General features: G+C 30.8%; 6 protein-coding genes across 10 annotated transcripts; 1 reads left to right on the top strand and 5 right to left on the bottom strand.

Moving 5' to 3' along the window:
• Positions 1-6,472: 6,472 nt before the first annotated feature.
• On the bottom strand, positions 6,473-9,252 carry LOC134714002 (helix-loop-helix protein 13-like). Its single transcript, XM_063575258.1, has 2 exons — positions 8,583-9,252; positions 6,473-6,584 (listed from the first exon to the last, which is right to left on the bottom strand). Exons 1-2 carry the CDS (start codon positions 9,106-9,108, stop codon positions 6,505-6,507), a joined length of 606 nt encoding a protein of 201 aa, XP_063431328.1. The 5' UTR covers positions 9,109-9,252; the 3' UTR covers positions 6,473-6,504.
• Positions 9,253-11,601: 2,349 nt separating this feature from the next.
• LOC134714001 (uncharacterized) lies at positions 11,602-15,477 on the bottom strand. Its single transcript, XM_063575257.1, has 4 exons — positions 15,408-15,477; positions 13,607-13,806; positions 13,010-13,114; positions 11,602-12,018 (listed from the first exon to the last, which is right to left on the bottom strand). Exons 1-4 carry the CDS (start codon positions 15,418-15,420, stop codon positions 11,668-11,670), a joined length of 669 nt encoding a protein of 222 aa, XP_063431327.1. The 5' UTR covers positions 15,421-15,477; the 3' UTR covers positions 11,602-11,667.
• Positions 15,478-23,182: 7,705 nt separating this feature from the next.
• LOC134714000 (uncharacterized) lies at positions 23,183-28,080 on the bottom strand. Its single transcript, XM_063575255.1, has 3 exons — positions 28,062-28,080; positions 26,206-26,313; positions 23,183-23,613 (listed from the first exon to the last, which is right to left on the bottom strand). The coding sequence occupies exons 2-3, from the start codon at positions 26,293-26,295 to the stop codon at positions 23,284-23,286; spliced, it is 420 nt and encodes a 139-aa protein (XP_063431325.1). The 5' UTR covers positions 26,296-26,313; positions 28,062-28,080; the 3' UTR covers positions 23,183-23,283.
• Positions 28,081-51,991: 23,911 nt separating this feature from the next.
• LOC134713999 (uncharacterized) lies at positions 51,992-59,877 on the bottom strand. Its single transcript, XM_063575254.1, has 4 exons — positions 59,770-59,877; positions 55,717-55,907; positions 53,560-53,664; positions 51,992-52,708 (listed from the first exon to the last, which is right to left on the bottom strand). Exons 2-4 carry the CDS (start codon positions 55,771-55,773, stop codon positions 52,379-52,381), a joined length of 492 nt encoding a protein of 163 aa, XP_063431324.1. The 5' UTR covers positions 55,774-55,907; positions 59,770-59,877; the 3' UTR covers positions 51,992-52,378.
• Positions 59,878-81,759: 21,882 nt separating this feature from the next.
• LOC134715529 (cytosolic purine 5'-nucleotidase-like) lies at positions 81,760-119,642 on the bottom strand. 5 transcript variants are annotated; one of them, XM_063577761.1, is made up of 19 exons: positions 119,566-119,642; positions 111,334-111,453; positions 108,647-108,720; positions 107,132-107,249; positions 106,385-106,480; positions 105,858-105,946; positions 103,144-103,201; positions 98,324-98,417; positions 97,066-97,145; positions 96,226-96,286; positions 95,411-95,443; positions 93,912-93,932; positions 91,972-92,073; positions 91,153-91,219; positions 90,379-90,601; positions 89,707-89,767; positions 88,913-88,970; positions 87,565-87,683; positions 81,760-86,484 (listed from the first exon to the last, which is right to left on the bottom strand). In XM_063577761.1, the coding sequence occupies exons 2-19, from the start codon at positions 111,444-111,446 to the stop codon at positions 86,245-86,247; spliced, it is 1,707 nt and encodes a 568-aa protein (XP_063433831.1). In that variant the 5' UTR covers positions 111,447-111,453; positions 119,566-119,642; the 3' UTR covers positions 81,760-86,244. The 5 variants fall into 5 exon arrangements, with proteins under 5 accessions (XP_063433831.1, XP_063433833.1, XP_063433832.1 ...); XM_063577763.1 differs by lacking the exon at positions 119,566-119,642 and adding an exon at positions 114,246-114,267; XM_063577762.1 differs by lacking the exon at positions 119,566-119,642 and adding an exon at positions 113,842-113,971.
• Positions 119,643-119,842: 200 nt separating this feature from the next.
• On the top strand, positions 119,843-135,776 carry LOC134715528 (putative methyltransferase C9orf114 homolog). The gene is made up of 11 exons (XM_063577759.1): positions 119,843-119,971; positions 121,292-121,322; positions 123,183-123,302; positions 123,886-123,971; positions 124,688-124,758; positions 125,540-125,679; positions 126,093-126,223; positions 128,069-128,141; positions 129,006-129,210; positions 130,107-130,254; positions 135,685-135,776. The coding sequence occupies exons 1-11, from the start codon at positions 119,915-119,917 to the stop codon at positions 135,751-135,753; spliced, it is 1,131 nt and encodes a 376-aa protein (XP_063433829.1). The 5' UTR covers positions 119,843-119,914; the 3' UTR covers positions 135,754-135,776.
• The last annotated feature ends 5,040 nt before the right edge of the window (positions 135,777-140,816 follow it).

Genomic DNA, 140,816 nt, shown 5'->3' with positions numbered 1-140,816 from the left:
TGTCACAGTGAGTCAGGGGAGGCAATCCTTCCTCAATTGATTATAATAAAAACTTCATAGTTAGAAAAATATACACATTTTGTGCTTTTTATCAATTAAACATTATCATGTTTGCAAAGTTGTACAGCTTACTATTCTTGATGCAATATAACAGTATGACTGAATCAGTATTAGACTGTGTGGGTATTCTTCGTGTACCAGATTGATACTAGACAGCAAATTGAATAGGTCATTAGACTTTTTGTATACCTCTATGGCATTGAAAAAGGTTAATCTGGCAAAATAGTTCCATGAACATCTCAAAGGAAAGGAGGTCATTTTTTTTTATAGAGTTCCTTGTGAAACGGTTAGTCACACCTGTCCTTACTGCTGTCACTGTTAAAGTGTTTATATTGACTATTCAATCATCAATCCAATATAGACAATGATAGGAATATTAAAAAAGAAATTCAAATTATGCAGATGAGGCAAAATTTGGTAACATTCAATAAAGGTTTAACAAAGATTAATATGACATCTGAACAATTTAACCCTTGACTATATATATATGTATGTTAACTGCCTAACAACTAAGAACAACTATCAGTAGCAAACTAAACATGAAAAAGAAATTATTTACAAAGTTGTTCTTCAGATGTTATAAATGTATCTCTTAATCATAATATGGTCCAAATACCATGAATGGTCTGAAACAAAGCCATTTTTATCATCCAGAAAGCAGCTTAAGCTCAAAAAATTTTGCAGATTGGCTAGCTATTTTTTTTTATCCCCATCTGCTACATGTACTTGTAAGTGATAAATTTGTCCTGGTAAAATAAGTCTTGGCGGACAATATGACTAGTATAAAAAGTCCATGGCTACAGAATTTACTAGTATATATTTAGTCCGATGTAAGTAATATATATGTCCCTGGACTAATTTTCCTAGGTTATCATGTCCTACACAATTCTATAATAAATTCAATTACATTTAATCCATGGCTATTTAAAAGTTATGTTTTGGTAATGTATAAGAGTTGCATAGTTATATTTTTAATAAAATTTATGTCCCCCAACTAATTTTCCTAGGTTATCATGTCCTATAATAAATTCAATTACATTTAAACCATACTCAGCATTGTCACACAAAAAGTTATTTTCACTTCAAATGTACATGTAGTAAACTGCATATTCAGATGTTAGTTACCTACATGTATCAACAGACCATGGTTTTTTTTCAGTTTTTTTTTTAATTTTGTGACCTGACTTACTATTCATTATTGGTCAAAGCATGCTTAAGGTAGTGCTACTATCCTATTCTTTTCTTTTGGAATTTTGAGTCCAAATTAATGTTGTGATTTTGACGCCTCAGGAATTTTAAGATTCAGAACAGCTAAAATGTCATCAATTGCTCAAATCCATTCTTACAAATGTACCAGCTCCAGGTGTAAAGAAAAGTGATGAAGGTCTATAATGTGCTGGTTTGAGATAAGGCAGTTGGTAAAATTTACCCAAATAAACTTAAATAGGGATGATAAGGGACTATGAGGCTCCCAAATCAGAAAATAACTCTGAACTCACTATCCTACTGCTTGAATCCAGGTCCGTCCGCCCTAATTCTGGTTCGCCCAAGTTTCTGTTCGCTCTAATACCTGTTCGCCCCGAGTCCGTTCACCCTGATTTTATTTTTTAGTATAGTAGTGCGTTGTGTGTATATAATTGAATGTGTTGAAGTCAGTCTACAATTTGGCCGAATATTTACGATGTATCATGTTGTTTACAGCTAGCTGCCACTAGGACTAGGTTATAAGTTTCTGTACATTCACTAAATTGAATTACTATTAGTAAAACAAATACCAAAAACACAGTCACATTGCTGTACCTTGATCACATGTTATCAGTGTTTTTGCCCATCCAAGCTGACTATTTTATTTGAGAAAAATGTTATTTTCATTATTTATCCATCAAAGACAATTCAATTCCTGTCCCAAGTCAGGAGCCTCTGGCCTTTGTTAGTCTTGTATTATTTAAATTTTAGTTTCTTGTGTACAATTTGGAAATTAGTATGGCGTTCATTATCACTGAACTAGTATATATTTGTTTAGGGGCCAGCTGAAGGACGCCTCCGGGTTCGGGAATTTCTCGCTACATTGAAGACCTGTTGGTGACCTTCTGCTGTTGTTTTTTTTTTTTTTTTTATTTTGGTCGGGTTGTTGTCTCTTTGACACATTCCCCATTTCCATTCTCAATTTTATGTATATAACATCAGTATTATCAAAGATTTCAAATGATACATGTACCTTATCAGCAATCAAAATTCAATCAACAGTAATTAAAAGTAATTATAAAATAAAGTGTAACAATGCAGCCAAGAATTTTATTTGATTAATATAAATTCGGCAAATATTCTGTATTTAACTTTTAAATTATATACATAAATTTCAATATATATATATTTCGTTCATTATTGTAACATATACATATCATAAATGAATATAGGGCGAACGAACCCAGGGCGAACAATCTCAGTGCGAACGAACCTAGGGCGACCATGTAATCAGGGTGAACGATCCCGATACCCTACATTTGTACTGCTCCTGCAATTTTGAGGCCACCATAATTTCTGATCATTTGGAATTGCCACTTGAATTACTACTGTTGCATAGTATAAAAAATGTTCAGTCACACAACTAGGACATATTGTTTTCAATTTGTTAGCATGTCACAATCATAGGACACTATGATTTTACAAGGATTTGTATAGCATGTTCAAAATGTACAATGCATAGTGAGACTTAGTCCGAGATAACTCTCACGTCCGACAGCTGTTTTGTCAGACAAGCTGGGCCGTGCTGTCAGAGTAATCTCGGACTAAGTGAGACTTTACAATTTCAATTCTTCAATTCAATTTTTTCAATTCAAAGTTTTATTGCCATATAAACTTTACAGTTTGTGACATAATCCTTGGATTTTATAAGTTGATAATTATTAGATTGGCATCATTTTTGGCAATGTTTATCAACAAAAAAAAACGTAAATCTCTTAGGTGAAATATACAAAATAAGAAATACCAGATATTGAAAATATTAGCTGAATATTACTGCAATGTTGTGTAGTGTGTAGATTAATCTTCTGCAAAAACATCGGTGTCCTTCTGAGTAGGGAAGGTAAACGAACGTTTGTTATTTGTTATTAAATGTAACTTCCTCCGGTAAACAGAGCACCAGCATGGGGTCTCACTAATTAGCGACAACAAGCGTCAAAAAGCGACAACCAGCGTCAACAAGCGACAAGAAGCGACAACAAGAACTGTTATTCATTATATACTATAGTTAAGATTTTGATAAAGTTTCAATTAATTATAACGAAGGATAGAGGAGTAATGATACAAAATATAGGCCTATGTATTTTACTAGAGACATAGACAAATCATCGCCCGAAAACTTACTATTAAAATCACAGCTGGATCACATGCTTGTCCTGTTCATGAGACATTGCATACCCCTTTTTAATCTGTTTTTTCTTCATTTGTTATTAGTTCCTTGTTGTTCTTTTGTGTCCTACTATTATTTATTGTCACGGTTTTTATCTGTCAAAACGTTTTTTGGTGTGTATTTTTTTATAGCTGTATTTGTTTCCTGCATAAAACTCACTCACGGTTTCGTTTTTTTTTTTAGATTTGGTTATGTAAGTTTTGACTATTCATTTTTCGACAATGAAAAAAAAGAACTTGGCAAAAGTATACTTACATATGGGACTCAGTTACATTTCTGACAGGGGACTGACAGAGAAAAGGTTTTGTATTAAATCAAAATCCTTGCTAAGTGATGTCATTGTGCATGTTCCAGTAGACTGTAAACATCTATTGTTCTTAGTACTGAATATAACGGAATTAAAATGTGTAAATCCAGGTTTGTTGGGTTAAAATCAACAATAGATATGTCATCCATCTGATGAGTTGAGCCTTTTTAAACTGATTTGTTAAGTTCATTCTTATGTTCTACTATTAAACCACTGTCACGGGATAGGGGAGGGTTGGGATCCCGCTAACATATTTAAACCAGCCTCATTATGTATGTATGTACCTTTCCCAAGTCAGGAGCCTGTAATTCAGTGGTTGTCGTTTATTTATGTGTTGCATATTTGTTTTTGTTCATTTTTTTAATAGAAATAAGGCCGTCAGTTTTTTCGTTTGAACTTGTTTTACATTGTCATTTCGGGGACATTTACAGCTGACTATGCGGTATGGCCTTTGCTCATCGTTGACGGCCGTACGGTTACCTATAATTGTTGTTTTTTTTGTGTCAATTTTGATTTCTTGTGGAGAGTTGGTGGATAGTTGTCTCATTGGCGATTATACCACATCTTCTTTCTGTACAGTTATATGATATTTGAATAGTGTGTTTTTTTTTTTTTATTATTAATAGAACAAAAGAAAAGAAAAAAAAAACTATAAAGGAATGCCCGGTTAAAACGGAGTTTCTAATTTCTTTTGATTAAAAGGTATATATTTCATCTCATGTTACACGTACAAAATGTATTTTTAATTTTCACAAACCAAACGACAAAGGAAGATGATACCCTTCGAGAATTTCTGTTTAAAAAAAAACAAACACACAAAGAGACAGACAAGGATACAATCTTAAATAAAAGACACTTAAGAATCCTTACCATATATCAAGCTCTTTATCTACCCGAGTCTATAGAAAGCTACATACGTCCGTAACATGATGAATGAAAATTAAACAACTGAGGGGCTTTCACAAACGCCAAATTGCTTTGAAGGATAAAAATTAACAATAAGATATGCGTTAGGACAACCCCCGCTGACTTGCTGATACATGTGACGGTAACTTTGGACAGACACGGAATTTCATGATAAACAATCTATCTATTTATCTAAACAGGGACGTATATAATAAGTTCTTGATCTAAGTTATTCAATTCCGTGCAGTAGTGGAAATCATATGATTTGTATATTGTTATAAGACAAAAGTCGAATGCGTAGCTTTTAATAAAACTTTTTAAAAATCTAGTTTCTGTTATCTCCCGTTGACGCATAATCTTTAATATTTTCCCAATCATTTTAAAGTTTCTTTTATGTGCTCAGAACTATCAATGACATTTGAATAACCAAACAGTTTAAAAATGAGAACTTTTTCTAAAAGATCCAATCACAGATTCCACATGAATGTAAACTTGCATTATATATTGAAACTGGCTTGTAATAGTCTAAGAGCTTTTTGGTAAATTTAACAGGCGCTACGGCGATGCCGCAGAGTTTAGATATTATTTTGTCCCTTGTTTAGACTGACTGAATGTTCCATTTTCAATCCACAAACTGAGCTCTTACTTATTTTACTATGAATATATTCGCTCTGAAAAGAACTTGCTAAATCAGTGCTTGTGCAAAGTCAGACATATAAATTATTAAGACACACATACGTATGGTTTTTTTACCATCTGTAACACCAATGAAAGGATATTTGCGCTACAAATATTATGGACATTTACGCATTAAACTTTGGTGAATATTTCACAACGTTGTTGGTTGGTTTTTTTTAGGAAAGGGGGGGTGGAGGGGGGGGTCATTGCAGAACACAGTTTGTTAATTTATTGAAAATTCGTTATATTGTTGAACATGAACCTCGGTACTGAATGGAGAAGAAGAAAGGCTAGAATATTCATTTGATATGTGGGCGAAATACCAGACAGGACAGATTAGGGGTCATCCATAATTGTCAACCATGATTTTCCAAAGTGTACAAAACTAACACTTGGGATAGGGGAAAACATATCAACATTTATACTGTACGCTTTTTTTCATCAAATAAAACAATCAAATATATTTCAGTTTATTTTCAATAGTTTCTATATTAAACTAAACTATAATAGACAGGATCTTCTTTTTGTTAAGAATGATAGATTCTTGTCTTGAAATTTGAAAATGTTTGATGTACGATTTTTGAGGGAGGGTGATGAGTCTAAAAAAGTGTATGTTTTGTACACTTTGGAAATCGATTGATAATTATGGATGACCCCTTACAACAGCTAAATTTGTTCATTCTCTGAGCTTCAGATATGAATCTAAAAATGATCAGTGATGCCTATAAGACTACACGTGGTGACCTTTTTAAACTCTGCAAGGTCCAAAGCTCGGATAAAATAGTAGGGTAGTCATGAGAAGTACATATTGTAAAAGCGCAAATGTCCTATATAAAAAGCGCAAATGTTCTTTTACCGCATAGTCAGCTATAAAAGGCCCCGATATGACAATTTAAAATAATTCAAACGAGAAAACAAACGGCTGTTTGTTGACCTAATGTTTGTTGTGTTGTTTTAAGCCGTATCGTTTTATTGACTACCTACCATGATCTACCATACACATTTACGTTCTTGGTTGTAATTGAGAATGGGAAAGATAAGAATGCAACTGCATAAAAACAAATCTATATTTATGACAAAACAAAAACGAAAAAATAAATATATAAATAGCAACACAGTACAAAATGGTATAGTCGATTCATCAGGAAAGGTCCTCTAGCTTTGGTCTACGATGAACTCCAAGATTATCCCATCTAATCCAAGACAAACGGGCTCTAAGATCTGAAATGAAAGTAGAAATATGTATTTAACTTGTTCAAATTGGTTTCCTTTGTGAAGTTGTTTTTTCTTTTTTTTTTTTTTTTGTTTCAGCATCTTTGCCGTCATATAACGGTCAACCAATGGGTGATTCAGATATATATACAATCTGATAAAAATCAGCTCATTATTCTGAATTTATTTCACAGAAGAAACATTTTCAAAATCTCTGTAAATCTTAATTTTGATCTATTGTATATAACAACTCGATGTGTGTGCTTTGAAATGCTTACAATATTAAGGATTATTTCGAACAGGATTTTAAATGCACGAGGAAGGCCCGCACGATGGTGACGATTGAATTTTCCAAATTTTCCCGGAAAATGAATATAGACATTCTCAAATTAAACCAGTAATAGCTAACAAAACATAATTTTACAAATATATGTCTATTGTACAAAAATATGTAAAATTTGCAGTGAAAAATAACTTATAGCTTTGAAATATTTGAGAAAAAAACCCAACAAACGTGGTAACATGCAGAATTTTTGATAAAAGTTTAAATCATATGGTGTAAACTTTTTAATATTCTAAATTTTCAACAGATTTAGATATTTTGTATACAAAAAAACCCAATTATATGCACACTAAAAATTATCTCTTTAACACTTGAAAAAAATTGCCATACAGAGCAGAGTGAAAGGTCTGTTTTCATTCGGATAAAGATCTGAACATGTCTTAAGACTTTCCCAGTGTTTCATCTCTATTATTATTTTATGTCAATAACCGTTAAAACGGACATTTGAGCAAAGATTTCACCTTTTTACAGGGTCTACTTTATAATTATTAAGGATGTCATCACTCGTTAGTTAGGAAAATAAGATTCGGTTCGAAATATATAAAACTTATTGTAAAATTCCAAGTACTATGTACGAAAAGAAAACAAATATTTCTATTTAAAAATACTTATTTTATATTAATGTGAATGTCCTGCTACTAAAATACAGTTTCTTGCATTGAATGATATCGAAAAAGTCAAACGAGAAATAAATATAAATAAAAATTGTGAAAGCGACTTGCAAACTTTTTTCAGTTTTCATTTGGATTGAATAAAACTGCTCTATAAATTAATGACAATGTATTTAATTAAAAAAACAGCTTTCTTTACTTATATCAATTTCGTAGCAAAAAGAAGAAATGAGACGATGCTTTTCAGTCATATTTTTTAATAAAAAGTGCATACATGGTTTTTTGACTGCACCGGAATTTTGTTCAAATAAATGCAAAAACAAGAATTAATCCCAAATCACGACAGTTTAAAACATGAAAAGTGCTTGTGAATACGAAAAGATAAATAAATGACAGTGGTTTTATGCTACAAACTTTAAATAATGAAGGAATACATTCCTTGTGCAGGAGACAAAACGACACAACACAAAAAAGGAAGTTATTTTGATAAGTCATTTAAACGATTAAGCATATCTCAAATACATCTATAATAACGTTTGATACATTTTATCAAAGACAGAAAGGTAAAGGTAATGTTTTAAAACAATTTCTGATAAAATATTATAATAAAGTTAAAATCTTTGTATTAGTATCATTACTGATACTTCCCTGCTTTAAAACATTTAAAATGACACACTCTCAACAATATATCTGTCAATAATGCTTTTAGTATATTATATTTGTTAGAGATGATATCTTTAAAATAAAATGCAAAACCAAAAAAAGAGAAGTATATTTTTTTAGTAGATATGCCAATACACATAACTAAAAGCGCCTAATGCTGTTTCATAGCCTGACCAGTTTCGATCCAAAACGGACCTTCACCAGATTCAGAATAGTGGATTAATGTTTACACCCTATTGATATAGATAGGATAAAGAAACGAAGTATTCTAGAAGCATACTATTTTACAACATAAAAACTAACTTAAAAAAGATAGTTCTAACTAAATACAATTATATATGGCAATGCGTCATGTTTCTGTCTAATAAGAGTTGATTAATGAGTTCTTACCACTAGTGTTCCAAATAGCTCTTCTTCTTCCACCAACACCAGATTTTAGAGATTGTTCAAGAAATAGAAGTGGATCTGTTTCCTTTGATTTCAACATGTCTCTAAGTAAAGCAATATAAGAAATGGCTAAACGCAATGTGTCTATTTTAGAGAGTCGTTTTTCATACGGAAATGTTGGCACAAACGAACGGAGTTCTTCAAAAGCAGAGTTGATACTCATCATTCGCTTTCGTTCTCTAACATTTGCCGCTTGTCTTTGTGGCTTCATACCGAATCTATAGTCAAAATAATCTCTACGGGCGTCGAAACTGTCAACAAAGACATCGTCTTCACCAATACACATTGATTGGTGGGGTCCAACATGACCTTGCATTTGTCCGTCGTCGATTTGGTGTTTGTACATTCCTGAGTCTGCAGACGTGTCGACAAGCAAAGGGCCGGAATCACAGCAATCGTTGACCACATCTTCTTCAAACGCACGGCAATAGTTGTAAAATTGTAAAGGAATGTCTCTTTGCACATCCATTTCTGCTTTTTAATTGAATTTCTTAATAATAATGTTATTCCAATTTTTCTATATATCATATATTAAAGTCGTTTGAACTTGGTGACAATTTTCGTCAAGCAACTTTGTAGAACTGTTTAGTGATGACATTGGTGACACTTTATATAAGACTGGGATGAACAATTATTAATTCTAAGATTTAAGATTTCATATTTATATACTATTTTAATTACATGCCAATCGAGATGTCATTTTCAAATGTTGGAACTAATTAAATAGTTGATGACAGTCATTTTGTTCACGTCCGATGTCGCGCTCCGAGAGTCCGGGATCCACATTGACTATAAGCATAACAATATTGTCATATCGAAACTTCTACAAAACAATTATAGACAAGAGACACTTCAACAACGGTGTCCAGCAGCGAGCTGCAGCGCGAACCATTTACCGTTATTCTGCCGCAGGCATCAACGAGGATATACCAATCAATACTCGCCCCTGAAGACACAAACACGATAATTGTTGCGTAAATAAGAGAAAATATTTGTATTAAAAGAACTTTTTATTTATTTGAACAAGCAATTAGTCAAAAAAGTCATTATCTTTAGTACTTTGTTCAAGTACGCTAACCAACGTTCTATTTTCTTTGGACTTTTAATGGAAAGCAAAATGATGGTTGAAAATCTGCTGTCAAGTGCAAAATGTCAATTGTAAATCAATCATATATTTGGCATTCTTAACTTTTCTTCTTTCGTTTCACTTTCGATATTTTAATGCATTAAAGTTGTTTGTTATTCGTATTTTTTTTTCAATTATAAACCATTTATATTGCGGTTAAATCGTTCGAAAAATATTTGTTTTTAAATAAAAAAACATTCAGTGCACAAAATAAAGACTTAGTGTAATTTTTTTCAACCATTTTTTTCAGTTTACTTGGAAAATTCAAAACATTTTAAAATATATAACTTGACTTAAAAACAATTATTTCATTCAACTATCTAAAAATTATCTAGACTCAAATATTGATCGAAATAGTTATCATATCAAATAGTATATAGGAAAAAGAAAACTTATCCTTTTTTTAATAAAAAAAAGGAGATAATGAGTGTTCCTTCTGCACAACAGGGTGATATTTTGTATATGATTCACAACTAACTAAAAAGTTTATATTTGAAATAATTATATTTGCATCAAGGTATAGAATTCAGCGCAATTTTTAACATGATTATTTTAGTCGACAGTTCGATATTGCCCTCGCTGTTCCGAATAACGGTCCGCCGTATCTCGGTCTGTAGGTAGTTTGTGAGTTGATGAATACTCTTATACGAGTTATATATATATATCCATAATCTTGCATAGATAACATTTAAACTTCATGCAGTACTTCATATATATAAACTGTCTTTTTGCTTTTTAAGTAGCGGATTCAGGAGAGGGGTCGTATAGAGGGCGGGGCCTTCTTTGATTTTAATATATATAGTTTTCTACATAAAATTGTAAAAAATTGTTTCGCCTCGCAGTGCTCAGTGGTATATATGTACCTTTTCTACAACCCCGTATTCCCCCCGTTGGATGTATATAGACTCACTGAAACAGTTGTTTTCTTGTGTTTATTCCTAAAACCATCGATCATTTATAATATTGATACAAACAAAACATATTTTGATTTTCCCACATTTCCTTAATTTACGTTAAGCACCTCGATCATTAAATTTGACTTACTCTAAATGTAATAAAAATTCAACAAAATTTAGCGAATTGTATAATAAAAAATAAATAACTTTTTTTGTATGTTAGAGCCTTATTGACACTCAGAAACACGTTTTAAGCCTGTGGGACATGGTAAACTAGGTTAAGTAGAGTGAAAAAATAGTGTCACTTCGACTTTCAACAACACAATCTTCTTGACGGACTGAAGATTATTTTTGTATATGCCAGTGAATGTACCCCAGTGTCATTTAGAAAAAGAATATCTAACACGGACAATTATTCTGACAAGATATGAGAATGGGAATACAGAGAATGTTGCTGATGTTAAGACATTTCCCCCTGATAAATCGCGCTCCCATATTGGCGGAAAACTTGTAAATATTGATCAATTCATGATAAACGATTCGTTTTTGTCTCACATCCGATATCAAGATAGACATTAATATAATGCGAATTTCGTATATTTCGCGATACCTATACTATCCAATAGTAAGTGCATACGTTTTTTAATGCATGTAGACGTTTCACGTGTAGTCAAGACCCTAAGGTTCAAATAAGCTGTAGTAAAACCTCAAGTAAAACCGTCTAAAGACGATCAAAACTGCAGCAATGCCCAAATTCTAGATACTTGTAAATAAAAAGGTGGCGACAACCGCAAATGAATGTTGCTTACATATTCATCTTTTTTTTTTTAATCATTTAGTTTAAAAGATACTGAAATATCAAACGATTTAATAAATACATTCAATAAATAAAAGTAAACAACATGTAACAGGTTAAATACAATAGAAACTCAGTCGCCATATTAGATATATCTTTACCAAAGAACGTTGTAATGTCATAAAATCTTAATGTCTGAAGATTTATATGTTATTCAATCTGTTCGTGTTGAAGCAGACGTTCATACTCATCTTGTAAAAAAGCAGACACAATTCTCATACGATCAAGTAAAATATAATCACGAAGGTGTCTTGATATTCTAGAGTTCACAGAACAAAGAATTGCAGGACTTGGCATCGTTCTGTTAGGAACGTCCCTTCCGGTTAAGCCAATGGCGGTATAGACTTCACAAATTAATACACCGAAGGGTTTAAACATTTCTTCAATCTTTCCTGCAATGGCTGATGTACTACGATGTATTTTTTCATCTAACTCAATCCGTTGGAGTACGGAGATCATTTCAGTCATTATGTGGAAGTGGTTATTTAATTTGTCGTGTATCTGAAATAAGTTCGTATATGAATTAAAATTATAAGATTATTTTTTAACCGACAATATTTAATGTTCATACTAATTTCCTTTATGTTAATTGAATTCTTCTACTAAATGGCATTTTTTTTTCTTACCTAGCTCCTAAGATTATTTTATAAACTATTTAACCACCGTTTATATACATAAGACAATTATTTGATGACATAATCCTACTGGTGAATTGGTTCATAATTAAATTCATTCAAAGAGTATTCAATGACGACCATATCCCCTCATTGTCAATATTGAACTATATATGTACCCATGCATATCTCAGTCGAAAAAAAAAATTCTGCACTGAAACAGTTTCCCCTTAGGATATGCAATTCTTAAATTTATACGCTTTTTTTTTGTTGACATGATAGTCGTAACACAAGACAATAACAAGAGCGTTTTCAGTAGTTTTTGCCTGTTGAAGGACAGAGACTAACCAAAGTCCGTTGATATATTTTTATTCTCCCCTTCCAACCCCGTTCAAAAACATCGTCAGCTGCTGCTGATGGTTAAAGTAGAACTAACCCCAGGTTAAATATTAGTTTAAATCATGAGAATTATTCAAACGGAGTATCATTGAATAGCTTTGATAAAAATTATGCCTATATGTTTGAGTTCAATATATGATATTCTTGGAAATTTATTTGAATCTTCTCTTTCGAAGCCAGAACTCAGCGTTATTTTTAATTGTTTCTTTCAACACAAGAAGAGTTGTTCCTGTAAGCAATATACTATGGTCGTTTTTCCATTTTCACAACATATTGATCTTTCACGTTGGTTTTTTTCTCTTTTTTTCACGCATTTTCAAGAGTTGAAGGAATATTCAAAAATAGAAGACGACTAATTCAAATTATCTTTTTATTTTTTTGAATCCAAAATGTTAAAGGATTTTTCAAGCCCATGCATAAAGCATCGTTATAATTAAACTTATATACTAGTATACGCAATAACAAACGTCTATACTTACGGTTAATGAGTTTCTATAATCTAGACTGTCGACTTGAATAAAATTCATGCAACGAGGATAATTTCTTAAATGCTGTAGACCATACAATACATGAATTCTTCTTTCCTAGGATGAAAGTTACAAGTACAATTGAGAAGCCATTGAAGAAAAAAATGAACATACATATACATTTGGTAGATGACCCATATGAAAACATAAAATAAGCATAGAAAATAGGTACCAGTCAAACAAAATTCGTAAAGTTGCTGACAGCAAGCCCAAAGTACTAAACCTAGTGCTATAAGAAACTTGGATTATTAAACTTTAATATAATAAGCCACTGTACTTCCATGTAGATTATAAACAGCAGTGTAATAATACAAAATCTTGTGTAATGTTTTTTTCAAAACACACAAAGATCTTGCCATCATGAATTCGATCTCTTTGTTTTGCTTTCGGATTGAAATAAAAAAAAAAGGGATTTATTAATCAAAGCATATGGTGAATTATGGTCTTGTTAGATTAGAAGATGGTGTGGTATCCCTCCAATATACATTCAGTTTAAGAAACAGGATTAGAACTAATTAAATGGCATACTATTAGATATACTTAAATTACCATAAACATTTCAAGGAGGTCAGTAGTAAGTGAAATAATAGTCGCAGCTTTCTTTTTACAGTTTGTTATCACAACACGTAGGCGATCATCGTCATCTATCGGCTGGAATAGTTCCGATGGCATTGATACCTGCAAATGACTGTTGCCGCCACAAACATGTCGGTTCGCAGTGGCGATTACCATCTGAAAAAGTACTATATCTACAAAATAGAGAAGTATAATGACGTATTTTATTTTGACCCTCAAAGAAGAGACATCGATTGTTAAAATGCGTATCTGATACAGGAGAGTTAGCACCGTTAATGTTATCACTTTACCACCGCGTCGATGACGAAGTCTGTACCGGTTATCTATTACTAGTTGTTTGGAATAACCACTATATGCCTTTTAGAATATGCACAAGACGTTAGAACTTTAATAACACTTTGTAAAAATATATCATTTATAATTAAGAAATTTTGAACGTTTATTTGTTCATAACACAGTCGCGACTGGATCTATTTGATGAAACATGCCATATGCCAAAAACAATTTCCCATTGTTTAAGAATCCTTTACTGAAATGTAGCTGCATTTGCAAATGAAATCAGCTAACTAGATAAAAACCACACGGGAAGATATGTGAAGATATGTTTGAAAGCTAACCTCAAATTCAAATTCAACTATTTTGAAAATATTAATCATTATAGGTGACTTACATATGGACAGTAAGTATCCTCTCCTTTTTAAAGTCATGTTTAGAACGTTGTTCGTCATATATTGTAAAACAAATTATGCAATATACATATAGTTATTATAGCTATATCGCATTAAGATGGAAAAATCCCCAAATGTTTTGCGTTACAATTCAATTGATTGCTACATTTATTTTACTGCGATAAAAATTACTAAGGGAGTTTAGCAGATGTAAAGATAAATCAGAAACCTAAGGGTGTATTTTGATGCACTTTTTTATGAGTGGTTAATTCAAAAGGAAGAAAAAATTGCCATATCGTAAAAATGAACCAATAAAAGTTTAGCCTCAATGAACAGTGTCATTTTTCTACATTTATTAGCTACATTTATCGATCAATAAGTTGCGGCAGCTAGGTAATTGCGACCCGTTTCGTAATTAATTAAAAAATACAAGGATATGATTAACTACGATATTTGGTAAACATCGCAAGAACCACCACTGAAACATTTATGGGGGTGTTAAAAGTACAAGCATTACAAATAAAACAAATAATTGTTATTGAGTCAGTGCTAAAAATAACGGCAATAAAACACATGGTTAAAGTTTTTTTGGGGTTCGGTTTTTGTTATTGCTTTAAGCGGCTGTGCAATACGTTTATATTAATTCATTTCATTGTCAAAGCAAACAAACAAAAAAACTTTAAAATCCAATTTTGCAGGTCTTTTATACGATTAGTAAAATTAGTGTTTATCTGATCTGCTCATGTGTCACATCCTTTATTAACATTTGTAAATAAGTTTGTTAAATTTATTTCTAACAACTGAAATATAACAAGATTGAAGCAAGAGCGTTCAATAAGAATTAACGCAGCGATCTGCTATAGAGCCACGATGATCTCTATACAAATGAGAATTTATTCAGTAACTGTACTTAATGCAGGAAAATCTATTGTGATTTATGTTTCGATGCTTTTTAAACTAGTTCTGTTTCCTTCCTCTCTTTCTAGTCTTTATTTTCGTGTCCACCCTTTATGGACATCTTTGACAAAGAGCCGTTAAAGTCCAGAACATTTTCTTTCTATTCTACCTGCAACATTTTTGTCATAAAATAAGATTAATTCACCTACCTACAAAAACCATATGCAATGATGATAATTATAATACTTTTGTTATACATTTTCATAACATAATCATATTCACACTTTTCAGTGATGGTATAAACTGATTAACCCGCACAATGACGTATTGTAATTATACTTTTGATGTTAAGTGTCCTTGATAGAACAAGATATCTTCTTTCTGGACTATTCGTGTGTTACCTGAGTGTTGACATTATTTTGATAGATACATTAATATCTCTTTGATATAAAAATTACATAACGATTTTTTACATCCTTCTTTAATTTTTCCAAACAATTGTTTCTCCTTAACGTGTGATACTTAGGGGACTTCCTATATAAATTTATAAAATGATGGTATGATTGTCAACTACTTGTAGCCAAATTTTATCAGAATCTCAATGTCAACTGCAGGTTGCCGTGCGGCCTTCAGCGGGGATAAAACACATAGCATTTAGTTAAAAAAAATCATCATAGATACCAGGATTTAAATTTTGTATTTGTACCAAACGCTCGTTTAGTCTACACAAGAATCATTAGTGATGCTCGGATAAAAGAAAGTTAAAATGCCAAATAAGTACGAATTTGAAGGGCAAAGAGCATAGGACCAAAAATAAAGCTACAAAAAGTCTCAACATGATAAAATGTGAAGTATAAACCCAACAACCTGATTTATGAAAACATAAATAAAACAAAAACAACCATTGCTAACACTGAAATATAGACTTATAACTTGAACAAAAAATTTAGATGGGACCATAATGTTAGACATATGTATGAGCGCTCAACATTCCCTAACATACCGTGTGAACTCTATGAAATCTTCTATGAATTTGAAATTATATTTGTGAATTCAAACCGTTTTATTGCAATTGTGTCCGGTTTACATCCACAGAATAAATACAAAATGGAAACCGATGTATGTCTCTAACATAAACGAAGTTGAAAAAACTGTCAAAATAAGAGCAACTTGTTACCCACACGTAAGTTGAATTAATTTCACTACCATGCATAAATAAATCGTATTAGACATGTTAATAGGTAAAAAAAATCAAAAAAGGTTCAAATTTATGGGTATTATCTGGATGAATAAAGTTCCTGCTGTATCTTACTTTCAATTCCAATATATATATATATATATATAAATAATCTTTATTGCAAAAAACATGAAACCCTGACGGGTTAAAATGCAAACATAGTACATTGTATACACAAGTGACAAGAAACATAACTATACATGATAAATGTTTTTAAAAAGTGAAGTTGATATTAATAACATATATCTATATATGGATGTTTATAATAATTGACCAATGTGGACCTTATTTTCGCAATTCCATAGATTGCTTTATATAGTCTACAACACTAGACAAAATATCTTTATTGGGATCTAGAATAGTTTTAAGTTTAGAGTTTGAGTCAAGCTGGTTGAAATTAGGATGATGGGTTTTAATTGCATTTATAAGGGAATGTCTTCCATTACTGTTAATTTGGCAATGAAGGAAAAAGTGTTCCTCATCATCTAAAATTTTACAAACTTTGCACAGTCTGTGTTCTCTTTGATTTTTTTTATAACGTCCTAATTCAATTTCCAAATTATGATCACTTACACGTAATTTTGTTAAAAGCTGACGACTATTAAAATTGTTTAGATTGTGCAGGTAGTCCTCAAATTTAATTTCATTTTTAAGTTTACTATAAAGATAAAGTTTTTAACTGTTATCAATATTTGAAAGTTTTTGAAGAGTGATGTTATTATACTTTTCCTTCACTATACATTTAAAAGTTTTTTTGAGTGATTTTTTTATAAGTTTAAAAGGTTTATCAAAATCAACATATTGTTCTTCATCAATATTAAATTCTTTAAAAATATGCTTGGCAAAAGTGTACCAATTATATATTCCATCTTCAGACATAGACTTATCTAAAAAAAAAATAAATTCTTGTATATATATATAGCATGAACTAAATTCTCCTGTTCTCTGTGTTCTCTTTAAACCACAAATGTTCGTTCTCCGGTTTACCTTGGGTTACAGCGTTCACACTGTCTAAATGTTACCCGGATTTTAAAGGCATAGTGTGAACGAGGTATAATAGATAAACATTTCTCTCAAACAACTTAAAAATCAATCCAATATATAATTTTAAAGGAACAACGTGAGATTGTAAAAGTTTTTTTTTTAAATTCTGTATTGCTGCTTTATATGTAAATGCTACATAACAGAAAGTTCTTCGGGGGAATCGTAATCTTGGTAAAGCAGGGTGCTATATTCGGTGCATACACGGTGTTAAATTTCTCCTACGGTCAGTTTACATTCGAATGTCGGCAACTTGTTATGCAATTTTCCAAAAGTTAGTTATAAAACAAACACGTATGATCCAGGAATCGAGCACCTGATGACAGGGGGCACATATTCGACGTAATCTAGGACTTCATTAATCCTGTTAATATTCACGTTGGTATATGAAAAGCAATTATCAAACAAAAGAAATCGAAGGCTTGCGTTTGAAATATAGAAAAAAAACCTATATTTTGGTTGAAAATATAAATGATGGAATAGCTCAAATGTGATCTCATCATTGTGTTATTCATGCTCGGTATACATAGTTGTTGGAGCTACAACATTATCTTTGATGATTTTAAATCTTTCTCACAGCAATTTCCATGAATTAAAAAACAAAAGACAAACTGAAATTGACTAAAACGCAACTATATTGGATGCATATTATGGCCTTTTTGATGGTGATATGTAATTATATCCTGCAATTAGGCAACTATTGTACAAAAACATGAACACACATGAATGTTTGCTCTTCTGTTACCTCTTTTTTGTTTTTGTGTTCTTTCACACATTTTCACGTTATATTTGGCTGACATATTCATATGTTGTCTTTCCTTGATCTATGTAAAGATTTTTTCTTAAAGTGTGTTCAGCAGGTTTTAAAAAAAGCATCGTGTTTTTTATTTATCATTATAATATATTAAAAAATGATAAACATATATATAATGATCTTATTCAAGTGTAATCATTCCAAATAAACTCATCATAGATACCAGGACTAAATTTAATATATACGCTAGACGCGCGTTTCGTCTACAAAAGACTCATTAGTGACGCTGGAATCCAAAAAGGTTAAAAAAAAAAAAAAGCCAAATAAAAGATCCAAAATTCCTAAAAGTGTAGCCAAAATACAGCTAAGGTAATCTATGCCTGAGGTAGAAAAGCCTTAGCTTTCGCTCAGGGTAAAATATTTGTCATAAAGGGCCAACCCGTGGTAAAATCACGATATATTCAAGCCCCCATGAATTATTTCTTAAATATAAATCACAAATAAATGTTTATGATATAAAGGAAACGAAATGATATTGTTGTTATTAAAGGGGTGAAATAATTTTCCTTGTTTAATTTAAAAGGAAACAACTAATATATTAGAATATGTATTTAAAGTGTATTCGGGTGTTTATAGGTCTTGGTACCATTTATGCTTTGATAGCCAATATTCCTTTGAGGATAACAACATGATCTGTACCATGTCTTGTTTTTATGTATACGGCTTGTATTATAAGGAATTGGATGTATGTATTTGTCTTAGTTTCTTTGACCTTTCTAAATGTATTATTGATGAATGACTATTTTATAAATTTCTCATCAGTATTTCTCATATTTCTGCATTTCATTACAATTTTTTTTCATTTTTTTTTATATTTTCGAATGTCCTATATCTGTTTTAAATCTCAATAGTTGACTGAGAATATATCATTTTTTTTTACATTGACTTGCATTCTCAAGCATAATAAGCCACATGCAAAGGAGGAGCTTTTAAAATCCGTATGAATATGCAACAACGTACAGTCAGAATAAGGATACTGTATTCCAACTCAGTAAGGAGAGTTCCAAACTATCTACACGTAAAGATACCTTGCAACAACGTCTATGTTATGCCTAATGTGAGGCCAAAAAATCAGTCTATACATAAAGGCAACAGTAGTATACTAATGTTCAAAATTCATAAATTGATTGAGAGAAAACCCAAATCCGGGTTACAAACTAAAACTGATGGAAAAACATAAAATATAAGAGGATAACTACAACACAACAGAAACACACCATTAAAATGTTACACACACAGAAACGAATTATAATATGACAATGGCCAATTTCCTGACTTGGTACAGGACATTTTAATAAAAATGGTGGGTTGAACCTGGTTTTGTGGCATGCCAAACCTCCCGCTTTTCTTGCAATGTTAATTATAACATTAAAATGACAACATTACATAATAGCACTATAACATAAATAAATGGGAGATTATATAGAACAGAGAAGCACACGAATATTAGCTAACAAAAGGTGTCAGGTTTGAAATTTAATACGCCTTACGCTCCACGTCCACGCAAGACTAAACAGTGACGCTCTTATGAAAAAAAATCGAAAGCCAAAAAAAGTGCAAAGTTGAAGAGCATTGAGGACCAAAAGTTCCAAAAAGTTGTGCCCAATACGGTTAGGTTATACAAACTCAAATAGAAACTTACAAGGATACTACGTATATTATTTGGAACGCCAGGCATGAGTTTCGTTCTTCTTTTGGACTTCGTATTTAAGATTTTTTACATTGCATTTAAATTTGATTACCATACTATAAAACCAGGTTCAATTCGCCATTTTCTACATGTGAAAATGCTTGTACCAAGTCAGGAAAATTACAGTTATTTCCAATTCGTTTGCTGTGTTTTATCCTTTGATTTTGCCATTTGGGACTTTCCGTTTTGAATTTTCATTGCAGTTCAGTATTTTTTTTTTGCTTTTTTGCTTTTTACATTAAAAAAATCGTACAAGCATCATTGATTTCTGCACTAGTTTGTAAAAGTCTTGGGTACTTGAACTTTTTACAATAATATATAAAGGCAACAGTAGTACACCGCTGTTCAAGTTGTTTAGAAAGTCATGCTAAATATGCTTATACTCTTTGTGAAATTGTAGCTTGATTAGAAATAATAGCTCCAACAACTAGTGTCAATATAAAAAAAAAAAAAAAAGAAAAAAAAAAACCCTATTATTCAATCAACTTGAAGAGAAAACATTTAAAGGATAAAAATATGTAAACGGCAAAATGGCTTTTTTCGGTAACATTACCTTTGATCCAAAAGATTAAATCTTAGTTAATTGAGATTTATTTGCGATTGAATGATAGCAATACAAATATTAAGATTTAAATGCTGCTTATTGATAAATCAGATTCTTCTTTTAACTAGGAACACGTTTTTTTTAAATGTAAATGAAATGCTTCATGCGTTTTATGGTATTTTTTTGTAGTATTTAATAACATAAATTAACAACCTTATTTTTTTATCCTTAGGCTGTAAATTTCATTGGAAAGATCTTAGAAAAACCCCATAAAACCACCCTTTCTTTATGAAATCAGGTAGATAAAAACACCAATAAAAAGACAGAAGTGTCGATAGGTAAATGTCATTAGATGCCCTTATACATTGTAAATGATTAAACTTTTGTTCCTCATTTAAGAATTTAACGCTTCTTTTTGTAAATGTATTGAAGTGTAAAAGCGTTGACCGATGTACTTTTTGTTTGAAGCTCAAATCTATAAATCTGCGCACGGTCAAAACTTTTAAAAACCCTATAAATAACCAGAAAAAGAATTAAAAACTTATAATTACATTTTTTACTAGGATGGTGAAACCACGGTTTCCATCAAGTTTTTCTTTTAGTTAGCTGTGCACTTTATTGTGTCATCATGGAATTTACATTTCATTGTGCAATGAATGTTTATTTGAGAATGACGCGAGGTTGATGTTAGCCATACACAATAGCGTACTATAATGTAACATACATTTGATGTAATTATTTCTCAGACAAGCCTTTTAGTTTTCTATGATTCTACATTGTTTTCTTAACACATTTTTTTTCTATAGAGATAGCGGATATTTAAGGAGCCAACGGATCTTAAAAAAATATCAATGAAAAAATCTGGCAGCTGACTAAAGTGTCTTTGTCAAAGATCTAGATATACGTATAATGTATTTTGATGTAAAGGAAAATATAAAATTTATTTGTATGAGCTATATAAATAGACAAACTTGTTTTTTATTGTGTGTGAACCCTTTTTTTTAGAAGTCCCGACAATTGATTTTTCAAATCGACATGGCTGTTACCAAGTATAAAGAGGTTTTCTTATTAGTACCAAAGTAATTGAGATCTGCACTACATCTTTAGACGGATACAAAACAGTTATATGTATACTTTAAAAAAAAATCATATTTTCACTATTGATATTTCGAATTCCCAAATAAGATTCTTTTTTATTTGACAGTGTAGATAATTATACTGAAATGAAGACTATAGAATATTCATAAAAAGTTTAATATATAAATATATAACGTATAAAGACTAGGAAAGATGATTACGTTGCAAATATTCTAAAATATAAATAAGAAAAAATGTGCATTGTTAGAAATGTCAAGACTAGAATTTGGAATATGAAACATAATGAATACACATCATACAATGAAACATAATGCATACCCATCATACAGTGAAACAATGAATACACATCATACAATGAAACATAATGCATACCCATCATACAGTGAAACAATGAATACACATCATACAATGAAACATAATGAATACACATCATACAATGAAACATAATGCATACCCATCATACAGTGAAACAATGAATACACATCATACAATAAAACATAATGAATACACATCATACAATGAAACATAATGAATACACATCATACAATGAAACATAATGAATACACATCATACAATGAAACATAATGAATACACATCATACAATGAAACATAATGAATATATCATACAATGAAACATAATGAATACACATCAGACAGTAAAACATAATGAATACACATCATACAGTGAAACATAACGAATACACATCATACAATGAAACATAATGACTACACATTATACAATGAATAAAATGTTAGCATTCATATAATTTGTTTTTACCACAAATTTGTTTACTCAAATATAGAACTACACTGTATTAATACATGATTTAATATAAATAATTGCAACTTAGTTGCTACAAGGGTCGTATTCTCTTAACCAGAGAAGTTTTTCACACAAAAAAATCAAACATGTGTTTTACATAATGTACATAAAACATACATCGGCAATAAATATATATAAAGTAAAATTAAAAATAAACTTATAGATAAACAGACAAAATAGCAACATGGCAGTGCTGAGTACATTATTTGAAGACTTATTGAGATCAAACGGAGTATTACATCTTTTAAATTAAAAAAACAATGTTTCGTGAAGCTTTTAAAACGTCGTGACACTTTTTGAAATGAAAATGAGATTTGCATGAATAGATTGAAATATTTTTATTTTATCCCCACTCTTTCTCTCTTAAACCAACTTCTTTAATAAAACTTCTAAATTTCCAAATTTCTCTTGTAAAACCATTATATAAACGCAAGAGTGGCAGACAAAAATGGCGACATTGCAACTTTTTGAATCAATGGGTTAAACAATAGTTTAATTTGTTGGTTCTATAAAAACTTATTTTGATATACGTTTAGTTGTATTGATTAGGAAATAGTTCCTTTTTTGTATCCACCTAAACGTAAACTTTTGAAATCAAATTTGCATGTAGGTATATTATTATATACATATATATAATATATTTATAATAATATACCTACATGCAAATTTGATTTCAAAAGTTTATTATATATTATATTATGATTTTTTTTTTCACATTATATTAGATCCCAAAAAAACCCCACTCCTTTGATAAATCCTTTAAAAAATCGAAATTTCCCCCATTACTTTTTTTAAAGGTAAGAATGCAGACATTGATACTTTGAAGCAATTTGATAAATTATAGTTCAATATATTGGTTCTGCAACAACTTTGATATACTCTTAATTCTATTGATAAGGAAATAGTCCCTTTCGTATCTATCTAAACGTCCTGTAGCAATACACAGGGGTATAGAAGCAGAAAGTTCACGATCAGGAACTGGACTTCCTGATAGGTCAATTGCTATGTAAATTTCGCATAATAATTGCTGTGAATCGGATCGCAATGTTCTTAAATCATGATATAACTCATGTGTGTTCTCATTACTGTATTCTTCATCCTCCATTGTTGTTAGAACTGCAATAATCTCTTTAAAAATAATAAACTGCTCACGCAACAACGCTCCAGTCTAAAAATTAAGAAAATAGATTTAAAGGCAAATATGCTAGATGTACATAAAGAACCTTAGAATATAAAGTCTTGATGATTTTTGAATTATTTTTTCATTGCTTTTATATTTATATCTGATTGATCGATTCACATTTTCTTCTTTTGTGAGTAAGGTCAATAGTATTTTCGAAAACGGGTTGTACTTTTCTTTCGAATTTGGTGTTCTAGTATGTAGTAATTAAAAAAAAAAAGATGTAATCAAAGATACTAGGCTTATTACTTAATACGCCAGACGCACGTTTAGCCTACATAAGACTCATTACAGACACTCAGATCAAAATAGTTACAAAAAATGGAAATATTAAATAGTTATATGTAACCATCCGGGAAAAAACCTTTTTTGTTATTATTTATGTATAATATTTTGTGGTTTAGCATGAATAGAGTATAATATAAATAATGTTTTAGATACGTCACTATTTGTGACGCTTGGTCTTTCAAAAATAACTATGACATTCTATTTCATTAAGATTTACAGGAAAAGACGATGGGTAACCAGGTTTTTAATGAGTAATGGATAGAAAGACAATATTCTATGATGAATACAAATGGAAAGACAAGTTTTAGAAAAAATTATAGAGAAGGAACAACTTAATCTATTGAAAAGAATGCTATTTTGCATGATGTCCTAAGTATTTCCTTTCATGATTTTAAATATCAGAATTGACATGCGTTTTCTTGTATTTACTAACAATTCCTTTAGAAAAGTAATTAAGGACCTGAAATGCGTAATCATTTTCAAAATAATAAGTATTTCAAAATCTATTAAAGACCAAAGGACATTGGTATTAACAACTACATTACCGTACATTATTTAACAAGGAATAAATCTCAGACCAGTTCGTAGGCTAAACAAAGTCATGGGATAACAAAACTTGTAAGAATTTCAAAGCGAAACTTTAAAAAGGTTGGGCAATAATTCGTCATGTTTTTATGAATATTTAAAACCCGAGTATAAGAACGGATAAGTATGTTCTAACGTCTAGATAGATTAAAGCCTATAAAACCACATCGAATAAGACCTAAATTTTTAAATCCATGTTGTTGTGATAATGTTCTGATCATTATATCTTGAATAGGACTGGTATTTTATCGTAAAAAAAATTATTAAAAAAATCATTGAAATTACTGTTCTGCATTTTCATATAGGACGCTTTATTACATTTGCATATATGACTCTTTAGTACATTTTCATTTAGGACGCTTTAGTACATTTTCATAAAGGACGTACTCCAAATGAAATTAAAAGTTAAGGCCTTCCTTTGAAAGTCGGACGTAGAGAAAATACACCACAAACCTTTGATGTTTACTTTTGGTTTTTAGGCTGTAATAAAAATATTGTTACTTCTATTTAAGAGATTGTGGGATTTTTATCTTGAAAAGAAAAATGATTTTTGAAAAAAGATACCAACCTTATTTGAAAAAAAACCAAGAATTTTCTATGTAATATTCTGTAACAAACGATTTGAATACTCAATAAACTGTTGGTGAAAAAAAAAAACCAATATCATTTAAAATTACCTTTATATTGAAAGGAGTAGAAATTATTTTATGAAAAAGACTGAAAAATAGAAAAAAAATATTCATGGTTATCTGTGAAGAAGCAATTTTTGGGTACTGAACTTTACTAGTTGGTTCTCGCTCAATGGATTTGTTTTACCAGTGAGTTTTTGCTGGGGATATTAATTGATGACTTATATACATTCAAAATAAACCTGTACCCACATAACAAATGGATGTAAATACTGTATCTCCTTTTCAGTTAGTGTAGGAGACACAGTAATTATATATTTTTATATTAAAGACACCAAAGAGCAAATTACAAGTATATAACTTTAATATTTTTTAATTTTAAGGAAAACGTCCGCCTTTATTTGATGTATCCATTGGACCTTACTAACATACATCATTCATGGTTAAATATCATACTGAGATATTTATTAATTTTTGTTAATGGTATAGTTATTGTGTGTCTTTAGTTTAACACTGAAGTACAACAACAAAAAACTGCCAATCAAACATACATAGAAACGAACTACTTGATAACAACTACCATATTTCTGACATGGTACAAGACATTGTAAGAAAAAAACTGGCAAAGCTGAAAATACCGCTAAAATTACAACATTACATGACAGGAATACAATACATTACAAGTAAATCCAAAAACACTCAGGAAGGAGAAATTCATAGCTGAATTATATAAAAGTACATTTCGGAATGTTTACCACAGAATAACAACTTACATATAAAATTAATTCACGAGTTCACAGAAACAGTATACTGTGGATTCATTAATATTCGTTAGATACTAATTTTCGTGGATTTCGTGGGTACAGGAAAACCACGAATTCAAATGTTCAACGAAAAACAAATTTTTTAAAGGAATGAGTGTAGACTTTGCCAAAACCACGAAATCAAATATCCACAAATATGTCAATTTTCCTCAAACCACGAAAATTGGTACCCACGATAATAAATGAATCCACAGTAAAAGATTTACGAACTGTGCGTCACATGAATAAAAAAATGTTATTGCTTAGCTCCATACCTCTGTCCATAAAGCATTCTCTAGTTGTTCTGTGCTTATATAATTCATGCAGTCAGGAGCAACGGCTGATAAAATACGTTGACTATTCATTATTATTCTTGACTGTCTCTAAAATGCATTAATACAATATCAGTAAAAATTGTAAAAGTTCAATATGTAGGACAGGAGGATTATACAAAGAGGAAAATGAGTAGACTAAAAAGATGGTGGTTGTGGTTGTGGTTAATTTCGGAAAGATAGTTTTTTGCATTATTGTCTAGAAGTTAGTCAATCGCAGCTGTCAGTTTGAAACATATTTTTGTTTTAGAAAAAAAGGGTATTTGACAAAAAAAAAATTGAGCCGAACTTTTGAACATGGTTGACGTAATAGCTCCACAATCGAAATCGGCTCATGCGCACCTGATTACACATCTTTATTTATGAAGACAAAGATCCTCGCATAGCATACACTTAGAATACATACATACAATTTATTGCACATCAAAAGATGGCCATACACAGTACAAAATAAGCCTTATAGTAAACTAGAAAAATATATATTTCAATAGAACTTCATTGCAACAGTTCTTATGATTGTTCTATGAAGGACAAAACAGGTCTAATTATTGGTAAGATGCAGATGAATTCAGTGTCTTTATTAATATGTTTTTGTCATTGTCAAGTTTTTCAGTAGACTTCAGATAGATGTTATGAATGTTTTTATTTAACATTTAATTGATACAACAACGTTAACATAATTTTCAGGATTGGGTATGTTGAAATAACTAATCGGTTCTTTCGAATAGCATGATCAAATAAAAAAATACTTCAGCCTTTTTATTTTATTTTTGTTTTATAAATAATATATACCACGCTTTCACGCTTTATAGTAGTCAGTTTTTTAGATAATAACTACTATAATTTTTATAATACTTTTCAGTTATTTCTAAGTTGTATCAGATCCTTATAATTTTTTACAGTTTCAGGCAATGCAGTATCTCCTTCTTAAGCACCTGTTTTATTTTTAGCGTATGTATACCAGGAAGCTTCTCCGTCATCTTTTAAACGTTTAGTCATTTTTAAAGCCTCTTTAATAATTGTGCTTTCATGATTGAGAGAGAACGATGTTGATTGACATTATTCAGATAAGGAATGTCAGTGTAGAGAATCACATAGTCAGATTCACAGATTGTTTCTATAATCATAATACATCGTAATCATAATAACAATAATTAGAGGACTAAAATAAGATCAAGTCCAGATTGTTTAGTTTCTACAGTTAGTATTAAGTTAAGTTTTAATTCATTGCACTTGAGTTTTATTTATATTGATATACTGTTAAGAGGTATATATCAAACTCAATATTTGATTGTTAGATATACTAGTTTTCAGTATTTATCATAGCAAACGAGATTAAAATCAAGAATTAGTATTTTAGAGTCTGATTTAAAGACCCCTTCTTCCGTTCAGACAAGATATTAGATTGGTTATAAATATTGTTAATCAAAGACATACACCACAGATTGAAAAAGATTAAGAAACAGTCCAATCAAAATAGGTTAGGACTTCAATTCGTTAATCACAAACGAAATTTCGCTTAATTGTCTTGACCTTCAAAAGCCTTATTTTCATTGGCCTTTCAGTTTTACAACTTTTGATACTAAATTAGGGAATAATTGGATTTCTGGATCAAATTATAAAACTGGATAAGGGTAGAGACATTAATGTAAAGAAAAAAAAATTGTTTAACATCTCCGATGTAACCCAATATATATGACATGAACGACATCATCAACCGATGAAACTGAATGACGATTAAGTCAGTTAGCTACTTAAAAGCAGTGAACAAATAACGTTAAGCATTCACGCTATCTTACCTCTTGATAAAATGTTGATATAATTCTTTCCTATTTATATAAAATATACATTTCATACATATACAAATTTCGATATACTACTGAACTGAAAGACTGTTTAACCGATATAGTCACAAATTGTTTGTGAGTAGAATATAGTAGGCACATGAAAAAATCACAGACTATATGTTGTGTTCAAAACCTTACTTACCTCCTTGAAAGACTGCAACGTTTGTTTATCAATATATCAAAATGTTTAAAGATCGATATTGAATGAAAGTAAAATACAGCTAGATAGTTTTAAACCACTGTTCGAATATTTAGTCTCAGATAATGACATGTCCTGAGTTCGATTGACACAGATATGCGATATGTATTTAAACTTTCATGTAATATGTATGTGTCATTTGGTTAATGATTCTACGATACTGTGTTTAATGATCTAGTACACCTATTTTAATCTGAAACGGTCATTTTGATCTGATCAGCTCTTAAAACACTTAACAATAAATGATATTGTCATTTTCAGTTTTTAAGTATATTTTCAGACTTATCAGCTACGCTTAATTAATACTGTTAAGATGATTCGCTTGACGTCGACATTGGTTCAAGTTAATTTCAGACTGTTCAGAGATTGCTATTTACATCCTGTTAAAATAAACATATTACTAGTACCACAGAGGATACGTCTTAAAATATGAATGAAACACTGAACATGACTGAATGATTTATTTGTTAAGAGTTTTAAGAATATATTAACTTCCAAATGCCCGTTTAGGCTATAATTCATTCAATAGTGCGTGCGTTGCATCTTACACATTTTAAAACAAAATCTAGCGTACGTCTGTTTTGCCTGGTATCTAAGATGAGCTTGTTTAGCAACATACAGATTCACAGAAATTGCCGTTTCATTTATGATGTATTTTCAAGACTGTACTAGTACTTTGATTTGGATTCTTAGAAACCCGAATAATTCAGTCACTCCTCGTTCTCGACCTTTCCTATTCGGCTGGACCGGAGTTCCTAACACGTCAAAATCTCTTCATGACATTGAATCGAGGATTGTGGTTGGTGCTCTCTAAAAGAGATGACCGATCAGTAATCTGCCCAATTTTATATAAATAGGTAAACCCAGAGCTAAATCCGAATGATTGATTGAAGATTATTCATTGTCTCTGCATTCAGGCTTTAATGTAGAAATCGTAGATCAGCGGGATATAACAACTGAATTATTCGGGTTTGATTCCCGGTTGGTATAAATTTTATATAGTTATAAAACTCATGTGAAAGTTTATTTAAAGGGACTTTCTAATTCAGATTCGGATTATGAATCAAATATGAATATAACACTTTCTATGTATAAGAAAAATCATATGAAGTTCAAGATCATTTTATGGAAAAAAAAACTGCATGAGAAAAAAATCCACTAAGAACATAAAGAACACACAATTGATATTGAAATTTACTGAAAAAAAATGCGGGCAGATGACATACTTCTAGAAAAAGTCCGTCTTTTTAAATATATGTTTCCATTCTTAAAAAATATAATCAAGTTAGAATAATTATATATCAATAGATAAATATGAACTTACATATTTCTTCAAAAGCTGCATTGCATGTATTTCTAAATACCCGGCTTTTTTCCTACACGTGTTTAATGTATGTTCCAGTTTCTGTCCATTATTGGAATGTGGGTTTTCCCCAAAAAGATCATGAATGACTTGCAGCTGACTGTTTCCCCCGCACACGTGTCGTGCAGAATTAACAAATATTGTTAATTGAATTATTATAAGAAGAAAGTCTGAAAATAAAATAAAGTTGTAAATAAGCTAGTAAAAGAAAAATATATAACATTCAAAATAAACATACTATATAATTTATAATTTGATACGTGACAGCCAAATTTAATTTCGGCCAAAATACGCATGATAATTTTTTGTCTCAGTCGTTTCACGCTGCTAGTAATGCATTCATATATTTCACATTCAAGTCTTCTGTATAATTGATCTTGACCTATCTATTATCCATCTGACAATATTTATCTTTTTTACAAACCTTTTTGTTGAATTTTAACAATAAAACACAAAACAATAAAACTAAATACGAAAAGTTAACATTTTTATTTGGGATGGACAATTTGAAATGATATACTACTAAGATAATTTTGATAGCAATTTTTATAAAGAATAACATGTGAGAACAATTATAACTACCTATAGTCAATTATCGTAAGGTAATATTAAGAAAAATATGAGGATTATTTTTGGTGAAATCAAATTGATTTGGCAGAAAGATTTTTGATTTTTTTTAAATGTGTCAATATACAGTTATATAATTATTGCTCGACTAAAACAAGCAACATAATCCTACCTCCTACAAAAAGATATCACGTTTTGCGTATGTCGTTTGTTTATATCACCTTTGAAACTTACATGTACATATTTTTATGAAATTCATATTTAAGAGTTTGAAGTTTCCTGTTAAAAGCTAAATTATATAATTGTTATTCTGACTTTCTACAATCCTATTTATAAAAGATCAATCCTTTGTCGCTATACTTACCAAAATCGGAAATTTCCGCCAGGAAGAAACGTAGATTCCAAATTTTAATTTAAAACAAAACTACAGACAAGTTGAACGACAATTATCCGACCTAACCCTATTCGGAACTACTACTATTCATACCATCAACTTGACCAATAAAATGATTCTACGAGAACAATTTTGTCATGTGACATTTCCTTCCGCTTACTTTAAACGCAGATACCTGGAGCTACAGTTGAGAAAAAAATTTATAAGGAAATTAACTTTTAAATATGAAAAAAAAGCAATTTCCATAAATGTTTAATATAAGATATTACAGCTTTAAAGATATTTATTGAAATTATCAATGTTATATATAAATATTTGCATTTAATATCATATAATTTCCTCCATAAAAGAGGAAGTTTGGAATGACATTGAAGCAATCTATAGTACATTCTTTTGATCAACCTATTCAGAAACCATATTTATTTATTTATTTATCTACCTATAATTGTGGTATTTATTCCATTCAAAATTAATAAAAGAGATACTTACTGGGTTTTAAATCTCTTTGTTGAAAATGAATGAGATATTTGTAAAGTTAAAAGGTACGGCCGATTCTCATTATACATTTCTGTTATCTACAGGGTCAAATCAGAAAGCCAATGAAAGAATGCAAAGAGATTAAATGATCAACTAATTTTCAATAATTTTAATACTTAAAAAAAAGTAACTTTTTTTTTCAATACTAGATTTATATACTATATATTTTTGCTATTTGTTTTTGTTAATTCTGCTCAATAACGTTATTTCATATTTCCTTTCCTATTAGTGTTGCCTCACTTGCTTCTAAAGAGAATTATTGTGTCGATAGAGTCAAGACATAACTAGAATGATACAACTCCACCCTAAGCTAGACACAAACATAAAATTGAGCAACAAGAACCCCACAAAAACCAAGACTGAGCTAGGTGTTCCGCGAGGGTTAATCGTCTCCATTTCACATACTCTTATCAAATAAACAAACAAACGCGGGATTCTAAGTCGCATTGGTGCGTTCTTCGATGTTTAAAAGAGAAAGGCTTTCGTTCATATGTGACGTCATTTTTGTGCGCTGTTTAAGAACATTCATAAATTCAAATGTGACGTAGTTTTGTGCCTGTTCACCACTCCGTATGTGACGTCATTTTTATGATTGATTGCGTTGAGGCCTGGACTAAGTCGGATGTGTCTATTTTGTGTTGGTCTTTGTATTATGTATTCGGGTTTTGTTTTCTGTAATTAGTTAATACTGCAGTTTCATTATGTATATCTTTTATATTCATTTGATAAAATGTATTGCTTGCAATAGCATTAATTGTTCTAAATAATAAAGATGTTGTTATCCCAAGCATAAAAGCATAGCCGTATTTGACACAACCTCTTTCAACTTTTGATCTTCAGTGCTGTACAACTTTGTACTTTTTTCGCTTTCGATCTTTTATATCTGGGCGTCACTGGTGAGTCTTGTGTGTACGAGGCGCGTATGGCGTATTGACTTTTAAACCTAATGATTTTTGTTATCTATTAATCATGTGTTTCTATGTCTAATACGTTCTCCTATTTATATGTATTGTAGTCCTGTAATATGATGTTGTCATTTCAATGTTAAATTTATTGCCGTTAAAGTGCGAGGTTTGGCATGCCACATAACCAGGTTCAACCCACCATTTTTTCTTTAAAAATGTTCTGTACCAAGTCAGGAATATGGCCATTGTTATATAATTGTTCGTTTCTGTGTGTGTTACATTTTTACGTTGCGTCGTTTGTTTTCTCTTATTTTTTAGTGTAATTTCATATTGGGAAAAGACGTGTCACGGTACTTGTGTATCCCAAATTCATGTACAAAATGTATTTGGTTATGATGTTATACTCGTGGGATTTTGTCTGATGCTTGGTCCGTTTCTGTGTGTGTTACATTTTAGTGTTGTGTCGTTGTTCTCTTCTTATATTTAATGCGTTTCCCTCGGTTTTTGTTTGTTACCCCGATTTTGTTTTTTGTCCATGGATTTATGGGTTTTGAACAGCGCTATACCACTGTTGCCTTTATTTTTTAAAGAAGATAACTTAGTGCATCAAAATTGGAATTTAGTTGTGTGATAATAACAATCAGATGATACGCATTTCAGTTTGAAATATGTAAGTTAAAGAAAGAATCACATGCACTTTAACTGGTCACTAACAATGTAGTATTGTCTTTCAAATACGGTATTAGGAATACCCTTTCTACTGATTTTTTTTATTCCTAGGCCAAATTTTAAAATGGTTTGTCCCTTTTGTTTGCTTTAGGTCGTCTGTAACATATCTCTATACCACTGTGATTTGGTGTTTTGAAAAATAAAGATATCTATGTCGTATCGATTTTTGTTTAGAATAAATTGTAAATTTCAAAACGATTATCTGGTCCATCGAGATTCTTTCCTCTACATTTTTTTTTATTTGTGTCGATTCTCTTTAGCGCTATAAAACCAGTTCAAGCCCCCATTTTTCTACATTGGAAAATGCCTGTATCAAGTCAGAAATGACAGTTGTTGTCTATTCGTTTGATGTGTATTATTACACAAACAAAAACCGCGGAAGAGTTGATATAATAAAAAATAACCAAAGGCATTGTCAAATTCGGAAAAAAGGAAATATTTTTGCACAAGTGAGATAATCTTCTTATTTCGTATAATCATAATTGTACCTTTATTTAAATTGATTCAACTAAAAGTATACAATTGCTTTAAGTATCATTGTCATTATTCTTAGTTTCTGTTTGCTACCTATTCTGACATAGGACTGGAACTTTTTTGAACCGAGTTTTACGTAGCGTAATGCTGTGTATTTCTTTATTCTAAATCGACTTGAGGTATATGGGGAGGGTTCAGACCTCCGCTGCATTTTTGTGCCTGTCCCAATCAGGATCCCCAGCCCTTGTTAGTCTTGTTTGTTTTTTAATTTTAGTTCATTTATATGTTTTGGAGTTAAGTATAACGTCCATTTTCTTTTAAATACTATTATCGCTATTTTGTGCATTTTTCCTTTGATCTTTTTTTGTGATAATTTTCATATCATGCTTCTCGCTTGATATGAAAAAATTATCGTTAGAAACTAAGGAGACCACGTTGCGTTGCTAACGAAATTGACATTGAAATTGACAACGTCGTCATAGGTAAAATAGCGATAAACAGATTATCATTGTTCATCTCAACTCGATTGTTTTTCTCACTTTCGCTGTACCAGCTCAAGCGAGAAAATCAATCTCGTTGATATAATCAACGATAATCTATAAGTATTACACATTTTTATTGAGTGTCAGCTGAGGCCAACTACGGTGGAGGATTTGCTCGCTGCGGTGAAGACCCATTGGTGCATTTACGCTGTTATCTTCTCTTTGCATGGTTGGGTTGTTGTCTCTTTGACATATTCCCCATTTCCATTATTATAATCATATTCACATATCTATTCAACACAAAGGATTTTAATCAGCAAAAAAAAAGAAGTAGGCGTAACTTTCGTGTAGACGTGCATGTAGTAATTTTTCTGTTACGATGTTGTCTGACCAAGACACTGAGGATTTTGTTTCTTAAGGATGAATTCTGAATAATTGATTTGTTTCTTCAAACTATCCTTAAATTGAATGTTTACAAGACGCATATAATACTCCATATTCCCAAAAAAAACCAAGTTATCACTTCCTTTTTAAAACCTGTGACGTAAGTTGACTGCAAAGAAATAGAACAAATATGTATACATAAAATGAAAAAAAGTTAAAGACAAGAAAACGCCAATATGCATATATTCATCTTACCTTCTATACATTTCTAAGGGATATGATTGGTTCAAATCAAACGCATGGCTTGATATGGGGTTAGTAGGCGGGGTTTATTTCAATAAACGGTTGATGACATCAACAACAAAAAGTATATGCTACTTATGAAAAAAAAAATTGTTTAAAATAAAATTAATGACATGTTTTATGCTATTAGTATTGCATAATATAAAATGACTTAAAAATATTCAAAATACAGTCTATATCTGAATTTTAATCCCGGGTCCTTGGTAACCAGAAGAGCAGAAATATTCGTAGTCTTCTAGAACAACTTATCATAGATACCAGGATAAAATTTTGTATCTACGTCAGGCTAAATGAGAGCCTAGTGTTAATGTTGTTTAGTTAAATTGTATATGTGATGTTCAGACTATTCCTACTGAGTAGTTATCGTACTCTTAAACACATATTGAAGTACCAAGACAAAATTGAAATTTTATGCAAAAAGGTTTAGCGCTATAAAATCAGGTTCAATCCACCATGTTCTACATTTGAAAATGCCTGTTCCAAGTCCGGAATATGACAGTTGTTGTCCATTCGTTTAATGTGTTTTATCATTTGATTTTGCCATTTGATTAGGGACTCTCCGTTTTGAATTTTCCTCGGAGTTCAGTATATTGGTGATTTTACTTTTCATTAGGTTTAACGCTTGACATAATAAATACTAAACAATTTTTTTTCTTCAAATAATTGTTTTTCTAAATAGTAATATTTACAATTCAAAAACCACATTGACTTGAAATTTGGGACAGGCAGTATGTGTATAATATGAAAACTTGTTGTTTATGAATGAAAACATGTTGTAACTCGTACAGTTCATCCGCAAAATACAAATGTTTTGCTAATGGTTGTATTTAATTTACTTCCTGTTTGTTAAGTGTTCTACGGTCTTAATTGAAATATTTGTCTTTTTTTCTTAGGTTCTTATTGGTCATATAGCTCGTTACACGTTAAACGTATTAATAAATTGTTTGTTACCACCTGTTTTTATTCTTATCCTTACTCCTTTATGGCACGAGCTAAGCGGAGAAGCAGCACATAATTTTTTAATGTTATTGGGTTGAGCTGATAGTTGCTCGAACACGACATATGTACCCGAGGCAGGCACACTATAATGAGACCTCTGTTTGGTAATTTTGAAAATGGTGAACATGTGGAAGGCATTTTTATTTTATTGATATTGTAGTCCTGTCATGTAATATTGTCATTTTGATGTTATATTTAACATTGCCGAATAAACGGGAAGTTTGGTCGATACCACTGCTGGTGGACGTTTCGTCCTCGATGGTATAACCAACCCAGTAGTCAGTACTTTGGTGTTGACATGAATATCAATTAAATGGTCATTTGTATAAATTCCCTGTTACAAAACTTAAATTGTTCGAAAAACTAAGAATTTTCTTATCCTAGGAATAGATTACCGTAGCTGTATTTGGCACAACTTTTTGGAAATTTTGGATACTCAATGCTCTTCAACTTTGTACTTGATTGGTTTTATAACTATTTTGATCTGAGCGTCACTGATGAGTCTTGTGTACGTGAAACGCGCGTCTGGCGTATTGGATTATAATCCTGGTACCTTTAATAAATATTTACAACTGGGTCGATGCCACTGCTGATGGACGTTTCGTCCCCGAGGGTATCACCAGCCCAGTAGTCAGCACTTAGGTTTTGACATGAATTTCAATTATATGGTCATTTTTATAAATTTCCTGTCACAAAACTTAAAATTTTTCAAAAAACTAAGGATATTCTTATCCAAGGAATAGATAACTTTAGCTGTATCTGGCACAACTTTTGGGAATTTTGGATACTCAATGCTCTTCAACTATGTACTTGTTTGGCTTTATAACTCTTTTGATCTGAGCGTCACTGATGAGTCTTATTTAGACGAAACGCGCGTCTGGCGTATTAAATTATAATCCTGGTACCTTTGATAAATATTGGCTAGCTACAAAACCAGGTTCAATCCACCATTTCTTTTCTTAAAATGTCCTGTACCATCAGGAACATGGTCATTCTTATTTTATAGTTCGTTTTTGTGTTTATTGCATTTTAGTGTTGTGATTCTGTTGTGCTGTTGTTCTTTTCTTATATTTGATGTGTTTTCCTCTGTTTTATTTTGTTTCCCGGAATTGTTTTTTTTTAAATTGATTTAGAAATTTCGAACAGCGGTATACTATTGTTGTCTTTATTGTTTATGATTGTATCTGCGATTTTTTGATTTTTTCTTTTCCTCTTAAACTTTCCAAAAAAAAATAATTATAAAAAGCACGTCGAACGAAAAAAAAAGCTGTGCGTGCTACGTTAATTTATGATCCCATACAAATATCCTTTTATATCTATGAAAAATTCATTATGAATTTAACAAATATGATTTTCTGTCTACTCCACATTATAGTTTTTTTTAAACTATTATCTTAATTGTATTCCTTTGAGACACTTATAGATAAAATAATTGGACAGGACGGCATTTCAGTGCGTTATGCATCAAAAGTTCCAGGTGGATAGACAGTTTTTTTTATCCCTTTTCTTATACGGTCAAATTATTTAATATGAGTTATTAAAATTCTTAGGTACTGTATTTACCATTATTTGACCTGAATTCCCCTATTTGTGATAGCAGTTGTTGATTAACTGTCACAGATAATTTAATCTGTTTACGTTACCTGATATATTATGTTTCAGATTTTAAAACTTACAAGTGGATGTGATATTTGAATTTGGCGATGTTAATTCACGTTTAGTAAGAGTTATTCACAATGTTGGAGTGTCAGCTTTCATACTACTTTGAGTTGGTACAATAACGATTTTTCTCGCTTAATTTTTTTTTTATATAAATATAATTATGGAATACAATGCATATAATGAATTTAAATATGCTTCGTTTCATTTGTCGATTATCCTCTTCCAGTGGTGTCACGGGTAGAGCAGTGTTAGTTTACCAATCCGAGTTTCTGAGATCATCCTATATTTTTGATGGGATTCGCGTTGAGCAGTCTTCCTTTCTATGAAGTGTTTTGCATACTGTTGCGTGTCTTTTCGTCGTTTTGTTTACCTTGGTTAGGCTTAATTTTTTTCGATGTATATAGATCCCAGCGGCCGTCTACAATGAACAAACTCCATTGAAAGAACGAAAAGCTACAAAAATGGGCGTTTTTAATGTCAAACAATTCATATGAGAATACTGTTATGTAATCTATTTTGTGACATGACATATCATTTATGATATAGTAATATTAACACATGTATATACAATTTTTAAATTGACTGTTTATATTAAGTTTGAAATTTCGACAAAGTTGGAATTTTATATCTCAAAAATAGATTTCTTGAGCTGTATTTATCAAAACCTCCCGAATTTTTAGGCATTACTACTCGCCGACTTCGTTATTCGTTTAGCCTTTTAGCTTTCTTTAATCGAGCGTCAGTGATGAGTCATTTGTAGACGTTGGAACTCAAGCCTTGCGCACACATTTATTAGTTTTGTATCTTTCGTAAGTTTTTATTTATATTCATGTACATATAGATACATTCCCAAAGTCTTTTACCCTTGATTAAATTATGTCCTCAAAATTGGATTGTAGAATTATAACAATCTAAGGCCGTGTTCACATTGACCTAAACTCGGTGTTGTGTTAGTGTAACTTACACATAAACAAAACACAATTACGTTCCCATTGATAAAACTCAATGTTTACATGTAGTGTAAATCATATTTTGTCTACATGCGGTCGATAGTCGATGTAGGCCTTGTGTAGGTTAAGTGTACACAAAACTAGGCATTCAAAACTTTAACTTTCCCGTGTTTATATCAAAAAGAAAAGATTTTAGAATAAATTGGTACTTATAACACTTATTATTATAAAGTTCTTTAAAGAAATATTTGTCTAAACTTGATATATTTATTTGTTATAAAAACACTTTACGTAGCCTTATTGACTCATCCATCATCATTGCCCAACACATAATTCATTTGAAAAGGTCTTCCCGAATCGACTGGACATACACACTGACAGAAATATTTGCCACTGGTCTTTACTCAAACAACGATTCACTCATAAATGCATTACTGAAAAAGGGTGAGATTAATTGTTTGTGTAGTATCTCAGATCCGTTTAAATTCAATTAGAAATAAAAAAAAAAATACCCCCTCCCTTTGCCAACACTATACTCGGCATTTGAAAAAAAACCAAAAAAGATAGTAATGTAGTAATCCTTAACATCGCAATTATTTTTCTTCGTCTGTAAGCACGCTGATGCAACCTACGTTTTAATGCGTAATCGAGACATCTTTAAACTACTGCAAATCATCCAAAATAATTTCCATTAAGGAGCAACCACTTTACTTTACAAAAAAAAGGGGGGAGGGGTTCTCAGTCAGGGTTTTTTTTCGCGCGAAAGTTTATATTTTTTTTTCGATGGTACCAATTCAATATTTAACACTATATAATGTATGGGGGAACTTTGTATTCAGAATATTTATCATTCTAATCATCTATATGACTCGATTTTTTTATCAAAAGTGTGGAAAAATCTATCCCCCTTTATTTTAAAGTAAAATGGTCGTTCCCTCACTGCTAGAAAAGCTGTTCGAAAATTTGAATTCGGTTCTACGTAATGAACATTTAAATGACATATAGTTTACAAGTGTGAACAAATCTTATGTACAGGTAGCTAAACAAGGTTTATAGATGTGAACAAATTTAATGTGAAACTAGTGTGCATTACATTAAACCAAACGTAAACATGTTTACTGTACACGGCGTTTGGTGTGAACACGGCCTAAGCCTTTATAGTGAAGCGGCGGAGAGGACAATTTTAGAAATTTAAATTACCTAAATACCTCATGGGATTTTAATAGCTCATTGGAAAGCTGAAATCCTGTACTTTTTGAAAATATGTGTCGTCAATATCAAATCTGGTACAATAATATCGAAAATCAAGGTCAAAGGTCATCACTTGAAAAAATCCTACTTTCATCTAGAGACACAATACCATTGATATTTTTCAAAATTAATAATCTATTCAATAACTTATACGAGTAGTATTATGTAGAAAAACGTTAGTTTATACAAAATCTTTTTCATATTTGCACATGACGTCAGAACAACGTTTTATTTAACTTTTTTGAAGGTAGTCCATGGTACATACAAATTTTAATGCCTAATGGAAAATAGGAACATATAAACATTGATAATTGACATCGACAAATAGCATTTCTTGAATACTTTAATAGTTAAAAAGTTTTCAAAGAGTATCTGAAATGCATAGTTAATAAATCAAATCAAATATGCAGTCATGAAAAAATTCGTTTCAGTTTTCAAGGATTCGACGTGATACTGAGTTTTCTTAAAATGAATTCAAACTATCTCAATACAAGATACCTTTTTATATAATATAGTTATTGGAGTTTGATATGTTACTCAATTAGTGCAAGCGTGTTGTAGAACAAATTCCTAAAATTGAGACATGATACCGTTATGGTATCTATGATGAGTTTATTTTCATACCAAATGAAACGTCGAAAACATGGAGCAAATTAAAATAAAGTTACCAAATATTACAAGAACTGTTTTCATGATATTTCATTACAACTACCTACATTTTGACAAAAACATAAATCAGTGCAAGAAAGACACTGCTCCTTGCAAACACGTGCTGCTTAGTATGTTTTCCCCCTTACATTAACTAATTATATCTTGTAGAAAGTCCGATGCCATTTGTCCCTCAAAGAAAACTGGCTCTAACTTGTCATGTTGCGCAGTTTTCCAACAAAGGCACATGGGGAGCCATTACTTCGGTTGGCTACATTTGCCGACAACCAAACTTTGTTTTGCCACATTGTACGTAGTACGTGATGCTTAAATACGAATTCGCATGCCGAAAGCTTTTCATTTGAATTGTTTTACACTGTCTTATCGGGGCCTTTTATAGCTGACTGCGGTATGGCCATTTGGGCTTTGCTTATTGTTGAAGGCCATAAGGTGACCTAATGCTACAAGATTACCGTTTGGTTTTGTCCTAAAGAGGTTAAATACCGACTTTTAACCGATTCTTTTAACTTGAAGTGAAGTCACACCCACCCAGAGCATGAACGACCGACATAACAAGACTTTAAATGGAGTATTTATGTTATTACAATTTGACACCAGGCACTCTGCGAGAGTAGCACATTTTCTCCGAATGTCATGCGAAATATTCATTGATACTGAAGAAAATGTTCCAAAAAACTTTTTCAAGAGACAAGTAACAAAACTTATCAAACAGGTTGACAACATTGCTTCTGATATTTCCAATGATATGCATTTGTACTTGGTTATTTGCACGATAATAATCCCTAGATATTTAAACATTTTCCATTTTTTGTCATAAAATTGAGGCTGCTTCATAAAGTACTTGCATACCGATTTGTTCGTTGGTTTTGGTGGAGCTACATGTACTTAAGTCGGCTTTTATCTCAACCATTTTTAATTATGCTTTGATGTTTTTGGCTGTCTTAACAACTTCTCCAATTGAAATATCGCTAGCAAATACAATGCTAGATTTATATTGTCCTTGTTGAGCAAAAAAGGCAATGGCATCCCTGTAGTACCTCTCAAGAGTTAGCCTTATGTTTAGAGGAATTACAGTATGTCTTACTTATTTTATCAGGTAAAAATGACTGATACCTTGTCAAAAGTGATGATAAAACAAGAGACTTTTTGTCAAGAATAAGGTCTCTGTCTATAATTTAAAGTATGCTTAATGCCAAATCGTACGCAGATTTATCAGTGGATTTTGGTCTATATGCCAAGTTTGTGGTCAGACATGCTGCGTGATACACTGCATTATTGAGCAAATTATCTTGCTTTATTCGATTAATCATTTCACCGTCGCATGCTCTAAAAGCAGCATCTATAAGATTGACTAACCTTTCAGCGGATGAAATTGTATGTAATGTTTTCACCCTTTTATGAGATTTCTTTTTTGCAAATAATACACTTTTATGTATTGTGATCATTTTTTTCAGGCACCAAACAATTCATTATAGATAAATCGGAACCTATATCTGGTGATTCCTTTTCAGCTGATACTGATTTTAAATTCTGCTTACTTGTGTAGCTTTTATAACATAACCTATGATACCTAAATACGGGTAATTCACTTGCTGTTTCATTGCAGAATTCGTTCAAATAACTGAACAAATCATCACGTCTCTTTGCTGCAGCAGTAATCAGACTTTTTCTTCCAGATTCTGTTGATGTTATTAATATTTCATCAACAACAGAATCGCAGATAATGCATTTGTCAACACAAACTTCCACTTTCCTTTTTTTTTGGCATCTAGCGGGGCCAGTTTTAACGAGAATGTTAAATTGTCCATGTGATTGAATAAAAAAACAAATCAAACACACCTGAAAACCAAACGAACCCTAAAATCAAATTCACTTTCCCAGTTCAATTCAACAAAAACGAGTATACAACAATACCAAACAACATAAATTAATCACAAGGCTTTGGAAATTATAAAATGAACAAGAAATATGCTTAAAAATGACTACAAATGACCTTCGCTAAATCGATGAATGTGTGACTATAACTAGAAACCACAACAATGTCGGTAAATCTGTGACAAATATTCGGACTTGAAATCTGGATAAAAAGCAGATATTTAGTCAAATATTTATATTATTAGGAATTTACTTCAAAAAGTAAATCGGGTCGATTAAAGTATTATACGGTGGCTTCACTGTTGTGCTTTTAAAATACACATATACTGCACGTGCAAATAATGCTAGATGAAAAACGATGATTTTTACAGTGCTATTTTTAACCATTTTCAGATGCATTAAGCATTAAATTTAGGACTATTTGGAAATGCCCTTACATTGTATGAAGTTCACGAATAACTATATTTACCAATTTCATTCAAAAATTATTTTTTTTAAAGGCTATTTTTAACGTCATTTGTACCACATTTGATATTGACGACAAATATTTTTCTAAAGCTGAATAATCGATAAACAATTTAAGACCTTAAAATTCCATGAGGTATTTAGGTAATTTAAAATCGTTAACTAAGCGACTTTTTCAACATTCGCCGCTCCACTATTAAATGTCTGATTTTGAATAGGTTTAAAAGTTGAATGTAGTAAAATATGTGGAATGTTACGGGTGCGATTTTCTTTTGTTATTGGATTACTGTAAAAGGCCGGATACAAATGAACCAGGAAGGGTATAGTATATGGTTTGTAAGTAGGTAAGTATGTCAGATTAGTACAATGTAAATAGTGGGGGGTTTGAGTGAGAATTAAAACACGAAGACTGCAGATTTTGTACCTCATTAGAGAGTAGATAATTATTCTTCTATGTTTAGAAAAATGATGTTATGATTGCCAATAAAACAAAATATCCACCAGGGACTAAATAAATTACTGTAGATTCATTATTATTCATTGGATACTAATTTTCGTTGCTTTCGTGGGTACAGTAGAACCACGAAATTAAATGTTCAACGAATAACAAATTTCATATAGGCTTATATGCATAGTTCGGCTTTACCACGAAATTAATATCCACGAACATGCAAGTTTTTCGTTATCCCCGAATATTGGTATCCACGAAAATAAATGAATTCATAGTAGTAATAATTGTACACCACTGAACGGCCTTTTACAATGGGCGAAAGCAATACTGCATATATAGCAAGCTATAAAAACACCGACATGACAATGCAAAACAATTAAAATGTCAAATAAACTGATGTATGTAAAACAAAAAAAACAAAACAACAAAGCAATATATACATCCTAAATTTGATATACAGCAAAACTTTGGACAGACAAATAAAGAATATGACGGAGTTAAAAATATGTTGGCGCCCAAATCTCCTCTGACAAGTGACAATATTGTAACAGAAAGACATAAGAACAAAGCATATCAGTTAAATATGGCTCTGACTATTGAGATCGACGTAAAGCACACACACACATAAAAAAAGACCCAAAAAAAAACATATCCTACCGTAGTCTAAGATCGTTCATCTTGTCAGTTCGTTAGGTATTTGTGTTTGAACTTAACACACAGGGAAACTCCGCATTGATGTCACTACGGTACTTCTGGCGTAGAAAAACAGTGCAAAATACGTTTTTTCTGCACTTTTGAATAAAAAAAACATTTCTAAAGGTAAGTTTTCATTGTTGTTCTCAATTATTGCCAAAAAATGCCAATTTTCTAATGCCCGTTTCAATCCCAACTTCCGAATATTTAAAAACATTCTAGAACTTCACAAAATCCCATTTCCGGCCTCCATTGCTTTGTGTACATTTCATTCAGCGTCATCAATCTTGTGGCAGGCAATATAGGTCAAGCAAAACGTATTTTTAGGAATTTAAAAATGACATGCTCCTTACCTCTTTCTCGATTTTCCCGCGAAAAAAACTCAACCAAAATGAAAGGAAAACTATATGAAAAAACGATGCCCATGCCATAATTTTGAACAGGCATATAGAGTTGGTTAATAAGAAACCATTTACATTTATTTTTCATAGAATTTTCTTTTTATTGATTATAAAAAGATCGATATTCTGACCATCATGACTGTATGTAAATATTCATACAAAATTCCCTTGATGTCAAAAGGGATGGCAAAAAAAGAGTTTTCCTGTTGAATAAAACCCAGAACTATTGCAAACTATTTTGAAGCAATATCCCAGAAAGAAATAACGTAATTGCTGTAGACTGAAAAATCCCCTAATTGACAGTAGAGCAATTTGATTGGATATAACGAACTGACATCACGTGAGTTTGACGCCATTGAAATTTTAATGTAATCAAACAAGGTCAGAAGGTTCCGTATGGGACATCATTGTACATTTAGTTACTGACAAACAATTACGAGTTATCAAGCTTGCCAATGCATGGTTATAAAAAATTAAAGCTAAGTCTACAGAAAAAAAAGAAAAAAATAGCCTTAGTATAACGACATTACACCTGGATACAAAAAGTAACCGTAGTAACTATAATCTAATTTGAAGAAATACAGTTGTCGTTTTCAAGGCTGAATCATCAATCAGTGCACATTTCATGGATTCGTGTGAAGACGTTATCCCACCGCTTATTTTGTAGCTGCATAGCCATTTAGTTATGTTTTATTCATTGATAACTTAATCAATGCTTGTAATGATAAAAACAATATTCAAAGTTTTTATTTCGATGTATAATGATAATCAAAACATAATTTAATTCAAAAGATCTATAAGTTTAAACGGATTGATTATAAATCTACATGCTATATCCTTAACATCGTTGTAAAAAGTAACGATTTGAACCCCACCACATCTCATTATGTTATACTGTTTGCCTTTGCAAGTCTAAAAATATTAGTACGTTTTATGTGACCTCAGTAGGCATTGTTACCTATTTCATGACGTCACAATATTGAAATCAGAGGAAAGCAAGATATTTTTCTGCCATTATTCAGTTTCGACCGACGAACAACACGCTGGTTATAAAAATGAATAAACCGATCGGAGAAATAGTAAATCAGCTCAAAATTAGAGAAGTTTAAATATTGGTCACTTGAAGAGTTAAACTTAATTTTAAATGGAAAGCTAGAAAACTAAAACGAAAGTTTATGGTCCCACTAAGTAATGTAAAGGTTAATGTGACCTAATACTTTTCAAAATGATAGCACAATTACTGACGAAAGATTTTTTTACAAGATTAAGGCGTTAAAACTGTTGAACAATTGTTTAAAATAAATAGCTCTTTAACATGAGTCTTAATTTAGAATAAGTATTATATAATTGAAAGTTTTTAACTTTTTCTAAAAATGGAAATGTAGCCTGGAAATTTTATCATATTGGAAAGTTATATGACTTATCTTTAATTTGGTCATGATTAAAGTATTCATGGTCTACATTCACTACACAAGTACTCATTTAACTTAAAAAGTCTTAGGCCGTGTTCACATTGACCTAAACTCGGTGTTGTGTTAGTGTAACTCACACATAAACTAAACATAATTACGTTCTCATTGATAAAACTCAATGTTTACATGTAGTGTAAATCATGTTTTGTCTACATGCAGTCGATAGTCGATGTAGGCCTTGTGTAGGTTGAGTGTACACTAAACTAGGCATTCAGAACTTTAATTTTACCATGCATATTTAAAAAAGAAGCGATTTTTATATAAAATTGATACTAATAACACTTATTAATAAAGATCTTTGAAGAAATATTTGTCTAAACTTGATAAATTTATTTGTTGTTATTTTTTTTACCTAGCCTTTTTAACCCCTTATCAAGACAAACAAGACTCATCCATCATCATTGCCGAACACATAATTCATTTGAAAATGTCTTCTAGAATCGACTGGACGTATACACTGACAGAAATATTTGCCACTGGTCTTTACTCAAATAACGATTCACTCATAAATGCAATTACTGAAAAAGGGTGAGGCTAATTGTTTGTTTGTGCAGTATCTCAAGTCCGTTAAACACAGTTAGAAAAACCATAACCCCCTCCTTTTGCTAAGGCAGCAACCATTTGATGTTCGGGGGGAGGGGGGCTATGGATTTGTTTTGGAAAAAAAAGCTTGTATCCAATTTTTTGAGGAAAATATAATTTGTTTTTGACCCTGAGAAAAAAAAAATGTTTGTTTCACCCTGAGCTGCCACTATATTTAATGCTAAAATTGAAAGAACAAAAAATGTTTTGGACTTGTCGTCAAAAAAATAGATTGTCAAATGGTTGCTGCCTAAATACTCCTTGGAGAAAACATACCATTTGAAACAAACAGAAAAAATAAAAAAGGTAGTGATCCTTAACATCGCAATTCTAGTCTGGTCTGTAAGCAAGCTGATGCAGCCTACGTTTTCAATGCGTAATCGAGACATCTGAGTCAGATTTTTTTCTCGGGCGAAAGTTAATATTTATTTATTTTTCTATGATACCAATTCAAAATTTGGCACTATAATGTATGGGCAAACTTTGGATTCAGAACATTTGTTCATTCTAATCTTCTGTATGACCCCATGTTTTTAAAATCAAATTGTGGTAAAATCAAACCCCCCCTTTTTTAAAGTCAAATGGTCGTTTCCTAACTTCTAGAAAAGTTGTTGGAAAATTTGAATTTTGTTCTACGTAATGAACATTTAAATGACATATAGTTTACAAGTGTGAACAAATCTTATGTACAGGTAGCTAAACAAGGTGTATAGATGTGAACAAATTTAATGTGAAACTAGTGCATTACATTAAACCAAATGTAAACATGTTTACTGTACACAGCGTTTGGTGTGAACACGGCCTTAGATAGTACTGCCGTGAAGTAAGTTCATTTTTTTTTCTCCCACATTAAAAATTCATTTACCCACTATTATAAATGACAATAGTGAATATGGGGTACAGAAAACTATATAGGTATGCTTTTGTTTAATTAGGCATAAAACATAACGAGTTGTCATCAGTTATTTCAAAAAGTATTTAAAGTTATTTTATTTGATAAATCTACTGCTAAATCTGAATATTTATAACCAATACTAAAATTAATTCATAGTTGTGTTTACTTTACAAACATTTACAAAGCAACGTGTGATCGGTCGAATAAGGAAAATAGCAATGAACGTAAACAATATCAAACAATTCTAAAACTATAGGACTCCTTATAAACTCGAACAGCTGTTGATATGAGGTGTGTAATATATCATAACGCATATATGCAACCTGCAATATTACTCGTATCATACTTTTAATGCTGCAAATACGTTAAAGACGCTGGAATAAGTTTAAAACAAGAGTAGTTTAACTATGTATATATCTCAACGAAGAAGATACAAATCTTTAATAGAGAGCTCAGAGGATCTACAAGAGAGATCAAGTGCGTCCAATACTATGCATTCGTCTACCGCCATGCGAGCACGAACTTTACCAACATTCTCATGAAAGACATCAGGCTTGTAATTTTGTATACCAGATGTGCGTTTCCTCTACAAAATACCAACCAGCGACGCTGGAAGAAAACATATAAAAACACCAAAATAAAGAACGAAGTTGAAGCGCATGAAGCAGACCTTCACCTATTGGTATTATCCTTTATCTCAAGTTCATTTAGGATATTTAAGATCAGACCCTCACTGAAATGTTGGTTATGATGTCTTACTACAAACACGGCATGCGTTGACAATGAAACAAATTCTAGCTAAAAAGTACTATTAGTCTCTTACAAATACCTTACTTCATATGAACATAAGTCAGTTTGAATATTCATTTCAAACAAAGATGTCGATTTTGGAATCTTTATGGGAAAAATTACTTGTTCATGTTTCATTTAACCTTTAGTGTTGTGTATTCGACTTATTAAGTGCTGAATTAAGGCGATGGTAGTTAAGTGATGTTCAACTCTCGTCAATCAATTAGAACAACAGTCAGTCTTCTATAATTTTATCTTATCCGCTTTTATATGAGATTAAGGCTTTATTAATATTTCCAAACTACCTGCGATTGCTTTTTAACATCAGTCAATTCTAAAATAGTTATTATCTCATTAGAAATGTAAACTTGTTTTAATAATGTAAGTATAGCTTGCGATCTTTCTTTAATTTGGTCACATAAGAAAATGCCTGTACCAAGTCAGGAATAATACAGTTGTTGTCCATTCGTTTGGTGTGTATGAACTTTTGATTTTGCAGTTTGATCAGGGACTATACTTTTGAAATTTTCCTTGGAGTTCAGTTTTTTTGTAGTTTTTCTTTCCATCATGTTTTTATGATTTGGAAATTTTTTATAAGGATTTTTGTGTAAGCAAGACTTCTACTTTACAGGCGTGATATTTTCATCTTCCACTTCCCCCCCCCCCCCCCCTAGAAGAGATAAGTATTGTTATTTTTTAATCTTTCCTTTTTCGTGAATGATGAAGTGGTGTGTGTCCGTTCCCAAGATATTCTGCGAATTTCAATTTCTTTATTATTGTCATCAAAGATACCAGGATTAAATCTTAAATACGCCAGACGCACGTTCCGTCTTCATAAGACTCATCAGTGACGCTTGGATAAAAATAGTTCTAAAGCCAAATAAGTTCAAAGTTGAAGGGCATTGAGGAGCCCAGATTCCAAAAAGTTGTTCAAATAAGGCTAAGGTTCTCCATGCCTGGGATAAGAAAATCCTTAGTATTTCGAAATAATCATACTTTTGTACTCAGGAAATTTATAAAATGACAACATAATTGATATTCATGTTAACACCGTTAAGACATTGCAAACAAACATGTGTACATGCTGAAACATATTGTTGAAGGCTATCTGTGCTAAGAACACCTGTAACTCTTTCGAAACAATGATTAACTGAATCATTCACAGCTTCGGACTCCTTAAATGTTTAGAAAAAAAAGTGAGCTCGTGTTAGATTGTAGTTTTGTAATGCAACTCCTAATGCATGACCAAACAGCTTTGATACATTTAGATAAACTGTCCAGTTTACATTTATACTGCCCGCGCTTTGCCATTTTCTTGGCTTAGTCCGTAACTGCATCAATCAATGTCCTCAGTTTTTTTTCTCAATTTGATTGACTGTGTGTAAGGAAACCTATATGTTTGGCCTTTGGATAACAATTGTCTTGGTAGTTCATTCTTTACGATTCTACGATCCCCGGATGATTATTATATGAGACTCTTGTAGTTGTAAATCTTGAATGCAATTTAATAACATTATCTGAAATGCCAGGTTCAGTTTTATCTCTTAAAACTTCAGGTGTTGTTTTTGTGCAGGGTTTTGGATAATTCTATTATTGATATTGATTGCTACCAAATTACCAAAAAGAACTTCCACTGTTTCGGTTCTGATTCATCATTGTAGTTCTTATAATCGGTGCTAGGCATTCTTGAGAAATACAAATCTAGAAAATGGATTTGGACTCTTGGAACTCATATAGTGTGGTTATAAAAATTGTTTTATTAACCTTATTAACAAATCCTCCTTTGAAAAAACTACGTATCAACTGTTTTTAGTAGTAAACATTGCAGTTAATCTTGGTAATATTTTAATTTTTTATGGCGTATTAAATTATAATCCTGGTAACTTTACTAACAATTACCTTGTTTATCAAAATACAGGACAAGTAAAATATATTGAAGCAGCTGCATTACAAACAGAATTATTCATCGGAATACAGAAAAAAAAATATAGACGTTCGAGAGGAAAAAAAGGAGTTACAATTACGGATGGATATTTCAAATAAATTATCCATTTCAGGATTGCCCTTTATTAATACCTATTAATTGGCATTTCCACTATATTTCTGAAGTGTACGTTTATATATCAACAACAAAACAACACTCGTTTTAATGATTAATCTTTTTTATTTATTAAACCTATTAAACAATTAACATTATTCTAGAATTTATATTTCAGTATTTCAGAAGAAAAATGAAATGTTTGCTTTCACAGAAATATATATATATATTGCCTTTATTGTTTTATTATGACCAGCATGATAAGGATCTTGAAATTTACCCATCTAGTAAGCTAAATTCAAAACGTCGTGGTCTTTTCTATACAACGTAGCAATATTCAAACGGTTGATGTCACTTTCCCTTAAAAAAAAGGGTAATATTAAAACTGTTTGTATCAGCTTTGATTTGTAATACTTTTTTATATGAATAAAGCATTGTGCAATACATGATGTAGGTATGTTGCCTTTCTTGATGAATTCAAATAAATGTTCCTATACACGACTTTAAGACAAGAAGCTGAGAAATATTTCCTTTTCTTTTGTATTCTTTGAGAAGTGAGTGAGCAACTCATTCGCGATCAAATCAATTAATCAGTTTCATGAATCACAATATGATTAAGTTGTGAAAAAGGCAGATATTCTGATTTAGAAGGGGTACGGTATTTATTTAACCAATGTTGCTTACCGATCATTATTAATAACATTTGAAATAACACTCCCTAAATAAATATGTCCTTATATATTTTATTTCCAATTTCGTAAGAAAAAAGAATGTTTTCTTTATTTTTCGGTTTAAATGTATTTAAAAAAAAGATGAATTTCAGGTCACAGAGTAAACTTATGAATTATCCATAAAGTTAAAGGTGTAAATTAAATGATATTCATTGTAAGATATGAATGTACAGCTAATTTGTCAAACTTCCCGATTTATATGATACGCTGATTAGAAAAAAATCCACCATATTTGTCCAAAATCATACATTTATTTCCTGAGGATATTTCTGTTCCATTACGCTAAAAAGTGGGCGAAATTCATTCATGTGTTTCAATTTTCTTCACGGGTAGATAATAAAATAAATAATTAACAATAATCTCAAGAGGGAATTTTCAACCAACTGTGACGTAAACAACACGTGACAAAACTCAAATATATACGATGATGTTATGTTTGTCCATACCAATGTGATTTTTTAGAAATGTTTTGCCAATCCTACTATTAAGAACACATTTATATAAAAAAGAAGATGTGGTATGATTTCCAATGAGACAACTTTCCACAAAAGACCAAATAACACAAACATTAACAATTATAGGTCACCGTACGGCCTTCAATAACGAGCAAAGCCCATACCGCAAATAGTCAGCTATAAAAGGCCCCGATAAGACAATGTAAAACGGCCTTATTTATGTAAAAAATGAGCGAAAAACAAATATGTAACACATAAACAAACGACGAACACTGAATTACAGGCTCCTGGCTTGGGACAGGCACATACATAAATAATGTGGCGGGGTTAAATCATGCTTAATATAGTGTTGTCGATGAAATATACTGTTTATGTTTAAGTCAGTTTCTTAAATTGTTCTCTTTTTCTATCAGTTGTAACCATATAATGGAAGACTAACTGTCAAATGCGCTTTACTATATTTCTAGCTATTGAAAAATAGTTCAAATGGAAATGAAACGAGAAAAGACACCAAATTGCAAATGAAAATCAAATTATTAAAAAAAATAGTTGTTTACTTCCATTAAGCATTAAATCATAAACAAGTGACAAATACATAGTACCAATGATTTATAACTCGAATAATTCAAATATTACACTCTAAATAAGTACTAATAAAGCTAACAAAGTTGTCTTATGATGGTTTTGCTTGTTCAATGACGTTTGTTTTGTCTAGTGGTATCAAACGTTTTATTTATAACCTTCTAATATCTTGTTCGCGAGAGTATTAATGTACGTGGTTTTACAAAAACAAGTGTTTTGCTCACGAAAACTGGTATAACAACAAACTTTTATTCAACTATTCACGCCAGTTCCGAAATGAACAAAAGTTATTTGAGAAAGCTCGATTCCGATTTTGTTACTTATAATAACTGATATTTGAAACGTTTGTTAGTTTCTGTTGTTTGCGCATTATAAACAGGCAAACATACGTATTTCTTTTCATAATTTTGAGGGGAAAAGTTCAATTAATAACAATGAAACTCAAGTGAGGTAGATATTCGTTTATTTCGAAATAAAAATATAAAAAATAAACAACTATAATGATACATTAAGAATAAAATGAATGCGACAAAAAAAAAACAATAAAGAATAAAATTAATGCAACAAGATTAAAATGCTAAATAATGAAGACTTAAATCATTGCGTCAAAATAAAAATGATAAAGAATAAAATCAATGGGACATAATCAAAATAATAAAAAATAAAATAAATGCAAGGGAATCAAAATGCTTAGTAAGAAAGAAAAGAGTTAATGCGACAAGATCAAAATGATAAATAATAAAGATAATGATAATAAATAAATCCAAAATCCATGTAAAGTTTTGTTCAGTTATAAATACTATTACCACACCTAATTAATCGCGCAAATCTAAATTTACTTTACTTCAAAAACTATTTATCTTGTAATCTTGGCAATGATGACTATTGCACCTGATACCAATATACACATAAAGCACTATAAGTGCTACTCATTTGATTTCTTGACTAGAAATCTTTATTTAGTTTGTAAAGTTAAAACAATACGTCATCAGGTCGAAGAGATGAATACTGGGAATGAAGAGTCCGTGACAATTTCTCAATTCTATCCAGAAGAAAATATCCTTGTTCATATTTTCCCGTTCTGTCAAGGTTCTTACACAGTTGCACATATTTTCCTGTTGTCGAGGGGACTGGTTGTTCTAAAATATGCATTATCATTGAAATTTCACACATCAATGATTTGAGGTAGCTATTTCTTAGTCGTAACAGACTGAAACCAAAATTATTCGGAGGAGCATGTAACTGGTTCACAACTTCTCTAGCTTCTTGAAGCATATTAAATTGAATGGTGAATAGATGAATCTAAAATAAAGAACATGCATTTGAAATATTCTCTTGTATTGAAACGTTTTCGTAGTTTTAATCAAATATGTGTTTGCTTAGTTAAAAGCGAAAATGTTTAAGAATTTTTTTTCTACTAGTCAATAAAGAATAGAGAGATAACTTAACAATGAATTAAATGAAAATATGAAAAAAATCATACACTGAATAGTATGAATGTGGTATGTAAATGTACGCGTACTAGTATTAAATATTTCTATTATACTAAAGACATATGAAACGAGTAACTGGTGAAAATTATGTTTATCTATTTCTTGAACCAATGAAGAATATATTAAGCTTAATCTTATGTGCACGATTTTATAATTTTACGCATCCATATAGTATAATCGTAAAAACAATCTGTCGTACTGTTATGATGTGAATTATTGAAGCTAAATAATTCCCATGGTTTGAAGCCGCGTAGTTTATTGTCACCTTATAGTTAATAATCAACAAAGAAGAATGGATATTGAGCACATGTATAAAATGTACAGTAAGAGTCGTATGTAGTGGCGTATTAAATTACAATCCTGGTACTTTTGATAACTATTATTTAAATGACAGATCCATGGGTATTGCGACCACATGATTTTTAAAGAAAGGTCACACTGAGTTCACTGCATACGGAAACATATTGGCCGATTGTTTACTGGAAGCAAACTTCTAAGAAAAAGTTAATTTCTACTAAATTTGGACAAATTGTAGAATTATCTTGAGAAAAAAGTATTTGTAAATAAGTTTTATAATAAAAACTAGTCATTTAGTTAAAAAAAAAACATTTTCGTACTTCTTTGTAACTTGAAGTTTCATATGGCTGGAACAATAATTACCTTTGAGATGCTATTATCAAGAAGAGTGCTGTTAGTGATATAATCTAGACATCGATCATTTATTAACACTTCTGTCACTCTGTTAACTGAAGGGTAAACTAATTCCTGGAATGTAAATATGTATATATATGAAGGTGTCGATGCTTACAAAATTGAAATAAATTTCAGCTCCTCATTTTTTTTTTATAAGCTTTTGATTTTCGTATATATTTATCATGACGTCACTGAAGAGACAAATATTGTCAAAATGTAGTTCTGGTGTAGTAAAATTGGTACCGTATATACCAATTATGATACAGAGCGGACCGACTGTTATGTTCGAAAAAAAAAACAACCAACAAGTATATTGTAATTTGTTTAAAAAGTAAAATCACAAAAATACTGAACTCAGAGGAAAATAAATTCGGAAGTCCCTAATCACATGGCAAAATCAAATAACAAAACGCATCAAAAACGAATGGACAAGAACTGTCATATTCCTGACTTGGTACAGGCATTTTCAAATGTAGAAAATGGTGGATTAAACCTGGTTCTATAGCGCTAACCCTCTCACTTTAATAACAGTCTCATCAAATTCCGTTATATTAACATGATGCTTTAAATAAACAGTCACAATTAATAAAATAGTCAAAATATGGGTACATCAGTCATCATCGTATAACAATTTTAAAGGGGGACAATTTAATAGAACACAAAACATCTTCTATCTACGAACACATTAATTGATTTGAGTGTCTGACGTCAGAATTTTTTTATACGTAACATAAATTTGTCGTTCAATGTGCATACAAACAGTTTTTAAATTTACATAGGCAATGTAAGCATACAGGGTTAAAAAATCTAAAGTATGGAAGAATAAATTACAGAAATAGACCGAGATTCTAACTAGTCCAAAAGTTATAGGTAGAATTTATGAGAATCCAAAAATAGTTAATTCCCCTACGCGATTGAATGATTTTGACGTTTGTGGTTCAACGCATATAGTAATTGATAATATAAATATATCATGACATATAATAGACCAATATAATACTGACGGGATCTTTTAAAGTACAGAGTCACGTATTTGTTTAAATCATTCATTTTCATTCTTGATAAATAAGCTTTTGTTTTCAATCTAGGGTTGCAAATACTTCTGCAAAGATAAAATTCGAGGATTTTTACTTGCATGCTGGCCAGTTTTATGTAGTGAGTTTGGAAAGTTTTTGTTTTGAAAGTACATATTGAAAGTTTCTCAGGAAACATTGACCGAGCTGATATCTACATCATGAGTTTATTCACGGAACATAAGTTAAATTTGTCATTTTTTTTTCATTTATTTATCTAATTTTCATTCTCATCGTTCGTTAATTTATATAAGGACACGAAAGCACTTCATTTATGTCATTCACTATCATTGGGTCGAAAATGATGCTGGTTATATTAAGGCTTTTCTACCTTCGGAATATATTACCTTAGGTGTATTTGGCAAAAAGTTTAGGAATTCTGGTCCTCAATACTCTTTGTATTATATTTGGCCTTAAGATTTCTTTTGGAATCGAGCGTCACTGATGAGTCTTTTGCGGACGAAACGCGCGTCTTGTGTAAATACAAAATATTATACTATGATCAGTTTATTTACTGCTTGTCCTCGAGGCTATCATAACGTTAAAAGTACGTGTATTGGTACTGGCATGATTTATCACATTCTTGTATTTAATTCTACGTTGACACATATTTAGAAATTGTTTATAAAGTGAGACTCCAACTTCCTCCGACTGAATAGATGATTTAGCTATCATTTATTGGTATATTTTTAGTCACATAGACTGTGAAGATATTTTAAATTATTGAGCGTTTCTGACATCTGACCTATGAAAATTGTTATTTGTTATTTTCATTTATGTTATTAATATTCATAAATGATTGAATCAAGTTGATATATAAGTAAATGTATGAAGGTATTAGTAAATTTATGTGTTAATTCAATGAAATGTGGCACAACTTTTGGGAATTTAGGGTCCTCAATGTTCTTCAACTTTGTTTTGGCTAATTGTTTGGCATTATAACTCTTTTGATCTGAGCGTCACTGATGAGTCTTATGTAGATGAAACGCGCGTTTGGCGTATTAAATTATAATCCTAGTACCTTTGATAAAAAAAAATTCAATGTACTTACTATTTTGTTCATGACAGTTAATGTATGAAATCGTAGTCTGTTCGCCTTCCTTGTCATTTTGTGGAAGGATGATCCCAATAAGTGATGTATATCTTGTCCATGAAAGTTATATTGCCCCTTTTGACCACCACATAAGTCAGTTTCCGTTCCATTTACGTCATATAACTGTATGAATAGTATAACGCTTGTGTCTGGAAAAAAAAAATTAAATATCCACGATAATTCGCATGTATACTTTATAAGACTTGACTATAATAAGAAAATGTTTGCTTCTAAACATACAGGAACAGTTGTTTTATAAAGTTGCCATAAATATTACAATCAATGTAATAATATTTTCAGTTGGATATTAAAAAATATAGGACAGACAGAATCCACACTCCACAAAACACTACAGCCGAAAAATGATTTTCAATTACCATTATATGTGTGTACCATATTGTCATAAATATAAACCTTAAGACATTGCTATTTCTCTTTTACATATATCATCCTTTTAACATTTAGATTTGCAATCATTGCGACTTTGCCTCTAATTACAAGTCGCGTTTATGTGAAGGCGGAATGCCATAATCGTATTCATATATCGCTATAAAACCTAGTTATACATACGGTAAAAGGGGCATAACCCTCATTAACTTCTTAAAAGAAGTTAACAAATCAAATTAAATTAAGATAAAAACTATACAAATAGGACATAAAATACAATTTAGGCATACTGTTCAATACATCAATGAAAAATTATTCTGAGCAACAAACAAATCAATGGTTAATTCAAATGTTTAGTTGATTTTTTTTCTACTTTGAAAGAGTATTCGGAATTTGTTTTTAAAGAATAACCATATGAAAAAGACTCCTCAAAGATACCAGGCTTATAATTTTGAAAGCTACACGTGCGTTTCATCTACATTGGACTCATCAGTGACAATCGAATCAAACATTTCAAACAGCTAAATAAAGTATTGATTGAAGAGCATTACAAAAAAATACCGAATGTATTAATTCTAAACAATGAAGAATACATGAAATATACCATACATATGTTACAGAGTTGAAGAAGGCACTATCAACATTCCCTGCAATTAAATGCAAATGCGAGCCGAAACACTATAGAAGTCAAAATATATGAAATAATTTCAGTTATCAGAAATTATACAATTTTATTATTAGAACACTTTTATTAATGTTATCTAGAAAGATGTGGGCTATCCGTAGCAACCAAACTACAGAGAGAGCATTATTTACGCACTAGCCTTTAGTTTTTTCTCCTTCAAAATATTGTTTACATATTTTGAACTGTTACTCTGTTTTGAAAATCCTAATATTTATATATTCAATTATCATTTTCCTATTTTTAATTAATTATATATTTCCAAATAGAATATAACTGTTTTACACACTTCAAGTACAACAGTGCTCATTTTACTATGTCCATAAAACAATTTGGAAAAAAACCAAGGATTAACTGTAAATATATATACATGTACGACAGGCGTATGAGTTTTTGAGTACAGGTAGCGGGCTAATTGTACTAACAATAGAGTAAACAGTTCCGTTAGTATTTAAAGTCGTGCGTGCACGAGAAAAGTTATCGACAAGGGTGGAGAACATCTAACGAGTAGTGTGTACTTATTTTGGTATAGGAAGATTAATCTGCAATACAACAAGTCATGCATTATATATTTAGTGTTCATATTCCAGTTATGCTCTTCTCTTTTGTAGATTATATGATATTTGAATGAATTAATGCCATTATATGTTATTTGAATGAACTTTTGCCACTTGTGGTGAAAACTATTGAGGACATTTGTCTTATAAATGTTTTATGCGTTTAATAAAGTTAGAAGATGATCACCGCACCTGGCAGTCTCTGTTATGATGTTTGTCTTTATTAATACAGAAATAATTTCATTACAAACATTTGATACATACGTATTATTTTTCATGGTTGGTGTCATGGTGTCATCAGAAAAGAACATAAATGATTTATTTTCGGTTGAACAGAGTGATTTGAGAAAATTATTACATTTACAATTGTGTTGCATATTGTATATGCATAGACACGATGTAACAGGGTGCTAAATCATCAATTCAATTGAAGTGAATAAAATCATTATCAGTGGTTTATATACTGTCAATTTATTATCAAATTTCTATCCGGCGACTACGATTTAAGAAGTTGTCATCTTATCTCACTATTTTATGAATGTGACTTACACATTAATATCGTAGATTTGTTTTAAGAACAGAGAAGACAACCAGTGGTTTGGTATTAATACTTCAAAAAATAGTTATATAAGGTACCAGGAATATAATTATATACGCCAGACTCAACAGTGACGCTCATATCAAAACAGTTCAAAAGCATGACAAGTACAAAGTTGAAGAGCATTGAGGAACTGAAATTCCAAAAAGTTGTGGCAAATACGGTTAAGGTCATCTACTTCTGGGATAAGAAAATCCTAAGTTTTTCGAAAAGTTTTTGGGCTGGTGATACCCACGGGGAAAACACGTCCACCAGCAGTGTCAAAACTGGACAAAAAGGATTTTGTATTCTACTTAAACTGAATGTACTGTAGTAATAAATTCCGGTTAGTAGTACTTCATAGTATTCAAATGACAACGGTTGAACACTAGTTCGTTCTAATGACCTCGTATTGGTTTTCTTCCTGTAGTCGATGTTAGTCACCTCAATATTGAAATAAATTAAATAGCATGTAATTTAAAACTAATAACTCATAATTTTCTCACTCAAGATCTTACTTGTTAGTGTTAATTTAATGCTCATTGTCATATCGTAAAGCTTAGAAAGGGTACTGTTATATAGAAATGTCCTTGTCATCGCCTATAAGAAACCTGATATTGTATAGTTTAATATATAAAACAATTCTATTGTTTTGAAAAAAAATGAACTTTGACGCAAATAGATATCTTTGTGGATATTAATTTGTTATTGTTGCCGTTTAAGAAGTAGATTGTCAACATAACTAATTTTCCTGTACCAGATGCCCATTTCGACAAACGATGGCTCTTGCATGATGCACAAGAAATAAAGGCAATAGTTGTATACCGCTGTTTGAAATTTATAAATCGATTTAGAAAAAAACAAATTCGGGTTACAAATTAAAACTGAGGGAAACACATCAATTATAAAAGGATAAAAACGACCCAACAGAAACACAACTCTTATATGCAGCACAGACAGAAACGACGTATATTATAACAATGGCCAAAATTCCTGACTTGGTACAATTTGTTCCTGTCTGAGACGAATAGTCTATCTTTACTAAAACTAGTTTTTCAGTTTTACCTTTAGATTATTTATTTCATTCAAATAAAATTGAGAATGGAAATGTGGAATGTGTCAAGGAGACAACAACCGGACCATAGAACAGACAACAGGATATTTAAAAATCGTAAACCTTATATAAACGTTGAAGAACTAATAAAAACTTCAAAATACAACAATATTAGTATGCAGAATGTTCAACTTAAAACTTGTTAAAATAAAATAAAATAGAAACTGAGATGTGTGTCATATTTTCTTGTCAAAACGCAAGTTTGGGTTGTGCATTAAATCAAAAACATACGATTTTTATGAAGAACGACGTATTGAGTAAATCTGAAATTTCCAAATATTATGAATATACTGAGAATATATGTTAACTATAACAGGATACAAATGCTTTCCAACAAAGGATTATTGTTTATGAACAGTGGTATACTTCTGTTGCTTCATTTATTCATTTTTGAGATGAAACTTCTATCCTTACAAAAACTTGTTTTTGATGCTAACATATACATTACTCATTTCATTTAGATAAAATTGAGAATGGAAATGGGGAATGTGTCAAAGAGACAACAACCCGACCATAGAACAGACAACAGCCGAATGCCACCAAGTATGTTTATCTGATAATATAATGTGAATAAATATCAAATTACTATTACTCACAAACAGATGAATACAATATATTCATAGTGAGGTATATTGTACAGAAGTTTCAATTTAATGAATGAATCTCATTTTTCAAACAAAAGTTTTATACTTACTCTATCATGAAAATTCTCTTTATAATCCAAATATTAGAATTAATAACTGGGATTTCCTTATTGACCAGATGCTATAATTTCCGTTTAGAGCAAGTCCGACAAAAGTACAACATAAAAACAATCAAGAATTCTAACGGAAGAAACACATTTTAATCTTCAATACGGAAACTTATCTAAACTGTGGTTGGTTTGACAATCTTTGAATAATTCATGTCTCCTGATTATAAGCAGGATTATTTGGTATTATGTTGAAATCGTTTGTTGTATTCATTTTAATCACTTAAAAGTCTTTGTAAGGTTGAAGGCTAAGTACTTTCTTTAAAGAGTAAGCAACAATTATTAAATATCAAGGTTTTAAATTATAGTAGAAATGACAGCCTATTTATATTTTTTCCCGTTTCGACGGAATTGATCTTTCACTCCTCAATTCGAAATAATTATGAAAAAAATATGTTTTGGGTCATGGAAAATTAGTATTCTACACAGCAAGACTTTAAAAATATGAATGATTTGCATAAAAAATAAATACTACGTCATTTTTTGACGTATATAGATAGGGGCACATTCTAAGTTTCTTTAAGAACAGTTGCCAAAACTCCTTGAATGGCAGTGTATAGCCTATACTCCTTATTCCTAGCAATCTTTTATCCCAGTTTGTCAATTTGTGAGAATATACTTAATGATATGTTTATTCAAATGCATTTTTATGTACCATTTTTTGTCATTGGATAAAAGTTACCGCCAAATCCATAGTTGACATGCCTGCCATTTTGAATCGATCGGATCAACAAATGTTCGATTACTTCAATATTATCTAATCAAATCGCCGTTTTAATGTGTTTTCAATCGTAGAGGTAACGTAATCAAATCTTCAGTTTGTAAGTTTTCATTTATATGACGTCACGTTTAGCCATGACGTCTTTGTGCCAAAATTATTCATGAAGTTTCGCGGAATTTCATTCTATTTCGATTTTTTGAAACTTTTTAGGCTCAAACTTTTGTAATGCATTAGAATCGGAATAACAGTGCTGTAGTTGAAGAGTTGCCACCGTCAACTTTGATTTGACGACCAAATCAAATCGCCAATTGACGGTGGTAACTATAACAACTACAGTATTATTGTTCCTTAATTGTAAGGAATATTTATCCCTTTGCATGAAGCAAACAACTAGCATTAATCATACTTTTGACCATACTTTTACCACGTTCAATTGCATTTTAGCAAAACAAATATGAAAACATTAGGAAGCAGAACCTTAAAAAGAGATTTACAAGATTCCATTGTAAGTAAAAAAAAAATGCCTTGTAAAATTGGAATAAAATAAGGGAAAATCTACAATATTAATAAACTGGCCAATCTATTTTCAGTTTGGAAAAAATGATAAACCCTGCCTTATAGTGATGTTATTTTCAATAGAACATGAAAATGAAAAGGGTATTTTGAATTATTTTAACATAATATGAGAAGCATATAGATACCATATTGCGGTAAGTTTTGGTTTTAACTCTAATTAGCAAATTTCTATTTTGTTATGTTATATCGGCTTTTAAATTTTTACTTTTTTTTTTATAATTAATCCCAAAACATGGTTTTGCTTTTAATTTAACACACAGTGACTTTAATTTGGAACGGCACTGCTGTAAATATAAAAGTTAACATAAGAATAATGGAACAGTAAATTGATAACCTTCACATTTCATAACTTTTATTTTGTTCTTATGATTCTCAATACACAGCAACAATATCGATTAAAAACTGCTACTTTACATATTTGCTCAAGTTTACAGTATTACAGATTTGGCCAGCAAATTGTAGATCTTTGTTCAAACATCAAACGCAGAGAGCATTTGAAGTCAAAACAGATGGGTAAATTCGAACCAGTATTGTTCTGATATAGCAAATCGTACTCGTCAAGTTCTTTTATGATACTATCGATATGTTATCATTAACAGAAAGAAATTAGAAAATGATAATTCAGCGGATTCGTTAGATTCTCAAAACGCAAAATTCTCAAAATTGATATATATTTTCAACTGTAAATGATACCATTTCAGGGAAAACTTACCACATGAAACGTTTAGTTTCTAGTCATAATATAACTTGATTTTAAAAACTAATTTAAATCGTTTTTGCTGATTTTATTTTATTTAGAATGGAAATGCACACATTCTTTTGACGATGTAACTTGCTTACCGACAAAAAAATGAAAAACAAAAGGCTGACCATCCCAAGGACACATTCTCAACTGGACAAATGCATAAAAACGAAATATGACAAAAAATATCCACCAACCAAATAAAAATAAAAGACTAAGCGACACGAAAGAAAAAAAAAACCCAAGTAGTTCATGAAGAAGGGACATGTGTTATAGTTGAACTGTCAGTTTCAGTTTATGTTTTATTCTTAATCCATGTCTTAATTTGCTAAGAAAACATCCTCTCCTATTATTGACAATACCAAGAAAAAAATCATTTTAAGGTATTAGGTTTGCATAAATTGAAAATCGATTAGCAAGTAACATATGCATACATTCATAAGTTTAATTTATTAACAGTTGAAACAAATTTGGCTTTTTTTGGTACTCTTTCAGAAAATAAACTTACCATCGAAAATCTATAGCTGTGACAGTAATGTTATATCCACATAGAAATCCCATAAGAATTTAGAAGTAGTTCATTATTGTTAATATGAGCGATTTTATATCATAATTCTCCACATTTATTAAAGTAATGTTTGCTTTTTTTTTTAAATAATTAGTGACATTTCTACGTCTACCTTATCAGATTGTAAGTGTTGTCGCTTGTTTCAAAACCAACATCTATTAGTATTTTAAATGTTCGTTTTAAAGAGTCCTAACACATATATAAGAGTTATTAAGCACTATTTCGCAGGCTACTTACAACGTCACGAATTGAGACATGTAATTACTTAAATTGCTTTCTTTATGTTCAATTAGAATAGTCCTTTAGAATTGCAAGTGTATTTATTTCAAACCAGGTCAATTTTCCAAATGTTTTCTATCGTTTAACAGCATTGAGCGAACTTTAAGATTCGAACAATGAAAAATTATTGAAGATTTACTTTTATATTCATAAAAAACGTCTTAAAACTGGATAACGGTATATCTTCTTTCAATTATGAGTAATTATGACAATAGATAAGAAGTACAATATTACAAAAATCAAATTTCTATATTGAAAGAAAGGGGTTTTAAATTTCAGATACAAGACAGCAGTAAGCTGATTTAATTAAGTGATTGCCTTGGACTAGAATATAGGGAAGTCATATAACATATCATGTTGTTTCTGTGTTATATTTTTATATGACAATACCATGTATCCAATGCAATATATTCTAACGACACGGGAATAATGTTAGTTTGAAATGCAGAAATGTCTCTAGATATACCATATGCTGAATATTTAAAAATATCTAAACAATTATTCTGCGTCAGTAGAATAAATCATTCTATAAACTATAAACTTGAAAACCAATCGGTCAATTTTTAAACCTTTGCACATACTATTCCTACTTACAAATAAATGCTAAAAAAACTGTCATTCTTGAATCTGATGTTAAAATTATTTTTCATAAGTATTCTAAAAAATTGCTTTTTATATATTTTTGAAATGGAAAACTCAAATACTTTCCGAGGATACAATCCAGGAAAACAATCTCCCACATAAAATTTGATAAGTTAGATATACTTGGGTATCAAATTATAAATGGAGACATTCAATTGCTCTTTGATCTTTGTGCAATATGCAGAGCAAAGATTTGTGGCAAAATAAACCGTGTATGATATTTACAACCTTTTGAAAATGATCCCACTCTTTTAAACTTTTGACCATTCTTTCCCGGATATCATTTGAGTTATCTTAATCCGTATTGTTGCTTGATTTCAATGTTATAATTAGTGTTATGACTATTCAACAATTAAGCGCAAGGTTTACCGGATATTAATAATTGAAAATATTTCTGCAAAAACAAAAGCATTTGTGAAAAGATTTTTTTTAATGTTGATTTTACTTTGTGGAGGTGTACACGTATGAATCATTTGTGTATAGAAGTAAGTCATTGTTGCTTATTAGAAATAAACTGTTACATTTTGTGTGAAGAAAGTTTGCTTAAATTTTATAAGTTAATCGAAGAGAAAACATTTGATAAACGCTAATAATTCCAATAATGTATACATCAGACAATTATCTATCCGATGTAAATAAATAGGTAGGATATCTATTTTTCTGAATTCAAAAAGTCCATCAATCTTAGATAAAAATCAGGATAACAGATTTATGAGATGATTTTTAAATTCTACCAACATTATTTAGCGCATTTCTGAATATGTTACTTAACTTCAAGTGCTTAAAGTTGTACAAAAACTTCAATTTTGGTTCATGTTTACACACTTTTATTACTTATAGGACAAGATCAAGAAAAACACGATTCACCAAAAGCAAAGATCTATTGTTCGGAAAACTTTGTTTTGTAAAAAGTAAAATCACAAAAAAAATTAAAACGGTAAGTCCCTTATCAAATGGCAAAATCGAATGATAAAACACATCAAACGAATAGACAATAACTGTAATATTTCTGAATTGGAACAGGCATTTTCAAATGGAGTAAATGGTGGATTGAACCTGGTGTTTTTCAGCAACATTTGAAGGGGAAAACGTGGTATACTGTTAAAATTGATTCCCAACAACAATATCAAACCCTAATAACATTTGAACTGATTCATTATTGTGTATTATATGTCCCCCTTTAATATTCAACTTATTTAAACAGAAATTTTGAGAAATTCTATTTATATTTTTTTAACACATTCTCTTTATGTATTTTTTTTAAACCGAGTTTAGTTTAACTATAAAAAAAACCAGCAGTCTCCCAAAATGGTCAAGTCGTCAGATTGCCAAACTTCACACCTTTGAACTTCATTTTTCTCCGAAGGAATTCGTTTCATTTTAATAGTGTTACAATGACATCTTCTCGAGTTACAAAGCATGACATGTACATTACAATAGGGTGGTCTAAATTTCGAATATTTCATATTGCGAGTGAAGGTATTTTAACTTTGTAACGAAACCTCTCAATTGATCCATTCAATTCTAAAGTATTTGTCACGTTTTCATAATTGTCTAATGTCTAGTCATAGACTGTCGATAAGAAATTAAACAGAATTTGAAGTCTACAAAAAAAGTGATAAACGAAGCCTACTTTTTAAGCATAAAATCTAGAAACAAAGCCCACTTGTTTTTAATTTTCTAATCAATATACTGTTTTGTGACGCAGATCTAAAAGTTCTAACAAGATTTGAATCCGTTTCTTAGTTTGCATCACTTGTTTTTGTTTTCACGTATATGCAATTCTGAGATGTTCTGTCTACTTTTTGGAATTTCTATGAGAAATTCCACCCAGTCAACCTTAATTCCTTAAAAGAGTTTGGATATTTTATTTTGTAATTTGATTAGCTGTTTCTATGAGATGTTCACAATTAATGTCAAAACACGTAAATATCTGAATTCTTTCAGATTCATGATGAAACGACCATTACACAAGGAAATGATAAAAATATCATCCATAAGAAATGGATTTTTATAAGTACCAATAACGTATTCCATGTCAAATCATATGACGTATACATATCTCAATGAGTACGTAACGTTCTTGCATGCTCACAATATTCGGAACTCTTCAACAGGAGTGTGTTCCTAAAACACAACTACTCCAATAAAGTTATAACGAAAAATTACTGATATTGGCTCCACTTATATTTTAAGGGTAAATGATCCACGTTTTATTCGTAACGGTGCTATTAGATAAAAAGTGGAAAATTCACAAATGTCATCAAATCGGGTACGTGACTTTGAAAGTATCTCCAATATCAAACGAATATAAAGTATATTTGAGAATGCAAAAAATAATGGCAACAGTAGTATACCGCTTTTCAAAATTCATATATCGATAGAGAAAAAACTATAAACTGAGGGAAACGAATCAAATATAAGAGAATTACGACACAGCAGAGACACAACACCGAAATGTAACACACACAGAAACGAACTATAATGTAACGAAATTATATAAAAAAAATATGGTGGGTTGAACCTTGTTTTGTGGCATGCCAAACTCCCCGCTTCAATGGCAGTGTTAATTTTCAAATAATATATATCAAATAGTAACTCGTGTTTGCATATTTTCTGTGTATGGATTTACATTATGTCAGTATTTTAGGGGTAATCAACAAAAAAATAACTATATAGTGTTTGCCCTTAAAGGGGTCAATATCACGAATTGTTGTGATTGATGCGACAAATATTTGTCGCAACTCACGTACGATGTGGTTTCAGGGGGTAGTTACACATTAAACTTCCATAATTGTCGTCTTATCTATAATTGTGCCTATTGCTGTTTTTGTTGTTGTTATACTTTAGTGTTTCTATTGTTTCGAGCTTTCTTCTTATAGTTGATGTGTTTCCCTCGGTTTCAGTTTGTAAATCGGATTTGTTTTCTCTCAATTGATTCATGACTTTTGAACAGCGATATACTACTGTTACCTTTATTTTTTGCATCATATTCTTACATATAAGATTTGTACTGAATATTACTTCGAAGTAGAGAGACAAGTACCCTATTGACGAAACACATTTTTTATGCTTTTGGAGTTCTAATATCCCTGATTTTCGTTAATAAATCTTTATTTGTATCTTCTTACATGATAAATTAGAAATGCAGATTAGAAGTTGAAAATTCTTAGTTTTTCGAAAAATTCAAAGTTTTGTAAACAGGAAAGGAGTAGGTCCTGTATGGACCGATTTTGGCCTCAAATTTCAGGTTCATCTGACGAAAGATTTTGACCACTTTTTAAACACTGAAGTGTCTATTTTATTTTATTCTATTAGTTTCAGTTAAAGATTGTAACTGATTTTATCATTAATAACGATCCGATTCAAGCTCTAATACGAAAAATCATCAAAATATGCCGGAAAATGTCACTTTTCAGATGTTTTTTGTCAAAAATGAAAGTTACCGCATCTGTGTTCATCCTCAACCTTTATATATGTTATGTATTATACAAAAATACAACTTAGATTTTAATATAAAGGATAAACACGAATGCGGCCACTTTCGTTTAACCCGAAAACCGTCTAAAATTTAACTAAAATACTAGAATTGTGATGATTTCAGTGATTTAGCATGACTTAATGGTGCTAGTACCCGATATATGTGCACTGTATTGTAAAAAACAGCCCATATTTATGTAGCAGAAGCATTCTACTGTCCAATAGATAACTATAAGTTTACTGTTTAACAATTTTGTAAAACTGCTATATTTTGGGGCCAAAAAGGGGTCTTACCGGATCTACTCCTTTATAAAAATGACCACATAATTGATATTCATGTCAACACCGAAGTACTGACTACTGGGCTGGTGATACTCTCGGGGACGAAACGTCCACCAGCAGAGGCATCGACCCAGTGGTGTAAATTATTATCAAAGGTACCAGGATCATAATTTAGTACGCCAGACGCGCGTTTCGTCTACATAAGACTCATCAGTGACGCTCATATAGAAATAGTTATAAACGCTACAATTCAGTTCATGTTTCTATTGTCATTTTTATGTATTTGAGATAAACTATAGAGGAAGATAATTCATTGATCTTTATTATTATATTTGATATTTTAAATTGTTTATCGTCATTATTGTGAAATATCATTTTGGGAATCACTTATTTAAGCTGTACTCATTTTACATATGTATTCAAAATAATCTCACTGTTTCTTTTCGACAGTTTCCCCCAGATATACAATGATTGTACTTAATCCTTATTGAAGTCTTCAGAATAATTAGTCTAGCGAACAGTGTGAAAATTAGGTTCGAGTAAAACAAAGAAGTAATCTTCTCATATCCAACTATCTCCGTCATCACGTGACTTTTACTCTTAAGTTGTATATCATTAATGGCTGAGTAATAATCAATGAAAGTGAACGGGGTAAATAGATAAAACGGTCATAACTTTTTTGTTATAATGTTAATTTCACCTACCAACCCCGCGTTTTACAGTTTATAATTTTTTACAATTAAATATGATTTAAGTTTCAGTTCAGAAATATGATTTCGTGCTTCGAAATAGGTTTGAAAATTGAGGTGACATAGCCACACAGCCTCCGTTGACATCTTCGTTAAAACTCGACAAAATTGCAATGGGACCTTTTTGTAAAATCAATTTTCTCAACTAATTTATTGTTACTTATATCCTACCAACCCCTAAAAAGATCGACAACATATTTATTTAATGTAAATCGCAAACCATATCAGTTCAGGTATCAAACTTTTTGCTTCGAAATTTGTTTGAAAAGTTCATATTTTGGCAGTCTTCGTCAATATTTTTTAAATGGCGGCCACTGTTGAAGGTTCACAACGACACGACATGCCGGTATAAATTTAGTTATAAATCAAAAAGTAATATTTCAAATATTTATCAAAGTGTGTCTTTTTGTACTGAAGAAATTTCTTTTTTTTCATGTTCTGTAATATATTTATTAGAAACAGTCTCTCACACTAAAAAATAAAGATTTACATGCACCGATCATGCAGTTTACATGAACATTGATAGCGTGGGGCGACATGGCAGTATATATTTTTGAAGATTTGTACGATGAAAATCGAAAAAATTGTTAGATGCATGTCTTTTCAATAATTGTCTTACCTTAATGCAGCATAGAATTAAACAGTGTTTCTCTCTTTGAAAGTTGATACATCCTATTTGATTTGATAAAATTTCGAAGTTACATATAACAAAATGGCGACCAAATAATTTCAAACGTAGACGATGTTCGACACTTATTTTGCACATGCAAATAATTCAATAAGATTTAACTGTTTGTGTTGCAATTTAATATGACACGTTATTGTAACTCGTATGATAATTAAGGATAAAGCTAGATTTTGGAGATATTAATTAAGTAATCAATGTGATCAAAGAAAACAAAATGGCAACGTGGCCTAATCACGATGTAAGTTTTGACAAGACCTAATATATATATATTATTATTATACGATTGTAACAGTTATGAAATCATTTTTTTATGATAATATTCTATATCAACGAAAGGAAACCACGGATGGATTGTAACAAAGATGCGACATCTATATCTATATATATATATATATATATTTTAATCATTACTTGGGTAACCAGTTCATTTTACACAATCATAATTAAACCAGTCACATACAGAGTTATCGAACCTAATTATGACTGGAATAGTTGCATATGAAATACTCTTTTCTAATCTGTTTAAAGCTTGATAGACAAGTTTTTATATGGGCAGTGTTTTGTTACTTTTTTATATTTGTGTTGTGTATGTCTCTTGATCTTGCGGTGTGTGTCTTTCTTCGATGTTTAAAGGTTTCAGTCTTCCTAATTTTATTTCATGGATTCGATGACCAGTTCTAATGAATAACGAGTAGAAAATACCAAACGAATAAACGAACACTAAAGCGCAATCAAGACCCGAAACATATAGAAAAGATTGAGACAGTTATACCGACTATTAAACTTCTTACACCAAAAAACAAAATTACAATCAGAGAACGAATAAAACCAAATAAAGGAAAATACATTTAACCAAGGTGAACTATCATGATCGTAAAAGCATTAAACAGATATATGAAAATGTGGTATGAGCGCCAATGAGTCAACTCACCATCCAAGTAACAATTTGCAAAAGTAAAATAAGATACGGTCTTCAACACGGAACATTGCCTTACATCGAACAGCAAGCTAAAAAGGGCCACAAAAATGACTAGTGTAATTCGTTTCAAACAGGGAAACCAACGGTCTAAACGAGAACAAGATACGAACAACACCAACAAACGACAACCACCTGACCTAGAACAGGTGTAAACAAATGCTACGGGTTAAAATGTTTAAATATGTATCAACCATCACCCTTACCTGAAACAATAGTGTAACATCACAACACAGAAATACACACTGTGATATATGAATGGAAAGGGCTTAACTCAATCAGAAAACATATTAACACAAACAAGTGAACATATACTGAACGAATAAATTTGGTCTATGACACAATGTCAAAAACAAATTCAATAAATAAGGGGTGAAATGTTAAACGATATCAGAAAGCTATTTTTGTCAGTAGAGGGGTAGTTACTAGTAATGTTTTTTTCTTTTTTTTATCATCTTCACATTTGTCTGTATCTTCAATAATTTATTTTTAATTGCCTGTTAGAAGAGGAATGATTATAAAAATTATTTTTGAAATAAGAACCATTTTAGAATTATAACCATTGTATACATTATATATCATAAACAGGATGTGTATAGTTTGTCATAACTCATTATTTAAATTATATATTACTAGAACTTTAATTATTTTTAAACACCATTTGGGCGTTGGCAATAGTTTTTCAAATTACAAAAGTTAGTTTAAATTATTGAAAATGAGAACGACTGTTGAAAGTAGGCGGTTTGTGCTAAATTTATTTTTTGGATCCTCAAATGAATGCTCATTAACTTCGTACGTGTTGGGCTTTATAAATATGAGCGTCACTGATGAGTCTGGTGTAGACGAAACTCGCGTCCGGCGTACTAAATTATAATCCTTTGATAACTATCATCTATTTGAATGGCTTGAAACTTTGCTTAATTTACCATCGGTAACTTATTTTCTGATTTTCCGTCTAAAAAAATAAAAGACTGATTTTTATACAAGTTGAGAAAAATAAAAAAATGAGTAAAACGAAACGATTTTGCCAATATTTGAAGAAGAAGAAAACAAAACCCAGACAAAAGCAAGAATGATTGATGTCTGTCAACCGGTCAGTCCTAATATAATGTTTATGTAATATGAATATGAACGCAAAAGAATCGATATGGCAAATTTTTTAAACAACTCGCAAAATAATTACTTTATTTTCATTTCAATCCTTTCAAAAATAAAATTATTTTGAAGCGAAGAAAATAACGTTAAATCAACAGTTCTATGTATCAAAGAGAAATTAATACACGATCTTGAAAGAAAGACACAACTTTATTACTGATCTTTCTTATTTAAAAAGACTGAGTAACATTCCTCGTCACTTTTTTATACTTTCTTTATATATTTTAGTTTTTATGAAGAAAAAAAAGCTCAAAATCACAAAACCATGCGATATAAAGGCAACAGTAGTATACCGCTGTTCAAACATCATAACAATACATAACAACGGACCAAACGATTTTCCACCTTAATTAGACGACATGAATCCACATTCACAATATGACAGTTTTGGGATATGATCAAATGTAATTCATTTATCAAAGACCATAGATAGATCACACTATATTGTTTAGACGCAATATTTCTCGGATAAATACAAAATGTCACTAGTTATTGTCTCGCTGATTTATCTATATCTTTAACAGAGCATGATCGAAACACCGATGAACCCCATTATATGTCCGTAAGGCATTAACAAAAACGTGAATGAAAGGAAATTTTACCAAAACATAGTAGTATTTTAAATACACTGCGTAACCCCGTAGCAACTTCCGTAGAGCATTATGAAATAAAAATTAAAAGTGAAAAAAGACTAACCCAAATTTCTCTGAAGAGAAAAAAAACGCTCCTCTAAATTTACAGATCACTTTATTTCATATCTATACTTATGTGATTTGAATATTCGAGATCTAAACCGAACATGTTTTTCTTTTTTCTAATTATAATGATTTAGATCTTTGCCATATCGATGTGTGTTTAAAATAAAAACAAAAGACATAAAATATCGTGTCATGAAATGGCTTAAATAACATTAACGATTCCAATGTTGTATAAGTTGTGCATTTCAACAATAAAAACAATATCTTACTCATTGAGAGTTGGTCAATCCAAATATGACAAAGAAGTAACCAGAACCGGACAAGGAAGAAAAACTTGTCATGAGGGGGTATATTCTATATTTTTTTATGATTCAAAACCTTAACAACAGCAAATTTCAATCAAACAATATCAGTATTGTCATGTCAGTACCTTCTATCGGCATTTTCTCACCGGTTAATCCAACAGCAAATACAACTTTAAAAAATCTATTACATTGACTTTATGTTGTGTGATATAAAGCATTTGATTGACAACGTCGTAGTACTAGTCTAAAAAAACTTTACTTCTCTGTTCATTTTTGATAAGCTTACTTACGTAAAATAAGAAATAAGTTGTTCTTGAATGGTTTGACCATGTTAACAATCTTTGAGAGATAGTGTGTTTTATCAAGATCTGACTTCTTTATATGTATCAAAGAGGAAACCCATAATGCCGGTTTAACCATATCCAAAAATTATTTCATCAGATTTCTAATTTTTACTGAGATTTTTGGGCTTAAATTTCCTTTTTTCGTAAAGTTTGGAATAACATTTATATTTATCCTAGTAGGTGTCTTTAACATGTATGTATGGATCACTTTTAGTGCTTGCGATTCGTTTTTGCTGGAATAACCATTACCCCAACCCTAACCATTGCTTTAATGTCAAATCCACAAGTATGTGAGGTCAAAATGTGGAAAAAAGCGAACAATAAATAAAGTCTTCGGTCATAATTTCTTGCGGAAGCATGAATCTTGGTTTTTTGTTCAACCAATTATATTAAATATTTTGTTTTATTTGAATTAGAAAAAAATGTAATATAATTTACAGCGTACAAAGTGTTAATCATAAACGAAAGATATAAAAATTAACGATGTTTCAACTTTTTTTTACCCATTTTACCCAAGTTAACGGAATATTTTACTTCAAATTTGTCATTAGACACACAAATCAATAGGACATTCGGATTCATTTGGTTCGAATATCTTATGGAACATTAATATATTCTGAATGATGTGTCATAGAACTATGCTGCTACTTTTCATCAATAAGCAGTGTTATATTTTATACTGAATTATTATTTTCATCTTCGAAAATCGAACAAATATATTTTTTCCTTATCTCTGGAAGATATTTATCTCATTTGCAATGATACCAGATCTCTATTCCAATATGTTAAGCACATAAGATATGATTCTTGAAAGGATAATGTAAAATAAAAAAACAACAAACACAAAATCATAACGTTTTCTGAAACTGTTCATATAAGGAAATGGCTAAAAACTATAATATAAAAGTCGGGAAAATGAGGTAATTTTCCTGGATAGACCGAGCCCAAACATATATTTTCCTTAAATAAAATTTATTATCGTGGGACGGGTAACACTTTGAATATTGTTTTACCTAAAATCTGAACCGTAGATTAATGCAACGTCACTAAAGACATTACCATTCTTGAAATTAGTTTAAAGAACCGTGAAGACATCTTAGAGATTAAAAGGCATGCCAGAAATATAAAACTTTTCAAAGTAAAAAAAAGAAAAAAAGAAATCAAACAAAATAAAATATAAAAGAATAGAATTTAAAGCAGAAAATATAAGCAAACGACAAGAATCAATAGAAAACAAAGCCAAAACGACTAAGTTCGGGCTAAAACGAATGAGTTGATTGTTACCAAAGGTACCAGGGTTACGCCAGATACGCGCGTTTCGTCTACATAAGACTCATCAGTGACGCTCAGATCAAAACAGTAATAAAACATCCGTAATAGCAGATCTACATACGTTTATGAACTTAAAAGCAAGAGACAAATGTACCATTGTTAAATGAGCCCATATCGAAGCACACGATACTTGAAAGACGAAACCCTAAGGTAATGTTAGTCCTCCTGCAGTTGCACCGACTGTCATACAATTCAGAGGTTTAGGTAGCTATAACACCAGCTTTAGGCCATCACTTTCTACATAAGTAAATGCCTGTATGAAGTCAGGCATGAGACAGTTGTAATACAATCGTTTGATGTTTTTGAGCTTTTGATTTTGCCATTTGCTTAGGGACTTTCCGTTCAGAATTTTCCTCGGAGTTCGTTGTTTTTGTTATTTTACTTTCAACTGGTTATCAAAAATGTATGACAAAACGTTTTTGCCTCTAGAGTAACCTCGGAGATCAATAGTTATGTAAGTCAAAAAACAGTTTTAGCATCACAATCAACATATCTTATATAGATATAGGAAGATATGGTAAGAGTGCCAATGAGACAACACTCCATCCAAGTCACAATTTATAAAAGTAAACCATTATAAGTCAATGCAAACAAATGCAGCTAGTTTAAACGTTTTAAAATTTACCAACCTCCACTTTTTCTTTAGTTTTACTATGTTGTGTCATGTGTACTATTGTTTGTCTGTTTGTCTTTTTCATTTTTAGCCTTGGCGTTGTCTTTTAGATATATGAGTTTGACTGTCCTTTGGTATCTTTCGCCCCTCTTTTATCTGAAACAATAGTGTAACATCTCAACATCGAAATACACACTATAAAATACATTCATTTTTTAATCGATAATGACTGTGTGTGTTTTACCAAATGAGTAAGATTCTGTAAATCAGGTTGACAAATCAAAAGAACTCAAGTCTAGGTTTCAGACCACCTACAAGATTTGTATACTCGAACAGTATACGATTTTGTTGTAAATCGTAGCTTCAAGATTGATGAAATACTTGTTGAATTTCATATTACTTTTGCTGAAGGAGCCATGGATTAAGGATTGTTTAAAGGAAATATTAAACATCAAATACATACAGGAGAAGCAGCTACAATTAAACAACAAATGCGTAGAACAAACTTAAATTTGAAAATGAAGAAGAAAACACCGAAATCAAATATTGAATAAGGGGTTATCAAACCTCCTATATCCGATTGGTGTTCCTGTCATGTTTTAGTTAGAATGAAAGATTGCAATTTGAGATACTGTATTTATTTCGTTATTTGAATAACGTAACAACTAAGGATGTCGTCTCATTACCAAACTATGAGTCCTACATGGACACATTGAGAGGAAGCGCCTATATGAGTACTTGAGATATGGGTGTAGGATACTGGCAAATAGAAATCGATAAAAAAAAGTCTACATAAGACTTTCGTAACAAAATATGGACTTTTCGAACATGTTCGACTACCGCTTGAACTTTGCAAGTCATTAGAAACATTTAGCAGAGTCATTCAACTCACATGGAAAGAATACCTAGCATATCTGGATGATGTCATCGTTGCAGGTCACAGCTTTAATGATTATTTAGATGAAGCTTGAAAACATCATAAAAAGATTGAGATCTACAACCTAAAGTTCACATATTGAGCAAGAGACCATGCATTTAAATTAGATACAGCTCTATGGTTTCAGAAACATAGAAATGATATTATCGGGAAGATCGAGAATAACATGGAACAAAACATCAACATGGATCTGAAAGATGTTTACTAGTATATTTATCGTATATATTTATATATATACTTGATGATGTGAATCGAAATGATTGCAACTGTTTTTTTTCGGTTTTCATAATAATAATTTCTTCTTTGTGTCAGATTCTCTGGCAACTGATTGAAAAAAATGAACGTATAATTCTGAAAGATTTTCGTTCGTTAGTTAATGTCCTTCAGAAATACATCTGAATTCGGTGCAACAGCACCTTCCCAAAAATAGTGAAGTATATCGTGTCTAAATTCAACTTGAGATTAAGGCTACTACAAATGTCTTACAAAAGGACCACTCATCTGTAGATCTTGTTTTGTAGGGGAGAAATCGGCTGATAACCCGGTAACTATAGTGCTATGTTTCATTTAAAAAGTAGGTACGTATTATAAAAGTATGATTTTTTTTAAATTTCGAATAATTTGAATAAACCGAGCCACTGTGATGACAATTTGGTTATTTGGTATGTTAATTTTTAAAAGATAATGTCATTTAGTTAAGTTTGCTTGATAAAATGTATTACACTTGAATTGTTATTTATTTTCCAAATTGCTAAAAAGCGGTTCGAAGTCGTGAGAAGACAAGGAGTGATTTCAGTTTTCGAATGAATTTACGTTTTTAAAAAGGAATCGTACTGTTAGATACACTGTACCCATGTTTTATGTTGGTGTCATTGATATTCCTAAATTACATTTCTATATTCACTCCTGTATGATCTACCGCGTATAAGTCATAGAAGAGGGACGAAAGACACCAAAGGGACAGTCAAACTCGTAAATCTAAAACAAACTGACAACGCCATGGCTAAAAATGAAAAAGACAAACAGAAAAACAATAGTACACATGACACAACATAGAAAACTAAAGAATAAACAACACGAACCCCACCAAAAACTAGGGGTGATCTCAGGTGCTCCGGAAGGGTAAGCAGATCCTGCTCCACATGCGGCACCCGTCGTGTTGCTTATGTGATTACAAATCCGGTAAAAAGTCTAATTCGGTAGGTCAAATTCATGAAAGGGAAGGGGATTGTAGTTACGACGTAAGGAACATATCCGATATCATTTGTGAAACGGTTATTCCATAACGGTCAACCAACTCGTGATGGCGTCCGTAAAATTTACGAAGGGATGATTTCAACTTCACCATTTGGAACTCTTGGTTTAATAGCTTCCTTGTGAGCAGTAACCCTCTATCAAGAAAATCATGATAGGAAATGCAAGCACGGGAATATCGTATCAATTGGGAGATTTATACCCCGTATGCAGGTGCTGCTGGAATGTTGCTACTTAGAAATGGAAAGTTCACAATTGGAAAGCTGAAATCATCTCTTTTGTCGTAAAGTTTTGTCTTCAACCGACCCTCATTGTCAATTTCTAGATGTAAGTCAAGATATGAAGCCGACTTAACTGTATCTGTAGTATCCTTTATCTCCAATTCGATGGGATAGATGCGATCCACATAGTCACCAAATTTTGAATTGTTTAGTGAAAGAACGTCATCTATATAGCGGAAAGTAGATTTAAAGGATATTGCTAACTTCTTATCTTTCTTCCTAAGAAGTTCCTGCATGAAGTCTGCCTCATAATAATAAAGAAACAAGTCAGCAAGTAGAGGGGCACAGTTTGTTCCCATTGGGATGCCGACAGTCTGTTGAAAAACACGTCCTCCGAACGTAACAAATATGTTGTCAATCAAGAAATCAAGCATCTTGATAATATCGGTTTCAGAGAATTTTTTGTTTGAATCAGAATGGTTCTTTACAAAGTATGATTTATGATAGAAACTATTAGTAGGAGAACACATAAAAAAATGCAAATCATGGTTGCTTGAATTTCCAATGAAAACCATAATTCTACGTTTTGCTAACTGGAGAATTCCCTCTGTTAAAAATAGAACGAAATAACTGAATGTTCTGGACACGTTCAAAACATGTGAGACTGACATCACTTATCCTAGCTTTATCTGAACCAAAATAAATACTAATTTGTCATATTGCCCTTGTACGCATGAATAGAAAACAATTAATAAAGAATTTCTACTATAATTGAGGTTGACGGTTTCTGTTTCCTTGGTCTTGTAACATTTTTACAGAATTACAATATCCATTGCCAAAAATTAATCCGGTTAAGGGAGATAACCAAATTTGACAGTACAAGTAGCAATCATACAAGCAATGTTTTTCAAGCATGACATTGTTTTTTTAAACAATCTTAGAATACGTAGAAGTGAGAAATTATCTGTTACTTAAAGTAACATGTACGTTTAGCAAAAAACTTTGCATAACTCAAGCAGTTAGTCATGGTAGTCTTATGTTAATCATGCAAGAAATCGAAATGATTCTGTTATTGATAATAAATAATTATGAATGTAAAGTATCTTCTGATTCGATGACAGTATTTTTTCTATCAGCCTTCGCCATAATACAATATAAAATTACAATAATAGTACAATAAAATGATCATGCATGTAAAGCAAATAGTTTATAGAACATAATATAAGCTATTATAGGTGAAAAGACGACAGAGAGAGAGAGAAAAAAAGAAAAGAAAGTTTGAAAAGTCATTTAATGATGATGATGTTCCGGTTTTTTTAATTTTTATTTGATTAATAAAAAAAACAATCAATTTTAGTAATGTAAAACATTATTAAATGATCATCCTAAAGCTATGTTAGATTGATACCTTAAAGGGGCACTAGCTGTCAAATTCATGTTCACCGATTTGACTCAAATTATCATATTTGATTTATAACAATGTAAAAACTTATCCTCATTGTTCAAGTCTAAATAAACAATTTACAAGGCAAGGTCTCGATAATTTGTAGCTTCTTTTTGTGTGCGTGTTTAAATAAGTCTTGGACGCCAACTAATTGACTATCAAGTTGACCTCCCGAGTCTTAAAACCAAACAAATAAAGGCAACAGTAGTATACCGCTGTTTAAAACTCACAAATCCATGGACAAAAAAACAAAATCGGGGTAACAAACTAAAACCGAGGGAAACACATTAAATATAAGAGGAGAACAACGACATAACACTAAAATGTAACACACACAGAAACGGACCGAGCATCACACAAAATCCCACGAGAATAGCAAATATACCATCAAAACCAAATACATGAATTTGGGATAAACAAGTACCGTGACACGTCTTGTCGCAATGCGAATTTACACAAAAAATAAGAGAAAACAAACGACGCAACGTTAAAATATAACACACACAGAAACGAACTATAACATAACAATGGCCATATTCCTGGCTTGGTACAGGACATTTTTAAAGGAAAGTATGGTGGTTTGAACCTGGTTTTGTGGCATGCAAAACCTCAAAAACTGGAAAAGATTAACCCATGATATGATAGATTTAACATGGAAAACAAAATGGTCTGAGATAGCTGAAACAAAATCAACATTAAATCATGTGGAAAGAAGCAAATGGAAGTTCCGAAGTCCTAATAATTGTTGGAGCAGTACTAGTGTCAGAGACAACAAGAGAGATGTTGTTAAAGGCATAATTAAATCCAGAATACTTACTGGAACGTATAAAACTCAAAGTATAAACAACTACTTTGATTCAACCAAATCTGCAGTGTGCAAACTATGTATGGAAGAAACAGAAGACTATAAACATTTTCTTGTGAACTGCAAAAGCCTTATCCCAGTCAGGAAATTTCACCACATCAGACTCAAACACTTGATGATTGAAAATCAGATCAACTTCAACTACATCATTGAATCTGTAAAGGATCTACTCCAATTATTAATTGACAGTTCCACCAACCTTCGGATACCAAAATCTCAATTAGTAGATACAGAAAGAATCTGCAAAGACTGGTTATTTGCATTACTTACCAAGAGAGCAGAATAACTGTGAAATATACATAACAATTACACTATACATATTTACTGCAAGAGTTCAGAAATTCAGTGAAAGATAATGAACAATTGTACTTGACTACTTGCTGATGAACATCCCTTCATCTAAAATTTTAGCTAGTGTCGGTCATGAGAATGGGTATAAATAATACCTTATCATCATGGTAGGCCCGTTACTAAAGATAGTTTTGTTGTCATTTCAACCATATATACTCCATTAAAATCGAGAATTAAACCTGTTGCTATATGATAAGTTTATATCTAAAATTACCCTCAATGTTCTAATTTTAACATGAATTATAATACATGTTAAAAAAAATATTGATATAATGAATTAATAGGGTTTTTTTAAATTTTATATAGGAACCTCGATTGATGTTAACTCTTTATCATCACTGACATAAATAAAACTGAAACATATTTTTATCTTTAACAAGTGGACTCTTATAAACTTATTAATTTAAGGTTTTATTCATTTTTTGAATTTTAAATCTAATCAGTGTTTTAGTCTAATGACAGTATGATTTGTACGGTGTAAATACAAGTTTTACCTTTTATCCTTATTATTTTTGTTTTACATAAACTAAGCTACATATTTAAACCTAACAAATTTTTAATATCTTATAAAAAATACTACGCATTTTAAAATTTATCTGAAACTAAGAAGAAGAAGAAGAAGAAGAAGAAGAAGAAGAAGAAGATAAAACATTATTCAATTATCATTCTAAAGCTATGTTAAATTGATAACCTTAAAGGGGCACTAGCTGTCAAATTCATGTTCAGCGATTTGACTCAAATTCTCATATTTGATTTATAACAATGTAAAAACTTATCCTAATTATTCAAGTCTAAATAAATAACTTACAAGGCATGGTCTCGATAATTTGTACCTTCTTTTTGTGTGCATGTTTAAATAAGTCTTGGACGCCAACTAATTAACTATCAAGTTGACCTCCCGAAAATGTCCGGTGGCTATATTTAAGGGATATAACATAGATATAAAATAGATTTAGCAAACTCTTGCAATTTGATTTTTCTCGGTCTATTTAATTCCACATACTAGATTAAAAATGTATGTTAAGCATGGTCTTTATCTGTACAAGAATGATTTTTGTGGATATAATCAGTTAATCAAATGATTAACCTTTGTTTCACTTTCATTGTGACATTATTTTCCTTTGAATAACTTATTACGCACGATGCATGCGTTATCCATCTCTAGCTAAGGGGTTGAATTGAAGTTCACATGAATACGGATGCAATGAGGTCGAATTATTCACTTGCTAGGGAATAATTCATCATAATTGTTTCTTAGCTTATTTTTACAAAGATGAACCAATCTTGATTGCTTGCTTGTTGGTACAATTTATCTATCAATTGCATAACGTCATGCTGTTCTTAAACTGTATAACTATATGACTTATGATAGTAAATCATTAGGAAGTGTAGAACTGATTGGTTTTCTTTCTGTGACAGCACGATTTATTGCCCTAGTATAATGAAACATGTAGACCAATAAATTTTCTATTTCTATTTGTTTTATCATAACAATGCATAACCCGACGTGTCCACTTTAGGAACTCTATGTACTACCGATATGCTTGGTCTGTATGCCATTTTGTGTTTATTTGTTAAACATTTGTATGGTGTTTTTTAGTGATCAGGATTATAGCACACTGTTGACCGCTGTGTAAAGGACATTTTGACCTATCATGTCTGTTTGTTTTGTTCACACATTGTTGTCAATAAATTGGAATATGATGCGACTGTTATACAAGTGAGAGGTTTAGCTAGCTATTAAACCAGGTTCAATCCAACATTTTCTACACACGAAAATGTCTGCACCAAATCAGGAATGTGACTGTTTTCTATTTTGCCATTTGATTAGGGACTTTCCGTTTAGAATTTTCCTGGGATTTCAGTATTTAATTGATTTTACTTTTTCCACTTTATGTTGGTTTTCTGCCGAGTGCCACTGTGATGAATCAAGACGTTTCCAACTGATTTTTACAATTTTTTCTTTCCTGGATTAGAAAGGGTTGGGCACACACAAACATATTTAACCCCATCACATTCAAAGTCAAGAGCCTGTAATTCAGTGCTGTCATGATATTTTTTTTTTGGTTTTGGTTTGTTATAATCAGGCCCTTTGTTTTCATGTATAAAATATTTACAATTAACAAACCAAAACCAAAAAAAATTATATTGTTTTCCAATTGTTTTATGTTTGGTTTTATATTGTTTCCAATTGTTTTCCAGAATTATGTTTGGTTTTATATTGTTTTCCAATTGTTTTATGTTTGGTTTTATATTGTTTCCAATTGTTTTCCAGAATTATGTTTGGTTTTATATTGTTTTCCAGAATTATGTTTGGTATTATATTGTTTTCCAGAATTATGTTTGGTTTTATATTGTTTTCCAGAATTATGTTTGGTTTTATATTGTTTTCCAGAATTATGTTTGGTTTTATATTGTTTTCCAGAATTATGTTTGGTTTTATATTGTTTTCCAGAATTATGTTTGGTATTATATTGTTTTCCAGAATTATGTTTGGTTTTATTTTGTTTTCCAAATATGCCTTCACTAATCCTTTAGGCTACAACAAGATTTTTTTACTGTCAATAATTTTGGCGATTCTATTTGTTTAATTTGTTTCTATTTATGAGCCTGATGGTTTTCTGGTTGATATATACCTGATAATATCTATCAAGAAAAACAAAAAAAATGCATTTATTTTTCTTCTGAGAAAAATTATAGAAACACAAACAAAAAGTTTAAGCACTTTTTAATATTCTTTCCCTTTAAAAATGACAACACTCATATCAATAACTTATCTCTCTAACAAACATTCATGAATGGTCCCTAATGATAACATTAACATAAAATAAAATAAATACAAAATATACTAAAAATTCACCACTATAAAAATCTCTTGTCTAAAATAAATATTATAAACGTTACAAAACTAAATTTTTGTTTTGTTTTAGTAAATGTGGATTTCTTTTCACTGCACTCTTTTCCCCCATCTATACAATACCAACAAAATCAAAGGGCTAACTGCAAAAAAATTATCTTCATATCAATCATGAAATTTAAAGAAAAAATCTGATTTAACCAGAAAAGGCTTTACATTTTCATTTGGGGTTTAAGAACAAAAACATTTTGAGCACAAACAATGAGTCTTTTAATTGGTTGAGGACACATTGCTTTAATGTAAATAATCACTTCTAAAAAGGCACCCTTCATCACAGTCAACTTTGTAGAGATTCATGAATGTAAAACAATGTATTACTAAGGCAATCCTTTCAACTTAAAAGAATTTTAGAATAATTCCTTTGTGTTAAAATACCTGTATCTACTGTTTATCTTACAAAAGATGTTTACATGTCAACCCAGTATATGTTCACAAATTATGTATGTATTTTTAAATCAACAAACTTCTTGACTTCAAATGATGAAATATGCTAATAAAAACTTTGTTGAAACAGCTGATGATTTTAAGGCCTAGCTCTTTTTATGATACTCGAAACAGTTATTCAATTAAAATTTGAGCTGTTAATATTTTACAATTTTACAAAGGAGGAAATTAGTAAGTGCAATAAGAGATTCTTGATGGAATAACTGTTTCTTGTTCAGACATATTAACCAGAGATTTTTTTTGGGGTTTGTATTTATAATATTTCACTTTTCATTAAAACTTTAGGTTCAGTTAAAAGGGGATCAACCCTCCAAATTGTCCATAATATCATCAATATACACAATAGATTTGTTTAACAACTTATTATGTGACTATTAACCAAAAGCTATTCCTATTTGAATGGACACATTTTCTTTGTCAATTTTGATGCCTTTTTGAAAGTTATAACAGAATGACAATCAATATACAATTATGGCACCAGCAGTGGTCTAATTTATGAAATTAAAAAAGTACATGCATTGTTACCATTATAGGGAAAATTTGGATATGACTAAAGGAAATCTTAACTATGAACACTATATCTATTAAGGTGGTACCTAACACTACAGGGAGATAACTCTGTAAAATCAACTAAACGTTTCAATTACGTTGTGTTGTAAAGGGAATATTAAGCTCCTCAATGATCAAAATTGTTGTTTGTCAAACTGCTATATAACCGGTGTAATTTTTCTGAAAAAAAGGTTGGTTCAAAGTTTTGGAAATTTTTATATACTTGTTAAAGGGTCAAAGAAAATACTTTGTCAAAATTTTATGAAAATTAAACACGCCAAATTAATTTTAGTGAAAGTGTTGGGTACCACCTTAAATACTATTTATTTAAATAAGCCATGCATACATATTAAGTTCATCATCTTTTTTGATTTTCTTAACAAAACTAAGATAACTAACAAAGCGTAAAATAATTATATATTACGACAACAATAAATATAACGTGACACCTCCTGGTACATATATATGCATAAAACTAAAACCTATCTTTAAAACAAAATAACACAAAATATATAAGATCCTAATCAATTATGAATAAGCTATAAATCAAATATAAATAACAAGCACTTAACAATAAAAATAAAACTATACATATAATAACCCTTAAAAATAAATTATACACCAATATTTAAGGCCACACCAAATTTTTATTTCTCTTTTTATTCAATTTTTGGAAAGAAAATATGGTTATCTTTTCTCATATGGTTTCTCCAAGTAATTCTAAATCAAATGTGTTTTGTTTAACAAGTAGATATAAAATATATAATAGCCCTATTGATGATTGACATGAAAACCTTAGGAAAGAAAAAATGGACCCTCTCTATAGTGTTTTAAACCTTACAGACAATCACAAAATAAACAAATCAAATTACAACCTTTTACTGTGCATTCATTTTTTTTTCATGAGTACAAATTTTTAGTGGATTGAACAATACTAACACTTTCGTGGTTTGTAATATGTTGAACATTAAAATTTGTGGTTCACATGTACCCACGAAATCCCCGAAAAATTGATATCCATCGAAAAATAATGAACCCACAATATGTTTACAGGAAGTTTAAGGCCGTCTTTTAAGAAAAGTTCAAAGATAACAGAACAACTATCTTACATATTACAATTTTTTCAAATGCTATAATACTCTAATTACTTAATGTTTCATGTTCAGTGATACATTTATACCATGATGCTAATAAGATTGTTCAAAATCACCATTGCTTAACTTTAAAACTCATCTTGAATATCAGTTAATTAGTTTGATTGTTATGCCCAACACTCATTCATCGTAAAAATCAATATGGTAATATCCATTGCACATTATTGCTATAATATCATAATTATATATAATGATATGATACTATATCTAACATTCAAACACTACTTGCTAAATAATGATTGTAACATTCAAAGGCAGATCTACTTCTGTTTAGATATACATGTGATTCTCTTAACCAAAGAAACTTTTCATTTCTAATCAATATTAAAGATTTTATCTACTTTAAATCACCATAATTATTTGTAGAAAGCAAGGCTATCTTCTTAAATGTCTTCCCTTAAAAAGATATAGTTTTCTTTATAAAGATACTCTTATATTCAGATAATGAAATGAAAATAACTCTTTCAAATGAAATTAAAGTAAAATTTTGAATTATCTTGTCAATGTATCATTTATTATATTTCAAATCACTTAAAAGGAATTTAGAAGTACATTTAAGGTGGTCAATATACCAAAAAAATTCTAAATCTATTCATTGATCTTGAAAATAACTTTGAACAGCATGAATACTTCTATGTTAAGGGCATACGATACAGTTTTGATCCTGTATTTACAAGTTCATGAAAATTTGCATATAGGCTATTTTTTACCTGATTAAATCAAATATGTAATAAAAAATATACCTTCATGTGCTACTTTTTGAGTAAAATGAGGTCGAAATTTTGTATATTTGCTCGAAATTCAGATTTGTGGCCGTAATTTCTTTTTCGAAAGAAAGACATAACTTTTTTGTTATAAAAGATAAAAACAAATTGTTTTTTGATAAATAATCGGTAATTTCTGTATTTTATAAATATCTTTAAAAAATATGCAACTTTTTATTCAGAAATAACTCATATTTATCAAATGTTCATGAATTGAGGAAAAAACGTAATTTTTTACTGCATGTTTATCACAATTAAATAAAATCCTCTATTTACAGTTTTATAAAATTTAGGTCGAATAATCTCCCTGCAAAATGAAACCAAATGCCGTTTTGAAAAATAGGGGTCCATGAACTTGTTTTTATATTAAATCAGTTTGAATGATAAAAATCAGTGAAAAATGCATCTTTTCCCGATATGTCACTGTTTGACGTCGCGAAAATAACAAATTACGTTAGCAACGTCATTACCTCCCCTGTAACTGTATCGTATGCCCTTAAGGCAGTTTGATAGGACCCCAACCAGGAATACAAACAAAAGGGTATTATAAACAAAGATAAAATTACATAATTATTTGACTCTTCCTTTTAAGGATAACACAAAAAAATGTTTTAAAATAAAAGGCATATGATTATGGATCTTCACTTGTAAATATATGAACTCAATAAAATGAGATTTGAATAATCATAAAATCTATAAAGTGATAATGCAATGGTGAAATGTATGGCAGTGTACACTTACTAAAAGGCATGTCTCAAAATGAAACAAAGTATAAACAAAAATTACACTTGCTAAATGGCATGACCCCATTTGAAACCTGCCACATTCAATTGTAAATAAATGGACACTTCGTAAACCGCATGACCACATTGAAACCTGCCACATCAAAATGTAAATAAATGTACACTTACTAAAAGGTATGTCTCAAAATGAAACAAAGTATAAACTAAATGTACACTTCCTAAATGGCATGACCACATAGAAACCTGTCAAATCAAAATGTAAATAAATGTACACTTACTAAAAGGCATGTCTCAAAATGAAACAAAGTATAAACTGAAATTATACTTTATAAAGGGCATGACCACATTGAAATTTGCCACATTAAAATGTAAATAAATGTACACTTCGTAAACCACATGACCACATTGATATCTGCCACATTAAAATGTAAAGAAATATACACTTATTTCCTAAATGGCATGACCACATTGAAATCTGGGGCACACCAAAATGTAAATAAACTTCTAACTTTGTTACTTATTGAAACAAATATTGCAAAACAATAAGTCCATAGAGTCACTTGATCATTTCTTCTTTTTGTCTTGTCAGTGTAAAATGGTTGATTTGGTTGAAATCTAAGTAAATCTAAGCCGATTTATCACTCATTGCACTGCTAGAGTCTTCATCTGAATCTTCGTCTTCATCATGGTAATGTGTCACTTTGCAGGGCATATTTGCATGAAGATGTGGTACATTATTCTGTCTCATAATTTTCGTTGGGGTTTCAATGTCAAAATCTTTAGGTCGCTGTCTTAAACCAAGGCTTGTGTCACCATCTTCCACTGCATAAGTAAGATCATGATCTACTGTTGACTCATGAGGCATCTGTTTAAAACAAAAAGAAAAGAAGTTTTAAAGTGAAACATACCTTAAGGAAGTTCCCTACTCAGTTTCAAAATGACAAGCTTTTCATAACTCTAGTATGTATATTGATAGGGGATTAATAAAGAAACCAAAAGAGCATAAAATAAAGGTCAATGTGCTTGTTTTCAAGATATAAGCCATTGAAATTTTGGCCGGAAAATGTTCTCTCTTGACTTTTCATAGCTTTAACACTTTTAACAGTTTAGGTGCTCAAACACTATTAAAAAATAACAACAATTTTATAAGACTTTTATAGATGGCTTATAATGATACATGTAAAAGATTTATAAAAAGAAAAATGGGGGTCAAAGGGCAAAATTTTTAAGGCATTCAAATGGATAAAACCAGAGAATTTCATAAAATCTGACAAAAAAGTCCAAAACATGACAAATGAACTTCCTTAAACACCATATCAATTGAGGTAATTCCCTACTGTGGAAAACAATTTATAACTACACTAAACAATTCATACAATAAATGTGTGAATCTTCCATTGAAGAAGAGACGTGTCTGCAGTCTCCAAATAAAATAAATTAGAAGATTTAGTATGATTGCCAATTCGACAAGTATTCAACAGAATCTATATAACATTGATTTAAGTAATTAAAAGTTGCAGAACGTTCTTTAACAATAAGCAAAACTCATATCACAGTTAGCTAAAAAAGTTTATGGATATGACAAAAATCCTTGAAAAGCCCCAAAAAGTTACAGATGAAAATTTTAAATTACAGATGCACAACTTCATGCCATCTAGAAAAATCAGTTTAAGTTTAGTGGAACTCCCCCCATTTCCACAGAGTTGCAGATTTTGTGATGATCAGGGAGAACCATGTTGTAGACAAATACAAGCATAGAATGTGCCCTGAACAGGCCTTACAGTCATAAAACCTTCGAGCAAGATTCTTGTATTCTGACTGGAGAATCAACCAATCAAAATACAGGATTTGGTGTTTTGAGCATGATTTTTGTGCTCCAAGCACTGAGCAAAGTTTTATGACTTCAACCCCTGGTATATTTCTAGGAAAAGTGTATATAGCTTACCAGCATAGATGGTGCCCTGAACATGTATGTAAATGGATAATGGAGAAGACTTAGTAGATTCGATGTGTATAAATCAGCATATCTCTGTACTTGTGCTGAGAAAAATGTCTGTCTAGAACCTAGAAATACAATAAAATATGGTATATTTTGTATTACACTTGTATGATATGGTTATCAGCACCATCAGTGCAAATCATACACCATAATGATACACTTATTGTCCAGTATAACCTTCATAGACCCAAAAATGCATCACCAAAAATCTTTTTTGGTTCTTTTGATTTGATTATTTTCTGTTTATTCTTAGTTAGAGAGTTTGTTTAATTTTTTGTATGTGTCTTTTTTAGTTTTTAACTCTGTTTAACTCTGTCACATTTTTTGCATCTGTCCAAAGTCAGGGACCTTTAGCCTTGGTTTTAGTTTTGTGTGTTTTTAAATTTTGGTTCATTTGTATGTTTCTAAGTTTAATGTAGCTTCATTACATTGAACTAGTATATTTGGTTGTTGCTTTTTTGACACATGCCCTTCTTCCTTTCTCTATTCTATTTACTGGGAACAAAAAAGGTTCTGATATTAAAATTAGAATCTCAAAGGATGACTAATTTTTTACTTTTGTAAATGGTGTCTGTGATTGCCAGTCACTATTGTGCAATAATATTACATTATACGACATGTAGAAACTGAGATATACTAGATTTAAGCCTTTCATCTTCATAGAATACAATTTGAGTACAGATAATCTGAGAGGAGGGTTAATGAAAATAATCAGCAAAAAAAACCTCCAAAATTTATGGCAGTTATCCCTACTCCCAAATCTACATCCCTTGATCCAAGGATAAGGAGCTCTGATATTTATGATATATGATAAACTTATAGCATACTGCATTTAGGGATCATCTCTAATTTTTTTTGGAAAATGGTGGAGCATGTCATTACAACTATATGTAGTAAGAAGGACAACTCTTGAAAAATTGATAAAATTGACATCCTTTTATAACAATAGGAACTGCCATAAACTTCCTCACCTAACAATATTTAGGTGTCATTATCAATTACTAAAATAAATATCCCTATTAATCAAATATTATTTATCTAATTATGACATCTTCGTAGTGTAGATTCATTCTCTTTTGTTGGTTCAAAATTTTGTGAGGAAAAGTTGTATTTAAACTTAGTGGATAAATTATTTCTTAGTTTGGCAGTTTGAAAACCTTTAGAAATTATGTACTTCTTTGAACATTGAAATTCTGGGTTCACCTTTATCTAAGAAATTGGTTAATAATGAACTCATAGCTCATTATTGATTTACAACAAAAATGACAGTAAAAGCTAATTAAAATATACTGACCACTTCTGAAGATACTCCCCAACATTCCATATGAAAGATCTAACTTGTGGACAGTTTCCTAAAAAAAATAAAGAACAAAGCATATGAACTTTACTTTGTAAGTTTTAAATTTGGTACCATATCAAGATAAGATTTGTTTGTAATCGGTTTAAAATATATTTGTTATTATCTCCCATGCACTTAACATAAGTTTAAACATATTTTTTTCTGATTAGCATAAAAGTGATTATGTAACTTCCAAGATAATACTTCTAAGCTGAGTGAAACACAAAATAACAGCTTCATCAAAGTGTGTCCCCAGTTCAAAGAAGATGTACCAGAATATTTATCTCCCTTTATACTTTATGTGTTGTGTTTTTCAATTCATAAGAAGCATGCACCTACCATCATTTTCCTTTTTTTATATTTTAATGTCAAGTTTTTGTCTCTTTGACATGTTCCCCATTTCCTCTCAAATTCATTAATCAAATATTTGTATATATATTCTTTTTTAATTCTACTTCATCAATTAAAGCAAGATACCATATCAATTTCAGATTTGTTTTCAATAAATCAAAACTACATCAGTAATTATCTTGAGTGTACATAAAATAAATTTAAACATAATTATTTCTAATTAGCATAAAAGCTGTTATCTGACTTCCAAGAAAATGCTTCAAAATTGAATGAAGCACAAAATAACAGTTTCATCAAAGTTTGTCCACAGTTTGCAGAAGATGAACCAGATATTTTCATTTCCCTTTATACATTTTATGTCTTTTTTATGTTTTTTTAATTTCTAAAGAAGCACCTACCATCATTTCCTTTTTGTATTTTGATATGTCTGGTACATCTCTAGTGCTACTGTCTAAATTTCTGTAAATAAAATGTATAAAATGTATAAAATGTATAAAATTATATAATATGTGTATATATCATATGCAATCTACATAAAATGTGACCAAAAGGCATTAACAGGTACTAAACCTGCCACATTATGTATGTATGTGCTTGTTTAATTCAGAAGCCTGTAGTTCAGTGGTTGTCATTTGTTGCTGTGTTACATATTTGTTTTTGGTTCATATTTTTATATTTAAACCATGCCGTTTTTTTGTTTGAATTGCTTTACATTTGTCATTTCAGGGCCTTTTACAGCTTACTATGGGCTATGGGCTTTGCTCAGTGTTGAAGGTCGTACAGTGACCTATAGTTGTTAATTTTTGTGTCATTTGGTCTCTTCTGAAGAGATGTCTCATTGGCATTCACACAGAATCTTCTTTTTCGTGGATAGAGGAAAATTTCCATATTCATGGATATTTTAATATGTGGTTTTGACAAAGTTCACATGCATTCCCTTAGAAGATTTGCATTTGGTTGAAGATTTAAATTCATTGTTTTCTTCTACCCTTGAAATCAACAAAAATTGTTATCTAAGGAATATTAATGAATCCACCGTAATGCCCTTTATGAGCTCTGTCTGCACATACCTAAAAGAATCTGCCATCTCACATTCCAAGGTTTCTATCTGACCAAATAAAGATTTCTGTTCAGTCCAAACTTTTAGCTCCTGTGCCATTTCTGGAACAACCAGGAATGTCCTCCATCCTCGTTCCTTCTTAGATTTTAATATGTCACCAAATATGTGGTCTCCTACGTACAGTACATCTTTGCCCTTGGCACCCATTAATTCAGAAATTACATCAACTGAACCTAAAAAAATATAAAAATAAAAATTCCGCACAGTTTTATCATTGTTATTACATTGTATTAGTCAGAGGCTATTCAGCAACTTTCATTTCTTAAATCAATATTATTTGGACAGATAGTTGTCTAATGAGCAATCATACTAGATATCTTGATTTCATATTGTTATTGACATCATGGAAAATTCAAATCAGGAAAAACAAAATTCAAAGTTTATGACAAAATAAAGATAAAATTTCTTACCAAGCACCTATGTCTTTGCCAAAAACAAGCTGTAAACATCAAAGTGGGTTCAACTAAACCAGCACATATGTCTTTATTCCAAAGCAAATTACAGATAAAAAGATAGCTGCACAACATATTTCTCCAGATTTCATTAGCTAGGAAATAATAAATTTCCAGATGTTTGCCCTTTTGTAATAACTCAATCATAATTGTTATATTTTTTTATATAAATATAGTTTTGACTGTTAATAAGAAGAGTAAATACTGATGTTTTATCTATTTAAGTAGAATGGCAGTTCTAAATCCTGGTCCATCTGTTTTCATGTACTTACCCCCAGAATATACACATCCTTTTTCCATAGGCCCCATGTGATGTCCTAGACTTAATGAACCTGTTGTCTGAAAAATATAAATCAGTACAAAAACTTCAAAAAAATCTTTACAAGACAAAAAAGCATTTAACAAAAATAATCATCCAAGAGAAACGCTTGATACTGTATTGAAGTGTATGAGGTCTTCAAGATGAGGAACAACAACAAAAAAAACCACTTTGGTCCCATACACATAAACCGTATTCATTTCAAATTAAGGTGTAATGTATATCATTTTTTTATTACATTTTTATAGATGTAGAAATTAGTGTAAACCTTAAGATCACTATTGAATAACCATGAAACATAGTCTACCAGATCTGATAAATAATCATTCTGTGAGTATTACCTGTTAAAAATCCATTGTACTAGATCAAAATGCTAACTTGATCTGTCACTTGTCATGGTAAAAACTATATAACAAATATCAAGTCAAGATCTACAAGCACAAGGGGAAAAAGTGTAGACAACTGATTTGCCAAACTGATGACTGGACTGACAGACAGAGTGCAAACCTAAACTCCCCTTCTTCTTTGTCCATAGGAGACTAATAATGTAAACCAACTTATTTTTCGTGATTTATGTTAAGTAGAAAAATAATGCAAATATAAATCGTTGCCAATATGTAAACCTTGGATCATGTCTTATCAAATTTCAAAAAGTAAATAAGAAAATCAGGAAATAAAATAGCTGTGAAGTAACTTAGAAAGGGTGAAACTAGAAATAAATTGTGTGCGAAAATAAGTTGGTTTACAGTAAGAGAACATTTTAGATACCTACCCTGTCTACTTTACGTAAGATTGTCCCATCTTTGAAGAACATAGGTTTCTTTGCATCTACCACAACATAATCAAAGAATGTTATCCAATCTCTTCCTTTTGTCTGAAATATAAAAAGGCATACATGTACAGTATTTCTATAAACTTTATATAAATGTGTTTCATAGAGAAGTGATTATAGAAATGGTGGACTACTACAAAATCTTCATATTAATTAATCTACTAAAAACTAACAAAGATATAAATTAAAAGTTTTAACATGCTAATGAGCAAATTAACAAAGATAAATAATATTGATTCTATTATAATGAATGCAACCTTTATTATGTAAATTTGGTATATGTGTTTGGTGTATGTGTTTGAAATAAATGTGAAAAAGACTATGGAATACAAATTATTTAAATAATCTTTCTTTTACAGCAAAATGCATTGAGTGTGTAGGTAAAGTTAAAATCTTATGCTTGCTAGCTGAACGGTGATTTCATTATAAGGTTAGGTAAACTACCCTCCTTTGAGATTGGACTAGTTTGACAGCTAACCGAAATATCTGTCTGTAGGACTAGGCTATAGCTACTCCTAATGGAGTGCAGTATACCTAACCTAATAATGACTTCAAGGTTCAGCTAACAAGAAGGCTAAACAAAGACTCTACCTTTACCTTCACACTCAATGCATTTTGTTGTAAAACATGACACTTTTCATATCTGAAAACCATCCTGAGACTTCAATATCAACCAGAGGGCAGAGGCATTATCATAGATGCCAACCCCCTTTTGACACAATCAGTAACAAACTATCAAATTTTCCGTATTTTTGAAAAGTTTTCAGTAATCATTCATAAACGTGCATTTACCAATAAAAATTACTGACGAGTGGTTGCAAAGTGATGTGCACTAAAATTTGTCTTTTAACATGTTGTCTGTAGTATGCATTCCATTCAATAATTGTTCAGATGTTCTCTACTTGTACATTTTCGTTTTGTCAAGGAGAAGAAGAGAAAGGGGGAAAGTTACTTCATAAAATGCAAGTTTGCCTCTTCGGAAGTCAGTTAGTTACCCAACAATAGGTTGATAACTCCCGAGAAACCGGAAGTATTACATTGGCATTTTCTAAATACCGGACCAGGACGGAACAGTAATGATAAAAATCCGCGTTTTACAAAATTGAACGGCGATGATTGGGAATCCGTAACTATTCGACTTTGACCGTAATAGCGTAGTTTTAATCGCAAAATCGGAAAAACTACGGAAAAATCGTAATGGTTGGCATCTATGCACTAGACATGAGAGTCAATGTATGTTACCGGTATCAGGATTGATAAAGAAAAAGATGTAGAATACTCTCTTCTACACATATTTCTGTCTCAATCTTCGGGTAATCACATCCACTACATCTTTACTCTTTTTCATTGCATATTTCATCATACACTAACAAAATGGCACATTCTCGATTCTGATGAAACTATGGGGATTTATGTATATTTCAAGTACATATTGTGACATCATGAGCTACATATCAGTCCCAATTATGACCATACTGTGAATTAATCAGCTGGGCATAATATCAATATCAAGGTACATTTGTAAAGTCACAAAGAGAATTGCAATGTCAGTGATCAAAATGGAAATTTTTGCTGCTGTTTCTCAATAGGAAATAAAATCAAATCATTGAAATACATGTATATTCAATTGTCAATACACTCAGTGATGATTCAATATCATAATTCCACCAAAAATTCTGATTTCTGTTAAAAATATTAATACTACATAAAACAGCAGATAGAAAAATTCACTTGAAATGTGTTCAAAAAGCAATATACTGGCAACAGCATAGCAAACTGTATAAATTATTGTCCACATCACACAATTTAAAGGGGAAAAGATTTAATAAAGTTAATAAAATACATGTATGGTCTATGTAGGTAAGCACACAGCTACATACCCCTTGTTCTGGTTGCTGAAACTTTAAATTGTCAAAAAAATAACAAATGAGATGTTGATAAAGATTTTCGATGGCAGCTTTACAGATGATATCGTCGAGTGTGTAGGCAAAGGTAATATTTTTTGTTACCATGCTTGTAAACTGAACCATAAAGTCATTATTAGTTCAGGTCTACTACACTCTTTTCAAAGTAGCCTAGTCCAAAAGACATAGATTGGTTATCTGTTGGACTAGTCTACTCTTTAAGGAAGGTAGTTTATCTAAACGAATTATCACTTCATGGTTCAGGTAGCAAGCAAGGTTGGCAAATATATTGCCTTTGCCTACACATTCAATGAAATCAGCTGTAAATGATAAATCAGGACACATAACTCTGCTGTTCCAATTAACCTGTACTAGACGTAATGTATTCCTCATGTAATTAACTCTACAGATTGCTTTAAACTTTGAAAGAATGGTTTGCAACACTATAAGATCATAACTAAACACCATGAAGTGAGCTTAATTTCCCTCCCCCTTTCTCCCCTTATATATATATTTGGAATATTGTCTCACATACAACTTCCCTCCTTTTTTTTAAATATTTTATGCAATGGAAATATATTCTCTCTAATAAATGAAACAAAAAGATTCAGTTTCTTTCCAAAGCAAACATTTCAAGCATATTACCATGACCTCAGATATATAAATGGGGAATGTGTCCATGGGACACAGATGATGCCCCACTTGCATATCATATAAGTTATAGGGACATAACTGAGGAACGGTTAAAGTAACGCCACCAAAATTCAAACTTGGTCTATATTTTGTGGTAATAAGCATTATGTATAAGATTTCGGCAAACTAAAGTTAGAGAATGGAAACCAACTTTGAGACTTACATATGACAAAGGTAAAACTAAATGGCCCCTCCGCCAGGGTGGGGGCATTAAAATTCTTAACAAGCTTTCCAAAAACCATTTCTTTTCTATCAAAGCTTAAGCTTGTAATCAGTTTGTCAGTGATAATATTGTAAATTCAGAAATCATTTCTTGCAATTATTATTGTAATTTTTGACCACCATCTTAAACCTGTTTGTGTATTGGACTATTGCCATTTGTGCTATTTATGAAGTTTTTGAAAACTTTAGTTCTGATATAACTTTTTTTGTTAATAAGAACTATGCCTATTAGCCAGATTAATATCATTATACTTGCTAGCTAAGAATATTGTCTGAAGACAAGTGTAGTAGTAATAGATGATATCAGAGTTTGGCATTAGTCTATGCTAGGTCTGTCTTGATTCATGCTTTTAAATGAAACAAAAGAAGTATAAACATGCATTATCTATTTGACTTATTGTTAATAGCTATGCATTTCCTGGGATTATATCTATCACATATCCATTCTTCCACAATTTGGAAAATGATGTTATCGTTATATAATACTTTTTTAGGTGAATATATTTATGTGGAAATATTCCAATTTAATTCAGTATAAATTTGTAATTTTTTTTCCTTACCTCTGGGAAATCCAACAAATATTCCATGATTTTCTGAAAAAATAAAATAAACTATATTATTTCTATTCAAACCAAATAAAAGTGAAACCTGAATTGAAAATTACACCCACATTTGTTGAATTGAATTTGGTAAACCAAAGGGTCTAGCTTGTGTGGCTCAATAGGATTTGTGCATCTTTAACAAAGGCCAATCTCCAATATTGTAGACTAAAATCTCTTTTTTGTTGATCATGTCTTGCAATCATTTTTGCTGTTTACAGATTCTCTCCATCTCCTATAATTATTGTCCAAAATGAACAAGGGTTACTTTGTCATTCAGGGACAATACCTCATATTGTAATCAGATTGAAAGATTTTAATCTATTTGTACATCATTTTTGCTGATCATTTTTGCTGTTTTGAAGTTTCTTTTATCCGCTTATGTTTTTGCGAAAAGTGGGCAAAATCATTATATAAGGGCAATAACTTATATCAAGATAAATACATTTTGCCATTTTGCCATAGTTGAGATCTTTTCCTGTTACATGTGTTGATAATTTTTTCATTTTTAAGTTTTCATAAAGCTATCAAGAAAGTAGATAAAAAAAAACTTGAAATATTGGTAAAAATCATCATTTTAGGGCAAAACTCCCCTAAGGTGTTGACTGATAATTTGGGCAGTGTTAACTTTTTTTCAAATTCTGTCTTGCTGACCATTTTTGTTATCTAAATTTTTATCTAAGTATTATAGTTTTCAAGAGTTTTACAAAATGCAGGTGTATTGTCCTTTTCACTAAAGCATACATATTTAATTCTCAATTTTATACTTTACTTACGTTTGTATATTTATAATCACTGTTTGTTATAATCATTGTCTTTTGTCCATGTTGTCTTATTCTGCAATAAAATACATGCTTTTAAATCTGACACTCTTTTTATGTCCCACCTACGATAGCAGAGGGGCATTTTGTTGTCTAGTCTGTGCCTCCGTTTGTTTGTTCGTCCATTTGTTCGGTCATCTGTGCATCTGTTCTTCCCACTTCAGGTTCAAGTTATTGGTCAAGGTAGTTTTTGATGAAGTTGAACTTCAATCAACTTAAAACTTAGAACACATATTCCCTATGATACGATCTTTCTAATTTAAATGCCAAATTAAAGTATTGACCCCAATTTCACAGTCCACTGAACACATAAAATGATAGTACGAGTGGGGCATCCGTGTACTATGGACACATTCTTGTGTCAAACTACATTTGGTATTGATCTAATGGAAATCAGAATGCGGTTTATGGAACAAACTATTATTTCAATATTTTTTAGTATTCATAAGATAATGCTTTCCATTTCTAATGGTTTTTTTTCAATAAGTTATTCAAATACATGATACTATGTGGTTAACTTCTAAACAAGATGTCTTGATAGCTGTGAAATATATATCTATGAGTTGTGATTTTCCTATGAAATATATGAATGGGTAGAACCTTGTGTTCATAAATCAATATATCAATGGTAGGTGTTTTAGAACCCCATCTTGACGTCTGTACCCAAATTGGTATAATGATGAATAGTATTCTTATTGGTAATCATACCAGATCTCTATTCTTTTTATATAGAAGAAGTGAATATAAAAGAATTATTTTGTTATTTTCATGCTATCCTGCTGCTGTAAATCTTACCTTTCCAAGAACAATGGTAACCTCTGGTCTTTGTGGACAAATGTCTCTAAATTCTGCACAGTATAATCTTTCATGTCACCCTATCAATATAATGAAGTATTACAAATGAAATCTTCTTCATGCACAAACTTCATTTTCCACATTATTTATGTTTTTTATGACACTTGCATACCACATTTATAACAATACGGTATCCAGGCACCTAAGAATTATGACTTCACTTCATTCAACTGATAAAACCAATAATTGGATAATATTGTGTGAATACATTCATAACAAACTTTTATTTCATAAAATTATCAGTTTGTAGCGTTTCACCCTCAAGTTTTTGTGTAATGTGTGTCCAAAATTGGGGAAACCCCTGTTCTGAGAGTTTCTCCAATGTTCGGTGATTTCTCGCATGCCTTCCAAAATTGCTTCATTTTGAATAGAGGAAAGATTTGCTGCTACGAAAAGTATTTTATCTGAGGGTGTATAATTTTTTTAATGGACATTGGCCAAACATTGTAAATCACGGGATTGCAGTTATTATTTCAATATGGAACTTATCAATTTTATTCTTTTTTATTACTTCGGAATGCTAAAACAATAACAAGAACAATTTTATTTGCGCTATGGTGTTGATATAACGAAATCAGCTAATGCCGGGTATCACTGGCCACTTGGACACTGGGGACTCCACTGTACATGTATTCTTTTTTTTATGTCATTCTGGTATACAGCATCTATTACAATATTCTTTTTTCAGGGGGCAGGGCTTAATAATCTCTATGAAAATAAGATGTGGCAAGACTTATACAACTGCATAACAAATATAATTGACATACTATTAGCCATCCCCCTTTATATGACCTTATCACAAACAAACAAAATGCACAAGTACATGTTTGACCACTGCAGCAGAAACAGCAGGTGTTGTTCTTGCCTCTGTAACTTTGTCATAGTCAGACAAAAATCATAGTTGTGCAAAACTTTCATTATACTGTGGATTCCTTATTATTCATTGGATACCAGGTTTCCTGGGTAAAGGAGAACCACAAATTTAAATATTCAACAAATATCATATTTTCAATTGTCTTTAATTTATATACAGAGATTGGCAAAACCACGAAATCATATATACATGAATATGCTAGTTTTCAGCAATCCACGAAAATTGATACCCACGAAAATAAATGAATCCATAACTTTCCCTTCATGCACACAATGCTGTATAAGCTTAACTGCTAGTGATTACTTTGACGATTCATAAACTTACATGAAAATGAACCCAATCAACAGAATTTCTGATATCTTGGAAAATGGATTTGTAGGACATAAACAAATCACCACATCTGACTCCCATGTCTGATCTAAAAATAGAAAACAAAAAAAGTGTGCAGTTGGTCTGTATAACATTTATACACAAATGTGCACAAATTATTTATCAAAAATATAAATTTGATCTACTTTTGCATAGATGCTGGCCTACTTAAGCAGGTACATCTGCATTTATTTATAACTGAAATATCAACTTTGATGTGATTTTTCCTCATTTAATCAATGTTTCTAAGCCATTTTAAAAATCTCATTCAGTGTGAATATTCATTCATAAAAGAAACCATAGGGACAACCTAAGAACACACTTAAAGCATTCAGAAAAGGCACCTTCTTGTTTGCAATTTAACATAAATTGCAATTTTACCTCAAACTATCTAAAAAATATAACCTATATCTTAACAAGTTTTAAGTTTTGAGTGATATTTGAACTTTGTTTAACTGTCATAAAAAGAGACACCAAGATAATTCAATCATACACAACCACAAGCAACTTTAAAGTGTCTTAAACACAAATTTTTGCTGTTAATTAGAAACCTGAACTCACATTAAGCCATCTTGAAATTCCCTTTTACTATATATCCATTAGAAAAACAAATGAAATCTTGATAATTGAAGTATTATTCAATTCAGCCAAATATTATATATAAACTGGCCATATTTTGGTCAAATATGCTACTTAAAGACATTTCTGCTAAAAAAATGACCAGACTCTATCCTCCTCTTATTTTCAAAAGTTTCTTCAAATTTTGTGAATTAGTATTAAGAAGAAATAAGGTACAGTGTTAAAACAATGTTTTTTTGCAATATTCCATTGCACAGTTTAATGTCTTATTCATAATAAAAGTGCTGCAATATCTAATATTTTCATTATAAGTGTTGCACAAGACTAAAGATTTTATTTGAAGATCCTTTTTCAGAAACATTTTTTGTCAATTGCAAAAGTTTTGCAGATAATTAAAACTGCAGAATTCTGGTGTTTTCTTCATTTATTGGAAGAAAAAGTTAAAAAAAAAATGATATATATATATATTTGATTGTCTCTATAGAAATGGGAAAGAGTTTTCGTTTGTAAATCACTGTAAGCACAACAGATAATTGTAGGTCCAAGACTATTGAATCTTATCCTAATAGCAGGCATAAGGAAAAAGAGGGAGAAATATAATACAATATTTCACTTTGGCAAATTTTGACCACTTTCACATGACATTTGCTTATAAAGAGTATCATTTCCATTCATTCTATGAAAATGCCTTTGAAAAATATGAATAACAGAAAAGAAGGACAAAAGTAAAACCCCATCAACTTAATATCCCAAAATAACAAGTTAATCTCAACTATTTCTCGCACTCAATCAGAGCTAAGTCTTTTTCTTTCTACTGATTTCTATAGCAACATCACCTTGGTATTGTTTTTTTGAAGCTACACTTTTGTACCTTAGAACAGCTTTGATTTTAGATGGTTTACCTTCTGGTATTGATATTGACCAGGAAAGATAAAAAGAAATGTACAATGTATTCCCCCCATTTTTGAAAAAAAAATTAATATAAAGATATCAAGTTTTAGAGAAATATACCAGAATTCTGCAGTTATCATCAGATATTAGGTTTACCTAATACTTTACCTCCAAACTTAGGCATGAGAGGCGACACGTTACCATGGTAACATCACCTGTCAATAGCATCAAAATATTCTCCCATGTTGTTCAAAAGAAAAATAAATATAGCAAGAATGTTCAAGACTGACAAATAGGCAATTGTCTGATCCACAGTTTTATAACTGTCAGAAGATCATAAATTGATAAAGTTTATGCATTTGCAAATTTTGCACAAGATGCATATCCGCAATAATCAATGCTGAGTTTAGATTGAATTTATGTGTTGTTGGAAAAAAAAAAAAAATCTGTTTGGTTTTGTTTCATTCAAAGTATGAAAAGAAAAGTTTCCCAAAACTTTTATGTTCTAATTTTCGTAGGACAAATTTCCTTTTTCAGTTAAAGTTTCTACGTTAAACTTCAAAATGATTTTTATTTTGCCAATAGTTTTTTATTTTGCCAATAGTTTTTTTATTTGTCACACTATAGCAATCCAAATTGCATTCAGAAATCCATTTTGAAAATTTGATTTTCATTTTATGAAAAGAATTACAGTAATAAAATAAATCTCAGTATAATTGCCACAATTTGATCAATTTTAAACATTCTTTAAGAATTACTGACAGTTCCAAACACCAAGTTTCATAACATGTTGCATTCTTTTACAACATGTTAAACTCAGAGCAATTGTTGAAAGTGTTTTCTCCTTTTTAGAGGTCATATGGCGACCTCTAGATGGTTTTTTTTGTTTTCAATGTCTTGTATGAGATTGATTTGTTTTATTTACTCCCCAATTTGCCTTTTTTCACATTTGATGTTTTTCAATGAAAAATGTAATCTGTCAAATATTTGCTCATGTTAATTGTTACAGCTGATTGCATTGAGTGCGTAGATAATGGTAATATCTTTGGTTAGCTTGCTTGCTAGCTGAACCATAAAGTCATTTAAAGGTAAGGTAACCTACCCTCCTTTAAAAGTAGACTAGTCTAACAGATAACCAATCTATCTGTCTGTAGGACTAGGCTACTTCAAAAGGAGGATTATATACCTTACCTAATAATGACTTCACGGTTCAGCTAGCAAGCAAACTAACCAAAGATGTTACCTTTGCCTACACACTCAATGCAATAAGCTTCAATGCAATTGTAAATTGATTCATCAATAAGAAGACTAAGAGGTTATTAAACTGAAATGTAATTGTATTGTAATAGCAAATATAAATTTGTAGTATTAGTAATACGTAAAAATTACTTTCAAAATTGAAACTGATTTTTTTTATTATGCAGCAACAACAATGCTTGTTTTATCATTGGTTTTCGCTGATTCTTCATACTTTAATCAAATAACATAAACTTCCTTAACCATGTTGGATTATTCCAAATAAAACAATTTTCCAAACAAAACAATGTGTACTTTTCATACTGTGGATTCATTCATTTTTCAAGGATTGAGGGAATTTTGCATAGAAGCCCATACGAAAAATTTGTAAAGCGTTGAATATTTAAATTTGTAGTTCACCTGTCCCAGATTGAAAACCACAAAAAGCTGTATCCAAGGAATAATAATGAATCCACAATACATGACTATATTCAAATATAGGTTATATGCCCAAGTCTGTGTTCCTCTAAAGGTTCAGTAGATGATATATAATGTGCCTTTTCAATGCAACTAATATGCCGTGAAATTCTGACATTAAATCTATATTTTTTTTAATGTATGCATTATTGCTAATTTAATACTGATGGTACACATGCTTCTGATAAGTGATAAACTTTGCAAATAAATTGAGAAAAATGTACAATTACAAATGCATACAGTACTCCATTGCACACATTGACATATACTAAATCTAATAAAATCATGATAAAACTATTGTCAAAACATGACATCAACTTCATACATTTTAATGAAAAATGGCTCACATTAGCTCAAGTATTACATTGATAATTCTCACAAATAAAATGTTAAAGGCCCCTTGTGCTAATATAGCTCCTCTATCATCTATGATTAAAACTGACTAGCGTTTGTCCTAGATTCCAAAAACATCATGATATAATTTCAATTAAAAGGACAGTTAAGTATGTAAATGCCACACAAAAAATGAAGTTGACCTCAAATTAAACTTAAATAATGTACCACTACATCTATATAAAGATACATATGAACAACTTGAGATGAAATGTGAATATGACATAGCAACCCAACACAAACTGACCAAAAAAGATTACAGTTTACAAAACATTGCCTATGAATGCTAATTGTCATAAGATGGCTAAATGCCAATTGTCTTCACTGGATTATTATTTCCAACAGAAATAAGACAAGTTTCACTTAAGGAAGAAGAACTGCTGACCCTTTCAGAGTACATATATTATATGCATGAGATAATCCTGGTTTTTTGAAGAGGTTTGTTGGTGAATATTTTTTTAGAGGACTTTTGTGTTGCATCTTTTTTCTTTTTGTCATTGTTTTCTGTTTTTCTTTGTGTTGCATGTGTTTTCTTTTTGTCTTTATTCTTAGTTTTTCTTTGATTTATGGTTTATGATTGCCATCTTGATGTCCTCTCTTTTTAATTGCTTATATCTCCTATATTGTTATTTGTTAATCTAGGAAGAGAACTTGTTTATGATCTTTATAATTGAATTATATTGTACAATTGATACCATTTGCTTACTGTGGATTCATTTATTTTCGAGGGTACCAATTTTCAAGGATTGTGGAAACTGTGCATTTTCATGGATATTTAATTTCCTGGTTCTGTCAAAGAATGGATAAAACTTTATAGAAATTTATATTCAGTTGAATATTTATATTTGTGGTTCACCTCATCCACCGAAAACCACATAAAATTATATCCAACGAATAACAATGAATCCACAGTATGTCAAGACAAATATGATATGAGCACCTGCTCATATACTTGTTTTGTTGACCTCATGATCATGTTATAAATGTTGATGTCTCTATGTGCATACCCCATTTATATGTCTACATAAATAATTCTAAATTTTACTTACCATTTTTTATCACATTATAAAAGAAAAAGAAAATGGAGAAAACAAACACATAACCTGATTAATAGCATGCACCAGATGCTTAACAAAATATTAATGATCACATGATTAACACATGACATTTTTCAGTTATTAATAGTTATCACTACTTACTGTTCATAATCTTTCTTTGATATGAAGAAGTCAATCATGCATGCTATCATGTATGTTTCTGAAAAAAGTATAGTGAAACTTTCATTTATATGGTCATTCTTTTTTGTATTATTATAAAAGATTTGAAAAGAAACAACAATCTTATAAGATTAGTTTTCTCAGTTGAACTGTGTTACATTTATCATCCCTGGGCCTTTTAGAGCTGACTATGTCGTATGGGTTTGCTCATTGTTGAAGTCTGTAAGGTGACCTACAGGTGTTTATTTCTGTGTCATTTTGGCTCTTCTAGAGTTATCTCATTGGTATTAATACTACATATTTTTTGTTTATAAATGGAATCATACTTTACCTTCTACTTTCACTTGGAGTAAAACTAAGTCTTGAAGTAAAATTAAGTCCAGATAGCCATGTGAGCAAACTCATTAAAATCAAACTGAGCATGTTCCACTAGTACAAAACAGGAAACTTCATCTGATATGAAGTATGCATATTTGTTTTTCCTTTATTATTTTATACATAAATTAGGCCATTAGTTTCTCATTTGAATTGTTTTACATTTTTCATTACAGGCCTTTTAAAGATGACTATGTGGTATGGATTTGCCCATTTTTGAAAGCCATATTTTGACCTATATCTGTAAATTTCAATGTCATTTGGTCTTTCGTGGAGAGTTGTCTCATTGGCAATGCTATCACATCTTCTAATTTTTATATGATATATTTGTAGCTATATATCAGGCACCATAAAACATTCAATGTTATATCTGTTGATCTGATACACAATTAACACCCCCTCCATCTTATTTGAGATCTCCCATTTTGTACCCCCAAAAAGGTTGGCAGGTATGCAGAAATCCATGAGCTTTATTTTAAATCAAAGCCTGAAAGGCTGTAAAAGCAATTGCTGCCATGTTTATGTTTTGGGGACTTTTTTTTCATCCACATATTTTTAAGAATTAAACATGACAGGAGTGTTTTCTAGTGAGAATTAAGAAGGTTTTAACTTTATATCAATTAAGTCATTTTTAATATGTTTTATATTTCACAAGGAGACGTTTACCAGGCTAAAGTTGGGGTCAAATATACATGTGCTGAAACATATAACTCCAAGAGAAATTATTATGGATTATCCCCTAGTAGTGTTTGTAACTGGACAATAATTTCCTTTATTGATTTAATTTTCATAATTAATTTAAATTTAACACTTCAGTTAAAACATTTCAACTTTCCAGACGCAAATGTTGAAAAACGGGAAAGAAACAAAATATTTTACAAGGCATAAACATGTAAAAAATAAATATATATTTCAGCTGACTAAAAATATTTTCATAATGTTACTTTGTCATCATTTCTTAAAAACTAAGTCCCAAACATTATTGCTCAGTTGATATGTGTCATCCTCATGGGGTACGAGATAACTATAATTATCGTGCAATCCCGAAAAGAGGGGCCATATCACAGACAAACATGCATTAAATCGTCATTATACGAACAAGAACAAACAGCTCTAAGTTGCTTTTATCCAATTTTCAGGAAACATTGTGAAAATGATCTTCAATATTTCGAATTCATGTGAAATAAAATTGCAAACACGGTGGACCGTAGAGGGTCAACAAACGTAGTAGACTCGTTCATTGGAAAGACTAGGATAATGGTTTCATCATTTGTCATGCATACCCAGTTTTGAATATGATATCCAAAAAGGATGTACTTTTTTTATCTATGAAACTAGAAAATTCCAAATTGTAAATATCTCTTCATCTGGACTTGGCATCTATCACGTTTGGACGGGTCCATTTCATTAGTAAGGTGATCGATAAATCTTACGGAGTTATGGCAAAAAAGGAAAACAAACTTATTGTTGTGTGTTTTTAACAAGGGTTTCGTTCCTCTAAATTATTTGCGCAAACAAATCAACAAAATAGGTCAGTTAACTTTGTCTATTTTTAGATTACAGGTAATCATTTGACACTACGTATAACCTGATAACCTGTGTAGTGATTTTGATTTTACGATAAATTTATGAATGAACGACAATTTTATGAATGAACAAGAGCACCTGACCTCTTTCTTAAAAGAACACCAATTAAACATATAAAACCGTATATTATAAAAGATAATTCAGTCAAATTTTCAATACTAAATCAGCAACTGAAATGATTCCATATTTTGTTGAAACATCGTACGAACGGAAAACGGAATCGCAAGTATAAAAATGCATTTTTTTCACTCGGACGTCTATGTTTTTTGATAGTCAAACGGTTGTCCCCCTAAATACAAAAATACATCTACAAGAACGTATGCTGAAACTTCTTAAATCCACTAACGTTTTTCAAAAGTTTCAAGCTATGTATTGCATTAGAAAACATACACAGGTGTTTAAGAATGACAGACCAGGAGCCTGTTTAACAAAATACTATAGCTTGATCTGGGCGGAGTCTCTGATCTGGGTCACAAAGATGGCCATACGCGACGGCATGAAAGCAATTGCTTTAAAAATTAATAGTAAACACTCATACTGGTTTTGGCTGGAACAGAGCCTGATCACATATGTTTAAGATCCAGTGAAAACTGCAGGTGTGACAAGTTATGAATAGAAATAACATATATATTAATGTAACACAGATTCAGAATTACCATGAAAGTAATTAACAGTAACCCATTATAATTTTTTGAAATGAAACATGAAAAAATTTAAGTTAAATTATATCCTACCTGGGATATTAAATAATGTATTCAGCACATATATCCTGTTCTCGTCCAACTGTACATATTTGTTGGGATACATTTTTCCTATTTCCCAACTGGAAATGTAAAAATGAAAGGTGTTAAAAAGAAAACATTTAGAGTTTTTTTCATAGTTCATATCACTACCAATATATATATTAAGCATCAAGTTGATAAGACAAAAAATTTATGGCATTGGATTCAAATAGTTCACGTCAGTAGTAGCATATGTATAAAGTTTCTCCAGTCCATGAGACCACAAACTCATGGCATGCAAGCTAGTATGTACTGTATATATCATTTTGAAGCCTTTGATAACTTAATATGCATATGATTCAAATAGTTCACATCATTAAAAACATATTTTTTTTATGTCATTAGTTTCATAGTTCACGAAACCATGAATTAAAGGCATATGATTGGTTCACATTATTAAGAACATATGATATAAGTTTCAAGTTAATGAGACCATGTATTCTGAAAAATCTATCAAACTATTAGGTGTATTAACAAACCTTTTCATAAATCTGAATCCATGCACAGCTACCAAGACGTTACCATAGCAATCCACTTTTAGTAAAGTTCCAAACTGTCTGTCAAACCAAAGACCCCTAAAAATAATACAAAAATCATAAATGGATAGTCAGGAACACAGGAATAAATATTTGACAAAATTATATTCAATGAGTTTAAGTATTGGTCAAAAAAACAATTTTTACTGAGATCAGGGCAAACTTTAACAAAAGGCTGTCAGAGTGACAGCAAACAGGATTTTCAAGCAGAGGTTGAATCCTGAACAGTTGAGTGATTTGTACTTCGAAAATCCAATCAAAATCTTATAAACATGTATAATTATTGATGGTTGTAAACCATAACTGGTACAATTTTTATAACTTTAATCCTTTTTAAACTTTATCCTAAAACTTTTGCAATTTGTACTAAATTAGTTCAATGAATCCATAAATCATCCTGAATTTGTATGAAATATTTGCAGATGGACCTTAAACAAACAATTATGAAACAATATTCTAAATGATGAGATTAATAAGATAATGGATTATTAGAATTTTAAGAAGAATGATCTACAGTGCAGCTGTCTAAAAATCTATTAAATCAATAAACCACTAATTTTTATAAAAAAAAACAATTAAATACCTGCCGATATAATTTAGAGACAGCTTAGCCAAAATCAACATCTAGAATATTTTTTGAAAAGTACAAAACGTAACTTCTAAACAGGACTGCTACATGTATCCCCTTACCTGCAGGGAAATGCTGGATCATATTTAAAGTCGTTGATTTCCTTGGGATAACCAATAGCAACAAGTCTTTCTTTCAATTTCTCAAATCCCATATCTTCATACACTGGTGATTTGTACACTAAATTTGAAAAAAAATGATCATAATAACACTATAACATTGCATGAATGTTTCATGATGATACACTATTTTGAATGGTTAACAGCAATCTTGCTTCTGTCTGAAATTAACATTCATAACACAATATGCAATGAAATGTAACATTCATGATGACACGAGGTCCCTAAAAAAATTGACAGGTAAATTAAAGAAAAACTTGATAGAAATTGTTTTTACATGATCCTACCTAAAGACTGTAATTTAAAGTATAGAATGCTTCTTTTTTTAATTTCATAGGTATGTAAAAGCGTTGACTGTGCCTGTCCAAAGTCTTGAGCCTGATATTCAGTGTTTTTCATTGGATTCTGTAAGCCATGCTTTCACTGCTTTATTTATTTTCTGCATGATTAAATCTAGCTATTGGTTTTCTCTTTTGAATTGTTTAACACATTTTCATGCGAACTTATTTTACTGTTTGGTTTTGATATGTGTAACAGCAGTAGGGTGACCTATAGCTGATTAGGTCCTTGTCCTTGGGTCACTGATAGATAATTATCTCTTTGGTAGTCATATAATGTTTCCTAATTTTTATAATAATATGGCCTTATAGCTTTTTTATTGTTATCTCTTGAGTCTATGTAATCAAAGATTATTTATGACAAAACTGATGCACTTATTAACACATCTATTTCCTGCTTAACTGTTAAAACAAACATTTTATAATTATTATAGATTGCACTTCTATAAATATAGACACTTTCTGATAAGGATTCCTTTCACAGCTCACACTGTGCCACTTTTACAAGTAAGTTTCTTATAAATTGTATCTTAGAATGAAAAGTTCATATGCACTTCTAATTTTAGGTCAAAATATAGGGCTGTCTGGTATACTTTCAAAGTTTACATGACGAGAACTTCTCTTTTAAAATTCTGTACTACCCCTCCCTTCACTTTGGATCTAACTATAAGTGTATTTATTCTGGTAAAATTCTAAAGATGTGTCTCTATAATGAGAAGAAACATCGAGATTATATATAGGAACAAAATATCTATGAATATTACATATTTCACAAAAGAGGAATGGTTTGAAACAGACGAATTTACAAAGTGCAACCTTCAAGGATGTTATTCCATCTGGACTCATGTATTGTTAAATAGTTAGTCATCTCTGTTGAATTTATCTTATAACTTGCCAAGTTTATTTCTTTTAGTATTGGATCTTATCCCTCTGTAAAGATCTTATATATATTGATCTCCAAATTTCTATCTAACATCGTTTTTATAAAATTTGTTGGGTTTTCTTAAAATAGATATTTTTTCCTAATCTTTCCTTTTATTCCTCATGCTTTTGTTTCTGAGATCACCTTATTTAGTATGCAGTATTATGTCTAGTCTTTTTGTTATTGTTGATTCCATACCTGCAAGAGTATAATCCATATCAAATCCAAATATCTTTATCTTTGCCATGTTTAGACTTCTATTGACAAACACTCTACAAAGATACAATACATACATCAATTTCTGAATACTCAATATTAAATCTTATTCAATTCAAAATTTACATCCACTTTTAAAACCTCAATTAATGTTTCCGGAACTGATCCATATTAATCTCAAAAGAAAAATTTGTTTTGTACCGTAAATGTCTCCTTATAAAATCAATTATTCCAAAGAAGCTCATGTAGTGTTATGTTGTATGCCTTGCATGTTTTTCTCTTCTGTATTTTTTCTATGGAATTGTATCAAATAATACTAAATTCAAAAATAAATTAACAGCATATCAATTTCGGTACTTTAGACAAAATTTATTATTTCATTTAAACCTTTGAAACATATAAATTAAAGTCATGTACTGCATATATTTTCATTTTATTTTTGGGGTGTACCAATTTTCAAGGTTTTGGTTTTCATAGATATCTGATTTTAGGGTTTTGCTGAAGTGAGTATATATTCATATAGCAAATTTTAAATTGTAAGTTTCCTTATTCCCATGAAAATTGATACCTTTAGAACAATAATGAATTCAAAGTAAACAAACATAAAACATACATAAAACAAATGTTTGCAGTTCACCAAGGTTTCCCAAGTGAGAAACCACTTATTAAGTGGTTTTCTATTGTCTGTTGTCTTAATTATTTTTTTTTAGTTTTCGAGCTGGGACTATATGGTATTGATAGCACATCTTTGGGGATTTATTTACCACTGTTAAATTTATTTAAAACCTTTTCCTAAAGACTCTATTCAATGTATAGAAAATTGTCTACTATCGTTGAGAAATGTAAACCTCAACATGTCTTTTAGACTTTGGTTCCATTGCTGTTTCATTCGTGTTTATACATACCTCCTTTTATTCATATCTCAAATTATTCAAAAATCAAATATAAGATACAAAATACATACATATGATTAAGCTTTTTGTATCAAGATTTATTTTCAAGAACTAGTATTATAATTTTTCTGATTTAACAGCTGCAGAATCTTTTACTTCATACGTATACATCTGAAAACCAATATCAAGCAAACCTTTTCTCAATTTTAAAACAGTCAATGGAACTGAGGACAGTGAAACATTTTGTGGTATATTACATTGTTGTAATTTGTATTTTGATTTCTCACAATATTACATACTTTCAACAATTGATATATACATAAACCAGTATAGTTTACATGTTATATGTAGAAGTGTATGTTATTTTTGGGGATTTTTTCAATTTGTCACAAACATGTTTAATTTGTTTATATGACAATAAAAGATTTATATGATTTATATTACATGCATGTATATGAATCATAATGAATGTCTAAATAAACTTTTATTTCAAATTTTACAAGTTAACACAAATTTTTAATACACATATCATGAAATGTACTAAAATATTTTGCTTTTGAAATCATTACATGTACTTTTACACTTTTAAGGACTATTGAGAGGATGCATTGATGGATAAGCATAATGGACCTAACTATAGTAGGCAGCTTATAATGCAATAAAACAAATATCAAAATCATATCTATCAATATAAATTCATTCTCCGCCAATATAAATGAAATAACTGACAAGTTTTCAGTTTTATGTTTTACTTTAAGGATGTGTTACATCATATTGTTACTTTTTTAGAATCTGATTCTTAAAATACACCAGAATGCTACAATTATAAATGTGTTTAATTTTTGTTACTACTCATCTCTCTATACTATAGACATGATGTGTATCTTTACTTATATCTCTCTATGTATATAAAGAATATATCAGTATGAATCACACCTGATAAACGATCACCTCATGCTAGGGCAAGATAAAACAATTTTCAAATTTCAGATACATTGTACTTATTCAATATATTTAAAGTTATAGTAATAGATTTAGTACTAATAAATTATACTGTAATATAATTTCATGAAACATGATGGAAAATGTATATGTTGTACATGTTCATTTCCTAACCCATGAATCCTTTAAGTAGTCTTTAAGCTGGACAAAGAATGATAGAATTTTTAGAAGACCTAAAGATTTATAATTCCAGCATATAAGTTAGATAAATCCCTTCCAATGTGTTTGTAGAATGAAAGAATAAATATCAAAGTGTACAGGTTTTAAAAGTCGATTGTATACAGCTAGTGGTGATCTTGACCTTGCTGTGTGCTGTCAGTTCTTCCTCTATTCATGCATTTATAAGACTTGCTTGATACTGTCGAGATGAAGGACAGCAATTACAGTTATAAATATTTTTCTTATTTTACAATTATATTTCATGAATGATAATTTGTTTCTTGTCCATCATGACATATGTCAAGAAGAGTCATTAGAATAGTTCACAGATCATGACAAAGAAAGAATCAATAATACTTTCTCAGGGGTTTTAAACTGGAGTAAAAAGTTTATATGACTTTTATTGTAAAGATTTGAATTTAATTTACAAAGGAGTTTTAAGTAATTTCTTTAGTGTGTATCAATCCCAATCAATGATTTGTACTTATCTACATGTACCTGTCTATTTACATGCACTTAATCTTCCTTCCAGCTGTTCCTGGATCAACATTTATTATTTTTCCTGACTGCTATCACTTACATAATTTTTATATAATCCACTAAGTATCCACATACCTGTGAGCAGGATCTCTTTTGTACATCTTAATATTTCCTTCAGTTACTGTACTCCCGTTCAATTTATTATTTTCACGTGGACGTTTAACAGGTGAACTAGGGAGCTCTGTCATCGTTTATCTGTAATAAATTAATTTCTTTTTACTTATCTGTGACTCCCTCAACTATTGATTCAGGTTAAATATAATTCTATTTATATGTGCATGTCAATGACTTTATCAATATTGGAATATATCTATATCTACATGATATACATCCAATAATTACTTTCTTCATTGATTTAGTCCGACTATCCATCAAAAATTCATTCCATTAAATTGTTTTTGCCTCTCAACACTATTTCGACAGTAATCAGGCTAATTGGCTTAACTCTATGGCTTTAAGCATAACAATTAAATTCACAATCGTTTGTTATTTGCTACTAAACATTACACAAGAAATTGATTTATATATAATATGTTGTATATATAAAATTCAGGTAACAATGTACATTTGTATATTGCATGTGAGTTTCGTAATCCATATTTGAAGTGTACAATAGACTCTCATTTTATATCCTTGTTCCATTTATTTACATAAGAACAATATATATGACTGTTGAAAAAGCCTATAAATATAAAAAATATTTAAAAAAAAAAACGATAGAAAAAAAGGACTAAAGGTGTTTTCACCTTGAAAAAGGGGGAGGTTAGTAATGCCTATACCCAAATTTTCATCGAAATTTTATCAGATTTTAACAAAAAGTATTCATCCTTTCTATATAAAAACAATGTCTTCCAACATGTTCGTCGAAAATTATAAATTCCTCATTTAATGATTAATACAATAAATAATAAATTCTGATGCAATTACTGCACAATAACAAAATGCAAAAGTATTCATCACGTTCATCCATGTTTGTTTATCAACAGTGGTATGCATAACATTTAAGTTGATTGCACTAAATATTACTAGTATATTCTGACTCAACAAAGGTTAAAAAAAGAAAAAAAGAATGTTGGCAAAACATTCTCATTACCAAGGCTTTTCAAATATGCAGCCTAAATGCACATTACAGACTAATGTGTTACAATTCAAATGTAACAGATGGAGCATGTACAAAATAATTCAAAATTTGTATCACTGTTAAATCAAATGAGTTTGAAATGTATTTTAAATTACAATTAATTTTTTTCAATGACATACATCATAACTATATACATGTATATATATATATATATGTAATATCAAGTTTACTCTCTGAACCGAAACTATATTTAATTAAAAAAAAATACTTTCAGCATGACCTTTTTTTCTTCAAATTCCAACAAATATCAATCATCAGATATAGAATTCTAATGCAATTTGGATGTTACAATTTTTTTCATTGGCTAAAAGTTGCCGTCAAATCCACAGTTGACCAGGCGTAACTAAGGAGAGACCCACCATTTTGAATTGATGAATAAACAAATGTTTGATTACTACTATATAATCGAAAATAAAACAACACCTACCTCAAATTCGCCGTTTTAATGTAATTTTAACTAAATTTGAAGCGTACAGGTAACGTAATAAACTCCAGTTTGTAAGTTTTCATTTGTATGACGTCACGTTTAGCCATGACGTTTGTGTGCCAAAATCATTCATGAAGTTTCGCGAATTTTTTTTTATTTGACAAATTTAGACATATTTTCAAGTTTTTATTTTATCGTATTTTTTCTTTTTGTAATGCACTAGAATCGAAATAACAGTACGGTAGATGAAGAGTTGCCACCGTCAATTTTGATTTGACGGTCGCTTATCTCCGTTTTACTGTCTCCTCTACGCGTCGCCAGTAAAACTGCATTTGCGACTGTCAAATCTACAATTGACGGTGGCAACTCTTTAACTACAGTACTGTAATTCCTTAAATGAACAGTAACCTAAATGAAAGATTTATACCAAGTTACTGCTTGGAGGTCACTAACACAAGCTACATGTAAAATGCAAGTTAATGGATTGAGCTATATATAAGTCAGATGGCTTATTTGATGACAGACTTATATAGTCATATATATGATATAGACAAACCCTTCCACTGAGCTGTATAATTTTAACTTTCTAATAAGGATAAATGATGCCAGACATCAATATACATGTAATAACAATTCATAAAGTATGAAATGAAGGTTACAGTGACTTACTTCTGATTTCATTCATCACATAACTTAATTGACTGTTAATATTATTTTTGATGTGTAAAAATTAATTTTTGAGGAACAATGTTTGTAAGATGTACATGTAAATATATTGCTTACGAATTTTAAAATGAGAGATTTTACTTTTGACACAGTTGCTAGATGTTTCAATCGTTTCAATAACAAAAACAATACAAAAATTTCTGAACTTACAATACTGGTACATTAGTATGTGTAAAAATTTGGTATACTGATCTATTTTCTATTTATCTTTTGAAGTATCTTGCTAAAAATAGTCTTTAATTGATTCAAAGCACCAACACCTTTCAATGTTATTTTAACTTACTAATACCTTGCACAGTTAATAGCTTATTCCATGTATTTATCCACTACCAAATGTAAATACTATTGTTCATAAGTGACAATGTTAATCATCCTGAAGCATTTTTGTTCTTACAACTGTAATATACAACAACAAAAAATGCAATTCAGCATCATAAATATAACTTATGGCCTTACACAAGCCTTTCACTAGTGACCTTCTTATCTAACATTACTATCTACATGATCTATTTCTTTTGTATCTTTCTATTGTCCATGACATGTACACATACAACAGATTAAAAATATAGCTAATAAGATGAATTTACTTTTTATTACATCTTTTACTCCAGGAAAAACAATAGTACATTTGTAAGTTTATAAATGGAGTATAAAAACTGAAATCCTCATAATAAATGGTATGAACTTCCAAACCTGATTCAATGATAGTTTTAATTCCCTTACTGACCTTTCATCTGTATCTTTAGCATATCAATCTCAACAATATAATTAATAAGATACAAATGTAAAAAAAAAACACCAAATCCTCAGTCTGAGTTTAAGATTGCAATTGTAAGAAGATTAAAAATAAACATCCTTCTTGTTTATAAATGGCTACAGAAAAATAAGCCTCAAGCAAGATCTTCATACAGATAATGTTTATTAACATCTTTACTATACACAAAGGTTGGATTGGTCAATGAGTATCAATTAATGTAAAATTTTATTTAAAAAATAAGTAATAAAACAGGAAAAGGTTTAAGGTTACATTAATTCTTACATCAGGGGCAATATCTTTTACATATTTTTTATTTGTATATATAACTTAACTAACATTTAGCAAATGCATTTGTAGCCCACTTCATGTTTTACTTTGTAAATATTGGTGGTTAACAAACTTTTCCTCTTTTGGTGAAAACTTCTGAAAGATATTTAGTTTTGTAAATGTACGTGAAAGCTGTGTTCCAAAATGTTTCATCTCATAGAGACAAAATCTGGTGGTTTCCACAGTATAAAAAACACATTGTACAAATACAAAACACTGTCAAGAAAGCTATAGATTGGGAAACATTGACCCCATAAAAAACAGCGGTTAACTTATGTGCTCTGAAAGGGTAGGGAGTTCCTAAACTACAAGTGGCACCTGTCTCACTATTCATTGAAGTGAAAATTCAGTCATCAATCACATTTGGTAATGGTACAATCAAGGAAAACAGGACAGGGTTGTGGTTACAACAAGAGGAATATGTGACTCAAAGAAAAGAACTGGTAATATAAAGATTTTGTGTAAGCCTAAAAAGTAAGAAAATGAAATTAAAAAAAAAAAATACAATTTGAACGATGTGCACACATAAATTCTGCATGTCATCTTTTCACAATCATTCCAGTAATTTAAAAAAAAACATTGTTTAAGTGACACAGTTCTTTTCAACACAAATACATTCTACATGAGCAATGGTGACATCTACATTGTATCATGATACATGTATATATACTTAAAATATTCAAAAACATAGTAATCTTTAACCATTTACATTGTTTGTAATTCTAATTCTTCTTTAAGGAGAGACCAATGTTTACATGCACGTCAAGACATACATGTTCATAAAAACTTAAGAAATTGAAAAAATATGTACTAAAAAATAATAATTAAAAAGTTCAATTTGAAACATTTTTGAAATGTAAAACATGTAAACATTGAATGCAAAATATAAATATCAACAGGATGTAGGACCATGCATGTTGATACATATTTAGTTATTTTAACTAGCCTTTAATCATGAAAGTACTATCAATATTGAAATTTGTTATCAAATTCTGAAAGGAATTTTTCAATTTTAGGTATTTAGTTGCATACATGTACATGGAAATGACAACATATATATATTTTAAAATAAAAATATCAATCTACATCTACTGTAGGCTCTGTTTAAACAACACCAGTAAATTAAAGATATCAGTAACAAAGTTACTCCTTACCTGGTCAAACATGATAAAAGTTATAAATACTCATGATTCAACTTCCAAGTATTAAAATATGTTTGTAAATTTTTCACATTAAAGGCATGCAACTTTAAATCTAACCTAAATTTAAAATACAAATTTCATTTAAACTTATTCTACCATTTTTTTCTCAATTATAAGAAAAGGTACTTTTAAACTTTATTTTAATTTGGTTGATTGATTGTTGTTAAACATCAAGACTATTTACTGCTTGTAAATATAAAATCAAAAATTATTGTAAATAAACAAATTACAACAGGCTTCTTAAACATGTAGTTGATTGAAAAATTTGTAAGGGTTCCGCGGAATCCAGTGTCTCGCCTACTTTTGCTGTAAATCGCAGGCTTAACAAAAATGAGGAAAAAACTCAATAAAAATATTCCTTTTGATACAACCTTCTGATTGTAAGAAGCTTCTGTCCAAGTTTGGTTAAAATCCAGGATAGTTTATGAATCTAATAAATGTTTAAAAACAACTGCAGACTGTACATGTATGTATGGTTAACTGGAAGAAAATCTATGTCCATTTAAAAGTATAATACGGAAAAAATGGATTCATTTTTTTACAAAATTTACTTCTGGATACTATTTTATGATCATTATTAAGCTTCTGTCCAAGTTTGGTACAAACCCAGGATAGTTTAAGAAAGTAATTAAAATTTTTAAAACCTTAACCACAGAGTGAATGAAATGTTTCCCCGCAGAAAAACTATGTCCATTTAAAAGTAAAATATGGAAAAAATAGATTTATTTTTTTACAAAATTTACTTCTGGATACTATCTTATGATCATAAACAAGCTTCTGTCCAAGTTTGGTACAAACCCAGGATAGTTTAAGAAAGTTATCAAAATTCTAAAAACTTTAACCACAGAGTGAATGTGTTGTTTCCCAATAGAAAAACTAAGTCCATTTATAAGTAAAATTTGGAAAAAATGGAATTTTATTTTTACAAAATTTACTTCTGGATACTATCTTATGATCATAAAGAAGATTCTGTCCAAGTTTGGTAGGAATCCAGTATATATAGTTTAAGAAAGTTATGAAAATTTCAAAAACTTTAACCACAGAGTGAATATTTGTGAACGCCGCCGCCGACGGAATGTAGGATCGCTTAGTCTCGCTTTTTCGACTAAAGTCGAAGGCTCAACAAAAATGAGGGTCTTGATTGGACGGGTGTGTCTTTTGTTCTTTATTCTTTAATTTTTTATACCACATTTCTTTAATCTTTATTTTAAAGTCCATTTTTTTCTTTTCTTTATGGTTTAATTTGGCACCCCATTTTTCCCATTTCTTTATTTCATTGGCCTATTTTTCTCCATTCTTGATTTTGTTTCAATGTCTTTAAGCACATTTAGTATAAACTTCTTGGCCATTATTCTCTATTCTGTAAACCCTTATACATATATACACATGTAGGTACTAAACATGATCTATTTCAAACTTATCTGTTACATCAGCTATTTTGGTTTAACCAATTCAACTTTGCAGACAGTTTCAAAATATGTCATTCATGGATGAATAAAGTATACAAATTTGAAAAGTTACAAAACAAACATACATGTACCCAATGACTACCACTTCTAAACATTTGAGATAACTGCTGTGATGATTTCTTTCTATAATATAAATATAGAAATGTTTGCTATATATTGAGATCTATAAGCATTACCAGATTTTCATTGCAATGCACTCCTTTTATTAACCCTAGGTTCACATTTATTACCTCATACGAGGCTGTTATAACTTTAATAACATGCATGTACAATATGTAATCTGTTTTGCGTTGATCATGAAGACCATGTGCATACATGTACAAATTGTAGCAAATAGTATTTTCCCAGCTATTTCTCTCCCTTAACTTATGGTAGCTTGATGTATTCCTCCATCTTGGGTTGTAAAATAGCAGAAAACAATCAGTCCAGATCTTTGATGAAATGTGCTAATTAAATTTATAGTAGTAGTGAGTGAAGTACAGATAAATTTGTAGAATGTAATTATTTTAAATTTCATTTGTTAGACATTTCATTTTCATGATTTTAATACAGTGAGATATAAATTATTTGTAAATCGTGATTAATCATGTTCATGATGTTAGTGTTTTATCAAATTTTATGACTGCATTTTACAGAAACAATTTATTGTTTGTTAAATTCATTATTTCCACTATTTTGCCATTTAAGGGGGGGGGGGGGGGGGGGGGATAACTCAGATATTAAAATAATTTTCACAAAGTAATATGTTATGAATTTACTTATAAAGACATGACATGTCTCAATTGCAATTATACCACATCTTCTTCTTTATATATTTATTTATCTTATGTAGCAAAAATAAATAAAAATATATGTGACCCCAATTTTTCTTTTTCTTCACTGCCAGAAAGCATAAAGTTTTCCTTTTGTCACACAAAATAATAATTGGGTTTACCATACATAATCTACACAAAATCCACCAATTTTGCACATGCTGTAGCACTGGAGATTCATACTTTTTGCTAATTATTTTTTAAAAGATGTAAATTTTTGCAGATTATTAAAAAAATCAAAGTATTTTGGTATAGATTTATTTACAATCTTTCTTAATTTTACAATGTACATGTACATGTATGGCCAAACTGGTTGTATGGCTGAAACAAAATGTGTTTCCAACTGCTATGCCTGGATATCCAGAGCAGTATTCATGGAAGTGTGGCTTAAACGTCTTGCCTCAAACATGTCAAATTAGGAATATTTTCCCAAAATATCACTGTCTATAAAAGTACCCTGTACATTTCATATGGGATATTAGATACTATTGAGACAAAACATTTTTTTTAAAGTTCTTTAGACACAGGGAATCTTGAGTGTTCTTTAGTTGTCCAGTTAGACAGTAAGAAGTAAAATAACTTGCTGTGTAGAAAAGTACACCTTATCACTATTTGGAATGCTGAGCCACTAGACCCAAGAATTTGCCTCCCTTGAATCTTTGACATCCTACAACAAACACTTTTCCATTGACAGGTATTGACATACGCCTTCTCACTATTCCTGGTTGACCCGAGAATCTGTCTTGCTTGAACTTTTGACGTCATACTGTGACAACAATCACTTTTCCATTTTGTATTCAGATATTTTCTATTATGACATCAAAATTTTACTGGACCTTGTGTGAAGTCCAGTAATGGTGGAAAAATGGCAATTAGGTGTATTGTACTATTTGTGGATTCAGATACATGTATATATTTTCTGTTATAACATCAAAATTTTTATGGGAATCTTTGAGATGTCCAGTACATGTATATATACATGTATGGAGTCGGGAACATTTACATGTATTTTCTATACACCTTATCGCTAATCCCGTCCGCTTGAACTTTGGACGCATACAACAATCACTTTTCCATTGTGGCGCCAGAAATTTTAGTTTTTTGACGTCAAAATATTACAGGAACCTGTGTGATATCCACTGTTTGCAGACAAATAGCGAAAAGGTGTATTGTAACATAAAAATTTTTACAGAACCTTTGAGATGTCCAGTAATGGCGGACAAAAAGCGATAAGGTGTAAACGGATTTTACAATATATAACTATATCTTGGAATATATGTTATTGTTATATCCAGATCTGTCAGTGTGGTGAATTTCTAATTTTATGCACAAGACTGTGATTTATGATTAACAAGCAATACATAAATAAAATGAAGGTAACACCTTTTATTTTTGATTGACACTCATGCAAAATCACTGAAAATCATGCAAATAATGCATTCTTACCGTTAGATTAACTGAATTATAATGATCAATGCAAATGCGTCGTTTTCCAATGAACAGCTGGTACGGAATGGACGTTCTATAACCAAGAAAAATGTATTCGGTTAATTCTGAAATTTAACAGATTAAATATATAAATGAAAACAATTATAACACAATTTATAAATAAAAATTTAATACCAACGAAAATATAAACGCTACAAATAATCAAAACTAAATAAAAAACTTGTAAGAATAGGGATAAAATTTTAAAAATTCCAGGTTTTAGGAATTTCTCAGAAATTGTCTCCCTTTTTGTTTTATAAAAAAAATTACATATAAATTTGTATTTTTACCTCTTTTGACACCAAAAATGCAAGCTGACCGAGGAGAAAAGAGAAATTATGACAAGGCTGATATGCCACAAAATGTAAACGAGCATGATCTATCTATATAAGTTAAATAATTGTGTTTCTCCTGTTTCTAGTTTCAGCTGTCCAGAACATGCTGTTTCTGAAATTATGTATGACCCTCATGCATGGTTTCAAACTAAGGCTTTATTTACCTAAATTCAAAGCAAATTCTCTTTCAAGTCGGGACATATTAAGGACGATGATTTGACATTCTAATGAGTGGAAGGATATAAAAAAAATGAATATCCAGGCCTGGTAAAGGGGTGTTACATGTATATGGGGGGAGGGGGGCTTCATCCCAGATCCTGCTTATTGTTAAAGGAGAATCCCATATCCTGCTTTTGTTGCAATAAAAGCACATGTTATGTGTGTCCTACTGCGCTTGTTTCCTATTTTCATGCTTAATTAGTTGATTTTCACGTGTCTAGCTTTAAAAAAATCATTCAAACCTGCATCACGCTTGGACTCCAATAAGACGCACTTGTAAGAGCAGAAAATCCAAAACTATATCCAAGACAAGTATGTATGATAATGTACGTAGATCCCTCTGTTTACAGAGCACCCATCAAGATATGTGAGGGTACAGAGGAATTCTAAACAGTCTCCCTATCTGGAATAATGGAGATGCAGCACTAACATATTTACATTGTTCAATATTTACAAGGACAATCCCCCTCCCAGCATAAGAAAGTACAAGAACATTGGGCAGAGTCTGTTATAATGGTGTTCAGGAAGTCAAAGTAAATGGAGAGAAAAGCAAATTCTATGTACATGTACATGTATATCATGTATATATAGTCTTTATCAATCTCAAAGTCTAGTGAATATTTACAGTTACAAAAATGTATATATAGCAGCATCATCGTTATCTGTGTTGATTTCTGGGACAAATGCAAAATGAGGAAAGTATTTGGGAGGTACCGTCATGACCAATAAAGATATATAAAAAATTGTAACCAGTGAAATTACCGTAATTTTTGGTGCAGGATGATTAAATTAAAAATGTTCACTTTCTTCAAAACAATAAAAAAATCCACTAATTTTCCAAAAAGAATGGAAACGTAATTATTTTCAATCTCTGAGGAATCACAATAAGGATATTTTGACAAGTTCATGGTAACATTTTAACTAATTTGAAACAGTAGCCGAAATGACTGTTTGACGGCTGATGGTACCCTTCCTTCAAAATGCCTCCTGTGAGTGTACTAATTTATATTTAGCATTAAAGCTTAAAGGGTATTATTAATTTTTGTATAAAGAAGTGTAACAATACCAATTGGTTGAATAGATAATTAAGCAGGGTAATTAATTTAAAAACATAAATATTTATTTTGTAGCCCAAAGAATGGAAAAAGTGGAAAAAAGAAAGTAAGCTTCTTTCAGAAACTAGATACAGAATTTACCAAGATTGCTAATTACAAAAGTAGTATAGTTATATGCATTAAATACAAGCCAATATTATGTCTTCAACAATAGAGTGATGTCTCTTTGAACTTATGTCTAAAGAGAGAAAATCTGAATATTTATCACCTTGTCTTGTGATCTTCAATATATATTAACAGCATTAAACCATAAAATGAGCTAAAAAGACTGGCAGTAAGAGATGTATACCTTTCGGACAAACCATCAATGTTTTCTGATAGTTAAGAACTGAAATTCTATGATTTTCGATACAGAGATATTTGTATGCCCCTTTGATAAAGATACATGATAAGTCTGACTATCTCCTCTTATGGAATAACCGTTTATCAAATGATATCGGAAATGTTCCTTATGAAGTAACTACAATCCCCTTCCATTTCATGAATGTGACCTCCTGAATAAGACTATTTACTGGATTTGTTATCACATAAGCAACACTACGGGTGCCACATGTGGAGCTGTCCGAGCAGGATCTGCTTAGCCTTCCTGAGTACCTGAGATCAGCCCTAGTGTTTGGTGGGGTTCATGTTGTTTATTCTTTATTTTTCTATGTTGTGTCATGTGTACTATTGTCTGTTTGTCTTTAATCATTTCATTTTTTATAGCAACAGCGTTGTCAGTTTATTTTTGATTTATGAGTTTGACTGTCCTTCTGGTATCTTCCGTTCCTCTTTTAAAGTTCTTGAGCCACAGCTTTAATATTATACAGGATGTTTCTTCATATAAAAGAGGTGTACATGTCCACATGATTTTTTTTCTTTCAATATTCTCAAAATGGCATATATTTGGACTTGGTACCTAGTCATTTTTGTATGTAAGGTGTACATGTCCATCTGGCAGATGTCATCAGACCTTGACCTCATTTTCATGGTTCAGTGGTTATACATTTTATAGTTTAGTTTTTGTGTTTTGGTCTGTTTTACTTATTCTATATGCAAAAGTCTACTATATTTGGTGTATGGAATGATTGCAAGGTGTACCTTGTATATGCAACAGGTCAAATATATTTGATGTATGGAAAATCAGAAATATTTTATGATGTACGTGTCAGTCTTGCAGGTTTTATTTAATCTTGACCCCTATTTTATAGTTCATTGCTCAGTGTTAAGTTTTGTGTTTTGGTCTGTTTTTCTTAAACTATATGCAATAGGTCAACTATATTTGTTGTATGGAAGAATTATTAGCTGTACAGGTTGCCTGGCATGGTTCATCTGACCTTGACCCCATTTTTGTGGTTCATTGGTCAATGTTTAGTTTTTCTTGTTTAAGTCTGTTTCTTAGAAACTATAAGGGACAGGTCAACTATTATAGTACATTTAGTGTATTGAAGGATTGTAAGATGTACATGTATTTCTGGTTTTGGTTTATTTGACGTTGGCCTCATTTTCTTGGATCATGTCTAGTTTATGTGTCAGATAGTTGAAGTAAAGTTTTATATTTAGTACTACATGTATCAACATAATATCAATGATAAGTAAAGACGGCAAGACATTTCAGTGTGTGCACTCTTGTTTTTATACTCATAATAAAAATTAAAGATAGATCATCGTGATTTCTTATGGTCAAAGGTAGCATCATTTGTGTTTAGAAGGCATCAATTTCTAGTTGTACTTCACAATCACTGTTTGTCAAATCAAAAGTATGTGGAACTTGAGGCATTCATATGGCAGAGCAGAGGGAGGCATCGTCCATATTTTGTTATTTTATGTCTTAGATCGTTAGTAATGGACATACAAGGGCATACATCAATGCTTTGTTGTGTGTTAACTAAAGCATGAATGATATTAACTTTTCTTTTCTTCATAGAAAAAGCAGAAACAAGAAAATGGAAAGAGCAGAGACTTATACAAAAACTAGAGAAAGTTCAAGCTCAAAAACAGGAAGAAGAGGAAAAGAGTAAAAAAGTTCAGGAAGAAACAAATAAAGGTACTTTGGTCACATTATTTTTAAAAACATGAAACTATACATATTTTCTATCAACTGAAATTATTTTTGGAAATTATATTCTTATGTCATGCAGAAGCTATTGACATTTATTACTATAGTCTATACACCTGTCAAAACGAAGAAGAATAGATTTGTGTTGACACATTATTGAGTTTCAATTTGGTAGGAAGAATTTTTTACTTATTCAAAAACCTCTGTTCATTGTTCAAAGAAAAATATAGCATGATCATAATTAAAATCAGTTACGATCAATAAGAATTTTGAAAACTAGAATTATTATGTTGTAGAAACATTAATTTCCGTTGGTTTAAAATTTCGTGGTTTTGTCTCTGCATAAGATTGCATTAGGATTTGATTTTGTGGTTTCAAATACTTGGAAGTGGTATTATATGAAGATTAAATTTCATGGGAGTATTATTTTCCTGGATATATTTTTTCCACGAAATAAAGCAATTAAATCCTCCACAAAAAGTTTGGCTTTTACTGTATATATAAACAACCTTATTGAATCATTACCTGTCAGCCATGTCCTTCTAATTTATTTAATCATTTTCTTTTGCAGTGCAGCAGACATTATCTATAGCATTACCAGGGTCAATACTGGACAATGCACAGTCACCAGAACTCAGGACTTACCTAGCAGGACAGGTATACATTTACAAAGATGTAAACATTTTAAAGGGTTAGGGTTAGGGTTCACACAGTCACCAGAACTCACTTAGCGGGACAGGTATACATTTACAAACATGTAAACATTTTCAAGGGTTAGGGTTAGGGTTCATGCAGTCACCAGAACTCAGGACTTACTTAGAGGGACAGGTATACATACATTTACAATCATGTCAAATTTTAATCAACAGGAAGATAATCTTTGGGTCTGCATTAATATGTTCCTTCAAGTTAGTTTTGATATTTATATTCTCTAAAATTCTAAGATCTATGAAATACAAAATGTTGCACATTTTATGAGTATTAATATAGTAAAATATCAGCTTGGTGTCACACAATTAAGAGGTTTTTTTATGGGTGAGTCATGAATGCAAAGAAATCTTCATATTGTGCCATAAAGCTGATATTTTGATAAGAAAAATCTTTATTTATCTGATCCTATTTGGTTTTCATGATCAAAACAATAGTTTTTCTTTAGTCATAACCTAAATAGGTGTATATAAAGATAAGTCTAAGGCAAAATTAAAAGTGCTTTGTTAAATAATACATTATGAAATTCTAGGATCAAAGTTTGTAAGCTAGGAAAACTACATAAATTTTGCAAAGACATGATATATCATTTTGAAAAGAGCTTGGCAGGGCAAAATAAGGGAGATTATCCATTATAGTCATATTGTATTTATATTATATTACAGATAGCCAGAGCTGCAGTGATATTTAATGTAAATGAAATCATCATATTTGATGAAACAGGATCTTTGGACAGGTAATTAATTGATTTAATATTAAAGCACTTTCTTGTTTTCTATGTAAGAATAAGGTCTTGTGGTATGCCTGTATATAGTTTATTTTTGGGACTGATTTAGGCATTGATTCCTTTTCCCTGGGAAGTCCAAAGCAGGTATTTGGCAGTCTGAGTCAACTAGTAAAGCAATAGTGGATTACTATACCTTATACAATCAACAATTTCTAATATATTTAAAAATCTGGGGAGGGAGGTTGGTCATGGCCCACTATGCAGAAGATAACATCAATTACATGCAATAGCTTTTGAAATATAAGGACTGTGTTCATACTTTCTATAAAAACCAGCAGATGTGAATAATTGCAGGTACAGAAATCGAGGTCTTTATCAATATGATTTATTTGACAAAATATATCTTAAAAAACTTGCAGGTCTCAAACTTATATTCTTGATCTCAAAGAATACTCAATGCATAAGAACACTGAATATTAAACTGTGATCTCAACTCATATATACGCTATGAAATATTTATTCAACTTTATATGGTATAAAAATTTATAGTTCTGCTATACACAAATTAAGACAGGCCATATATTATTTTATCTATTGTGATTTCGATCTGCAATTGTTATTGTCTGAGGCAATAAAAACATAATGATACTGATTCAAAAGTGCCCATACCAGTTTCAGAATGACATTGGTTAGTTAAGTTCCAGTATTTCTTGTAAATTAATTTGAAAAAAGACTATAAATTATCCTCAACAGAAAAGACCTTTTTAGATTTTTTTTCTTTTATTCACAGAAGTGTGGAAGGAGATTATCAAGGAGTTGGAAAGAAAGGTCATGCTAATGTTCAAATGGCCAGAATCTTGCAATACTTGGAGTGTCCACAGTATCTCAGGAAATCTTTCTTCCCACAACACAAAGATTTACAGTATGCAGGTACATTTGGATCAGAGTTCTTAGTTTGACTGTATTTATGTAATGATTATTTTAGCATGGTGAAATCAATATGAGTATAAGTGCACATCATGACATGACGACAGATAATTACATTTTTTAAACATTTCATTTATCCTAAGAAATGTAGGTCATAGTTTTATTTGATGGAGCTAAACTTCCAGCAGCAGATATCAGTACTAGAATATTATATGCTAATTCAGATGCTTATACCATACTTTGCTCTTACTGCTCAATGTTGCAAGGTGGCAAAGAAGCAACATGAACCAATTTTATATACAGGTACGTGTGTACTTACAAAGTAATATTTCATTCACATTTGATGTAGATTAAAATAACTCCTTGAGTGTGTTATCAAAACCAAAGCAATCAGAGTAATTTTTATTTTATTTCAGGCATTTTGAACCCCCTTGATAGTCCCCACCACATGAGAGCAGACGACAATTGCCAGTACAGAGAGGGTGTAGTGTTGGACAAACCTGTGAAAACTGGCAAGGGATCTTTTGCTAATGTTGGACTTCTAAAGGTAAAACTTTTACATATCGATTTAAACAGTATGTAATGAATGGGTCAGAAAGAAAAGAAAAGTCTTCAAACAAACATAATATTCTTTTTGTTTCAAAGCAACAGCTGCATAATTAGAACAATACAGTTTTTATAGACCACAAAATTTGAAAAAATTTATGCGTATATTGCTATCACGTTGGCGTCGTCGTCTGCGTCGTCGTCGTCCGAATACTTTTAGTTTATCGCACTCTAACTTTAGTAAAAGAGAATAGAAATCTATGAAATTTTAACACAAGGTTTATGACCACAAAAGGAAGGTTGGGAGTGATTTTGGGAGTTTTGATCCCAACATTTTAGGAATTAGGGGCCAAAAAGGGCCCAAATAAGCATTTTCTTGGTTTTCGCACAGTAACTTTAGTTTAAGTAAATAGAAATCTATGAAATTTAAACACAAGGTTTATGACCACAAAAGGAAGGTTGGTATTGATTTGGGGAGTTGAGATCCCAACAGTTTAGGAATTTGGGGCCAAAAAGGGGCCCAAATAAACATTTTTCTTGGTCTTCACATTATAACTTTAGTATATGTGAATAGAAATCTATGAAATTTAAACACAAGGTTTATAACCATAAAAGGAAGGTTGGTATTGATTTTGGGAGTTTTGGTCCAAACAGTTTAGGAATTTGGGCCCAAAGGGTCCAAAATTAAACTTTGTTTGATTTCATCAAAAAATGAATAATTGGGGTTCTTTGATATGCCAAATCTAACTGTGTATGTAGATTCTTAATTTTTGGTCCCGTTTTCAAATTGGTTTACATTAAGGTCCAAAGGGTCCAAAGTTAAACTTTGTTTGATTTTGACAAAAATTGAATCCTTGGGGTTTGTTGATATGCTGAATCTAAAAATGTACTTAGATTTTTAATTATTGGCCCAGTTTTCAAGTTGGTCCAAATTGGGGTCCAAAATTAAACTTTGTTTGATTTCATCAAAAATTGAATAAATAGGGTTCTTTGATATTCCAAATCTAACTGTGTATGTAGATTCTTAATTTTTTGTCCAGTTTTCAAATTGTTCTACATTAAGGTCCAAAGGGTCCAAATCATAATGTGACATAAACCTATGTTGTGTCAACTATTTAATCACAATCCACATTTAAAGCTGTATCAAACTTAAAAGTTGTGTCCATATGTGTCCCATCTGTTCAGGGTTCTACATCTGCGGTCGTATAATGCTGCGGTCGTAAAATGCTGCGCCCTGCGAAGCAACTGGTTAAAAATAACAGAAAACTCAAACACAGCCTCAAATGAAAAACATATATATCAAATTTATGTTCACTAGTACAAAGCATGACTAGATCAACCAAATACACAATTCTTGTATTATCTTAAGCAAATTTGAGTTTTCTCCCCTTGATTCTGTTTTCATAATCCCCGCTTGAGTCAAACTTAAGTTGACTTGAAATATTATAATAACTCTTGCAGTTTCAATATAACTTGAGTCAACTGTATTTTAGAATTTGATATATGTATTTCACTTTTTTGTAAATCCCTGAATTCTGGACATAAAAAATACTTGGATACAATGCACAAATTCTGAAACCTTCTTGTATTCATCAATGAAACCAAGGTTGGTATGAAATTAAGAGTCTCAACTATCATTTTCAAGGTTTTGGTATTATTAATATTTAATTACATAATTACCAAAATTGCTATATTTGTTGCATAGTTTCTGCAGCTACAGCAAGATTAGGTTTAAGTAATTTGGTTACTAGATAATGTTGAGCTACACTAAAAAGCATAGAATTGGATGAATAACAGAACAGACACGAAATGTCGATCATACCAAACTGTATATTTATGTTTACAGAAGGAAGTACAGATAGATAAACATTTACAACCAGGAATACGAGTTACAGTGAAATTATCTGATCAAGATCCAGGTAAAATATAATCAATATTTTAGTTGTTCTTTTCCCTTTATCATGTTTATATTAATTCTGAATATCAACTGCTATTATGTGCAACCATGTTTACAAACTACATTGAGTCTTAATAATTATTTGCAAAGTTCATCACAATTAAGTCCATGAAATTGAGCATTTGCTTTAAAATTTAGATAAGAAATGTTGTTAACTGTTATATAAAATGTAAATTCCAAATAGTTTGCACTCAGCTATATATGTGTTATAATGGAATTTGAAAAAAATGAAGGAATAGAAACAATCTGATAGTCTCAATTTTTTATTTACTCAACCTGTAAATGTAGGTGGGGTATTATGATTTCTGTCCTTAGCTGTCAATTTACAGCTGAGGTTAAAGTTTTGGTTTAAGGTACTTCGCCATGAAGTTAGGGTCATATCAGCTTAAACCTAAAAGAACTTAGAACACTTTTATTATGATTTGAAATTTTTAAAATATATACCAAGTTAGATTTTAAGGTTCACTGTTTGCTGGGCATGGGGTCTAATTTTCTTGTTATATTACAAGTAAATGTGTTTTAATCTAGTGTTGAAAAGAAAATAGTGCTTTTTCACTTTTGAAGATAGTATGATGACTAAATACTGTTGAACAGTTGGGTTGGTATCTGATTGACATTTAACCCTTATATCCGTATCAATAAGTTTATAGTAACCATTTTATTTTATTGAATGATTCCGGAGTTTTAAATTTGCACCATACAGTTTTTCTATGACAATTTGTAGATTTGACATTTCTGGTCGAAATTTTTAACTTGTTGTTAGAATGAATAAATATTCCCTTGAATTAATTATGCAGTCAATGATAAAGTGTTGATTTATTTATAGAGAAAAAGAAATGGAAAGGCATAGTTGTCTCACCATCTACCCCACAGAAAGAAGCTGGTTTGTACTGGGGATACAATGTTAGATTAGCCAGTAGTTTAGGTGCTGTGTTTACTGAGTGTCCATATAAATCTGGTTATGATCTGACTGTTGGTACATCAGAAAAAGGATCAAGTATAGATACATTTACAACATCAGATGGTTATCAGTAAGTCTTAGGAAAATCTATTTAGCTGTATTGTAAGATTTGTCTTTAAGTAGATGTAAAATTTCAAATTCTTCTCTACAAGCTATGGTACTTTTGTATCAGCTATTTTCTTCCTTGCTGTGTTTTCTAAAAAGTCATTCTGTTCTATGACCTAGACAAAAAGGCAAAGATCAAATTGTATGTGTGCTACTGGTTATAACATTAAATACTAAGGGGAAATATATGTTAATGAATTAATATACCTCAGGTTAAAATGCTAGATTATTTATTGGCTAATATTTCCTTTCATAATTTTGTCATTAAATGCAGGCATCATATCAGATTGCATTTGGTTTTTTTACCATTTTAAGAGGAACATGAATCAGATTGTTCAGTAATACATTTTTTTTAAAACTTGCCTTCTAGTTGTTAAAAGATCTTGAAATAGTGCCATATTATATATTACTGTAGATTCATTTATTTTCGTTGGTACATGTACCAATTTTTCATGGATTAAGGAAAACTTACATGTTCATGGATATTTGATTTCATGGTTTTGCCTGAATCTGTGTACAAATCCATAGAAAATTTGGCATTCCTCGAACATTTATTCTGGTGGTAAACCTGTTCCAACGAAATCCTTGAAAATTGGTATCCAATCCACAGTATCTGATCATAACAAATAACATGTTTGTTTTTTTTAATTTTCACTTTTCTGGGTGCAACATGAAGCAGTTTTTTCAGCTATGAAATAAATGTTACAAACCTTCTTTTAGTCTAACACATGAAAAAGTGCTTTAAGTATTTTGAAAATCTGCATGGAATATTATGCAAATAAAGCCAAGAAGTTCAAGATTTCTGACAAATCACTTTTCCTTTTTAATACCTTTTTGACAATTTCTGACATTTGTTTTCAGACATGCACTGGTAGTATTTGGTGGTGTTAAAGGTTTAGAGGCCAGTTTAGATGCAGATGAAGCCCTGAATGTAGATGATCCAAGCTTTTTATTCCAACATTACCTCAACACATGTCCAAGTCAAGGGAGTCGTACCATCAGAACTGAAGTGAGTTATAAAGAAACAAATATTCTTCTTTTTACTGAATGCAGTTCAAATTTTTATATTCTTTTAAATTAAAAATAGAAGGCTTTAAAATGTCCTCATTAAAACATATAAAATATTGAAAATATTCAAATATTAATAACGTTGAAGAAAGTTTACTCATTGTTAAGTAGGTTTTTACTTTAGGGTAGAATTTTATGAAAGATTTTTTTATGGATTTTTATGCCCTTTACCCTTGTCCGTATGTAGCCCTCAAAGTTGTTTTCCGTTCTCTAACTTAAGGTTGCCTCAACCAAATGTTGTGAAAATAAACATAATGCTTATTACAACAACATACAGATCATGTTTGAATTTTGATGGCGTCACATGAACTGTTTTAGAGTTTTGTCATTTCAAAATAGAAAAATTGCTGAATTATTGTTTCTGTTCTCTTACTTTAGTTTTCCACAACCAAATGCTATTAAACTTATACACATCATTATACATATCATGCACATTGCTTACTACCACAAATACAGTTCAAGATTGAATTTTGGGGTGACACTCTTATTATTTTAGAATTATGCCCCTTTATAAATGGAAAAAATGCTGAATTTTAAATTTCTTTTCCATTCTCTAACTTTGTGTGACTTTGATGGAGTCAGAAAGCAAGACATAGGTATGCTGTTTCCAGCATTATCAACAATGTATAAGTTTGTGATTAGGTCTTTTTTTTTTTGGTAAACCACAAGTGGTAGGTCAATCATATTTGGTATGCAGTTGTATAAGCATTGGAACATCTCATTTCCATGGCTATTATTTGGCCTTGCTCCTTCAGTCATGGTCTATTGACTTTGAAACTTTTGATGATTTTACATGTATCAATTTGCGATTAGGTCAGTTTATGAGGAACCCCTAGTGGTAGGTCAGTGATATTTTGTAGAAAGTTGTATAAGCATTGGCAAATTTTATTTCCATGAAGAAAATTTGGCTCTGCCCTCTTCGTCATCTTCTATTGATTTAAAAAAAAATCTAAGTTAACATGTATTAGTTGTTGATTAGATAGTTCAGGGGAAATCATTAGTTGTTGGCCAATTTTAATTGGTATTCAGTTAAATAAGCATTAGCACACCTCATTCCATGGACACTATTTGTGCCTGCCCCCTCAGTTATGGTTCATTGACTTTGATTATGTGCATTACTTATGTAAGAGGTCAAAGTATTGCTACTTTGATTTCAACATTTGCACAATAAAAATTACAAAAAGGCGAGACATATCTCTGTGATAATTGAAAAAAACATATTCTTATTCTAGACATAAACATTATTTTTATGACATGTGAATAAATTTCTCTTGTAAAAATTAATTCATGCATCTGTAAAATAAATTATTTTATCACATATTTGTTATGACTACCTTAGGTTTTGCATATGCAATAACCTCAAAACTGCCGGGGCAAAAAAGAGTATATTGATATTGTGCATGTTTTCGTATTGATGTGACGTCATTGTGTCCTTAAAGGAGACGTGACACAATTTTTTTTTATTTTTTTTGATTAATTAATAAATATTGGTAAAAAAATATATTGTAATAATTTTTTCTTGTCAAAACATCATTTAACGGCCTTTAAATGGTCAAAGAATCCAGCGCTTGACGTAATCTTTTGATTTCTAATGAGATACCGGTCACGTGATCGTGATGACGTCAGTGGATACAAGCCGAGAAAATGTCTCAATGAGGACGAAGTCGATCATATTTCTGCATAATTAAACAATGAACAGTGTTAGCATCAGTTTTCAAGGCAACTCTATAACTTTAGATATTCGACCGTATTATTTTGAGCCGTTACTTGTAGAAAAAAATCAAGTAGAAGATATAAATTCGTCATCCGGCATTGACGATCTTTCAAGCAATGTCGATATAATATAAAAATACTATATCAATAATTAATTTCACCAAAAATAAAGATACATTTCTTAAAAATGTTTGAGTGAAATGTAATTACATTTAATAAGAGAAAAGGATAGGTCATAAAGAATGTAGGACAGAAAGTAACAGGACAAAAAATCACAGCCAAAAAGTCACGGACAAATCGTCACAGTACAAAAAGTCACAATTTATTTTCGAAATTATTTTTCTAATAACAAGAAAAAAATAATTTAGGAAAATACCAAATTTTTGATTTATTATATATGAAGTAACTTTGTTACTTAAAATTATTCAATAGATATCAATAATCAAATAATTGTTATAAAAATAACATGTCAAAGTGGCTTGATATCTATAAATGGCTTCATTTTGGCGTCATATATATCCTTTGCATGATAAAATTTTATTTTTTTTCATTAATCAAGCTTCATGAAAAATTTCTTAAACAAGCAAATGAATAAAAATAATAGAATAACTATCACCTTACCAAGTATGACGGGTGTAAAATTTGAATCACTAAAGCTGTCACCAATAAATGTGTTATAAGTATGACAGAACAGGGGGTTTTTTTGGGGGGGGGGGTATTCAAAGAAATATTTTAAGAAGTTGTATAACAGTAAAATAAATCCATATGTCTCTTTTCCTCCATAATAATCCCATTGAAAATGTTCTATGAGTACTGTCTTATTTTTTTAAATATTTGTTCTGTGTGGTATATCTTCAGTCTTTTAATTGTTTTGTATTTTGTGACTTCTATCTAACTTCGACAAAGTTTGGCATAGGGGCCGTATAATATGTAAAATGAAAGCTTGCAGCATTGACGGAAACTTATTGAATTGGTTTCAGGACTATCTTCACGACAGAAAACAGAGAGCAGTAATGCATAACAGTAATATGAAAAAAACACGATAAACGATTATATAAAATTGAAACGTTTCATTTGTACGGCCCAATAACGCAATTGAGATGTTCCCATTCATTATAACAATGATCTATTTAGAGCTAATATTATAAATGATCCTCCTTGTCATTGTGGGTCAGATATTGAGGATGTCTACCATTACTTCTTTGTTTGTCCAAAATACACATCATGCAGAAAAACCTTATTCAATAATCTTAACTGGCTATCTGAAAGCATTGTTTAAGATACAAAACTATTAATTTGCGAACACATTGAACTTTCGAATGAACAAAATATTCAAATTTTCAAACATGTTCAAAATTTCATACAATGGTCAAAAAGCTTTTGTTAAGCCTTGATAGTCTATGATAGAGCGTTACTGTTACTGGCACGGAACATCATGATCGTAATCATAAGTACACACGTCATTGTCACATTATCATATGACTTTTCAAACTTTCCTTTTCTCTTTTTTACGAATGAAAGCTAGTATTATTCTATAAACTGTTTGCCTTATATGTATGTCCATTATATCATACTAGTATAATTGTAATTTTATATTGTCCATGTTGTATGATTTACTTGTGTCTAATCCAATTTGCTTCAATTCGGCAAATAAAATAATGTTTCAACTAACTCAGTCTATACTTATACATAATCTACTACTCCCAGGTCTGTATCAATTGGATGTATTTGCATTATTTAAGTTAAAACTATGTAATACAGCTTTATGTCTTATGCAATATAAAGACTTGCATACATTCACTAGCCAAAATATTCGTTGCACATTCAAATCACCTTTTGCGTATAGTTTTTCACCGCAATAACATTGCATCAATGGTCTGTCATTTTAAAAGCATCACTTGGCATCTCTTCACAATTATTTTTTATTAAGAAATAAAATGATTATTAATTAAAGAATAAAATAATAAGGGTAAGTACTAATAACTTATTGCAATACACCTTTCATACCTGCCTTATTTCTATTAGAAAACTCATAGAAATTTATATACCAACTACAGGTTATGTATTAGTTATGGGGACTGACAGGCTTTTTTTTAATTATTTTTTTACTTAAGAAGCAGTACTTCTTAATTCTCTATTTATTTTGCTTATTTAATTATTGTTATCGTACTCCATTGTTTACAAAGTAAATTCACAAACCCAATATTTTCGATCCGCTCCCTTTTAAAAGCTGCACTGTCCAGTCCTTTTTTTCTCTATTCTGTATTACCCCATGTCCGACAGTTAGGTATTGACTATTGTTTATTCAAACAGGTTAAACAGATATGCATTACGTAACTTATATCCATAACAATTGCCAACCTCACCTGTGAACCCAGTAGGTGAGCCCATGGATGTACACAGATTCGGCGCATGTTACGCAATAGCGCGTATTGCCGATGTCTTACATATCACCACCCGGGGGCATGACACCTGTAGCTTTCAACTTCAAAGGTAAATCAAGCGTTGTAGCCGATACCTGTAACTTCTGATCAATGTTGATGACTTTTAATTTACTATGTCCAATTTCAGTGTACACACCTGCACACGTGAACAGGTAGTAAGGTTACACACAGGAGGTACAAAATACCAATTTTTAATATTGAGATATATTTGGCTATACAATTATACACAAATATGACTAAACTATATAAAAAAAAATTATAAAGTGAACCAAAAAATATTTGCGAAGAAAAAAAAATATTTTCTTCAGCCTTTCTCTGCTTTTTATAAGCTCCCTGCGTATAGGTATAGGTGGACTGGGCTCAGCTGTTGTTGGTTGTTTCAATGGAATATCAGGTACTGCATTTGGAGTTTTGGCTTCATGGTAGGACATCCCTCGAGTTTCTTCTTAACTTCTGGGTCACGATCGTAACAAACATTTGTAAAGGGGGCGGAACAAAGTCTATGACTAGTGCTTGGTAGGTAGGAAGTCCTATCTCTTCCTGGGTAAGATGATGATCTACTCGGAAAACGAAAAAAAAAATTCAAACTGTCTTATGCCTTCTGTTGCATCCACTGGCAGCACACAGAACCATTTTTAATCACTGTCATGCTTTTTTTTAAGATATTCGAAAATGAAATTGCGCTAATTATGCCTATATACCCGTCAGTCAAATATGATTGATGTAACCACTGACGTCACAGCCTCGTTCTGAGTGACTTCCGGGATTGAAATATGCATAATTAGTAGGTCGACAGATCGATACATTTAGATTCATTATTTATCCATTTAAACGATAATTATATTGCTTTCGATGTTTTTTTGGGGGTAATTATGTATAAATAAATATTTATTTACAACAAAAAAAATATAAAAAAATCATGTCACATCTCCTTTAACAGCAATTGATAACACTTTTGTCATACTAAATTTATGATTTTACCTGTTATGTTTCATTAAAGTGTATTTTGTCTCTTTTCTGCTGAACTTAAATATGTGATAAATAGATTATAACATGTCTTTTCCATATTGGCCCTGGTATCATCCCTCGACCCAAATCCCTCCTTGGCTAAAGCTCTGAGGCCGATATTGGAGTCTGGGGATGATACCAGGGCCAATATGGAAAAGTGCATGTTATAATCTATACTTATACTGAAATATAATTTTCTTTTTTAGGAAGCCATTTTGATAACATTATCATCACTAAGACCACAGCTTCACAGGAACAGCCCTCAAGAGTCATGACAAAAATAAATCATCTGTTTTATTATCCTTCTTTTTATTTGATCTTCCTTTTAATTATGATTCCATATTGGATGATATTCTACTTTTGTTAACTCACCTGACACATGGTCTTGTGTGCCATGTTAGCTGCTGTATTCATTCAGTGTCAGTTGTCACAAATTTGATGGGACTGTCATATAAGTTAGAGGTTTAGCTAGCTATAAAACCAGGTTCAATCCAACAGTTTCTACACATGAAAATGCCTATACCATTGAAGTCAAGAATATGACAGTTGTTATGCATTCGTTTGATGTGTTTTAGCTTTTGATTTTGACATTTGATTAGGGACTTTCCGTTTTGTATTTTCGTCTGAGTTGAGTTTTTTTGTGATTTTACTTTTTGTCCCCCTGTTTTTTATCAAATTTATTTTTTAAATGTTAACAGCATGCTATGTAACTACTGGATCAATTTCAACCAAATTGGCCTGAATGAACTAGTATTTTACATGTCTAGTTTACAATTTTGTTGTTGTCTATTAACAATCATGGCTACCTTGACAATAACTAGCAGTTTTAGTTTCTTGACTGTTCCTAACCCAGGGATAAAGTTGGGGGAGGGGGGGTTGTGTCCAACTATATGTCCCCTTTCAAATGCACTGATCATTTTCTCCCTGGATTAGCCACTGATGTCATAAAAATAATCAGCACAAAACTCGCCTTTTCCCAGTTTATCAGCCTCATACACAAAAATTGATTCTTTTCTGACATTGATCTAATATTGTATATTTATTTGCAGGGTACTTATTTTCGTGATTTTCAAGGATGACTTCATCCACAAACTTAAGTAAAAAGTGTCGGACAAGTGTTATTCAACTCAAGACATGAAAATTAAGGTCCTGATGAAGGTTTGACTAAATGAATCCAGACTCCTCCTAATTCTCAGACAGAAAAAAATATATACTGTTCTTGCTTTTCATTAGAATTAATTCTACAATTCCACATTCTTCTATAGTTTATGTTTATGTAACTGTTTTCTTTAAGGAGGCTCAAGGGAACAAAAATTTCAGAAAATTTTTAAACATTTTTTTCTTTATAAATTTTATTTATTTTTAATTCACTATGAATTGTTACTATGGTACAAAAATCAACCTAAAAAATAGATGAGTTTTGGCCCCAGATAACTTTTTAAATGTTCATATCATTGAAAAAGTTCCAAATTATCTCCCTTTGGTGCAAAATTGCTATTTTTTTTGGCATTAAAATTGAAATATCTTTTGTAACTCATTGATGACCTATATTTTTTATTATTATTAACCCTATACTTGTGACAATAATGTCAGTAATTGATTTGGGGATGTAAGGTGGGAAGGTGGGTGGCCGGGTGGCAGCCAAAGGATCGCGGTGCATTTACTCATGAATCGTTCAACCAAACCTTATAAAATTTTAAAATGTAGTTACTAATAATAAAATGAAGGTCAAGTTCAATAGTGATGATTTTGACATTTACTGTTTAGGAGTTATTATTCTTAAAAGATTGAAAAATGTTTTTTCCAGTCGTGTCCATGCATTTTTCATAAACTGTTTAACCAAAGCTTTTCAAATTTTAATATGTTGTTACTGATGACAAAATTGAGGTCAAGATCAATAATGGCGATTTTCACTTTTTCTGTTCAGGAGTTATGGTTCTTGAATGATGGAAAAATTGGGTTTCCAGTCATGTTGTTGCATTTACTCACGAACCATTCAACCAAAGCTTTTCAAATTTTGATATGTTGTCATTGATGATAAAATGGACGTCAAACTTGATATTGACGATTTTCACATTCACCGTTCATCAGTAATGGTAATTGTGATATAAAAAATTCCAGGACACAAATAAATGGTAATACATCAGGTTTACTGTCGCTTTGACAACCTCTTGTTTTCAATAAGCTGTACTAAAACTAAACAATTGTAAAATTTAGGCAATTTCTGTAATTTAGTTCTTTTTTTATTTCTCCTATTACATTTGTATTTCAACAGAAAAAAAAGTACCTTAACAAAAATGCATGCTTCTTTCGAAGAAAGATTGTGATCTTAAGTGAACAGTGACCCCATTCATTTTTCTATTAAGTATTTGATAAAGTTCATTTATAGAAAAAAATAGCGAAATCCTATATCTAAAAAAACAAGAGTGCACACGCTGAAATGTCTCGCCTTCTTTACTAATCATTGATATTATGTTGATAGTCCTAAATATAAATCTTTATTACATCTGTCCCATAAACTTAACCTAGAAAAATAAACATTGACCAATGAACCATGAAAATGAGGTCAAAGTCAGATGAACCATACCAGGCAGACATGTACAGCTAACAATTCTTCCATACAACAAATATAGTTGACCTATTGCTTATATAGTTTATGAAAAACACACCAAAACACAAAAACTTAACACAGAGCAATGAACTATGGAAATATGGTCACAGTCAAATAAAACCTGTGCAACTGACATAAAGATCATAAAATATTTCCATACACCAAATATAGTTGACCTTTTAATAAGTATTAGAAAAAAAGACCAAAACTCAAAAACTTAATTTAGACCATTGAACCATGAAAATGATGTCAAGGTCAGATGACACCTGCCAGCTAGACATGTACACCTTTCAATCATTCCATAAAACAAATATAATAGACCTATTGCATACAGTATAAGAAAATCAGATAAAAACACAAAAACTTAACTGTAACCACTAAACCATGAAAATGAGGTCAAGGTCAGATGACACCTGCCAGTTGGACATGTTCCCCTTACAGTCCTTCCATTCACCGAATATATGAGACCTATTGCTTATAGTATCTGAAATATGGACTTGACCACCAAAACTTAACCTTGTTCACTGATCAATGAAAATGAGGTCAATGTCAAGCAATTGTTTGACGGGTATGAGAACCTTGCAAGGTACACACATACCAAATAGTTATCCTTTTACTTATAATAAGGGAGAGTTTAACAGTACAAAAAATCTTAACTTTTTTCAAGTAGTCACTGAACCATGAAAATGAGGTCAAGGACATTTGGACATGGGACTGAAGAAAACTTCGTAACATGAGGCATCCATATACGAAGTATGAATCATCCAGGTCTTCCACCTTCGTAAATATAAAGCTTTTAAGTAGTTATCAAAGGTACCAGGATTATAATTTAGTACGCTAGCCGGGCATTTTGTCTACATATAAGACTCATCAGTGACACTCATATCAAAATATTTATATTTAGCCAAACAAGTACAAAGTTGAAGAGCAATGAGGATCAGGCCAAAACTCCAAAAGTTGTGCCAAATACAGCTAAGGTAATCTATGCCTGGGATAAGAAATCCTTAGTTTTTCGAAAAATTAAAAGTTTTGTAAACAGAAAATTTACAAAAATTACCACATTATTGATATTCATGTCAACACCAAAATGTTGACTACTGGGCTGGTGATAACGCCACCGCTGTCGAGTCACTATCCCTATCCCTTTGTAGAGCTTTCTGCAACAAAAATTGCAGGCTCGACATAAATGATTTATACCCAAGTGCCCCTTGATGATCTTTTATCTGTTGATCATTTGATCTCGGGTTAATTATTGTCATCACTTCTGATTACTTATGTGCAACAATTCAAATATTTACTTTGCAATTTGTAAGCATGAATGACTCAATGTTTTTTCTGAAACTGGCATTTATTTCATTTCAAATTTGTTGAATGTTGTCAGTTATGAAGACGAACATGTTTAAGCGAAAAAAAATTGCCTTATTTTGCAATGTCCAGAAATCATTATAAAACAACATTTGATTAATTTAAAGAATCTTCATTTCTGATGGCATCAAATTCATTTCTCGTTTTTTCTTCACTTCAGAAAATTAAATCAAAGGAGATTTCGGTGACATCCCATTAGTCCGACAACCATTATTCCGACAGACCATTACTCCGACAGCCCACTATTCCGCCATCCTATTACTCCGACAGACCATTTTTCCGACAGCCCGATATTCCGACAGCCCATTATTCCGACAGCTCATTAATCCGACAATGCATCTGTCTTACGTGTATGGGTAAATTTTCTCAAAAAGACCATCTCCGATCTCTATTATATTTGTGATTGTCCGTCTTGATTCAGATTATTCTTCTCATGCGGTATATTTGTCTCAGAATATTGCAATTGATACACATACTTATTGCAACTGATCAGTCCTTACCCTTGTCCCTCCTTTGTTTTACGGGTCTGCAGGGCCGTAAATTACATGTAGGCATGTAGGCAGTTGTCTCCTATTGCGGGCTGACCACCCCCCCCCCCCCCCAAAAAAAAATACGAAAAAAAACCCCAGAAAATAAAAAAAAATGGTTAAAATCATGCATTATTTTAATAGCACCGGTTATTAATTTGACCAACAAGGTGATTAATCTGTTAGCCTTGTCAGTTGGGTCTTGCAGTTGTGAAAGATCGTTTTCTTCGCAACGGCGCCTCAAAACATGGAATAGGTCAACAATGACGGAAAACATATTGTGTGGTCTTGCTATGCTACACATACATAGAAGTGACAATGTTGGCAATATTGAAGGTATAGAAGTGCTCAAGAGATGGGATTCATCCCAGCTCATTCATCCGGTCACAGAAAAATCGCCTTGGCATTTGATAAAGCTAAACCAAATAAAACTTTCAGTATAAACAAACAGTGTTACTTTATATTAATTTGAATTTTTTGATCAAAATTATGAATTTTCAGTTTAATTTTATGATCAAAATTATGAATTTTCAGTTTAAGGTTTGTAAATTGTGTTTGTGAAGCGAAGTTAAAATAGCTCGATTTGAACAGACAAAAAAAAGGCAGGATAGACCACAAAAAATGCTCAAGTTGGCAATGTCAGGGAGTCTTTCATTTTAAGTTCGCAAATTGTTTCACTCAAACTTAGTAAAAATGGCTTGTGCAGTCATAAAGCAGTATAAAGCGTAAAGAAATATTACTTTACACCTAATCTTACTCTGAATTATAAAATTGAGAATGAAAATGGGGAATGTGTCAAAGAGACAACAACCCGACCATAGAGCAGACAACTGTA

This window comes from Mytilus trossulus, chromosome 4 (genome assembly GCF_036588685.1).
Source record: "Mytilus trossulus isolate FHL-02 chromosome 4, PNRI_Mtr1.1.1.hap1, whole genome shotgun sequence".
NCBI lineage: Eukaryota > Metazoa > Mollusca > Bivalvia > Mytilida > Mytilidae > Mytilus > Mytilus trossulus.
Note: the sequence above shows the minus strand (reverse complement) of the source record. Positions and strands in the feature narration are given on the sequence as shown.

Bases quoted from the DNA above. Each gene is read 5' to 3' on its own strand.
- LOC134714002 (XM_063575258.1), bottom strand. From the start codon at position 9,108: ATGGATGTGCAAAGAGACATTCCTTTACAATTTTACAACTATTGCCGT. The intron at 6,585-8,582 runs GTAAGAACTCAT...CTTTCATTTCAG, and splicing joins AGCTATTTGGAACACTAGTG to ATCTTAGAGCCCGTTTGTCT.
- LOC134714001 (XM_063575257.1), bottom strand. The intron at 13,115-13,606 runs GTAATTTAAGTA...CTTTCATCCTAG, and splicing joins ACCTCCTTGAAATGTTTATG to GAAAGAAGAATTCATGTATT. The intron at 12,019-13,009 runs GTAAGTATAGAC...AACTTATTTCAG, and splicing joins ATTATAGAAACTCATTAACC to ATACACGACAAATTAAATAA.
- LOC134714000 (XM_063575255.1), bottom strand. From the start codon at position 26,295: ATGAATAGTCAACGTATTTTATCAGCCGTTGCTCCTGACTGCATGAAT. The intron at 23,614-26,205 runs GTATGGAGCTAA...CTTAATTTTTAG, and splicing joins AGAATGCTTTATGGACAGAG to ACTGGAGCGTTGTTGCGTGA.
- LOC134713999 (XM_063575254.1), bottom strand. From the start codon at position 55,773: ATGACAAGGAAGGCGAACAGACTACGATTTCATACATTAACTGTCATG. The intron at 53,665-55,716 runs GTAAGTACATTG...TTTACATTCCAG, and splicing joins TAACTGTCATGAACAAAATA to GAATTAGTTTACCCTTCAGT. The intron at 52,709-53,559 runs GTAATTATTGTT...TCTTTATTTTAG, and splicing joins TTGATAATAGCATCTCAAAG to ATTCATCTATTCACCATTCA.
- LOC134715529 (XM_063577761.1), bottom strand. From the start codon at position 111,446: ATGACAGAGCTCCCTAGTTCACCTGTTAAACGTCCACGTGAAAATAAT. The intron at 96,287-97,065 runs GTAAGATTTACA...ATTTTATTGCAG, and splicing joins TTACCATTGTTCTTGGAAAG to AATAAGACAACATGGACAAA. The intron at 95,444-96,225 runs GTAAGTAAAGTA...TTATTTTTTCAG, and splicing joins GTGATTATAAATATACAAAC to AAAATCATGGAATATTTGTT.
- LOC134715528 (XM_063577759.1), top strand. From the start codon at position 119,915: ATGCAAGCTGACCGAGGAGAAAAGAGAAATTATGACAAGGCTGATATG. The intron at 119,972-121,291 runs GTAAACGAGCAT...TTTATTTTGTAG, and splicing joins AGGCTGATATGCCACAAAAT to CCCAAAGAATGGAAAAAGTG. The intron at 125,680-126,092 runs GTACATTTGGAT...ATTTTATTTCAG, and splicing joins CAAAGATTTACAGTATGCAG to GCATTTTGAACCCCCTTGAT.